This window comes from Dendrobates tinctorius, unplaced genomic scaffold, assembly GCF_039654945.1.
Source record: "Dendrobates tinctorius isolate UK_male_01 unplaced genomic scaffold, ASM3965494v1 ptg000116l, whole genome shotgun sequence".
NCBI classification, from domain to species: domain Eukaryota; kingdom Metazoa; phylum Chordata; class Amphibia; order Anura; family Dendrobatidae; genus Dendrobates; species Dendrobates tinctorius.
In genome coordinates, this window is record NW_027361784.1 from 47,511,886 (window position 1) to 47,656,064 (window position 144,179).

Sequence of the window (144,179 nt, forward strand, 5' to 3'; positions counted from 1 at the left end):
ATCCTGACTTCAAAGGTCTTTAGCTTTGAGTATCAAATTGATTGGTAGGGTCTTTACATTGGGTATCATCTTGACTAGTATGGTCTCCAAATTAAGCATTATCTTGACATGTAAGGTCTTTACTTTGAGCATCATCTTGACTAGAGAAACCCTTTTCAATGCGCTTCCATTTGATTATAAGGTTCTCTATCACCTTGCCTTGTTAGGTTGCCTACAATTAGTATCATCTTGACTGGTAAGGTTCTTTTCTTTACATATCCTGTTGATTATCTTTACGTTGAGTATCATTTTTACTGGTCAGGTCTCTCTGTTGACCATTATCTTGACCGGTAGGGAGATCAGCTGTATATTGAATGTGTAAGTATAATGAACATCACGTTTCATAGTGTCAGGGAGACTTATCTACTTTGAGACTGAGTGGTAACACCATCACCAACCACCGACACTGATCTTGATTCTTCACCATTAGGATGGCCCATTCTGAACTACTGTACATGTGAACCTAAAAAAATGAATCTCCTTGTTTTTGAAAGAAGAAAAATAATTTATTGCAGGATCGTTTACAGCAAATTATATCAAATTAGATTGTGGATAAATTGTTTTTCATTAGAAAAGAAAACAAAAAATATGAAAAGTTAGAAAAACTACAGTACAACTGAATTCCCACTTTACATCTCGATGTACAATAGGTCGTCTTTGGAATGCATCTCGTTTAGGTTTTGGTTTTCATCACCAATCATATGTCGCTAGTGATACAATGTCCTCCCTCGTTGAATGCTTGACTTGTCGTCCGCAGATATGTGGCCATAATGACCACGCTATATAAGATTGCTACTCTGTAAGGGCAAACTCACTATTGCGTTGGATATGGCAGTGATCGTCCCGGATCCCTTAGAGTTTTTGTGTAGACTCACGATGTCCATGCTTGTCTGCTGCGGTCGATGCTTTCTGAAGATACTCTTCATGGTGGACTGGAAGTTGTTGGTGACGAAACAGTAAACTATTGGGTCCATGCAACTATTTAGACTGCTCAGAGTCACTGTGACATGGTAGACAATAAGTATGACATCCCGAGGCATCGATAAACTGGCACAGAAGACTACTTGGCTAACGTGTATGGGTGTGAAGCACACCGTGAATATGATGAGCACGGTAATGAGAAGCTGGACCGCCTTCATGCGCCTCTCCCGGCTTTGGTTCATGAGTGTTGATCTGGACAGGGCCCACATGATTCTTAGGGTGTAAAAAGTTATGATGATAAGCGGCACAAAGTATTCGAAGACAGTCAAAGTAAAGAGCTGAAAGAGGCAGCAAGACTTGTGACTGATGGTTGTGGTCAAGATGGTGAAGGTCACCACAACAGCAAATATCCATATAATTATGCATATGCACTTGGCGTAGTTGGGACTCCTCCACCTGCGTGAAGCTTCAACCTGCACAATGGCCATATAACGATCGACACATATACAAGTCAGGAAGAGTATACTACAATACATGTTCACAAAGTAGGTGAAGCTGTGGACAAATGAACAGATCGGACAAGCCTTGGCGCTGTAGTACATGATGATACGGGTCGGCATAGAGAGACCCACCAGGAGGTCCGTCACTATCAGGTTGATGGTGTAGATGACTGATGTCGTCTTGGCTTTGGTTCGGAAGCAAAACACATAAATGGCCAAGCTGTTTAATATTATCCCCACGAGGAATATAAGGGTGTTAATGATCAGCAGGCCCACCCAGAGTCGGTAAAATCTGTTGTGTAATGTCTCGTCCAAATCTCCCATTTGATTCATTTGGGGTTTCTGTGTATATGCAAGAGATGTGTTCAATCCGTGGTTGCCCGTTGTGCTGTTGGGCTCCGCTTTCTGGCTGAGTAGGCACTCCATGGTCAGTCACCAAACCAACCTAAGCAGAAAATGGAAGAAGTGTTAAAATGGGTTACTGCTGCACCCTCAATATTTACCACAAGTAAACTTTTACATGGAGTGTTGGGTTCTTCCACCACCCTGACAATTTTGGTATGTGAATCATCTGTTAGGAGTCTGATGACAGAACTACCAAACATATCAAAGCTTCTGCCCTCCGAAAATCTCAGAAGCTGGCAAAGTAAGAACTGGTTCAACGCCTGGTTGCCCATTTTGTAGGAAGAATCTTTGTAATATGTTTGATCAGGGAAATCTTTTTCCACTTATGAGCCACATCTTCCTCTCTCCCTGTATCCAGAATTCATCATCTACTCTGAAAAACTCAGTGAGAGATCAGATTACGGCTTCCTTTTGAAATCTAAGAAGAGGTGAGTGGGAGAAGGGGAGGGGTGAAGGAGACAGGCTTAGACACAGGCAGACAGTGCTGCTGCTTTCTTGTGTTTATTTCACCACAGAGCTGGATTCACATCTACACTGCTCTACTGTATGATGTTTTCCATGCTGCTGCTGCTACTGAGCATGTGCTACATAGAGATAGAGCAGGAATCCCTCATGTCAGTGTTTGCTGTGCATGGAAGACATCATAGCAGGTCGTTTCCAGCCACCACCTCAGAGACAACTAAAAAGTAAAGATAAAGCCTGTAGAAGGGAAACTGGTGAAAAATTCAAAATGCAAGTCATATATAGGTCATAAATAGTGTTTATCTCCACGTACACAAACAGGACCGTGTATTATGAAAATCACCCGCAAAATATATCTGGACTTAGATTGCTACAGTTTATCCTTAAAACATACAACACTGCCCTTCACCTCTCCAAACAAACCTATTTCAACACCCTCATCACCTCACTGTCCAATAACCCGAAACGTCTCTTTGACACTTTTCATTCCCTACTCAACCCAAGAGTGCAGGCCCCAACCACGGATCTCCATGCTGACGATCTGGCCAATTATTTCAAAGAAAAAATTGACCATATCCAACAGAAAATTATCTCCCCATCCCCTCATACCATGCACTGTCCTCCCTCCCCCACTGCATCTCGCTCACTCTCTGACTTTGAACCAGACACAGAAGAAGAAGTAGTCAGGCTCCTTGCATCTTCTTGCCCTACTTGCACTGGTGACCCTATTCCCTCACATCTCCTCCAGTCTCTTTGCCCTGATGTCACCGCTCACCTAACAAAAAGATTTAACCTCTCTCTCTCTTCTGGTATCTTTCCCTCCTCATTTAACCATGCCATCATACATCCATTACTTGAAAAACCATCCCTCGACCAAAACTGTGCCGCTAACTATAGACCTGTCTGAAATCTTCCCTTCATCTCTAAACTCCTGGAATGCCTGGTCCACACCTCTCTTCTCGACCCTCTCCAATCCGGTTTCCGCTCTTTACACTCTACTGAAACTGCCTTCACTAAAGACTCTAATGATCTACTAAAAGCTAAATCTAACGGTCTCTACTCCATGCTAATTCTCTTGGATCTCTCTGCAGCATTCGACACTGTGGATCATCAGCTCCTCCTCACTATGCTCCGTTCCATTGGCCTCAAGGACACTGTTCTCTCCTGGTTCTCCTCCTATTTCTCCGACCGCTCCTTTACTGTATCTTTTGCCGGTTCCTCCTCCTCTCTCCTTCCCCTTACTGTTGGGGTTCCTCAAGGATCGGTTCTAGGCCCCCTCCTCTTCTCTTTGTACACTGCCCCTATTGGTCAAATAATCAGTAGATTTGGGTTCCAGTACCATCTTCATGCTGATGACACCCAATTATACACTTCTCCTGACATCACGCCAGCCTTTTTAGAAAACACTGGCGATTGTCTAAACGCTGTGTCTAATATCATGTCCCCACTATATCTGAAACTGAACCTGTCAAAGACTGAACTCCTTGTGTTTCCTCCCGCTACTAATGTACCTATACCCGACATTGCCATTTCTGTGTGTGGCTCCACTATTACTCCCCAGCAACATGCCCGCTGTCTTGGGGTCATACTTGACTCCGAGCTTTCCTTTGCCCCCCACATACGATCACTGGCTCGCTCTTGTCATCTGCACCTCAAAAACATTTCTAGAATTCGACCTTTTCTTACTTTTGACTCTGCAAAAACTCTTACTGTTTCTCTTATTCATTCTCGTCTCGACTATTGTAACTCTCTTCTAATCGGTCTCCCTCTTACCAAACTCTCCCCTCTCCAATCTGTCCTGAATGCTGCAGCCAGGATCATATTCCTCATCAATCGTTACACCGATGCCTCTACCTTGTGCCAGTCATTACACTGGACTCCCATCCACTCCAGAATCCAGTACAAACTTATTACCCTCACCCACAAAGCTCTCCACGGCTCAGCACCACCCTACATCTCCTCCCTCGTCTCAGACTACCACCCTACCCGCGCCCTCCTAATGACCTGAGATTAACATCCGCAATCATCAGAACCTACCACTCCCGTCTCCGAGACTTTTCACGAGCCGCACCAATTCTTTGGAATGCACTACCCAGGGCAATACGATTAATCCCCAATCCCCACAGTTTTAAGCGTGCCCTAAAAACACATTTATTCAGACTGGCCTACCGCCTCAACACATTATCCTAAATATCCCTGTGTGGCTCATTCAAAATCTTTTACCATAACCAGGTTCCCCGCATCATGTTCCCACATGCTTTTTGCATTTAATAGCCCTCTGTGTCTGTACTGTTACATATTTAGACTGTTAACTGGTTCATGCAGTAACAGGAACAAACAATGAAAACAATAAAAGCAATTGTTAACATCCACCTTTCGTGTCTCCCTTTTCCTCATAGACTGTAAGCTTGCGAGCAGGGCCCTCATTCCTCTTGGTATCTGTTTTGATCTATGTGATTATTGCTATGCTGTAATGTCTATCGTCTGTAAAAGTCCCCTATATAATGTAAAGTGCTGCGGAATATGTTGGCGCTATAGAAATAAAATTATTATTATTATTATTACAAACAAGTGGGACAGTCTTTTATCAAAGTAAACGCTATAACATGGCAAGTCATGAATTCTAGAGAAAAGAGCAATCTACACTCCGTTCCTAAAGGATATATATATTTCAGAAGATGGAGCAGTCAGGTTTAAGGACAGTAAAGTACATACCGTGTGAGATCGAAAAGGAGCAGATGCAGTCAGCAGGGCTTTGTTATTGCACATACAATAAGGTGCTGAAGGCGAAATTAGGCGGCAAAGAGGAGCACCGTGGAACCGTCATGAAGACAACAGGAGAGTCCCAATCGAGGACTGTGTGTGCCTGGAAGAAAAACAGAAAATACAGAACTATTACAACAGGGGCAGTACTATGGTAGTTATATTCTTGTACATAGGGAGCAGTATTATAGTAGTTATATTCTTGTACATAGGGAGCAGTATTATAGTAGTTATATTCTTGTACATAGGGAGCAGTATTATAGTAGTTATATTCTTGTACATAGGAGGCAGTATTATAGTAGTTATATTCTTGTACATAGGAGCAGTATAATAGTAGCTATATTCTTGTACATAGGTGGCAGCATTATAGTAGTTATATTCTTGTACATAGGAGGCAGCATTATAGTAGTTATATTCCTGTACATAGGAGGCAGTATTATAGTAGTTATATTCTTGTACATAGGAGCAGTATTATAGTAGTTATATTCTTGTACATAGGGGCAGTATTATAGTAGTTATATTCTTGTACATAGGGGGCAGTATTATAGTAGTTATATTCTTGTATATAGGAGCAGTATTATAGTAGTTATATTCTTGTACATAGGGGCAGTATTATAATAGTTATATTCTTGTACATAGGGGCAGTATTATAGTAGTTATATTCTTGTATATAGGAGCAGTATTATAGTAGTTATATTCTTGTACATAGGGGGCAGTATTATAGTAGTTATATTCTTGTACATAGGAGCAGTATTATAGTAGTTATATTCTTGTACATAGGGGCAGTATTATAGTAGTTATATTCTTGTACATAGGGGGCAGTATTATAGTAGTTATATTCTTGTACATAGGAGCAGTATTATAGTAGTTATATTCTTGTACATAGGGGCAGTATTATAGTAGTTATATTCTTGTACATAGGGGGCAGTATTATAGTAGTTATATTCTTGTACATAGGGAGCAGTATTATAGTAGTTATATTCTTGTACATAGGGAGCAGTATTATAGTAGTTATATTCTTGTACATAGGGGCAGTATTATAGCAGTTATATTCTTGTACATAGAGGCAGTATTATAGTAGTTATATTCTTGTACATAGGGAGCAGTATTATAGTAGTTATATTCTTGTACATAGGGGGCAGTGTTATAGTAGTTATATTCTTGTATATAGGGGCAGTGTTATAGTAGTTATATTCTTGTACATAGGGAGCAGTATTATAGTAGTTATATTTTTGTATATAGGGGCAGTATTATAGTAGTTATATTCTTGTACATAGGGGCAGTATTATAGTAGTTATATTCTTGTACATAGGAGCAGTATTATAGTAATTATATTCTTGTACATAGGGGCAGAATTATAGTAGCTATATTCTTGTACATAGGAGCAGTATGATAGTAGTTATATTCTTGTACATAGGAGCAGTATTATAGTAGCTATATTCTTGTATATAGGGGCAGTATTATAGTAGTTATATTCTTGTACATAGGGGCAGTATTTTAGCAGGTATATTCTTGTACATAGGGGGCAGTATTATAGTAGTTATATTCTTGTACATAGGGGGCAGTATTATAGTAATTATATTCTTGTACATAGGGGCAGTATTATAGTAGTTATATTCTTGTACATAGGAGCAGTATTATAGTAGTTATATTCTTGTACATAGGAGCAGTATTATAGTAGTTATATTCTTGTACATAGGAGCAGTATTATAGTAGTTATGTTCTAGTATACAGGAGTCACTGTAGCAGCATTTTAGTTTTGGACTATTTTCTATCTTGTTGGTATTATTATTAGCCCTTAGTGGAGTTGCGCTCTTATGTCTCCTTGTTTGCGCGCACTATAAAACTCTTGCGATTCACCCCCTTCATGATATATCTGACAATATTCTGTGAAAACTTTAGCTCTGATCACCAAATATGGCAGCATAAAGGGCTTTTCTACCGCCGTGCGAAAGAGAGAGTTAGAGTCGGATTATTGTAATGATTGCTTTCAGTGAACACAGCGCTCAGTTCTCAGAAGTCGCTCCGTGCAGTTCACTTTTGCCTCCAGTAATGGAGGACAGCAAGCCATAAAGCCTGAGAAATCACAGGGCGGTCATAGTTCCTATAGTTTACATACTATCGATTCCTATAAATCTATGAGAAAATGCTTCCAGAAAATATGTGTAAATACAGTGTGAAAGTCAGGAGCTGATCATTAACGAGTAACCATTTTTTTTTTTAATATTTGTTTCTAAACTTAATATTACACATGAAAATAAACAACTTTGCAATGGATCTTATCAGAGAAATTTGTTTTTTTTTCCTCCTCCTGGAGTAGTCTGTCATTGTAAATTCATGAGTATACGGTAATCTATATTCAGTGATGACAGATGGTCCTATTACGGAGATAGGCGATGACAGTTGGTGCTTTTAAAATTCTATGGAGACAGGATTTGATGGAGGCGACACAGACATTATGTTGCATGCTCTCCTGAAATTCTGTTCTGAAAACCTAGACGGATCCCGTGCTATAGAGTAGGCCCCATACAATTTGCATAACTAATAAAATGGATCACATATTCCATTTATCTAAACCAGGAGTCCTCAAACTACGGCCTGCGGGCTACATGCGTCCCACCAATGACTTTTATTCGGCCCCTGGGCCCAGCCAACATTGAACTTCACTGCAGTTTAATGCCGGTGGGCCCTGTAATCGCGGGCAGAACGACGGTGAAGAAACGCGTTGTGCAGCCCTCTGTATGCAGCACACACAGACGACGCGGCCTGATGACGTCACGCCGCCTGTGCCAGAAGACGGAGTCGAGCGGGCGCCTCTTCAGAACAGCGGGGGACATAGGTGAGTACTGTTTTTTCTTTTAACGCTGGACATTTACCTGCCTATTGGGGGCTATGCTGCCTATTGGGGACTCTCGCACTACACCAGTCTGTGCCTGAGGTAAAAGTGGAGTTCCACCAATATGGGCACTGGTGAGGCGGCATTGGTTGGCATTTGTGAGGCTGCATTGGTGACTGGTGAGGCTGCATTGATGGGCACTGGTGAGGCTGCATTGGTGGGCACTGGTCAGTCTGCACTGATGGGCACTGGTGAGGCTGCATTGATGGGCACTGGTCAGACTGCATTGATGGGCACTGGAGATGCTGCATTGGTGGGCACTGGTGAGGCTGCGTTGATGGGCACTGGTGAGTCTGCATTGATGGGCACTGGTGAGGCTGCATTGGTGGGCACTGGTGAGGCTGCATTGATGGGCACTGGTGAGGCTGCATTGGTGGGCACTGGTGAGTCTGCATTGATGGGCACTGGTGAGTCTGCATTGATGGGCACTGGTGAGGCTGCATTGATGGGCACTGGTGAGGCTGCATTGATGGGCACTGGTGAGGCTGCACTGGTTGGCACTGGTGAGGCTGCATTGGTGGGCACTGGTGAGGCTGCATTGGTGGGCACTGGTGAGGCTGCATTGGTGGGCACTGGTGAGTCTGCATTGATGGGCACTGGTGAGGCTGCACTGGTTGGCACTGGTGAGGCTGCATTGATGGGCAGTGCAGTCTGTCTATGTGGGCAATTTTATTGCTGCTATATAGTTTTTGTAGCGCTGTATATATGTTGGTATTTTACTAATGGCAATTTGCAATCCCTAGGAAACAGTGATATCAAGAAAGAGACTCGAAGTGTAGGATATTCAAAGAACCCATTGAAAAATCGGTAAGTTTGTTGATTTAACTTTACTGGTGAGGTTTGATGGTCACTGGTGAGGCTGCATTGGTGACTGGTGAGGCTGCATTGATGGGCACTGGTGAGGCTGCATTGGTGGGCACTGGTGAGTCTGCATTGATGGGCACTGGTGAGGCTGCACTGGTTGGCACTGGTGAGGCTGCATTGATGGGCACTGGTGAGGCTGCATTGATGGGCACTGGTGAGGCTGCATTGGTGGGCACTGGTGAGTCTGCATTGATGGGCACTGGTGAGGCTGCATTGATGGGCACTGGTGAGGCTGCATTGGTGGGCACTGGTGAGTCTGCATTGATGGGCACTGGTGAGGCTGCATTGATGGGCAGTGCAGTCTGTCTATGTGGGCAATTTTATTGCTGCTATATAGTTTTTGTAGCGCTGTATATATGTTGGTATTTTACTAATGGCAATTTGCAATCCCTAGGAAACAGTGATATCAAGAAAGAGACTCGAAGTGTAGGATATTCAAAGAACCCATTGAAAAATCGGTAAGTTTGTTGATTTAACTTTACTGGTGAGGCTTGATGGTCACTGGTGAGGCTGCATTGGTGACTGGTGAGGCTGCATTGGTTGGCACTGGTGAGGCTGCATTGATGGGCACTGGTGAGGCTGCATTGATGGGCACTGGTGAGGCTGCATTGGTGGGCACTGGTGAGGCTGCATTGATGGGCACTGGTGAGGCTGCATTGATGGGCAATGGTGAGGCTGCATTGGTGGGCACTGGTGAGGCTGCATTAGTGAGCACTGATCAGACTGCATTGATGGGCACTGGTGAGGCTGCATTGATGGGCACTGGTGAGGCTGCGTTGATGGGCACTGGTGAGGCTGCATTGGTGGGCACTGGTGAGGCTGCATTGGTTGGCACTGGTGAGGCTGCATTGATGGGCACTGGTGAGGCTGCATTGGTTGGCACTGGTGAGGCTGCATTGATGGGCACTGGTGAGGCTGCATTGGTGGGCACTGGTGAGGCTGCATTGGTGGGCACTGGTGAGGCTGCATTGGTTGGCACTGGTGAGGTTGCATTGGTGGGCACTGGTGAGGCTGCGTTGATGGGCACTGGTGAGGCTGCGTTGATGGGCACTGGTGAGGCTGCGTTGATGGGCACTGGTGAGGCTGCATTGATGGGCACTGGTGAGGCTGCGTTGATGGGCACTGGTGAGGCTGCACTGGTGAGGCTGCATTGGTGGGCACTGGTGAGTCTGCATTGGTGGACACTGGTGAGGCTGCATTGGTGGGCACTGGTGAGGCTGCATTGATGGCCACTGGTGAGGCTGCATTGATGGGCACTGGTGAGACTGCGTTGATGGGCACTGGTGAGGCTGCGTTGATGGGCACTAGTGAGGCTGCATTGGTGGGCACTGGTGAGGCTGCATTGGTGGGCACTGGTGAGGCTGCATTGGTGGGCACTGGTGAGGCTGCATTGATGGGCACTGGTGAGTCTGCATTGATGGGCACTGGTGAGGCTGCATTGATGGGCACTGGTGAGGCTGCATTGATGGGCACTGGTGAGGCTACATTGATGGGCACTGGTGAGTCTGCATTGGTGGGCACTGGTGAGGCTGCATTGGTTGGCAATGGTGAGTCTGCATTGATGGGCACTGGTGAGGCTGCATTGGTTGGCACTGGTGAGGCTGCATTGATGGGCACTGGTGAGGCTGCATTGGTTGGCACTGGTGAGGCTGCATTGATGGGCACTGGTGAGGCTGCATTGATGGGCACTGGTGAGTCTGCATTGGTGGGCACTGGTGAGGCTGCATTGGTTGGCACTGGGGAGGCTGCATTGGTTGGCACTGGTGAGGCTGCATTGATGGGCACTGGTGAGGCTGCATTGGTTGGCACTGGTGAGGCTGCATTGGTTGGCACTGGTGAGGCTGCATTGATGGGCACTGGTGAGTCTGCATTGATGGGCACTGGTGAGACTGCATTGATGGGCACTGGTGAGTCTGCATTGATGGGCACTGGTGAGGCTGCATTGATGGGCACTGGCGAGGCTGCACTGGTTGGCACTGGTGAGGCTGCATTGATGGGCACTGGTGAGGCTGCATTGATGGGCAGTGCAGTCTGTCTATGTGGGCAATTTATTGCTGCTATATAGTTTTTGTAGCGCTGTATATATGTTGGTATTTTACTAATGGCAATTTGGAATCCCTAGGAAACAGTGATATCAAGAAAGAGACTTGTAGTGTAGGATATTCAAAGAACCCATTGAAAAATCGGTAAGTTTGTTGATTTAACTTTACTTCTTCATATTAAATATTGTATTTGTCCTGTTTTGTTGTGCTGTGTGCATAGGAATTTGTTCATAGGTTTTTTTTTAAAACTCTATTCCGGCCCTCCAATGGTCTGAGGGGCCGTGATCTGGCCCCGTTTAAAAAGTTTGAGGACTCCTGGTCTAAACGGACATGTGAACAGAGCCTAAGGGTTTATGTAACTTTGTAGCCTATTAGTATTGCTCCACTGCAAAGAAAATGAAAGGAAAAAAGTAACTTTGCAAATAGTCTTAATTAATTACTATGTTACCGTTTTGTGTACGCAGCTTCTATGCGGACCCACGTCGTGTTGGAGATATATACCAATGCAGTCTTACCTGGGAGGTCAGGAACGATAATATTATATTTGTCTGTGTTGTATCTGGGTCTTTCCTCTGTTGTTGCCGGTAAATGTATATTTTCTAAATCCATGACTAGTGTTGAGCGATACCTTCCGATATCGGGAAATATCGGATCGGATTGGATTGTACCAATACCCAAAAAAATATCGGATATTGCCGATTCCGATACCGGAAACCAATGCAAGTCAATGGGACACAAATATCGGAATGAAAATAAACCCTTTCTTTCCTTGTAGGTTAATTCTACATGAAGGAAAACAACTAAGAATAATGTAGAAAGTATTGGGGGAGGTGGAGGAGACATTAAAGCCATAGAGGTTTAGCCCAATCAAATGGAATAGCAGGAATTAATTTTTTTTTTTTAAGACGTTCGGAGTTACAAAGATATTGACTATGTTAAGCTTTTTTATATTTTGTCAGATATGTATGTTTCACTACTTCAATGCTCTTCACCTTCTTTTTTACTTCTCCCACACTTTCTCCTTCATCATCCTCTTCAGGGTCATCTTCTTGGTGTTCTTCGGGGTGGTCTTCAGGGTCGTCGTCTTCTTCGGGAGGTCTTCAGGGTCGTCGTCTTTAGGGTCGTCGTCAGGGAGATCCAGAGTAATTACCAAAAACCATTTCAAAAAGCTTGAACTTGGAAATGTAGCAGAAGGTACAAGAAGGCTGAGGAACTGCTGAGAACCAGCTGACGGTACTGGAACCTGGATGGGTAGCCGAAGGTACAAGAGCCAATGGAACTACCGAGGACCAGCTGATGGTACTGGAACCCAGTTACTTAGCAGGAGGTACCTGTGCCAGAAAGCACTACCAAGGACCAGCAGACATTGGTGGAACTCAGATACCGAGAAGGAGGCACCTAAGCCAAAGGCTCTGCCTGGAACCAGCTGATGCTACTGGAACCCAGGGGGACATATTCAAGATTGACTTCCAAAGAACCAGCTAATGGTACTGGAACTCAGATAGGCAGCAGAAGGTACACATGGAAAAAAAAGCTGCAAGGCCGCGAGCCGGACAGAGTTACCGAAACCTACAGTCCTACAGGGGGAGCTTGTCCTATTGGCACTACGGAACCAGCCTTCATTGCCAGATCCCGCAGCCCACATAGGAAGCACCTAAACTGCAGGCACCATAGAGTCGGCTAACCCGACCGCAACACAACAGTAAAACGTATTGGAGGCAAAGTGACGTTGACACTACCCGGAAACAGCTGGCGTGCTGGAACCAGGCTGGGCAGGAGGGAGTACCCGTGCCAAAGACACTTCTGAGCAGCAACTGGCGGTGTTGGAGCCCAGGGATTACAGTAGAAACAGAGTGTAGCCAGAGGCCTAATTGGAGCAAGTTTAATATCAGTAGTAGTGTGAATGTGGACAGAGCAGGAGACATTGCCGGACACACAGCAGGGGATCAGCTGACGTTACTGAACCCCAATAACACTGGAGCATGTGTTGACTGTGCAGACGGCACTTATGAGCAGCAACTGGCGGTGTTGGAGCCCAGGGATTACAGTTCAGGTGGTAGAAACATGAACATAACAGGAGACCTGGATACAGTTGCCAACCAATTATTTAATCTGGAAGAGGACTGGCAAATTCCTGCGAGATCCAGGCCTTGTTCATTTTCAGAAAAGTAAGCCTGTCAGCGTTATTGGAGGATAGTCGCATGCGACGGTCTGTTAGCACACCACCTGCGGCACTAAAGACGCGTTCCGATAATACACTAGCAGCAGGGCAGGCCAGCACCTCCAATGCATACTGGCTAAGCTCTGGCCATGTATCCAGCTTAGAGACCCAAAACTTGAAGGGGGAAGAGCCGTGTGGGAGAACACTGAGAGGGCAAGACATGTAGTCTGTCACCATCTGACGGAAATGTTGCCTCCTGCTGACTGGAGCCGTCTGTGATGGTGTAGACATTTGTGGCGGGCACACAAAACTTTGCCACATTTGGGCCATACTGGTCTTGCCTTGTGCTGAGGCGCTGCTTCTGCTCCCTCTTTGTGCAGAGCTTCCTCCACTGCCTCGATGCACTGAGCTGCTTTGTAAAGCACTAGCAGCACTGCTCTCGGGTGGAATGGAGAACATGATGGAATGCACCAGTGTGTCTTGGTACTCCCGCATTTTACGCTCCCGGTTCAACGGTGTTATGAGGCTTTGTAAGTTGTCCCAGTAGCGAGGATCTAGGAGGGTGTACACCCAATAATCAGCCGTGTTGAGAATGTGGGCAATGCGGCGGTCGTTTCTCAGGCGCTGCAGCATGAAATCAACCATGTGCTGCAGACTGTCAACTGACCAAGAACCGCTGTTCCCTGCTTGAGGCGTCATCTCTGCCTGCTCTGCATCACCCCACCCTCGCTCTACATACTGACTACTAGAGCATTGTGTACCTCCCTCCTCTGGACAGATGTCTTCCTCCTCCATCGACTCCTCCTCATCCTCCTCACAAAGTGTCCCCTGCCTAGGCCTTTGTGAGGAACCACGTTGCGCAGACTGTCCAGAAGCAGATGGCATTTGTGACTCCTCATCCTCCACCTCTTCCACAACCTCCTCCCTTAGTGCTTGCAGTGTTTTTTCAAGCAGGCAGATAAGGGGGATAGTCATGCTGACTAGTGCATCATCTGCATGCGCCATCCGCGTGGAATCATCGACGGCATGCAAAACGTGGCAGATGCCCTTCATAGAGGCCCACTCAGTGGTGGTGAAGTGTGAACGGCGCGCAGTGCGACTTGTTTGCGCCTGATGCAGCTGGTACTCCATTACTGCTGCCTGCTGCTCACACAACCGCTCCAACATATGTAACACTGAATTCCACCTGGTGGGTAGGTCACATATGATGCGATGTTCTGGAAGGCGGAATCGGCGCTGCAGAGCTGCAATGCGCGATCTTGCCATGCTGGAACGCCGCAAGTGAGCGCACTCTATGCGGACATTGTGCAGCAGTGCATCAAGATCCGGATAGTCCCTCAAAAAACTCTGCACGACCAAGTTGAGCACAAGTGCCAGACATGGGATGTGAGTGAGGTTGCCTAGGCCCAGAGCTGCCACCAGATTTCAGCCACACTACCAAGCCTGGCTGGAGATTCGCTGGCACAAACCACACGTCGCTCTCCTTCTTGATGGCATTCCAGAGCTCCTGTGCTGTGTGGCTTCGATTCACCAAAGAAATTAATTTCAGTACGGCCTGTTGACGTTTGGCCACGGCTGTGCTCATATCGGTCGTAACAGGTAAGCGTTCACGGGTCCATGTGGAGGTAGACTGTGACGGCTCCTGCAGCGCTGATTCTGAGGAACTGGAGTATGAGGAGGAGTCAATGTGTACAGACTGGATTCCTGCAATCTTTGGAGTTTGCAGAACACGTACAGCGCCACTCTTAAGATCTGTACCCGGCTCCACAACATTGACCCAATGGGCAGTGAGGGAAAGATATCGTCCCTGTCCATGGTTACTGGTCCATGCATCGGTGGTCAGGTGGACCTTGCTACTGACGGCGTTTAGTAGTGCATGTTTAATTTTTCCCTCCACATGCTTTTGCAGGGCAGGGATGGCTTGCCTGCTGAAATAAAAGCGGCTGGGCACGGTGTATTGTGGGACTGCCAATGCCATGAAGTCCCGGAAGGTGTCAGTCTCCACCAGCCTGAATGACAGCATTTCAAGGGACAGTAGTTTTGCAATGCCAGTATTCAGAGCCTGTGCTCGGAGATGGTTTGCCGAGTATGGGCGCCTTTTCTCCCATGCCTGTGCTACCGATGGCTGTAGAGTGGCCTGGGAGTGTGAGGATGACAGGGAACGTGGTGCTATGGGTGGAATGACGCTGTGTCTCTGTACAACAGTGCCAGAGGTTCTTCCTTGGCGATCCTGTGAGGAAGCCGAAACAGCTGGGTGTGAGTTGGAGGAAGAGGCTACAACATGAGCTGAAGAGGTGGTAGGTGGTGCTGTAGGTTGGCCTACGTCTTCAGTGTGTCTGTGTAACTCCACCACGTGCTTGGTCCGCACATGTTTCCACATATTTGTGGTATTGAGGTTGCTGACACTTTTCCCTCTTTTCACTTTCTGATTGCACAGCTTACATTTGACAAAGCAAATGTCATCTGCAACTGTGTCAAAAAAAAGGACCAGGCACTGCAAGTCTTGGGAGCGCCTGTTTTGGGCTTTGGAAGAGGCATGCTCCTAATGGGTGCCGAAGTGGAGGCTACAGGCAACCAAGTCTGCCCCCTCCCTCTCCCTCCTTTTTTGGCAGTTCAGGGAATCTCTTCCTCAGAGCTGCTCCCACCACCTTCCTGTACCTCACGCCATGATGGGTCAAGGACCTCATCATCTACACTCTCCTCTTCAAACACCTGCTTCTCCTGGGTAGTCTCGCCAACACAGTACACACCAGAAAGTGGCACCTGAGTCTCGTCATCATCTGATGCGTACTGAGGTGTGCTGACCATAGGCACTGGCCCACCCGCCTCTTCAGATTCAGAGAGACAAAGCAGTTGCGCATCACTGCATACTACCTCTTCTTCACATTCTCGAATGCTGCTTGGCTGGCCCCCTCTTTCCAAGCCAACAGATTCAGAGAACAGAAGTAGAGATGGCTCCTGTCCGGGGCTCTCTGACTGCCTGGGCAATTTGGCAGGTGGTGAAGAGACAGATGGGTGCTCTTCAGTGCTCTGGATCTGAGAGGATCTGGAACTAATTGAAGTCGATGCGTTAGCTGCCATCCATCCGACAACGGCTTCAATTTGTTCATCCCGCAGCAGTGGGGTACGGCGAGCTCCTACAAACCTGCACATAAAGGACTGTTCCCTGGGAAAACTAGGGGATGCTGAGTCACTGGTGCCCGCAGCAGGCACAGAATCCCCACGTCCTCTCCCTGCAGAAACTCCACACCCAAGACCACGTGCCTTACTCCCTGCCTTCTTCATCTTGGTAGACTGATAAAGATAGGCAGAAAAGTACTAAGGGATTAGTGTGCTAATTCCTGAACAGCTGCTAACAGGTATAAGAAACACTAATTTTATAAAGTGTGGACTACACTTTAATATGAGCTAATGTGGCCTACACAACTGTCAAGTGGAGTGTTTGGTGAACTTTATTAACTTTTTTTTTCACAAAAAGACACTGGATGTGCCCAAGATGTAAAACCGATAGTATCACAAACTTTTTGGAGCTATTACAATGCAGGAAGGTAACCTACAATGCAATAGATCAGGCTCCAAAAAATAGGCTAATACTAATCTGGCTGGGGCTGCAGGGCACAAGCCAGCAGAAAGGCTCTTCTACCTACTCCTATATTGTGTTTGCAACCAATCTATCTGGATACGGATGGAACCACACTAATAGGAGAAATCTGGAAAAATGAGCAGCACTAATGCAAAAAAGGACAATGTATGAGGCAGTGACGCACGCTGAGCGGACTACAACCGGAGGTGGCTGCAGAACACACTACAACGTGAGCTGCACTCACACACAGAGACCTCACAGACAGCCGTGAACGGCGCTGCAAGGCAAAAGAAAGCTACAGCGGTTGATAAAGTAGCCTGGGTAAAGCACAATATAGCAAATCGCTAGGTCACACTGTCCCTCAGAACAGCAGCGTCCTGTCCCTAACTGAATTCACAGCAGAGTGAACCCAAAATGGCGGCGACGGCTTTTATAGTGCATCATGACATCATTTCAGCAGCCAATCACAGCCATGCCAGTAGTTACATGCCTAACGTGCTCTAACAGGATGTTCCCACACTTCTTAGGATTCCTCATTGGCTGAATAAAATCAAACTGGCTCATTGCATTATGGGAACTTCCGATTCCGGTATTCGATATACTAAAAGTATCGGAACTCAATATCGGAATTCCGATACCGCGAATATCGGCCGATACCCGATATTGCAGTATCGGAATGCTCAACACTATCCATGAATGATTTGGGGGCTTTTCCTGGGGTAATTATTTACCATTCTTACAATTAGCAACTTTGCTCCTTTTTTTTTAACAGCATGCAGTCTCACAGACAGAAAAACTGCAGCTGCATCTCCCTCCTCTCCTTCTTGTCTACTATTTTATGGAACTTTACAGGAAGTTTTTGCGTCTCTAGTCTGTATATTCGGGGCCAAGGAAAGCACAGACTGGAGGGGAGCACATGAGCGCTCGGAGTGGCACACCTATAAGTTAAGTTCTAGAAGTTTAATATACAGTATAATATTTTATGTTTTTCCCACCCAATCCCCATTCTAATTTATTTGTATGTCCGGAAACACCTTTAACACTGTTCACAAACCAGTATACAAAATTTGTGCTTATCCCCCGTGCTTTACACTGCAGCTCCACTACTACTGATTGACTGTAAAATAACAAAGAAATCAATTAAAAAAATGCAGTGTACAAAATAAAAAAGATAAAACGTTAAAGCAATTACTAAACTTCTATTCCTTTACTGGCAACAGACCAAGACGGGATACAGATCAGTGCTGTGTATACATCGTCCGTATATACAGAGGCCGCGCAAATGTGATATACGCTCAGTTTATCTAACTGTAATTACAGCTAAGACGAATCCGCGCTATAAACAGGAGCCACGAAAATGTAAATTCAGGGATATACACGGAGAAATTCTCGCCGCTGGCAACATCCAGTGGAAAAATGTGAAATTTATGAGAGTTTTTCTTAGTTATTCTAAAGCAAATGCCTTGTGTGCGCTGTTATAGGCCGGGCTGAGAGCGCCATTTTAAGGGAATGTCTCCAGCGTGTCATTTTTAGTGTCATTTATAAGATATCGGTCTGAAGATGACAAATAATGTGTTTTTTAATATATATTTTATTTCGTAACAAATTTCCCTATTTTGGGAAGCGACAAGCACGTGAGAGTAACGGACGTCAGACCTGTACATGGACAATATCTGGTTATTACTATCATGCTTTATCTAGGCCTCCAGCAATTGACAGAAGCTCTGATCTGTTCTTCAGTGATAACGAGATGACTCTGTTCATTACGCCTCTGTCTATACAGTAAAGCTGACAAGTGATTTACAGGAAATGTGAGCCTTCAGTATGGCTAGTGTAAAAGAAACTATAAAATGTTAAGATGCATTTTATACAAAAAGACACATTAAAGCTAATAACCATTTAATATTATTCTGTTTTTTTGCTATTACTCCTAAGTTACATTTCTATTTTTTGAACACTAAGAACAATTTCTGGGAGGGTAACAATCTAGGATGGGTCTATCGTACTGAAAACAAAAGCAACAAAAAAAATATGAAGCTTGATTTCTTCCGGCTTTCTTCTTCTTTCTACAAAGTTAAAAAATAAAATTAAATGAAAGAAGTTCTCCTAATATCTACTATGTATTCCACAATGTTACTGCTCTTACTGCGAAGAAGCCTTCCGACACAGAAGCCAAGATTCTTGTAACAACAAGGGAAGCCATTTAGTCTGATGTTCATGTCAGGATCATTTAGCATGAACATAATGGTCTTATGGGGTCTTTCTGGCTTTGTTCATTAAATGGGTGATGATAGGGTGGTCTCAGGATAGGAATTATGGGGAACTTAGTTGCCCTTTTAGATTTTTTGAGAAGGGCACTTATTCAGAAAATACAGAGTACAGGTGAAAACTGAAAAAATATATGCAGTTGCAAAAATATATAAAGACATTGGCAGTGACATCACAGAAGTATTCTACAGCGACAGAAAACAATGAAGACACCGCATGATGTCACACTTTGCCGTACGAGCTGTGTCATGACATCATGATAGTTTTAGCAGTGACATCACACAAAGAATATAATGGTGGATTTAGTTTTAGAGAAGTTACGCAACGATGGTGGTTATTCCAGCAGTGAGATCACACAATATACCAGCAGTGACACCACACAATATACCAGCAGTGACGTCACACAATATTCCAGCAGTGAGATCACACAATATACCAGCAGTGACATCACACAATATACCAGCAGTTAGATCACACAATATACCAGCAGTAACACCACACAATATACCAGCAGTAACACCACACAGCATACCAGCAGTGATATCACACAGTATACCAGCAGTGACACCACACAATATACCAGCAGCGGGATCACACAATATATCAGCAGTGACGTCACATAATATACCAGTAGTGACATCACACAATATACCAGAAGTGAGATCACACAATATTCCAGCAGTGATGTCACACAATATACCAGCAGTGACATCACACAATATACCAGAAGTGAGATCACACAATATACCAGCAGTGACGCCACACAATATACCAGCAGCGAGATCACACAATATACCAGCAGTGACGCCACACAATATTCCAGCAGTGACGTCACATAATATACCAGCAGTAACACCCCACAATATACCAGCAGTGACGTCACACAATATACCAGCAGTGACATCACACAATATACCAGCAGTGACACCACACAATATACCAGCAGTGACATCACACAATATACCAGCAGTAACACCACACAATATACCAGCAGTGACGCCACACAATATTCCAGCAGTGACATCACACAATATACCAGCAGTAACACCACACAGTATACCAGCAGTAACACCACACAATATACCAGCAGTGATGTCACACAATATACCAGCAGTGACGTCACACAACATACCAGCAGTGACATCACACAATGTACCAGCAGTGACACCACACAATATACCAGCAGTGAGATCACACAATTTACCAGCAGCGGGATCACACAATATATCAGCAGTGACGTCACACAATATACCAGCAGTGACGTCACATAATATACCAGCAGTGACATCACACAATATACCAGAAGTGAGATCACACAATATACCAGCAGTGACGTCACATAATATACCAGCAGTGACATCACACAATATACCAGAAGTGATATCACACAATATACCAGCAGTGACGTCACACAATATACCAGCAGTGACACCACACAATATTCCAGCAGTGACGTCACACAACATACCAGCAGTGAGATCACACAATATACCAGCAGTGACACCACACAATATACCAGCAGTGACGTCACACAACATACCAGCAGTGACATCACACAATATACCAACAGTCACATCACACAATATACCAGCAGTTAGATCACACAATATACCAGCAGTGACGTCACACAATATACCAGCAGTGACGTCATACAACATACCAGCAGTGACATCACACAATATACCAACAGTCACATCACACAATATACCAGCAGTTAGAGCACACAATATACCAGCAGTGACGTCACACAATATACCAGCAGTGACATCACACAACATACCAGCAGTGACATCACACAATATACCAGAAGTGACATCACACAATATACCAGCAGTGACGTCACACAACATACCAGCAGTGACATCACACAATATACCAACAGTCACATCACACAATATACCAGCAGTTAGATCACACAATATACCAGCAGTGACGTCACACAATATACCAGCAGTGAGATCACACAATATACCAGCAGCGAGATCACACAATATAGGAGCAGTGACATCACACAATATACCAGCAGTGACGTCACATAATTTACCAGCAGTGACAACACACAATATACCAGCAGTGAGATCACACAATATACCTGCAGTGATGTCACATAATATACCAGCAGTGACATCACACAATATACCAGCAGTGATATCACACAATATACCAGCAGTGACGTCACACAATATACCAGCAGTGACATCACACATTATACCAGCAGTGACACCACACAATATACCAGCAGTGAGATCACACAATATACCAGCAGCGAGATCACACAATATACCAGCAGCGAGATCACACAATATAGGAGCAGTGACATCACACAATATACCAGCAGTGACGTCACATAATTTACCAGCAGTGACAACACACAATATACCAGCAGTGAGATCACACAATATACCTGCAGTGACGTCACATAATATACCAGCAGTGACATCACACAATATACCAGCAGTGATATCACACAATATACCAGCAGTGACGTCACACAATATACCAGCAGTGACATCACACAATATACCAGCAGTGACACCACACAATATACAGCAGTGAGATCACACAATATACCAGCAGCGAGATAACACAATATACCAGCAGCGGGATCACACAATATATCAGCAGTGACGTCACATAATATACCAGAAGTGACATCACACAATATACCAGCAGTGACATCACACAATATACCAGCAGTGACACCACACAGTATACCAGCAGTGACATCACACAATATACCAGCAGTGACACCACACAATATACCAGCAATGATGTCACACAATATACCAGCAGTGATGTCACACAATATACCAGCAGTGAGATCACACAATATACCAGCAGCGAGATCACACAATATACCAGCAGTGAGATCACACAATATACCAGCAGTGACATAACACAGTATACCAGCAGTGATGTCACACAATATACCACCAGTGAGATCACACAATATATCAGCAGTGACACCACACAGTATACCAGCAGTGACACCACACAATATATCAGCAGTGACATCACACAATATACCAGCAGTGACGTCACACAATATACCAGCAGTGACATCACACAGTATACCAGCAGTGATGTCACACAATATACCACCAGTGAGATCACACAATATATCAGCAGTGACATCACACAATATACCAGCAGTGACACCACACAGTATACCAGCAGTGACATCACATAATATACCAGCAGTGATGTCACATAATTTACCAGCAGTGACATCACACAAAATACCAGCAGTGACACCACACAATATATACTAGCAGTGAGATCACACAATATACCAGCAGCGAGATCACACAATATACGAGCAGTGACATCACACAATATACCAGCAGTGACGTCACATAATTTACCAGCAGTGACAACACACAATATACCAGCAGTGAGATCACACAATATACCTGCAGTGACGTCACATAATATACCAGCAGAGACATCACACAATATACCAGCAGTGATATCACACAATATACCAGCAGTGACGTCACACAATATACCAGCAGTAACACCACACAATATACCAGCAGTGACATCACTCAATATACCAGCAGTGACGTCACACAATATACCAGCAGTGACGTCACACAATATACCAGCAGTGACACCACACAATATACCAGCAGTGAGATCACACAATATACCAGCAGCGAGATCACACAATATACCAGCAGCGGGATCACACAATATATCAGCAGTGACGTCACATAATATACCAGAAGTGACATGACACAATATACCAGCAGTGAGATCACACAATATACCTGCAGTGATGTCACATAATATACCAGCAGTGACATCACACAATATACCAGCAGTGAGATCACACAATATACCAGCAGTGACGTCACACAACATACCAGCAGTGACATCACACAATATACCAACAGTCACATCACACAATATGCCAGCAGTTAGATCACACAATATACCAGCAGTGATGTCACACAATATACCAGCAGTGATGTCACACAATATACCAGCAGTGAGATCACACAATATACCAGCAGCGAGATCACACAATATACCAGCAGTGACATCACACAGTATACCAGCAGTGATGTCACACAATATACCACCAGTGAGATCACACAATATATCAGCAGTGACGTCACACAATATACCAGCAGTGACACCACACAGTATACCAGCAGTGACACCACACAATATATCAGCAGTGACATCACACAATATACCAGCAGTCAGATCACACAAAATACCAGCAGTGAGATCACACAATATATCAGCAGTGAGATCACACAATATATCAGCAGTGAGATCACACAATATACCAGCAGTGAGATCACACAATATACCAGCAGTGACATCACACAATATACCAGCAGTGAGATCACACAATATACCAGCATTGAGTTCACACAATATACCAGCAGTGACGTCACTCAATATACCAGCAGTGACACCACACAATATACCAGCAGTGAGATCACACAATATATCAGCAGTGAGATCACACAATATACCAGCAGTGAGTTCACACAATATACCAGCAGTGATGTCACACAATATACCAGCACTGACACCACACAATATACCAGCAGTGAGATCACACAATATATCAGCAGTGACATCACACAATATACCAGCAGTGACATCACACAATATACCAGTAGTGACACCACACATTATACCAGCAGTGACATCACACAATATACCAGCAGTGAGATCACACAATAAACCAGCAGCGAGATCACACAATATACCAGCAGTGACATCACATAATATACCAGTAGTGACACCACACAATATACCAGCAGTGAGATCACACAATATACCAGCAGTGAGATCACACAATATATCAGCAGTGACATCACACAATATACCAGCAGTGAGATCACACAATATACCAGTAGTGACACCACACAATATACCAGCAGTCACACCACACAATATACCAGCAGTGAGATCACACAATATATCAGCAGTGACATCACACAATATACCAGTAGTGACACCACACAATATACCAGCAGTGAGATCACACAATATATCAGCAGTGACATCACACAATATACCAGCAGTGACACCACACAATATACCAGCAGTGACACCACACAATATACCAGCAGTGAGATCACACAATATATCAGCAGTGACATCACACAATATACCAGTAGTGACACCATACAATATACCAGCAGTGAGATCACACAATATACCAGCAGCGAGATCACACAATATACCAGCAGTGACATCACACAATATACCAGTAGTGACACCACACAATATACTAGCAGTGAGATCACACAATATATCAGCAGTGACATCACACAATATACCAGCAGTGACACCACACAATATACCAGCAGTGAGATCACACAATATATCAGCAGTGACATCACACTATATACCAGCAGTGAGATCACACAATATACCAGCAGTGACACCGCACAATATACCAGCAGTTAGATCACACAATATACCAGTAGTGAGATCACTCAATATATCAGCAGTGACACCACACTATATACCAGCAGTGAGATCACACAATATACCAGCAGTGACACCGCACAATATTCCAGCAGTGACATCACACAATATACCAGTAGTGACACCATACAATATACCAGCAGTGAGATCACGCAATATATCAGCAGTGACGTCACACAATATACCAGTAGTGACACCACACAATATACCAGCAGTGAGATTACACAGTATACTAGCAGTGACATCACACAATATACCAGCAGTGACACCACACAATATACCAGCAGTGACACCACACAATATACCAGCAGTGAGATCACACAATATATCAGCAGTGACATCACACTATATACCAGCAGTGAGATCACACAATATACCAGCAGTGACACCGCACAATATTCCAGCAGTGACATCACACAATATACCAGTAGTGACACCATACAATATACCAGCAGTGAGATCACGCAATATATCAGCAGTGACGTCACACAATATACCAGTAGTGACACCACACAATATACCAGCAGTGAGATTACACAGTATACTAGCAGTGACATCACACAATATACCAGCAGTGACACCACACAATATACCAGCAGTGACACCACACAATATACCAGCAGTGAGATCACACAATATATCAGCAGTGAGATCACACAATATACCAGTAGTGACACCACACAATATACCAGTAGTGACACCACACAATATACCAGCAGTGAGATCACACAATATATCAGCAGTGACATCACACTATATACCAGCAGTGACACCACACAATATACCAGCAGTGAGATCACACAATATATCAGCAGTGAGATCACACAATATATCAGCAGTGACATCACACTATATACCAGTAGTGACACCACACAATATTCCAGCAGTGAGATCACACAATATATCAGCAGTGACATCACACTATATACCAGCAGTGACACCACACAATATTCCAGCAGTGAGATCACACAATTTACCAGCAGTGAGATCACACATAATAGTAATTAAAATGCTATGTGGAAGTAATCAGACATATTTTACAAGTATCCGGCAGAACATCCATGAGAAGCTCGTATCATACAATGTACTGTGCAGCCAGTGATAAATGTGTGATGCATAATTAAATCGTATTCTTTTTCAATTAGATTCCATTTGCTACATTGTAATTGATTCAGTTTATACCAAAAATAATAATAACGGTTCATAAGATTCATAACTGACCCAGCGAGATGCAGATGGAAACCTGTGGAGACCAGGTGCCAAGAAAAGAAGCTCTCCGTGTCCAAGCGGCACAACCAGTAATTCTCGAGTGCTGATCCTAGTACTGCAGGTGGTAAAGGTCCTAGTAGGTGATAAAGGTCTTAAAGACAAAGGGCAGCAGACTGAGTTTATAAAATGGGAACCTGACAGGTCCGCCGTGCCCCCCAAACAAACAACATTTTCTTATACTTATGCTGACACCTGCCTAATGAGGCTTTGTACTGTGTGTCTGATTCCAGTGTGTGACGAAAAAGAATGCTAAAATCTCTATCCAATGCGCTAGTCAAGGGAGAGTTGGTTACTCCAGATCCAGAATGTTTCCACACAGTGGGGCAATTAGAGTCCGATGGGGCCCAGTGCAAAATTTGAACCTGGGCCCCCCGCATGTTGGTCAGGTGTATGGCCATGGTATATACTGTATGTCTCCGATCCTGGTATATATATGTCTCCTTTCTTCTTGGTACGTACAGTCATGGCCAATAGTGTTGGCACCCTAGAAATTGTTCCAGAAAATGAAGTATTTCTCCCAGAAAATCATTGCAATTGCGTTTTGTTACACATGATTATTTCCTGAATGTGTCTTGAAACAACACAAAAAAAACAGACCTAAAAAGGCAAAGTGGACATAATTTCACACACAACCCCAAAAATAGCCTGGACAAAAGTTTTACCACCCTCAACTTATTATTTGGTTGCACCCTTTGGAATAAATAACTGCAATCAATTGCTTCCTATAACAATCAACAAGCTTCTTTCACCTTGAATATTTGATGACTCTTCTCTTGCAAACTGCTCCAGGCTTAGATCTGGACTCATTGTTGCCACTTCAGAACTCTCCATCCATTTCTGTGGGGCTTCTTGAAGTATGTTTGGGGTCATTTTCCTGCTGGAAGACCCGTTACCAAGCTTTCTGACACTGGGTACTACACTTCGACACAAAATCCTCTTCAGATTTCATGATGCCTTGCGCACAGTCAAGGCACCCAGTGCCAGAGGCAGCAAAACATCCCCAAAGCATCTTTGAACCTCCACCATATTTGACTGTAGGTACTGTGTTCTTTTCTTTGTAGGCCTCACTCCATTTTTGATAAACAGTTGAATGATGTGCTTTACCAAAAATCTCTATTTTTGTCTCATTTGTCCACAAGATCCTTTCCAAGAAGGATTTTGGATTACTCATGTACATTTTGGCAAACTGCAGTTTACGCCTTACACAGTTAAATATGCAACAAAGGTTAATGCAACTAACTTACTAAGAAAAAACCCCTATATTAAGATGTAACTTTTATTAAGTGTAATACTAAAATGTTAACAATCCGGATATCCCCTACAAAGGGATGTAATATTTCTGTTCTCCATGCTTAGTGTGGCAAACACAGACACACAATGCAGAGTAAAATTCTCCCCTTTTTATCTGATTTCAAGTGTGATTTTCATATTGCCCACACCTGTTACTTGTTACAGGTAAGTTTAAAGGAGCATCACATGCTTGAAAGAAAGTTCTTTGGAAACAATTTTGGAAAGGTGCAACAATTTTGTCTGGCCTATTTTGGGGGTTTTGTGTGAAATGCTGTCCAATTTGCATTTTTCCTCTGTGTTTTTTTCTTGTTCCAATACACACAAAAGAAATAAACTTGTGTATAACTAAACGTGTGTAATTGCAATAATTTCCTGGGAACAAGGCACGCAGTGCGCAAGGACCTGAGACTAAGCAGTGAGCACAGGACCTGGCACTAAGCAGTCATGTTACCAGGGAGGTGGAGTCACCGCACAGTGAGTACAGGGAATGAAACTGAGCACGCAGAGTGCAGGACACAGACACTAAATGTTGTCAAGGAGAGCTGAGTGTCAAAAGCCAGACGAGAGCATAGTACCTAGGGATAAGACAAAGCGTAAACGACGACGAGCCAAGGGGTCAGATAACCAGGAGAGACAGGGCAGTACAAGGCAGGATGCAGAGGCAAAGTCAGGGGACACACCGAGTCATACACAGCAAAGAACACAAGAACAGAGGCACAATGTTTACGGACGAGTAAACCTGGGTCAGCAACCACAAACCGAGTATATGGAAGTATTACCGACACTAGACCCAGGAACGGCCAACATTAAATAGCCGCCCCAGAACCAAAGAGAGGCAAACTAAAATTAACCCTGACCTGACCGGGATGGAGGCAGAACCACCCTGTCCAGAGTCAAGACAAGTCATGACTGTATATTCCCGATCTTGGGCCATTCATGGAATACATGTCTTCCATACTAGTACATATGTCCCCCTTCTTTGTACATAGGGGGCAGTATTATAAGTATTATAGTAGATTTCTCTGTACATAGGAGCAGTATTATAGTAGTTATATTCTTGTACATAGGGGGCAATATTATAGTAGTTATATTCTTGTACATAGGGGGCAGTATTATAGTAGTTATATTCTTGTACACAGGGGACAGTATTATAGTAGTTATATTCTTGTACATAGGAGCAGTATTATAGTAGTTATATTCTTGTACATAGGGGGCAGTATTATAGTAGTTATATTCTTGTAGATAGGAGCAGTATTATAGTAGTTATATTCTTGTACATAGGAGCAGTATTATAGTAGTTATATTCTTGTACATAGGGGGCAGTATTATAGTAGTTATATTCTTGTACACAGGGGACAGTATTATAGTAGTTATATTCTTTTATATAGGGGCAGTATTATAGTAGTTATATTCTTGTATATAGGGGCACTATTATAGTAGTTATATTCTTGTATATAGGGGGAAGTATCATAGTAGTTATATTCTTGTACATAGGGGGCAGTATTATAGTAGTTAAATTCTTGTACATAGGAGCAGTATTATAGTAGTTATATTCTTGTACATAGGGGGCAGTATTATAATAGTTATATTCTTGTACATAGGAGCAGTATTATAGTAGTTATATTCTTGTACATAGGGGGCAGTATTATAGTAGTTATATTCTTGTACATAGGGGGAAGTATTATAGTAGTTATATTCTTGTACACAGGGGACAGTATTAAAGTAGTTATATTCTTGTATATAGGGGCAGTTTTATAGTAGTTATATTCTTGTACATAGGGGAAGTATTATAGTAGTTATATTCTTGTATATAGGGGCACTATTATAGTAGTTATATTCTTGTATATACGGGGAAGTATTATAGTAGTTATATTCTTGTATATAGGGGCAGTATTATAGTAGTTATATTCTTGTACATAGGAGCAGTATTATAGTAGTTATATTCTTGTACATAGGGGGCAGTATTATAATAGTTATATTCTTGTACATAGGGGCAGTATTATAGTAGTTATATTCTTGTACATAGGGGGCAGTATTATAGTAGTTATATTCTTGTACATAGGGGGAAGTATTATAGTAGTTATATTCTTGTACACAGGGGACAGTATTATAGTAGTTATATTCTTGTATATAGGGGCAGTATTATAGTAGTTATATTCTTGTACATAGGGGAAGTATTATAGTAGTTATATTCTTGTACACAGGGGACAGTATTATAGTAGTTATATTCTTGTATATAGGGGCAGTATTATAGTAGTTATATTCTTGTACATAGGGGAAGTATTATAGTAGTTATATTCTTGTACATAGGGGGCAGTATTATAGTAGATATATTCTTGTATATAGGGGCACTATTATAGTAGTTATATTCTTGTATATAGGGGGAAGTATTATAGTAGTTATATTCTTGTACATAGGGGGCAGTATTATAGTAGTTATATTCTTGTATATAGGGGCACTATTATAGTAGTTATATTCTTGTATATAGGGGGAAGTATTATAGTAGTTATATTCTTGTACATAGGGGGCAGTATTATAGTAGTTATATTCTTGTATATAGGGGCAGTATTATAGTAGTTATATTGTACATAGGAGCAGTATTATAGTAGTTATATTCTTGTACATAGGGGGCAGTATTATAATAGTTATATTCTTGTACATAGGAGCAGTATTATAGTAGTTATATTCTTGTACATAGGGGGCAGTATTATAGTAGTTATATTCTTGTACATAGGGGGAAGTATTATAGTAGTTATATTCTTGTACACAGGGGACAGTATTAAAGTAGTTATATTCTTGTATATAGGGGCAGTTTTATAGTAGTTATATTCTTGTACATAGGGGAAGTATTATAGTAGTTATATTCTTGTATATAGGGGCACTATTATAGTAGTTATATTCTTGTATATAGGGGGAAGTATTATAGTAGTTATATTCTTGTATATAGGGGCAGTATTATAGTAGTTATATTCTTGTACATAGGAGCAGTATTATAGTAGTTATATTCTTGTACATAGGGGGCAGTATTATAATAGTTATATTCTTGTACATAGGGGCAGTATTATAGTAGTTATATTCTTGTACATAGGGGGCAGTATTATAGTAGTTATATTCTTGTACATAGGGGGAAGTATTATAGTAGTTATATTCTTGTACACAGGGGACAGTATTATAGTAGTTATATTCTTGTATATAGGGGCAGTATTATAGTAGTTATATTCTTGTACATAGGGGAAGTATTATAGTAGTTATATTCTTGTACACAGGGGACAGTATTATAGTAGTTATATTCTTGTATATAGGGGCAGTATTATAGTAGTTATATTCTTGTACATAGGGGAAGTATTATAGTAGTTATATTCTTGTACATAGGGGGCAGTATTATAGTAGATATATTCTTGTATATAGGGGCACTATTATAGTAGTTATATTCTTGTATATAGGGGGAAGTATTATAGTAGTTATATTCTTGTACATAGGGGGCAGTATTATAGTAGTTATATTCTTGTATATAGGGGCACTATTATAGTAGTTATATTCTTGTATATAGGGGGAAGTATTATAGTAGTTATATTCTTGTACATAGGGGGCAGTATTATAGTAGTTATATTCTTGTATATAGGGGCAGTATTATAGTAGTTATATTGTACATAGGAGCAGTATTATAGTAGTTATATTCTTGTACATAGGGGGCAGTATTATAATAGTTATATTCTTGTACATAGGAGCAGTATTATAGTAGTTACAGTGGGGAAAAAAAGTATTTAGTCAGTCAGCAATAGTGCAAGTTCCACCACTTAAAAAGATGAGAGGCATCTGTAATTTACATAATAGGTAGACCTCAACTATGGGAGACAAACTGAGAAAAAAAAATCCAGAAAATCACATTGTCTGTTTTTTTTTCATTTTATTTGCATATTATGGTGGAAAATAAGTATTTGGTCAGAAACAAGCAATCAAGATTTCTGGCTCTCACAGACCTGTAACTTCTTCTTTAAGAGTCTCCTCTTTCCTCCACTCATTACCTGTAGTAATGGCACCTGTTTAAACTTGTTATCAGTATAAAAAGACACCTGTGCACACCCTCAAACAGTCTGACTCCAAACTCCACTATGGTGAAGACCAAAGAGCTGTCAAAGGACACCAGAAACAAAATTGTAGCCCTGCACCAGGCTGGGAAGACTGAATCTGCAATAGCCAACCAGCTTGGAGTGAAGAAATCAACTGTGGGAGCAATAATTAGAAAATGGAAGACATACAAGACCACTGATAATCTCCCTCGATCTGGTGCTCCACGCAAAATCCCACCCCGTGGGGTCAGAATGATCACAAGAACGGTGAGCAAAAATCCCAGAACCACGCGGGGGGACCTAGTGAATGAACTGCAGAGAGCTGGGACCAATGTAACAAGGCCTACCATAAGTAACACACTACGCCACCATGGACTCAGATCCTGCAGTGCCAGACGTGTCCCACTGCTTAAGCCTGTACATGTCCGGGCCCGTCTGAAGTTTGCTAGAGAGCATTTGGATGATCCAGAGGAGTTTTGGGAGAATGTCCTATGGTCTGATGAAACCAAACTGGAACTGTTTGGTAGAAACACAACTTGTCGTGTTTGGAGGAAAAAGAATACTGAGTTGCATCCATCAAACACCATACCTACTGTAAAGCAAGGTGGTGGAAACATCATGCTTTGGGGCTGTTTCTCTGCAAAGGGGCCAGGACGACTGATCCGGGTACATGAAAGAATGAATGGGGCCATGTATCGTGAGATTTTGAGTGCAAACCTCCTTCCATCAGCAAGGGCATTGAATATGAAACGTGGCTGGGTCTTTCAACATGACAATGATCCAAAGCACACCGCCAGGGCAACGAAGGAGTGGCTTCGTAAGAAGCATTTCAAGGTCCTGGAGTGGCCTAGCCAGTCTCCAGATCTCAACCCTAAAGAAAACCTTTGGAGGGAGTTGAAAGTCCGTGTTGCCAAGCGAAAAGCCAAAAACATCACTGCTCTAGAGGAGATCTGCATGGAGGAATGGGCCAACATACCAACAACAGTGTGTGGCAACCTTGTGAAGACTTACAGAAAACGTTTGACCTCTGTCATTGCCAACAAAGGATATATCACAAAGTATTGAGATGAAATTTTGTTTCTGACCAAATACTTATTTTCCACCATAATATGCAAATAAAATGAAAAAAAAAACAGACAATGTGATTTTCTGGATTTTTTTTTCTCAGTTTGTCTCCCATAGTTGAGGTCTACCTATGATGTAAATTACCGACGCCTCTCATCTTTTTAAGTGGTGGAACTTGCACTATTGCTGACTGACTAAATACTTTTTTGCCCCACTGTATATTCTTGTACATAGGGGGCAGTATTATAGTAGTTATATTCTTGTACATAGGGGGAAGTATTATAGTAGTTATATTCTTGTACACAGGGGACAGTATTATAGTAGTTATATTCTTGTACATAGGAGCAGTATTATAGTAGTTATATTCTTGTATATAGGGGCAGTATTATAGTAGTTATATTCTTGTATATAGGGGCAGTATTATAGTAGTTATATTCTTGTACATAGGGGGAAGTATTATAGTAGTTATATTCTTGTACATAGGAGCAGTATTATAGTAGATATATTCTTGCACATGGGGGCAGTATTATAGTAGATATATTCTTGTACATGGGGCAATATTATAGTAGTTATATTCTTGTATATAGGGGCAGTATTATCTATAATAATAAATGCCCTAAGCAGCTTCCGGTTGTAACAACTTCCGTCCAGTTGTAACCGGTGACGTCACCACACACACGCACATGTTAACCCTCAACACACCACGCTGCCTCAACACACACTCCTCTCACCTTTCACCTCCACTCACGTCCACTCACTCTTTCACTCCACATACGTTCCTTTCTCTCACTCCGTTTCTCATACTCACACCGTCATCGTCGCTGCCCCGACATCTTCCTCCGCCGCCGCGATCCTGGATCCAGACGTTCTCCAGGCCGCCGACATGTTCTTGCGGCGACGCCATCTTGGATTTCGTGAAATCCCGCGATATTCAAGATGGCGTCACCGCAAGAACATGTCGCCGGCGTGGACGACTCGGGATCCAAAAAGATGGCGTCGGCGAAATCTCGCGAGATTACGCCGACGCCATTTTAGATCCCGATGTCGTCCACGCCGGCGACATGTTCTTGCGGCGACGCCATTTTGGATCGGCGAAATCCCGCGATAGTCAAGATGGCGTCGCCGCAAGAACATGTTGCCGGCGAGGACGACGTTGGGATCCAAAATGGCGTCGGCGAAAACTCGCGAGATTTCGCCGACGCCATTTTGGATCCAGACGTCGTCCACGCCGGCGACATGTTCTTCCGGCGACGCCATCTTGACTATCGCGGGATTTCGCCGATCCAAAATGGCGTCGCCGCAAGAACATGTCGCCGGCGTGGACAACGTCTGGATCCAGGATGGCGCCGGCGGAGGAAGATGTCGGGGATCGTGGAGCAGCGGCGATGACGGTGTGAGTATGAGAGACGGAGTGAGAGAAGGGGTCGTATGTGGAGAGAAAGAGTGAGTGGAGATGGTGAAAGGTGAGAGGAGTGTGTGTTGAGGAGTGTGTGTGTTGAGGGTTAACATGGCAAGAGGTGTGATGCTATCGCATCCTCCCGATGCGATAGCATCGGGCCATAATCTAGTAGTAGTTATATTCTTGTACATAGGAGCAGTATTACATTAGTTATATTCTTGTACATAGGGGCAGTATTATAGTAGTTATATTCTTGTACACAGGGGCAGTATTATAGTAGCTATATTCTTGTACATAGGAGCATTATTATAGTAGTTATATTCTTGTACATAGGGGCAGTATTATAGAAGTTATATTCTTGTACATAGGAGCAGTATTACAGTAGTTATTTTCTTGTACATAGGTGGCAGTCTTATAGTAGTTATATTCTTGTATATAGGGGCAGTATTATAGTAGCTATATTCTTGTACATAGGAGTTTTATAGTAGTTATATTCTTGTACATAGGGGCAGTATTATAGTAGTTATATTCTTGTACATAGGAGCAGTATTATAGTAGTTATATTCTTGTACATAGGGGCAGTATTATAGTAGTTATATTCTTGTACATAGGGGCAGTATTACAGTAGCTATATTCTTGTACATAGGAGCATTATTATAGTAGTTATATTCTTGTACATAGGGGCAGTATTATAGTAGTTATATTCTTGTACATAGGGGCAGTATTACAGTAGCTATATTCTTGTACATAGGAGCATTATTATAGTAGTTATATTCTTGTACATCGGAGCAGTATTATAATAGTTATATTCTTGTACATAGGAGCAGTATTATAGAAGTTATATTCTTGTACATAGGGGCAGTATTATAGTAGTTATATTCTTGTACATAGGGGCAGTATTATAGTAGTTATATTCTTGTATAATAGAGCAGTATTATAGTAGTTATATTCTTGTACATAAAGGCAGTATTATAGTAGTTATATTCTTGTACATAGGAGCAGTATTATAGTAGTTAAATTCTTGTGTACAGGGGCATTATTATAGTAGTTATATTATTGTACATAGGAGCAGTATTATAGTAGTTATATTCTTGTACATAGGAGCAGTATTATAGTAGTTATATTCTTGTACATAGGGGCAGTATTTTAGTAGTTATATTCTTGTACATAGGGGCAGTATTATAGTAGTAATATTCTTGTACATAGGAGCAGTATTATAGTAGTTATATTTTTGTACATAGGGGCAGTATTATAGTAGCTATATTCTTGTACATAGGGGCAGTATTATAGTAGTTATATTCTTGTGTACAGGGGCAGTATTATAGTAGTTATATTCTTGTACATAGGAGCAGTATTATAGTAGTTATATTCTTGCGTACAGGGGCAGTATTATAGTAGTTATGTTATTGTACATAGGAGCAGTATTATAGCAGTTATATTCTTGTACATAGGGGGCAATATTATAGTAGTTATATTTTTGTACATAGGGGGCAGTATTATAGTGGTTATATTGTTTTACATAGGAGCAGTATTATAGTAGATATATTCTTGTACATAAGGGCAGTATTACAGCAGTTATATTCTTGTACATAGGAGCAGTATTATAGTAGTTATATTCTTGTACATAGGAGCAGTATTATAGTAGTTATATTCTTGTACATAGGGGGCAGTATTATAGTAGTTATATTCTTGTACATAGGGGCAGTATTACAGCAGTTATATTCTTGTACATAGGGGCAGTATTATAGTAGCTATATTCTTGTACATAGGGGCAGTATTATAGTAGTTATATTCTTGTGTACAGGGGCAGTATTATAGTAGTTATATTCTTGTACATAGGAGCAGTATTATAGTAGTTATATTCTTGCGTACAGGGGCAGTATTATAGTAGTTATATTCTTGTACATAGGAGCAGTATTATAGTAGTTATATTCTTGCGTACAGGGGCAGTATTATAGTAGTTATGTTATTGTACATAGGAGCAGTATTATAGCAGTTATATTCTTGTACATAGGGGGCAGTATTATAGTAGTTATATTCTTGTACATAGGGGGCAGTATTATAGTGGTTATATTCTTGTACATAGGAGCAGTATTATAATAGATATATTCTTGTACATAGGGGCATTATTACAGCAGTTATATTCTTGTACATAGGAGCAGTATTATAGTAGTTATATTCTTGTTCATAGGAGCAGTATTATAGTAGTTATATTCTTGTACATAGGGGGCAGTATTATAGTAGTTATATTCTTGTACATAGGGGCAGTATTATAGTAGTTATATTCTTGTACATAGGGGCAGTATTACAGCAGTTATGTTCTTGTACATAGGAGCAGTATTATAGTAGTTATATTCTTGTACATAGGAGCAGTATTATAGTAGTTATATTCCTGTACATAGGGGGCAGTATTATAGTAGTTATATTCTTGTACATAGGGGCAGTATTATAGTAGTTATATTCTTGTACATAGGGGCAGTATTATAGTAGTTATATTCTTGCGTACAGGGGCAGTATTATAGTAGTTATGTTATTGTACATAGGAGCAGTATTATAGCAGTTATATTCTTGTACATAGGGGGCAGTATTATAGTAGTTATATTCTTGTACATAGGGGGCAGTATTATAGTGGTTATATTGTTTCACATAGGAGCAGTATTATAGTAGATATATTCTTGTACATAAGGGCAGTATTACAGCAGTTATATTCTTGTACATAGGAGCAGTATTATAGTAGTTATATTCTTGTACATAGGAGCAGTATTATAGTAGTTATATTCTTGTACATAGGGGGCAGTATTATAGTAGTTATATTCTTGTACATAGGGGCAGTATTATAGTAGTTATATTCTTGTACATAGGGGCAGTATTACAGCAGTTATATTCTTGTACATAGGGGCAGTATTATAGTAGCTATATTCTTGTACATAGAGGCAGTATTATAGTAGTTATATTCTTGTGTACAGGGGCAGTATTATAGTAGTTATATTCTTGTACATAGGAGCAGTATTATAGTAGTTATATTCTTGCGTACAGGGGCAGTATTATAGTAGTTATGTTATTGTACATAGGAGCAGTATTATAGCAGTTATATTCTTGTACATAGGGGGCAGTATTATAGTAGTTATATTCTTGTACATAGGGGCAGTATTATAGTGGTTATATTCTTGTACATAGGAGCAGTATTATAATAGATATATTCTTGTACATAGGGGCAGTATTATAATAGATATATTCTTGTACATAGGGGCAGTATTATAGTAGTTATATTCTTGTACATAGGAGCAGTATTATAGTAGTTATATTCTTGTACATAGGGGCAGTATTACAGCAGTGATATTCTTGTACATAGGAGCAGTATTATAGTAGTTATATTCTTGTACATAGGGGGCAGTATTATAGTAGTTATATTCTTGTACATAGGGGCAGTATTTAGTAGTTATATTCTTGTACATAGGGACAGTATTACAGCAGTTATATTCTTGTACATAGGAGCAGTATTACAGCAGTTATATTCTTGTACATAGGAGCAGTATTATAGTAGTTATATTCTTGTACATAGGGATCAGTATTATAGTAGTTATATTCTTGTACATAGGGGCTGTATTATAGTAGTTATATTCTTGTACATAGGGGCAATTTTTATTATAAAACCAAACAAATACAATTATAATAAAACAAAAATCATCCTGCATTGCAAAACACAAACCACGTAGTTTATATATACACAAGCACTAAATAATCAAATCATATTCATAAATAAAGTGTCCACACCTGGGAATGGAAAAAGAAAGTTAGAGAGAAAAAAAAAAAAAGCACTTTTCCTAACTGAATTTTACGTTTCTCCATAACGTTATGTTTCTCGGACTCCTTCCAACTTCCAGTGATTTTATCCACCGGAGTTCTGACATAACCTGATTGGTGGCTGCGGTGTGATCGAACGGCTCTTTGTGCAGTGACACCCGGGTTCTCATGTGCCAGTGATAATATTTGATGACACTGATTATAATGTACATCGTCTCTCTGTTGATGTCACTAACAGTGGAGGGGACACCATAGATTATGTCGGGATACTTTAGGGTCCGCAATCTGGGGATTTTTAGATTATCTGACACTTCCTCCCAGATCTTCCTCCCTCCCCAGCAATCACATATAAAGTGCTCCATAGTCTCCTCCTGCTGACAACCAAGGGGACAAATCCGATCAGAGACACACAGATGTTTCAGGTTCCCCCTGACAAAAAGCCGACTATGCAGTGAAAGCCAAGTGACATCAAACAGTTTAGGAGGTAGCCGTTTCCCGTTTAGGAACCTAAGGCTTTCCTTCAGGGTGGTAGTGACACAATCTCTCAGGGCCAGTGGAGAGTAGAAGAAAGTCCTACATACACGAGAATACAGGTCTCTTCTGGTACTACTCTCAATGTAAGACTTCTCCAGTTCCCACCTCCTAACACACTTCAGACCATAGTCCAGATACTGGAGGAGGTGGTCACCTGTCCATCTCCTCATCTTGAGACTGCCACCTCGCATCCAAATTCTGCAAAAGGCAATATACAGTACCTGATACTATTTACCCACAGGGATCTACTGTTTGAGTCCATGTTCCCAAAATTCACCTTTAGAAACAAGGAGTCAAAGAAAAAACCCATGGATTCAACATATCCAGCCCACCCTGTCTCCGCCATAGGTCCGTTATTCCCCTCTTTATTAGGTTCAACCTATTCCCCCACAAGAGCTGGAAGAACAGGCTGAAGAGCCTCGCTGAGAAAGATTCTGGCAAAGGGAAAATGACAGAGACATACAAGAAAACAGGGACCAGGTAAGTCTTCAACATTGTGACCCTTTCTCTGTAGGTCAGCCTCCAGTTCTTCCATCGCTGAACCTTTGCATTTCCGGTTTCCAATTTCTCCTCCCAATTTAGCGTAGCATTATCATCCCTCCCAAATTTAACCCCTAGGATCTTAATATGGGTGAAGGCTTTGGAAAACTGCGGCAGATCAAAGCTGGGCTCAGTATCTAATGTCCACAGAGCTTGACTCTTTTCAAGGTTGACCAGTGACCCGGAGGCCCCTGAGTAGCTTCTGATGGACGCAGATAACATCTGCACCTCTCGAGGATTGGAGATCACCAACGTCACATCATCCGCATAGGCCACAACATTCAGAGGCGGGCAGTGGGGGACCGGCACCCCCTGAAAATCGCACTCCTGCAGTGACCTCAGACACGGGTCTAGGGCAAAAACATAGAGGAGCGGACTCAGTGGGCAGCCCTGCCTCACCCCCGCCCCAACTCCAAAAGTGTCACCCTGCCAACCATTAATCAGAGGAAAGCTCACCGCCTCTCTGTACAACGTCTTCAGCCAATCCACAAATTGTCCCGGAATACCGTACTTTGACAAAGTGGCCCACAGATAGTCATGATCAACCCTGTCAAAGACTTTAGCCTGGTCCAAACTAACAACATATCTCCCACACCGCAGAGCTTTACATCTCTCAAACATCTCCCTTATCGAGATGACTGATCCAGAGATGTTCCGCCCTTTTACTGTGCCAAACTGAGAGTCTGCCAACAGTGCCGAGGACAAACAGACTAATCTAGAAAATAGGATCTTTGCTAGAATCTTCCTGTCCACATTCAAGAGGGCAATCGGCCTGCAGTTCTTGATGTCGCTCGGCTCTTTACCTTTAGACAGCAGAATTAACGAGGACACTCTCATGGATGGAGGCATCAGTAGATTTTCTAGACAATTTCTGTACACATCCACGAGAACTGGAGCCAGGAGGTTTCTGAATTTCTTATAAAATTCTGCTGTTATACCATCTGGACCTGGTGCCTTCTTCAGATGCAACTTATCAATGGCCTCCTTAACTTCCTCCACCGTTAATTCTGCTGTCAAAGGAGAAAAGTCCAGATCATTAGTATCAGGCACTGGAGTTGCCTCCAAGAATTGAGCCATCTTATCTTTATCCAAAACTTTCCTCTGAAACAAGTCAGCAAAGTAAGATCTCACCACCTCCCGGATACCCTCCCGTGAATCCTGCAATACACCCTGGGAGTCAATGAGACCCGTGACCATTTTTTTGGCCACCCTCTCCCTGCAATTCTCAAAGGGATCAAGGGCCCCTAAGGACCCATAATCCCGTTCAAGAACCAGGGAGGTATACCTGCTATACTGATACTGCCTTATCTCAGATTTCAGCCGGTCGAGCTTCACTTTCTCATCCCCGCCCGCCGAATACAGTGACTCCAATTCTTTGTGCAGCTTTAGGTACTGGCTGTACTTATTCCTCCTGTCACGGGGTCCTTCTCTGGTATCACACAATCAACAGAGCAAGCGAAGAGTGAACAATTCCAAGACCTTTATTCAGGCAAAAATACGAAAAGGTCCATACTCAGTCCACCACACAAAGGATAAGATAGTCCAGAATAAGAATGCAGTCCAGTATCAGGATAAAATGTCCAGGGAAACGAGATTCCAAAACACTCTACACCAGAGGATAAAAATGGGTCCTTCTCTCTGAAATGCAGCCTTTTCACCATCTTGTCTCTACCGGAACTGACTTGTCCAGCTGCCGTTCTTCCCCCCACCCCCTTCCTTGTCCAGGGGTAGTCAAACAAGTTACCTCCCAGAGGAGAACAAAAGGCCTTAGGGATTAATGCACTACAGGGGGTCATCAAGAGACAGATACAGTGAGGCTGTAGGCTTACAATGTAATAAGAAAAACACTATGAAAATAACTGGAATTGTTAAAGATAGGAATATACAAAAAATGACATCCACATAACATATCACACCATCACAACCTCTCCCCCCCCATAATAAGTGAGCACGCCATGAGGTCTACACAGACCTCTGGCCTGCTCACATTAGACCACATTGCTCAGTTATTTATAATTCCTTGTACAGTGGCAGGGGTAGGTCGACCTGGGGAGCCTATGGTTCTTCTTATCGAGACAGTCCATCGGCGTTCTGGTGTTGGCTTCCTCGCTTGTATTGGATGGAGAAGCTGTAGGGTTGTAAGGACAAGCTCCACCGCAGCAATCTTCCATTGTCCCCTGATACGCGATTCAGCCATGTGAGGGGGTTGTGGTCTGTAACAATTGTAAAGTCTCTGCCATACAAGTAGGGCTGCAATTTTTTTAGCGCCCATACGATGGCAAGGCACTCCTTTTCAATAGTGGCATAGGCAACTTCCCGATCCAGTAGTTTCCGACTGGCAAAAGCAACAGAATGTTCTTCTCCGGCGGCGTTCACTTGGCTAAGTACTGCCCCAATCCCAAAGGTGGATGCATCTGTCTGCATGAGAAACCTGCGTTTATAATCCGGGGCAGCCAAGACAGGAGCAGTGACGAGGGCAGTCTTTAACGCTGAAAAGGCATCCTCGCATGTCGTCGTCCACGTCACATTCCTAGGCATGTTCTTGCGGGTCAGGTCGGTTAGGGGCTTGGCCAAGGTGCTGAAGTTAGAAACAAATTTGCGATAGTAACCAGCAGTTCCTAAAAACGCAAGTACCTACTTTTTAGTCTGGGGTCTACACCAGTTGCTAATGGCTTCCACCTTGGCAGGCTCAGGCCTTAGTGTCCCACCCCCTACTCTATGCCCGAGGTACTGCACCTCAGCCATCCCTATTTGGCACTTATCAGGGTGAATGGTCAGTCCTGCAGTAAGGATACAGTCCAGCACTATGCCCAAGTGTTTAAGATGTTCCTCCCAGGTTGTGCTAAAAATGGCGATGTCGTCTAAGTAAGCACAGGCATTGTTGTAACAGTCGATCCACCAGTCTCTGGAAAGTAGCGGGGGCAGTTTTCATCCCAAAGGGCATTCCCAGGAACTCATAAAGCCCAAATGGAGTAATGAAGGCTGAGCGCTCCCGAGCGTCCTCCGTTAGGGGTATCTGCCAGTACCCCTTGCTCAAGTCTAACGTGGTCACAAATTGGGCACTGGCCAGACGATCCAATAGATCATCAATCCTGGGCATCGGATAAGCATCACTCTTGGTGGCATCATTAAGTCGTCTGTAATCAACGCAGAATCGTGTTGTACCATCCTTCTTGGGGACCAGGACGACAGGAGAGGCCCAAGAACTGTGAGATGGCTGAATAACTCCCAGTTATTTCATCTCCTCCAGTTCGTTCTTTATCATGCCTTGAACAGCCTCTGGAACCCGGTAGGCAGCCTGCTGGATGGGGCGTTGTCTGGGGGTTTCCAAATGGTGTCTGGTGAGAGTAGTCTTCCCCGGCTTTGAGGAGAAAGCAGCAGCCCTCGGCCTTAGTATGGCAACAATATCGTCCTTTTGTATATCCGATAAATGGGAGCCCAGGGGCACTTGTTCCAGTGATCCTCCTGCTTGGGCAACCTGGAGGAGATCTGGGAGATACTCGTCGGCGGCGGTATCACTAGGGGGGTGGCAGACAGCTTGAACAGGCAGAGATCGGTCGCGGTAGTCTTTCAGCATGTTAATGTGGACGGTTTTCTGTCGTCGACCACTAGAGTCCAGGGCAATAACATAGTTAGTGTCATTAATTTTCTTGACAACCTGATAAGGGCCTTCCCACACTGCTTGAAGCTTGTTGGCAAAGGAAGCAGTAATCATGAGCACTTGCTGTCCTTCCATAAATTCCCGGTTCCTGGCATTACGGTCATACCAGGTTTTTTGTCTGGACTGGGCCATTCGCTGATGTTCTTTAGCGAAGGTAGCTAGCTGGGCGAGACGGTCTCTGAGCTCTAGAACATAGGGAACGATGGGCATTCCGGTATCTGAGATGTCTCCCTCCAAATGTTCTTTCAGAAGAGTGAGAGGCCCACGGACCTTCCGGCTAAACAGTAGTTCGAAGGGAGAGAACCCTGTGGACTCTTGGGGAACCTCCCAATAGGTGAAGAGGAGATGTGGCAGGTACTTTTCCCAGTCTTTTTCAACGTCAACAAAAGCCCTCAGCATATTTTTTAGGGTTCCATTAAAGCGTTCACATAGTCCGTTGGTCTGCGAGTGGTATGGGGTGGTGCGAATGGCTCGAACACCACAGGTATGCCATAGGGACTGGACCAGATCTGACATGAACTGAGTGCCTTGATCCGACAATATTTCACTAGGAAACCCTACCCGGGTAAAGATGGTAACAAGTGCCTCGGCTACCTTTACTGCTGTAATACTGGACAGGGCCACAGCTTCAGGATACCTAGTGGCATAATCCACCATGGTCAGGATATATTTTTTCCCTGACCTGCTGGGGTGGGCCAGAGGACCTATGATGTCGACGGCTACACGTTGAAATGGTTCCTCAATTATGGGCAGGGATTGCAGGGGTACCTTATGTCGAGCTCCTGGATGCCGCATTCGCTGGCACACATCACAGGTGCGGCAATAATGGGCTACCGACTGCGAGACGCCCGGCCAGTAAAAACTTTGGGTGAGTCTCTTTTCAGTCCTTTTTCTCCCTTGATGCCCAGCCAAGGGGATGTCATGGGCCAGTTGAAGTAGCTGTGCCCTGTACTTCTGAGGGACAATGAGTTGCCTGGTCGTTGCGTCAGGGTTGCCCTGGTCACTGCCCTTTGTTACACGATAATACAGTCCGTTTTCTCGAGTGAAGCCATCCCCATTATCTCCCATGTGCCCAGTTTCTGCCTTTCGCCTAAGGGCTGCTAAGGTAGTGTCACCCTCTATTTCTCTCTTAAACTCCTCTCTGTCCCAAGACTCTCCCAATGTAGTAGCAGCGAAAGTATTGCTTACCGACTCTGATGCGGTTCGTGGTGGTTGCTCCCCGGTGGGGTCTGGATGACGTAGTGCTTGAAGGACCTGTAGTCGGGTGACTGCTCCCACAAATTGGCACTGTAACTCCCCAATGTCGTTCCCAAGGAGGATATCTGCAGGAAGTCCTCCCATAACTCCAATCCAACACAGTTTTTCTCCACAACCATAATCCAAACGCACAGAAGCTCGCTGTATATATTTGCGGGCACCGCCCGCCAGGACAATGCGAATTCCCGGACCCTGGTAAATTGCCTCTGGTCGATCCACACGGGGGTCAGCGATAGTCAAGAATGCCCCCGTGTCTCTAAATCCTGACACTTTGTATCCATCAATAAAGACATCCTGCAGGTGGCGTTGCCATTGCTCTGAGTAGCTAAAGGACAGAGGCCGGAGTCCGTACACTCCAGGAGGGGTATCTATGGTGCCGTGGTCGGTGGTCCACTCTGGTGGGGGTGGTGGTAGCTCTTCCTCAGGTGTGGTGGAATGTACAAGATGCACTGGACGAGGTGGGGCTGCATGGGGCTCCCTCCGAATCCTGGAGGGACAGCCAGATTGCAAATGTCCAGGTTGCCCACACCCATAACACATCCTCTCTGTGATACCCCCAGGTCGTGGTCGGAACTGTTGGGGCCTAGGATTGTGAGGCGTGATTGTCATCGGCTTGCGACTAGGTGGAAGGGCAGATATAATTGGAGGAGGACGGGGCGCGGGAGCAGGCCGTGGTTCATTGTCCAGAAGCCTCCTCCATTGCGGCCGGATAGTAAGGGCTTCATCGGCCAGGGCTGCAGCTCTATCCACGGTACACGGTGTGCGCTCCCTGACCCATTCCTGTACCTCTGCAGGGCACTTGGCAAGAAATTGTTCTATAAGGAACGCCTGTATAACATCTTCCACAGTAAAGGCGTTTTCTGCTTCCAGCCATCTCCGACATGCCTCGGACATCTTATGTGCATACATCCTAAACGATCCCCCCGTGGTGCATGGGAGGTCTCGGAACTTGGCCCTATATGAGTCTGGGGTGATAGCATGGTAATCCAGGATAGTCCGCTTTACAATGTTATAATCCCGATTCCGCAGTGCATCAATGGTTCGGTAAGCCTCCGCCAAGCTTCCGTTCAGGAGCCCCACTAACAAACGCATCCAGCTAGAGTGGGGCACCTCCATCACAGCACACTGCTGCTCAAAGTCTTTGAAGAACCCCTCCGCATCTCCAGAAGCCTCATCAAATGGCTTAAACTCTGTCCGGGTGATCCGTACAGGCTCCCGGATTGTTGGGGTTACACTCCACATTGCGTTACTCCCTTTTTCAAGCTCCATTGCTTCCTGTCTCCGCTGTGCCCGGCGGACAGCCTCCTCCTTGTACTCCTGAGAGACGCCGGGGCCCAGAACCACCATCTCTTCTTCATACCACACCAACCACTGGCTTTTCTGGATGGGGATCCCTGTCTCCAGTGCTCGTCCTTCAGACATCTGGGAGGAGGTGGCCGGGCTAGCGCCCACCAGTAGATCGATTAAGGCCTAGTCAGTCCCTGGTAGTTCAGGCCCAGGTCTCTGGCTCTCTCCTGTAAACTGCATACAGTCCAATTTCTGTACTCACTCTGTGGGTGGTTCTCCATGGGGTGACGCTCTGTTGATCCCACTGCTGCCACCAGTTGTCACGGGTTCCTTCTCTGGTATCACACAATCAACAGAGCAAGCGAATAGTGAACAATTCCAAGACCTTTAGTCAGGCAAAAATACGAAAAGGTCCATATTCAGTCCACCACACAAAGGATAAGATAGTCCAGAATAAGAATGCAGTCCAGTATCAGGATAAAATGTCCAGGGAAACGAGATTCCAAAACACTTTAGCACCAGAGGATAAAAATGGGTCCTTCTCTCTGAAATGCAGCCTTTTCACCATCTTGTCTCTACCGGAACTGACTTGTCCAGCTGCCGTTCTTCCCCCCACCCCCTTCCTTGTCCAGGGGTAGTCAAACAAGTTACCTCCCAGAGGAGAACAAAAGGCCTTAGGGATTAATGCACTACAGGGGGTCATCAAGAGACAGATACAGTGAGGCTGTAGGCTTACAATGTAATAAGAAAAACACTATGAAAATAACTGGAATTGTTAAGAATAGGAATATACAAAAAATGACATCCACATAACATATCACACCATCACACCTCCCTTTATTAACTGACAGTCTCTTTAAGAGGGATCTGATATCCTCCTTGACGTCTTCCCACCAGTTGGTCATGTTGTCATAGAAGTCAACCCTGTCTAGATGAAGCTGGATAAGGGAGTAAACACGGCTCTGAACATAGGCATCATCCAGGAGACTGGAATTGAGCTTCCACAACCCTCTAACAATGTCCGGACGGTTAGAGGTCCCCAAAGAGAAGCACAAGGCGAGATGATCAGAGTAAGGGACGACCTTCTCACCCAGGGCGCCGACAGCCTCAGTAGGACTGACAAAAGCAAAATCTATCGTACTGCTCCTGTTGGAACAAGAATACGTGTATTTTTTGGCTGTCGCCCACCCTGCGTGAAAACGTCAGTCATTCCTGCCTGCATTATGACTTTATGTAGGACCTTACCGTCCCTGGTCACTGTCCTGCCTGAGGAGCTGTCACCTGATGTCAGTATGGCATTAAAGTCCCCCGCCATCACCACTGGAAGAGAAGTGAAGAGGTAAGGCTTAACGTCATTAAACAGCTGGATCCTGTCAGTCACCGTCTGTGGCCCATAGATGTTAATAAGCCGGAGTCGCCTCCCATGGATAGTGACTTCTAGGACCAAACATCTTCCCATGGCCACCTCCGTCATCCTATGCACAGTCACATCATTAGTGTTAAACAGGACAGCGACCCCGGCGTAAGGCTCCACAGCCAGTGACCAGAAAGAAGGACCGGAACGCCATTCCCTCTCAGCCTCTCATAAGCCCCAGAGATGTCAGTCGTGTCTCCTGCAGGAACATGACATCTGTGTCCAGATATTTGAAATGTTCATACACAACGTGTTTAGTTCTCCTCAGCTTAATGCTATTCACATTACTCGAGGTCACTGTCAATGAGAACCCCGCCATCACAACACAATATAGAAGGAGTAGAGTAACAGCCATTATCATGAGTCAGAGATGTTCTGTCCACCACTGGTGACCATGTCAGACTCTACCTGAGGGTCTACAGATAAGGGCTTCCGCTTTGGCGGGGGATGGTCCTCTATTTCCCTGTCACACTCAGCATCAACTTTCCTCAACTCTTTCTCATAATCATCATCATTAGACTCAGATAAAACTCCATACTTATATGATAATGCCCAGTATCAGAGAACGAGACAAGGCGGTGACCATGGTCCAAAAACGCCTTGTGCATGGATTACCACTCCATATGCTAATCTTAAAAAGGAGAAAACGGAGTAACGGATCCAAAATATATGCAAAAGTATAAATTTTATTAGTACTCTCATCAAGTGCTGACAAGTATACAAGTTGACTAAAATAGGGGGGATAAGCCCCAATGATACAACAATCAGGACAGACAAGGACAGGGTAAATAAAATGATACCAGTGCTCGAAATCTACATGGCACAACGTTCAGTCAGCCCATGGGCATTGCACATAACAGACATATGTCTAATGGTAAAAGATAGTCAAATATGGCATACTCAATTGAATGTGTATTGTACATAGTTGTACATGTCTAGAGCGCCAAAAAAAAAAAAAACCATCCAGAGGGGTCAATGTGCAAGTCCAATGGACACTGAACATAAATGAATCAATGACATGTGACACTCCCTTGATAAAGCGCCTGTGGCGGGTGCGAAACGTATGTCGGGGGTCGTTGCATGGGCCTTCACCTCCTCTGCTCCCCAGGAAGCAGCCTGCCTTTACTTGTTTCCACACTTCGGTCATTTGGACCGCTGGGCGGGTCGTCTCCCGGGTTCTCTCTGGCACAATTGCGCAGTTTTGATATGCTGATACATATGTTATTAACTATTTAAGAATCCTTTCACATGTCATTGATTCATTTATGTTCAGTGTCCATTGGACTTGCACATTGACCCCTCTGGATGTTTTTTTTTTTTTGGCGCTCTAGACATGTACAACTATGTACAATACACATTCAATTGAGTATGCCATATTTGACTATCTTTTACCATTAGACATATGTCTGTTATGTGCAATGCCCATGGGCTGACTGAACCTTGTGCCATGTAGATTTCGAGTACTGGTATAATTTTATTTACCCTGTCCTTGTCTGTCCTGATTGTTGTATCATTGGGGCTTATCCCCCCTATTTTAGTCAACTTGTATACTTGTCAGCACTTGATGTGAGTACTAATAAAATTTATACTTTTGCATATATTTTGGATCCGTTACTCCGTTTTCTCCTTTTTAAAACTCCATACTTGTTGGACACGACCATCACTCCTGCAGAATTCTGAACCTTCTTACTAGCACTCTGACCAGTGTCATATTCTGCCTCAGGTTTACGGGAGGATGTGTTCTTTTTCTTCCTTTTATTATTATTAATGCTCCAGTCATCAGATACAGACAGCGATGCTGAAGGGGGGCTATCTGAGGCTGCTGGACCTGATGGACGACCTCCATGTTCCCCTCTGCACCCTGCTTCTCTGGTGCTGCCTGAGTGGACTCCTGGTGGGAATCTGAGCTGGTCAACATCTCTCCTGACATTAAACACTCCTCCTCATGTGTCCCTGCCACCACATCCTCATCCTCCTGAGCCTCTGCCCCTGCCATCACTAACTCATCAGGGAAGACTCTGCAGATGTTGTGCCAGGCGTCTGGACAGTCCCTGTGAGGGTGGCCCATCTTACCACAGAGGTTGCACCTGACGTCCCGGCAGTCTGCAGCGACATGGCCGATTGCCCCACACAGACTGCACTTCACCACAGTACAGGCGTTAGCCAGATGACCTTTCCCACCACATTTGAAGCACTTTCTGGGTTGCCCGGGATAATAACACCTTCCCTTCTCCCTCCCAATGAAGAAGGAGTTGGGTAAGTGGGCAGTGATGTTATTACATTGCCGCAATTTTACCAAGACCCGCCACCCCATTGTCCAGATACCATCCTCATCTCTGACCTTGGTGAGTCCAGAGACGAGGTCACAGTGTCTCCGGAGCCACACCTCGATGTCCTGTGGAGGAACGGCCTCATTTCAGAAGGTGATATTCACTGTGACAGTGTCCGGCCTGGAGATAGGAACCAACACAAACTTATTCCAGCCCTCAGCATCTCTGAACTTGGGGTAATTGGCCCAGAGTCTATCCAGGTCAGACATGAGCTTGAAGCTGACCTCGTAGCCCTGCCTGTCCTGAAGATTAGACACTGCCAGTATCTCATTTGCCACAAACCCCATCTGGCCGCAGAGCAGCTCTCTCACCACATACCTGCGTTGTGGCAGATCCTCCTTGGCACCTATGTATTTAAACCGCACCAAATTAATACGTTTGAATGTCTGGCCGGTATACCTGGCGCTGGAAGTGAAGGATGGGGCGCCGCGGCTCCAGGCATTCCTGGGGGGCACCTGCCGGATCACACTGGGCTGACTGACAGGGAGAGGGCCTGCAGCAGGGGGGCTGTCACACCTTGTGGACTGGATGGCAAAGGGGGATAATCACACATATCATGCACATTATCATGAGCAGCATCATTATCAGACAGTGTGACGTCCATTACAGAAAGTGAAACCCCTCCAACCCCCGACCCCATGGGCACAGCATCACCAGCCACAGTCTGTGCCTCAGCCTCATCAGCACAAACAGTCTCACATACACTGTCCTGCTCCTGTGTGGGGCATTCTGGGACCTGTGGTGCCTCTGCTGCAGTCTGAAGTGCATGCTCCTGTTCACACTGAGCTGCCTGCTGCTGCAGTTGTTTTCCCTCCTGGAAGCAGAAGCGGGCAGCCTGTAACACTGGCCGTGTCCGCTGCTGGGGGGTCCCGTCCTGAACATCAGGGGTCCTGGCCTCTACAACACAGCCCTGCTTATAGGAGGCGAATCCGCTCGCCGTTCCCGTAGGTCTCTGCCAGGGGCCCCATGCTCTCCAGCACAGATTCAATGTCCTGCACAACACTCGCCAGCTGTACACCCAGTGTGTTCAGTCTCAGGTCATACGCGTCATTACTGGCAGGATTAGTGGTCTTTAGGTTATAGATGAAGTCTACCTCCATTTGCAGCGCTTTTTCTTGCTGCTGTAACTCACCCAGTTTTCGGACAAGTCCCGGTATCTCATCCGCTAGCTGCAGCTCGGGTGCACGCGCCGGCCCCACAGGTTTAGTCTTAACCACTGGTAGAGGGGTTTGAGCACAGTCTTGTGTAGTTCCACCACGGATGGTTTTGTGGCTCCTTGGCTGGATGCAGGCTCCGCAGCAGGTTTATCGCTGCCACCTGATTGCGACCGTGTGCGTCCTGAGCACGCCATACTGCCATGTTGCTGTAGGTTCTCCTGCATTGTCTGCCTTTCCAAAGACGTCCGTCTCTGTCTGGAAGCAGGAGAGGTGATCTGCACAGATGGGGCCGATCTCACCTGTGCACCTGGCAGGAGCTGCTTACTGACTGGAGAGCTACAAGACTTCACATTCAGCTGGTTTCCATCACTCACTGACACTTTTCCTTCTTGATTCTTTGCTGGAACTGGAGAAGATTTTCCTCCCAAAACTTTACTCACAGCTTTTTCCTCCTTCACCAAACTGCTGCAGCTTTGACTCGCTGCATTCACTGGACTCACAGTGGCTTTGGGATTAACATTCCCATTGGTAGAAGCCTGGGAGGCTTGTCCCAGTGTAGGCCAGGAAGCCTGGGCCTTGCCTGGGGAGCTTCCCCGCCCAGGGTGGCCCCTCCCTGGGCTTGCTCCAGACATGAGGAGATCCACAAAACACAACCTCACAGCTAGGAGGCAGTATTGTAGTAGTTATATTCTTGTATATAGGAGCAGTATTATAGTAGTTATATTCTTGTACATAGGGGCAGTATTATAGTAGTTATATTCTTTTACATAGGAGCAGTATTATAGTAGTTATATTCTTGTACATAGGGGCAGTATTATAGTAGTTATATTCTTGTACATAGGAGCAGTATTATAGTAGTTATATTCTTGTACATAGGGGCAGTATTATAGTAGTTATATTCTTGTACATAGGGGCAGTATTATAGTAGTTATATTCTTGTACATAGGGGCAGTATTATAGTAGTTATATTCTTTTACATAGGAGCAGTATTATAGTAGTTATATTCTTGTACATAGGGGCAGTATTATAGTAGTTATATTCTTGTACATAGGAGCAGTATTATAGTAGTTATATTCTTGTATATAGGGGCAGTGTTATAGTAGTTATATTCCTGTACATAGGAGCAGTATTATAGTAGTTAAATTCTTGTACATAGGGGGCAGTGTTATGAATGAGTCACCGTAGGAGGCAAAAACAGAAATACTAGCTAAGTCTAGAAAACCAGAGAAGTTGGCAGCTATCGGACTGCAGAACCCTGAACCTATCAACAACAACTAGCAGTAGCCATGGGGGGTTCCTACGGTGCCCTAGACCCCTCGATCACAGCCGGAGAACTAAATAGCCTAAAGACAGAAAGGGAAATCTAAACTGCCCCAGAGCAGACCCCAAAGCAATAGGCAGCCCCCAACATATAATGACGGTGAAGCAAGATGAAAAAACACTCACACAGATAGAAAGATAGGTTGAGCAAATGATGGGGCCCAAGCTAACTAAATAGGACAGGATAGAAAAGCTGCTGTCTGCAATCCGCCAAAACCCTCTCAAAAACAAGAGCCAACAGACTGATAGGGAAAAAAGCCCTGAAGACGCTAGGCTTCAAAAAGACTATATCAGTACTCAGGTATTTTCTGAAGACAGAGCAAAAGGAATTCAGCTCACCCCAGCAGGGAATGGCAGAAATCCAGAAAAACAAGGCAAAACAAAACCAAAACACAAATGCAAAAAGCAGAGCAGAAAACTTAGCTTTTGAGGAGCAGGAATCAGACTGGTCTCCTAGAATCCCTCAGAGAAATCACCCGCAAGGCAGAAGGGCGTCGGCTGCCTTATATCCAGTCAGCAATTCCAGTCACCCAGTCATCATCATTCTGCTCAGGTGCTTGGTAATCAGTCTCACTACCTTCCTTCACCAGAAGAGGGAGTTCATCAGACCTCAATGGTGAAGGGGAAAATGAACTCACAACAGGGCAGTATTATAGTAGTTATATTCTTGTACATAGGAGCAGTATTATAGTAGTTATATTCTTGTACATAGGAGCAGTATTATAGTAGTTATATTCTTGTATATAGAAGCAGTATTGTAGTAGTTATATTCTTGTATGTAGGGGGCAGTATTATAGTAGTTATATTCTTGTATATAGAAGCAGTGTTATAGTAGTTATATTCTTGTACATAGGAGCAGTATTATAGTAGTTATATTCTTGTACATAGGAGAAGTATTATAGTAGTTATATTCTTGTACATAGGAGCAGTATTATAGTAGTTATATTCTTGTACATAGGGGCAGTATTATACTAGTTATATTCTTGTACATAGCGGCAGTATTATAGTAGTTATATTCTTGTACATAGGAGCAGTATTATAGTAGCTATATTCTTGTACATAGGGGCAGTATTATAGTAGTTATATTCTTGTACATAGGAGGCAGTATTATAGTAGTTATATTCTTGTACATATGAGCAGTATTATAGTAGTTATATTCTTGTACATAGGAGGCAGTATTATAGTAGTTATATTCTTGTACATATGAGCAGTATTATAGTAGTTATATTCTTGTACATAGGAGGCAGTATTATAGTAGTTATATTCTTGTACATATGAGCAGTATTATAGTAGTTATATTCTTGTATATAGGGGCAGTATTATAGTAGTTATATTCTTGTATATAGGAGCAGTATTATAGTAGTTATATTCTTGTACATAGGAGCAGTAATATAGTAGTTATATTCTTGTACATATGAGCAGTATTATAGTAGCTATATTCTTGTACATAGGAGGCAGTATTATAGTAGTTATATTCTTGTACATAGGAGCAGTATTATAGTAGTTATATTCTTGTATATAGGAGCAGTATTATAGTAGTTATATTCTTGTACATAGGAGCAGTATTATAGTAGTTATATTCTTGTACATAGGAGGCAGTATTATAGTAGTTATATTCTTGTACATAGGAGCAGTATTATAGTAGTTATATTCTTGTACATAGGAGCAGTATTATAGTAGTTATATTCTTGTACATAGGAGCAGTATTATAGTAGTTATATTCTTGTACATAGGAGCAGTATTATAGTAGTTATATTCTTGTACATAGGGGCAGTATTATAGTAGTTATATTCTTGTACATAGGGGCAGTATTATAGTAGTTATATTCTTGTACATATTGGCAGTATTATAGTAGTTATATTCTTGTACATAGGAGGCAGTATTATAGTAGTTATATTCTTGTACATAGGAGCAGTATTATAGTAGTTATATTCTTGTAAATAGGAGCAGTATTATAGTAGTTATATTCTTGTACATAGGAGCAGTATTATAGTAGTTATATTCTTGTACATAGGAGCAGTATTGTATTTGTTATATTAGTGTACATAGTGGCAGTATTAGAGAAGTAAGCCAGCATTTAAATGTGGTTGGAAAGTAACATCCACTTTTGATAAAATTGCACACACTAGCCAGTCCTTTTATAGCAGTGCTGCAGTATACTGTATAACATGTGAACATAGGAACATACTGTATCAGATCAAGCAGTGACCTTAGAACTAGTTGCGCATTAATATAGACTGACTCTGGTCTTTCTCCAACATGTGATAATTGGAGGACATATCACTTAAGATTCTATGAAATGTCACATCATTGCCTTAGAGAAAGTGACATTTCTCACCATCGGGCCACAGATATAGATATTAGACTGTGAAACCCAAGTGCGGGCCCTGTGCCAGATTCTGCTAGAAATATGTAATCGCTCCGATTGATTTCCTGCCGGACTCTCCAGAATCTGTGGCCGATCGTGACCCTGATGGAGGGAGATAATTATAGTCTACAATGTGTCTGTTTCCGTCTGATCAATGTCGGGGGTCCGTCCTCGTATTCATTTACAACACAAACTGTCATGTTCAGTAGAATGGAAAGTGATGATGAAATGTTTACAAGACAATCGCACAATCCAGGGTCAAAAAGTTTTCGTGAATTAATGCATTCGCACATTATAATCCACAAGAGTGATTTCCCAGAACAGGAAAAAAGTTACAATATTTACGTAACTTTATCTGATACTTTCCCAGTGATGTAACATGGTGGTACTTGTCTATTGAAAGGTTCATGCTGATGTCCCTGGTGGTCCAGGGCAGCAAAGGGGTTATTTATACCTGGTGCCCAGAGGGTCACTTGCCCCTTTTGTGTCACAGAATTATCCAGCTATCAGTAGTAGGAAACTGAACCCTATGAGTGATCACAATCAGCTCCCTCTATTTGCCTGATCATAGACTTGCTAAATTCATTTGTAAGATGACAGCCATCTATTCTAGACCTGTAAATAAGGCAGGAGTAGCAGAACTGAGGTTGCCGCTGAACCAGCGTGGCCAAGGCAGATGACAGAAGGAAAAGCAGAATAAAGGTTGCAGCAGATAAAACAGCTCCGAAGTGGCAGCAAAAACAGCTAAGCTGAAGGTGCAGCTGTGGAGAAGTTGGACCCAAAATAGTAGAACTGATATCGCAGCAGGGATAGCAGAGCAGAAGTGGAAAGAATAGAAGGGCAGAGGATGCAGCAGGAATTGCAGAGCTGTGGTTACCACATAGACTGCAGCAGAAGCAGCAGAGCAGAGACTGCAGCAAAAACAGCAGAGCCAAGATAGCAGAAACAGAAGAGCTGAAGTGGCAGCATAAACAGCAGAGCTGAGGTCGTTAAAAAAGTCCAGCTGAGTAAAATTGCAGCAGGAACAGTAGAATTGACGCTGCAGCAGCCACAGCAGAGGTGAGGTTGCAGAAAAAAAACAGCATAGTAAAACTGCAGCAGGAACGGCAGAGCTGATTTTGCAGTAGGAACGGTACAGAGGTTGCAGCAGAAAAGGAAGAGCTGAAGTAGCAGAAAATGCCTTGCTAAGGTTGCAGCAGGAACAGAAGTGCAGAGTAGAGGCTGCAGCAAAAACAGCAGAACTGAAATTACAGCAAGAACAGCAAAGCTAAGATCGCATAAGGAAAAATAGCAGCAGGAATAGCAGAGCTGAGCGGGTTACAGCAGATATAGTGTATAAATATTATTGATGAAACTGCTGCAGACACAAACAGGTTCCAGGGTGAAGGATACAGGCCCAAAATTCAACAGTAATGTGAAAAACTGGATGATTGCTTGGAAGGCATCGAATCACTGGACGATGCAGAGTAGATCACAGCCTCCCATAAGTAAGGTGTAGTCCCCAGCTGATATCATACATAATGTAGCATGCCGTCCGTTACAATGTATCACTGTGTGCCACCAAAAACTAAAGAAGTGAATCTCCCCCATGAAATATTTAGGAGGGAAAGGTCTCAGCTAAGATAAACAGGATTGAGGCCTCCAGGACCTGATTTAACAGTAGATCAAATATGATTTGTACCAAGATGTCCCGGCCAAAAATAAACACTTATTTTTATTGGATTGGCCAGATGGAAAGCTTAAAATTGTTTCTCATGTTAAGTAAAAATACCCTGAACCCGGAATGTGCATCCTCAAGGAAACGAGGCGGGAAAATCATCCGAAAAGCAGCAATGACTTTAAGTGTTGATAGACGGCTGTGAATAGTAAAAGGATGATATTCTGGGAAAACACTTGTCCTTGTCCGTACAGACGGGAAAAACTGAGAGGAGGAGGAGGAGGGAAAGCGCCATGTAATGTATGCAGGGCACAATAATAAAGCGGGAGCGGCCCGGGGGCGAGGATCTCAAAGGATAAACTGTCATTACAATATGTTATCATTGTGCAATTAATAAACGTTGGCACCGGCCCATTATCCCATCAGAACAAGATTCCAGAGGAATTCTCCTAATTTCAATTCCAGGCTAAATTCTCATTAAGTCTCTAATACTTTCTCAAGGGTTCAGCACTGGGAAGATAGAGAGATTGTAATGCAAGTAATAACGAGCATATCATGGGCCACTAATTATCTACACAACATGCCTGTCATCCTACCGTACAACAATATAACACATAACTACTATACTATAATACTGCCCCTATATACAAGAATATAACTACTATAATACTGCCCCCTATGTACAGGAATATATCTACTATAATACTGCTCCTATATACAAAAATATAACTACTATAATACTGCCCCTATATACAAAAATATAGCTACTATAATACTGCTCCTATGTACAAGAATATAACTGCTATAATACAGCCCCTATGTACAGGAATATATCTACTATAATACTGCTCCTCTGTACAAGAATATAACTACTATAATACTGCTCCTATGTACAAGAATATAACTACTATAATACTGCCCCTATGTACAAGTATATAACTACTATAATACTGCTCCTATGTACAAGAATATAACTACTATAATACTGCTCCTATGTACAAGAATATAACTACTATAATACTGCCCCTATATACAAGAATATAACTACTATAATACTGCTCCTATGTACAAGAATATAACTACTATAATACTGCTCCTATGTACAAGAATATAACTACTATAATACTGCCCCTATGTACAAGAATATAGCTACTATAATACTGCCCCTATGTACAAGAATATAACTACTATAATACTGCTCCTCTGTACAAGAATATAACTACTATAATACTGCTCCTATGTACAAGATTATAACTACTATAATACTGCCCCTATATACAAGAATATAACTACTATAATACTGCTCCTAAGTACAAGAATATAACTACTATAATACTGCCCCTATGTACAAGAATATAACTACTATAATACTGCCCCTATATACAAGAATATAACTACTATAATACTGCTCCTATGTACAAGAATATAACTACTATAATACTGCCCCTATATACAAGAATATAGCTACTATAATACTGCCCCTATGTACAAGAATATAACTACTATAATACTGCCCCTATGTACAGGAATATATCTACTATAATACGGCTCCTCTGTACAAGAATATAACTACTATAATACTGCTCCTATGTACAAGAATATAACTACTATAATACTGCCTCTATATACAAGAATATAACTACTATAATACTGCTCCTATGTACAAGAATATAACTACTATAATACTGCCCCTATATACAAGAATATAACTACTATAATACTGCCCCTATGTACAAGAATATAACTACTATAATACTGCCCCCTATGTACAAGAATATCACTACTATAATACTGCCCCTATATACAAGAATATAACTACTATAATACTGCTCCTATGTACAAGAATATAACTACTATAATACTGCCCCTATATACAAGAATATAACTACTATAATACTGCCCCTATGTACAAGACTATAACTACTATAATACTGCCCCTATGTACAAGAATATAACTACTATAATACTGCCCCCTATGTACAAGAATATCACTACTATAATACTGCCCCTATGTACAAGAATATAACTACTATAATAATGCCCCCTATGTACAAGAATATAACTACTATAATACTGCCCCCTATGTACAAGAATATAAATACTATAATAATGCCCCTATGTACAAGAATATAACTACTATAATACTGCCCCTATGTACAAGAATATAACTACTATAATACTGCCCCTATGTACAAGAATATAACTACTATAATACTGCCCCTATGTACAAGAATATAACTACTATAATACTGCCCCCTATATACAAGAATATAACTACTATAATAATGCCCCCTATGTACAAGAATATAACTACTATAATACTGCCCCCTATGTACAAGAATATAAATACTATAATACTGCCCCTATGTACAAGAATATAACTACTATAATACTGCCCCTATGTACAAGAATATAACTACTATAATACTGCCCCCTATGTACAAGAATATAAATACTATAATACTGCCCCTATGTACAAGAATATAACTACTATAATAATGCCCCCTATGTACAATAATATAACTACTATAATACTGCCCCCTATGTACAAGAATATAAATACTATAATACTGCCCCTATGTACAAGAATATAACTACTATAATAATGCCCCCTATGTACAAGAATATAACTACTACAATACTGCCCCTATGTACAAGAATATAACTACTATAATACTGCCCCCTATGTACAAGAATATAACTACTATAATACTGCCCCCTATATACAAGAATATAACTACTATAATACTGCCCCTATGTACAAGAATATAACTACTATAATACTGCTCCTATGTACAAGAATATAACTACTATAATACTGCCCCTATGTACAAGAATATAACTACTATAATACTGCTCCTATGTACAAGAATATAACTACTATAATACTGCTCCTATGTACAAGAATATAACTACTATAATACTGCCTCCTATGTTCAAGAATATAGCTACTATAATACTGCCCCCTATGTACAAGAATATAAATACTGTAATACTGCCACTATGTACAAGAATATAACTACTATAATACTGCCCCTATGTACAAGAATATAACTACTATAATACTGCTCCTATGTACAAGAATATAACTACTATAATACTGCCCTCTATCTACAAGAATATAACTACTATAATACTGCCCCTATGTACAAGAATATAACTACTATAATACTGCCCCTATGTACAAGAATATAACTACTATAATACTGCTCCTATGTACAAGAATATAATTACTATAATACTGCCTCCTATGTTCAAGAATATAGCTACTATAATACTGCTCCTCTGTACAAGAATATAACTACTATAATACTGCCCCTATGTACAAGAATATAACTACTATAATACTGCCCCTATGTACAAGAATATAACTACTATAATGCTGCTCCTATGTACAAGAATATAACTACTATAATACTGCTCCTATGTACAAGAATATAACTACTATAATACTGCCCCTATGTACAAGAATATAACTACTATAATACTGCCCCTATGTACAAGAATATAACTACTATAATACTGCTTGCTAAGTATGAGAAAATCATGTTATAACTGAATGTGACTCTCGTGTTTTCGCGGATGTATTATTAGTTCTTTAGGGTCAGTCATTTTTTTTTTTAACCCAATCAGCTTCTTTTCCCAGAATGCATTGCAGCCCAGTTTTTTTTCCATTGATCTTACTTGTGGAGGAGGCCATATGACAAATGTCAGCGGTGCATTGATGTCCTGGCTGGGAAGCACCAGGCTATGTATATATTTCCATGCAATGCCACGGGAAAGCAGAAACTTCTCAAAAACAACACAACTTTTTTTATTTTTTCTTTGCTCAAAGACTCGGCCTCCGTAAAGAATTTTTGGATCAATGCCACCAAAAAAATGTCTCATCCTTTTAAACATTGCCCTGGGATGCGAGCTGCCCACAGGATGGGCCGGGCACTTGTGTCTTATCTGGGAGATGACAAATCCCTGGAAGGAAAAATGCAGCCGCTCCGAACATCAATCCTTTCTCTTTCTTTTGTAAAGTGCAGTAAACAGAACAAACGCGGCTCCTGGGTTTTTCTTCCACCTTCCTGTCTGGTAACATCTATTTTTAGTCTTCCCTAAAACCTTCATGTGTGTCACTCATGTTCTTCGTAGATCAGGGAATTGCATTGTAAGCAATTTCTCAATGAGCCAGTATGAGATTAAAAAAAAACAGCACCACTTTTGCTCAGAGGCTGTTTCTGGTATTGCAGCTGCCATTCCCCAGACAGCAGGTTTAAGGTTTTTTCTTCTGTTTTATTTGTTTTTACATTAGTATTATAGAAGGCAATGGCTGTCCACAGATTAAAAGGATTGTCAGATACACCCATGCTAGAAAGGTGTCAAGCCACACAGAATATCGCAGCTATGAGAGAAAGGTGTCAGGACACACAGAGCATCACAGCTATGATAGAAAGGTGTCAGGACACAGAGCATCACAGCTATGATAGAAAGGTGTCAGGACACACAGCATCACAGCTATGATAGAAAGGTGTCAGGACACAGAGCATTACAGCTATGATAGAAAGGTGTCAGGACATGCAGAATATCACAGCTATGAGAGAAAGGTGTCAGGACAAACAGAGCATCACAGCTATGATAGAAAGGTGCCAGCACACATAGAGCATCACAGCTATGATAGAAAGATGTCAGGACACACAGAGCATCAAAGCTATAATAGAAAGGTGTCAGGACACACAGAGCATAACACCTACAATAGAAAGGTGTCAGGACACACAGAGCATCACAACTATGAGAGAAAGGTGTCAGGACACACAAAGCATTACAGCTATGATAGAAAGGAGTCGGGACACATAGAGCCTCACATCTATGATAGAAAGGTGTCAGGACACACAGAGCATCACAGCTATGAGAGAAAGGTGTCAGGACACACAAAGCATCACAGCTATGATAAAAAGGTGTCAGGACACATAGAGCCTCACATAGAGGTACAGAAAGGCATATACCTATAATTTGCATGGAGGAGTCCTGGCGTCCCTGCTGCCCCGACGCGCGTTTCAAAATCCTTCTTTGGAAGGCGAGACGCCTTTCTGTACCTCTATTCCTATGCCATTTTGGTAATTGGTTACATCATTTGTGTCTTCAGTATTGACTGCACTATTACTCCTAGTAGCTCATGGTCTAATTAGGGATTGCGTTATTGCGCCTTTTAACCTGAGTGTGAATTAGATCCAATTGAAACATGATTGTATAGTCTCTATAGGGGGTCAGTAGTGTAACGGTTAGTGCTGTCATGTTTATCTTAGAAGCACTATTGCACTTTATTTAATGATAGGGGCATTTGTTTACATAACCTCTAGGCATATAGTATAGACTTCTATATGTTACATATTTTTGGTGAATATCAATTTTTAGTGGTATATCATTACATCTATTGATCGGCATGCTGTTTTGCAAACAGCTTTTGCTGCATTGTGTGTATTCTATGGTGATTAGTACCTGATATATGCATATTCTGAGCTATTTTCTTTTTAACATTTTTTAATGATTTTTTCAATAAAATATAATTTTTAACATTCCTCGGCTGTTGCCTCTTTTCAGGGGTAATTTTTTGTGATTACTATTGTTTTTTGGAGGAAATATACCCCAGAACATTAGAGGTCTATTATTTTGAGAACTTTCATATGTGATCAATATGATAGAAAGGTGTCAGGACACAGATCATCACAGCTATGATAGAAAAGTGTCATAACACACAGAGCATTGCAGCTATGATAGAAAGGTGTCAGAACACACAGAGCATTGCAGCTATGATAGAAAGGTGTCAGAACACTCAGAGCATTGCAGCTATGATAGAAAGGTGTCAGAACACTCAGAGCATTGCAGCTATGATAGAAAGGTGTCAGAACACACAGAGCATTGCAACTATGATAGAAAAGTGTCATAACACACAGAGCATTGCAGCTATGATAGAAAAGTGTCATAACAAACAGAGCATTGCAGCTATGATAGAAAGGTGTCAGAACACACAGAGCATTGCAGCTATGATAGAAAGGTGTCAGAACACTCAGAGCATTGCAGCTATGATAGAAAGGTGTCAGAACACTCAGAGCATTGCAGCTATGATAGAAAGGTGTCAGAACACACAGAGCATTGCAACTATTATAGAAAAGTGTCATAACACACAGAGCATTGCAGCTATGATAGAAAAGTGTCATAACACACAGAGCATTGCAGCTATGATAGAAAGGTGTCAGAACACACAGAGCATTGCAGCTATGATAAATAGGTGTCAGAACACACAGAGCATCACAGCTATGATAGAAAGGTGCCAGGACACACAGAGTATTGCAGCTATGATAAAAAGGTGCCAGGATATACAGAGCATCACAGCGATGATATAAAAGGGTCAGGAGATGCAAAACATCACAGTTGTGATAGAAAGGTGTCCGAACACACAGAGAATTATAGATTATTGCGTATGGGGCTGTGTATCCACTGTACAGTACGGGTCCCCACTGTCCACTGCAGTAATGGCACTGGGCACATGCTTTGCAGCAGGATGCAGTATAGGAATAAGACAAACTGATGGAGGCTGCTGGGAGAATTCTGCTCCTTGCAATATGCGACTCTCAAGCTGTGACCTTGAACAGAACCAGTGCACTCTTCTCCTGAAATACTCTGTGCTGTGGGAGGACGCTGCTTCAAATATGTAACTAATCGTGGTTGTGGAGATGGTCATCAAGATCCCCATTTGTAAGCCAGCCTTCTTCCAGAGTGTGCTGAAGTAAGATGACAAAAATTATAAAGAGGTTTGCAAGTCTTAGGCTATGTGCACACGTACCGGAATTCTCGCGGAAATTTCCGCAGGAATTCCAGAATTCCAGTCCGCGGGAAAATTGCATTTTAAATTCCCGTGATTTTCCCGCGGAAAAACTAGCACTTTGCAGGCGTAATTAGCTTGCAGAATGCTAGCGTTTTCCAAGCGATCTGTAGCATCGCTTGGAGAACTGATTGACAGGTTGGTCACACTCATCAAACATAGTGTTTGACAAGTGTGACCAACTTTTTACTACTGAGGCCGCCTATGCAGCATCAGTAGTAAAAGATAGTATGTAAAAAAAAATAAAAAACGGTGTTATTCTTACCGTCCGACGTCCCGCACAGCCGTTCCCAGTAATCCTTTGCGAAAATGCCCGCGATGACGTCCGTTCTCGCGGGATCGCGACGTCTCGCGGTAATTCGCGATGACGTCGCGTGAATGACCGCGAGACTTCGCGATCCCGCGAGAACGGACACCATCGCGGGCATTTTCGCAAAGGATTACTGGGAACGAAAGCGTGAAGAGAAGCGGGAAGACTGCGCGGGACGTCGGAAGGTGAGAATAACAATATTTTTTATTTTTAAATTCTATTTTTTACAGGGATATGGTACCCAAAGCCTGGAGGACAGTCTCCTCCCCTCCGGACCGTGGGTACCATCCGCACATGTTCTGCTTACTTTCCGCATGTTGTGCACAGCCACATGCGGGAAATAAGCGGAACAATGCAATCCTATGGGTGCGGGATCGCCGCGATTCCGCAAATTAATGAGCATGCTGCGGTTTTTACCGCGAAGCGATTCCGCCGCGGTAAAAACCGCAGCATTAGCACAGCATTGCGGAATCCCATAGGAATGCTTATTTTTTGCGTTTTCGCGGCAAAATCGCGCGGTTAAAACCGCCGCGGAAACGCGAAAAAAACGCCACGTGTGAACTCAGCCTTAAAGAAATTGTTGCGTCTTTTGGTGGTCTGTGTGCCCGCTTCAGAAAACATACTCGCACATTTCTGCAGTAAGTGAATGTTCTGGCATCAGATATAGTGAATCTTTTGGGTTCACACCTCCTTTTATTTAGTTCTGCTTGAATAAAATACTGAAAATTCAGAAAATGTTGCGCAGTGTGATTTTTAAATTGGGCCCCGACTCTCTAATCACAATACTCTGCTGGTGAGCTCCCTGAATATCAGCAATGTCTTCTCCTGAAGAACTCTGTGTAGCTGGAAGCTGCATCTCCCCTTATTTAACTTTCATTTTGTGACCTCCCTCTAGATCAGTGCTGAAATACTCTGTGCTGTCTCAGGTCACACTACAACTCTTAGCATATTCTGACAATGGACGATGTTTATTGCTCAAGGTCAAAGGTCATCGATAAACTTTATTTATTCATGTAAATAACGCTATAATTATTAGATAATTATGGTGAAAAGCGACACTACATAATACTGCTACATGAACACATCAACACACCACTGACAGTCCATGAAACACGTCATGTAAGGGAAGAAACGTCAGCAACTGGTGTAAACAGGTAGGAAACAAAACGCAGCACAAACAACAACACCATAAACCTCATATACATTCTGCAGGAAAATAATTCACTACAAGAACAAAGCAACATAAACGACTTACGGTATCTAAAAATATCCCATTTGTAAACCGAGGACAGACAAGGAAACAATGAGAAAAAAGGGTATAGCACAGATCCCAGACTGATGTATAATGTATACCAGCTGTACTTGTGTACTATACAGAAGATGCCCAGGTTATACCAGCTGTATATATATAATTATATACAGAAGATGCCCAGGTTATACCAGCTGTACATACATAATTATATACAGGAGATGCCCAGGTTATACCAGCTGTACATATATAATTATATACAGGAGATGCCCAGGTTATACCAGCTGTGCATATATAATTATATACAGGAGATGCCCAGGTTATACCAGCTGTGCATATATAATTATATACAGGAGATGCCCAGGTTATACCAGCTGTACATACATAATTATATACAGGAGATGCCCAGGTTATACCAGCTGTGCATATATAATTATATACAGGAGATGTCCAGGTTATACCAGCTGTACATATATAATTATATACAGGAGATGTCCAGGTTATACCAGCTGTACATACATAATTATATACAGGAGATGCCCAGGTTATACCAGCTGTGCATATATAATTATATACAGGAGATGCCCAGGTTATACCAGCTGTACATATATAATTATATACAGGAGATGCCCAGGTTATACCAGCTGTACATACATAATTATATACAGGAGATGCCCAGGTTATACCAGCTGTACATATATAATTATATACAGGAGATGCCCAGGTTATACCAGCTGTGCATATATAATTATATACAGGAGATGTCCAGGTTATACCAGCTGTACATATATAATTATATACAGGAGATGTCCAGGTTATACCAGCTGTACATACATAATTATATACAGGAGATGCCCAGGTTATACCAGCTGTGCATATATAATTATATACAGGAGATGCCCAGGTTATACCAGCTGTACATATATAATTATATACAGGAGATGCCCAGGTTATACCAGCTGTACATACATAATTATATACAGGAGATGCCCAGGTTATACCAGCTGTACATATATAATTATATACAGGAGATGCCCAGGTTATACCAGCTGTACATACATAATTATATACAGGAGATGCCCAGGTTATACCAGCTGTACATATATAATTATATACAGGAGATGCCCAGGTTATACCAGCTGTACATATATAATTATATACAGGAGATGCCCAGGTTATACCAGCTGTACATATATAATTATATACATAAGATGCCCAGGTTATACCAGCTGTACATACATAATTATATACAGGAGATGCCCAGGTTATACCAGCTGTACATATATAATTATATACAGAAGATGCCCAGGTTATACCAGCTGTACATATATAATTATATACAGGAGATGCCCAGGTTATACCAGCTGTACATACATAATTATATACAGGAGATGCCCAGGTTATACTAGCTGTACATATATAATTATATACAGAAGATGCCCAGGTTATACCAGCTGTACATACATAATTATATACAGGAGATGCCCAGGTTATACCAGCTGTACATACATAATTATATACAGGAGATGCCCAGGTTATACCAACTGTACATATATAATTATATACAGGAGATGCCCAGGTTATACCAGCTGTACATATATAATTATATGCAGGAAATGCCCAGGTTATACCAGCTGTACATATATAATTATATGCAGGAGATGCCCAGGTTATACCAGCTGTACATATATAATTATATACAGGAGATGCCCAGGTTATACCAGCTGTACATACATAATTATATACAGGAGATGCCCAGGTTATACCAACTGTACATATATAATTATATACAGGAGATTCCCAGGTTATACCAGCTGTACATATATAATTATATGCAGGAAATGCCCAGGTTATACCATCTGTACATATATAATTATATGCAGGAGATGCCCAGGTTATACCAGCTGTACATATATAATTATATACAGGATATACCCAGGTTATACCAACTGTACATATATAATTATATACAGGAGATGCCCAGGTTATACCAACTGTACATATATAATTATATACAGGAGATGCCCAGGTTATACCAACTGGAGATATATAATTATATACAGGAGATGCCCAGGTTATACCAGCTGTACATATATAATTATATACAGGAGATGCCCATGTTATACCAGCTGTACATATATAATTATATACAGGAGATGCCCAGGTTATACCAGCTGTACATATATAATTATATGCAGGAGATGTCCAGGTTATACCAGCTGTACATATATAATTATATACAGGAGATGTCCAGGTTATACCGGCTGTACATATATGATTATATACAGGAGATGCCCAGGTTATGCCGGCTGTACATATATGATTATATACAGTAGATGCCCAGGTTATACCGGCTGTACATATATAATTATATACAGGAGATGCCCAGGTTATACCAGCTGTACATATATGATTATATACAGGAGATGCCCAAGTTATACCAGCTGTACATATATAATTATGTACAGGAGATGCCCAGGTTATACCAGCTGTACATATATAATTATATACAGGAGATGTCCAGGTTATACCAGCTGTACATATATGATTATATACAGGAGATGCCCAAGTTATACCAGCTGTACATATATAATTATATGCAGAAGATACCCAGGTTATACTTGCTGTACATATAATTATATACAGGAGATGCCCAGGTTATACCAGCTGTACATATATAATTATATGCAGGAGATGCACAGGTTATACCAGCTGTACATATATAATTATATACAGGAGATGCCCAGGTTATACCAGCTGTACATATATAATTATATACAGAAAATACTCAGGTTATACCAGCTGTACATATATAATTATATACAGGAGATACTCAGGTTATACCATATGTACATATATAATTATATACAGGAGATGCCCAGGTTATACTGGCTGTACATATATAATTATATACAGGAGATGCCCAGGTTATACCGGCTGTACATATAATTATATACAGGAGATGCCCAGGTTATACCAGCTGTACATATATAATTATATACAGGAGATACCCAGGTTATACCAGCTGTACATATATAATTATATACAGGAGATGCCCAGGTTATACCAGCTGTACATATATAATTATATACAGGAGATGCCCAGGTTATACCAGCTATACATATATGATTATATACAGGAGATGCCCAGGTTATACCAGCTGCACATATATGTAATATTCAGAAGATGCCCAGGTTATACGAGCTGTACTTGTGTAATATACAGAAGATGCCCATGTTATACCACCTGTACATATATGATTATATAAAGGAGATTCCCAAGTTATACCAGCTGTACATATATAATTATATGCAGTAGATGCCCAGGTTATAACAGCTGTACATACTGTATATAATTATATACAGAAGATGCCCAGGTTATACCAGCTGTACATATATAATTATATACAGGAGATGCCCAGGTTATACCAGCTGTACATAAATGTTTTTACACAAGAGATGCCCAGGTTATACCAGCTGTACATACAGTTGAAACCAGACGTTTCCATCCAATATCTAAAAAGACACATCTGCAGTTTTTTCTCTGTGTCTGACATGAAATCAGAATAAACGTTTCCTGTTTTAAGTCAATTAGGATTACCATAATTATTAATATTTGCCAAATGCCAGAATATTCTCTTCCCGAATCTTGATATTTTGGTCGATTTCTTTAGACTTTCCCATGATGCTACACAATGAAGCAGTGTGTTTCAGGTGTGCATTAAAACACATCCACAGGTTTGTCTCTAATTAACTCAGATGTTGCAAAAAAAACAAAGCTTCCAAACACATGACATCATCATATGGGCGGTCCAGAACTGTTTACAGGCATAGTGATCTTAGTGTATGGAAACTTTTGACTTTGCAGTAATAAAAATGCCTTAAACCATTCTCTCGCCCATTATTTTTGCATTTGGCAAATATTAACAATTATGGAAATCCTAATTGACCTAAAACGGGAAAGGTTTATCCTTTATTTCATGTCATATTGAGAAAAACATGCAGATGGGTCTTTTTATATCGTGTACGGAAACTTCTGGTTTCATCTGCAGGTGTAGATAGTAATACCTCCCTATTTCTTCATGTTAATAATGTATCTTCCTTTATACTAACTCGCTGACTTGCTATGAAAATAATATATGTGCAGAAAGTATTGTCTCCCTTGGCTCTATGTAAATGATGGAGGTACAGATAGTGCTAGTTCCCTGTCTCTCCCCTACAAATGATGTAGTCACATACAGTACTAACTCCCTGTTTCTACCTGTAAATAATATAGGTACAGATAATGCTACCTCCCTGGCTCTCCCCTACAAATGATGTAGTCACATATAGTACTAACTCCCTGTTTCTACCTGTAAATAATATAGGTACAGATAGTGCTAGTTCCCTGTCTCTCCCCTACAAATGATGTAGTCACATATAGTACTAACTCCCTGTTTCTACCTGTAAATAATATAGGTACAGATAATGCTACCTCCCTGTCTCTCCCCTACAAATGATGTAGTCACATATAGTACTAACTCCCTGTTTCTACCTGTAAATAATATAGGTACAGATAATGCTACCTCCCTGTCTCTCCCCTACAAATGATGTAGTCACATATAGTACTAACTCCCTGTTTCTACCTGTAAATAATATAGGTACAGATAATGCTACCTCCCTGTCTCTCCCCTACAAATGATGTAGTCACATATAGTACTAACTCCCTGTTTCTACCTGTAAATAATATAGGTACAGATAGTGCTACCTCCCTGTCTCTCCCCTACAAATGATGTAGTCACATATAGTACTAACTCCCTGTTTCTACCTGTAAATAATATAGGTACAGATAATGCTACCTCCCGTCTCTCCCCTACAAATGATGTAGTCACATATAGTACTAACTCCCTGTTTCTACCTGTAAATAATATAGGTACAGATAGTGCTTCCTCCCTGTCTCTCCCCTACAAATGATGTAGTCACATATAGTACTAACTCCCTGTTTCTACCTGTAAATAATATAGGTACAGATAGTGCTACCTCCCTGTCTCTCCCCTACAAATGATGTAGTCACATATAGTACTAACTCCCTGTTTCTACCTGTAAATAATATAGGTACAGATAATGCTACCTCCCTGTCTCTCCCCTACAAATGATGTAGTCACATATAGTACTAACTCCCTATTTCTACCTGTAAATAATATAGGTATAGATAGTGCTAGTTCCTGTCTCTCCCTACAAGTGATGTAGTCACATATAGTACTAATTCCCTATTTCTACCTGTAAATAATATAGATACAGATAATGCTACTTCCCTGTCTCTCCCCTACAAATGATGTAGTCACATACTGTACAGTACTAACTCCCTGCTTCTACCTGTAAATAATATAGGTACAGATAGTACTAGTTCCCTGTCTCTCCCTACAAATGATGTAGTTACATATAGTACTAACTCCCTGTTTCTACCTGTAAATAATATAGGTACAGATAGTGCTACCTCCCTGTCTCTCCCCTACAAATGATGTAGTCACATATAGTACTAACTCCCTGTTTCTACCTGTAAATAATATAGGTACAGATAATGCTACCTCCCTGTCTCTCCCCTACAAATGATGTAGTCACATATAGTACTAACTCCCTGTTTCTACCTGTAAATAATATAGGTACAGATAGTGCTTCCTCCCTGTCTCTCCCCTACAAATGATGTAGTCACATATAGTACTAACTCCCTGTTTCTACCTGTAAATAATATATGTACAGATAGTGCTACCTCCCTGTCTCTCCCCTACAAATGATGTAGTCACATACAGTACTAACTCCCTATTTCTACCTGTAAATAATATAGATACAGATAATGCTACTTCCCTGTCTCTCCCCTACAAATGATGTAGTCACATACTGTACAGTACTAACTCCCTGTTTCTACCTGTAAATAATATAGGTACAGATAGTACTAGTTCCCTGTCTCTCCCTACAAATGATGTAGTTACATATAGTACTAACTCCCTATTTCTACCTATAAATAATATAGGTATAGATAGTGCTAGTTCCTGTCTCTCCCTACAAGTGATGTAGTCACATACAGTACTAACTCCCTGTTTCTACCTGTAAATAATATAGGTACAGATAATGCTACCTCCCTGTCTCTCCCTACAAATGATGTAGTCACGTATAGTACTAACTCCCTATTTCTACCAGTAAATAATATAGGTATAGATAGTGCTACCTCCCTGTCTCTCCCCTACAAGTGATGTAGTCACGTATAGTACTAACTCTCTTTTTCTACCTGTAAATAATATAGGTATAGATAGTGCTAGTTCCTGTTTCTCCCCTACAAGTGATGTAGTCACATATAGTACTAACTCCCTGTTTCTACCTGTAAATAATATAGGTACAGATAGTACTAGTTCCCTGTCTCTCCCTACAAATGATGTAGTCACGTATAGTACTAACTCCCTTTTTCTACCTGTAAATAATATAGGTATAGATAGTGCTAGTTCCTGTCTCTCCCTACAAATGATATAGTCACATACAGTACTAACTCCCTATTTCTACCTGTAATTAATATAGATACAGATAATGCTACCTCCCTGTCTCTCCCCTACAAATGATGTAGTCACATACAGTACTAACTCCCTGTTTCTACCTGTAAATAATATAGGTACAGATAGTGCTACCTCCCTGCGTCTCCTTACAAATGATGTAGTCACATACAGTACTAACTCCCTTTTTCTACCTGTAAGTAACATAGGTACAGATAGTGCTAGTTCCTGTCTCTCCCTACAAATGATGTAGTCACATACAGTACCAGGGGTGGATTAAGGGTAGCCAGGGCCCTGGGCTGTTCAGACTCTGTGGGCCCCCCGGTCATGTGACGGGGTCGGGAAGTCACTAGTTTTCATGACGCATACGGTGCGTCAAGGGGTGGGAAGGGGTTAAATACTGAGGTAAAAAAAACTCTGCAAATACGCAACGTGTGCACGAGGCCTCACAAATACTGAAGTAAAAAAACACCAAATGCTCAGCGTGTCCATGAGGCCTTACAAATACTGAGTGAAAAACTCTCCAAATACTCAGCGTGTGCGCAAGGCCTTATAAATACTGAGGTAAAAACTCACCAAATACTCAGCGTGTGCACGATGCCTTATAAATACTGAGGTAAAAACTCACCAAATACTTAGCGTGTGCACGAGGCCTTACAAATACTGGAAGGCTTCCACCCAAAATCTAGTCCTGACTCACTTGTACCTAATATCGAAACCAGCTAATAGTCTGCAATCACCTGCTGACCTGGACCCATGACCTGTCAGACAAGTTACTTCACATGAGTCACACAGAGGCTTCTGCTTCATGAACTTCCCCAGATAGAAGAAGCAGCCTCCGATGTGCAGCCTGTGGCCGGGTACACAGGAAGAGAGGCTCCTCGTCACAGGCTGTACCCAACATGTCAGCAGAGGGGTTAACGCCACAGACAAGTTGCCGTCTCCTCACACACTGAACACAACGCTGCATCTGGAAACAAACAAGCACACATTGCGCAATGTTAGTCATGTCCCAGATGTTCAGCATGTGGAGGACGAAGGAGGGACCAAAAAAGACCCCAGGATTGGAACAGGAGCATGGGAAAGTGGACGGTGGTTGGAGGGGCAGGGTTTATATAGGGGTTGGAGTAAGTAAATATATATATATGCGGGCAGTGCACACATGCACAATCCTCAGGTTGTATAACTTTCAACTGGTCAAAACATTTCTCTCAGTAGGCCAAGAAAGAAATGTGGCAGGAATAAAGTACACCTCATAGTAACTTATGTGTGAGGCAGAGGTGACAAGACCCGCCATCTCGTGCCCACCTTACTAGAGGTGCCCACTGCCCACATATAACAAAGTTGATGGAAACAGATGACTTCCACTATGATGATTGGTTACCGGCCGCCCGACCACACCCATTTCACAACTAGTTACACCCATGTCCATGCCCCAACCACACCCATTTAGCACTGCTGATCACACTGACTGGTACTGAGGGCACAGTGGCTGGTACTGTGGGCACACTGACTGGTACTGAGGAAAAGAAAGAAAGATCAGAGAGAGAGAAAAAAGAAAAAAGAGAGAGAAAGAAAGGCGAGAGAAAGAACAGAAAAAGAAAGAAGAAAGAGAGAAACAGAGAGAGAAAGGAAGAAAGAACAGAGAGAAAGAAAGAGGGGACAGAAAAAAGAACAGAGAAAGGAAAAAAGAAAGAGGGGAAAGAAAGAAAGAACTGAGAGGGAGAGAGAAAGAAAGAACAGAGAGAAAGAAAGAGGTGAAAGAAAGAACAGAGAGAGAAAAAAAGAAAGAAAGAAAGGGGAAAGAAAGAAAGAACAGAGAGGGAGAGAGAAAGAAAGAGGGAAAAGAAGGAACAAAGAGAGTAGGAAAGAAAGAGAAAGAAAGAGGTGAAAGAACAAAGAGAGAAAAAAAGAAAGAAAGGGGATAGAAAGAACAGAGAGGGAGAGAGAAAGAAAGAGGGGAAAGAAAGAACATAAAGTGAAACAAAGAAAGAAAGAACAGAGAGAGAGAAAGAAAGACAAGGAAAGAGGGGAAAGAAAGAAAGATTCTAAATAGACACTATACCAGCCCGGCTCACATTGTAGTGCCCACCTGAGCCTTCTGGTGCAAGACATATCATGATCCACTCACATGGCCGACATCTCCGAGTCCAAGGCGATCCCGCTGTCCGCGCTGTCGGAGGAGGACATGGTGATGATCTGAATCATTCCCCGAAGTGCCTCCATGGGTCCGTCACAATCTCCTCCGGTCAGCTTCCAGCACGTCACTTCCAATGGAATGTCAAGTGCTCCTCAGGGCTCCGCCGTATACTCCTGTGTTCGCAGGAAAAGTAAGCTTCTGGTCGGGGCACTGGGACAGACTCTCAAAATCTGGGATGGTTGGGAGGTATGAATGCTCCCCATCATACACCTTGTACATTCATGGCTCCGCACATCTCATATACACACGGTTCTGCTTTATATGCCTCGTAGACATGGCTTCGCTCCGTACACCTCGCACACACATGGCTCCACTCCGTAAACCTCGTACACATGCGGCTCTGCTCCATACACCTTATACACACGTGGCCACGCCCTGTACACCTTGTACACATGCGGCTTTGCTCCATACACCTCGTACATACGCTGCTCCGCTCCGTAAACACACGACTCAGCTCTGTACACTTTGTACACACAGGGCTCCGTTCCGTACACCTTGTACACATGCGGCTTCGCTCCGTACACCTCGTACGCACACGCAGCTTTGCTCCATACACCTCGTACACACATGCGGCTCCACTTCGTACACCTTGCACGCGCGCGGCTCTGTTACGTACACCTTGCACGCGCGCGGCTCCGCTCCGTACACCTTGTACACATGCGGCTCCGCTCCGTAAACACATAGCTCTGCTCTGTACACTTTGTACACATAGGGCTCTGTTCCGTACACCTCATACACACACGCGACTTCGCTCCGTACACCTCGTACACACACGCGGCTCCGCTCCGTACACCTCGCGCACGCGGCTCCTCTCCGTACACCTTGCACGTGCGCGACTCCGCTTTGTACACCTCGCACACGCGCGGCTCCGCTCCGTAAACACGGCTCAGCTCTGTACACTTTGTACACACAGGGCTCCGTTCTCTACACCTTGTACACATACGCGGCTTCGCTCCGTACACCTCGTACATACATGTGGCTTCGCTCTGTACACACATGCGGCTTCGCTCCGCACACCTCATACGCACATGCGGCTCCGCTCTGTACACCTCGCATGCGTGCAGCTCCGCTCCGTACACCTCGCATATTCGCGGCTCTGCTCCGTACACCTCGCACATTCGCGGCTCTGCTCCGTACACCTCGCACATTCGCGGCTCTGCTCCGTACACCTCTCACATGCGCAGCTCTGCTCTGTACACCTCGCACACACACGCAGCTACATCCACCCTGTAAACCCCTCCTGACCCCACACATAATTCCCTCATCCAGCACCATCACAACCAGCACAGCAGAGTCCCGCATACAATACATTGAGGGCTGTGTGCACAGGACCTGTGAAGAGGTCACAGGAGGGGAGGAGTCAGGTGTCACATGATCAGGAGCCTCCGACTGAAGCCCCTGATCATGTAACCCCCCTGACTCCTCCCCTCCTGTGACCTCATCACAGGTCCTGTGCGCACAGAGCAGGGATTTATCAGTGAGGGGCTGGCGCTGCGGTGGCCGGTGGGTCTGGGAGGGGGAGGAAGGGGTCGGTACATGGGGGCGTGGCGCTATGGTGGCGGATTATAATGGGGCAATTTTCCTTGGGCTGGTGGGCCCCCCCACACCACTGGACCCTGGGCTACCGCCCAGATTGACCTCATTATAATCCGCCACTGTACAGTACTAACTCATCGTTTCTACCTGTAAATAATATAGGTACAGATAGTGCTACCTCCCTGTCTCTCCCCTACAAATGATGTAGTCACATACAGTACCAACTCGCCGTTTCTACCTGTAAATAATATAGGTACAGATAGTGGTAGTTCCCTGTCTCTCCCCTACAAATGATGTAGTCACATACAGTACTAACTCCCTGTTTCTACCTGTAAATAATATAGGTACAGATAGTGCTACCTCCCTGTCTCTCCCCTACAAATGATGTAGCTACATATAGTACTAACCTGCTGTTTCAACCTGTAAATAATATAGGTACAGAGAGTGCTTCCTCCCTTTCTCTCCTTGTAAATGATTTCGGCACATATATTATGCCTCCCTGCCTCTACCTGTAAATGATAGAAGCACAGATAGTACTGAATCCTATTCCCCTGTAATATTTTGGGGCACAGATAGTTTTGCCTCCCTGCTTTTATGAAGTGCTTTTTTTTTTTTTACTTTTCAGGTTGAAAAAGATAATTATTGAACCGGAACAGCACAAATCCCTATCGCAGCTTCAGCCCTCACTGTGTGCTTGCAGCCGGCACTGGAAGTCACCAGTCATTGCCCAACCGCAGACTAAACGCCAACAGAAAAAGTAATGACACAAACATATAAATCTAACCCCGTCCTCAAAGCGATTACATCCCGAAACAATGTAATAATATTTATATGAACTTCACACGGATGATGGGAGTGCGCGATATTACTCTCCACACATGTGTATACAAGGTCTTAAATTGTTTGAGCCTCATCTTGGCGACATTTCTAAACTATCCTCATATAAACTGTCCATCCTAGAGAGTCCTAGGTCCTGGCAGGAAGTCGCTCCAGACCGGTATCTTTATAATACGAGCCCCAGAAGAACAAGACAGATTTTTTTCTGTCTTTTTGAATCTTGCTTACAGAGATGTTATCAGTCATTGTACAGGAGGAGGAGGAGGAGGTGAGCTGTGACATCGTCTATTGTAAATGGTGGATCCTGTGTTATCTACTGTATATAGAGGTGTTATCAGTCATTGTACAAGAGGAGGAGGTGAGCTGTGACATCACCTATTGTGAATGGAGGATCCTATGTGATCTACTGTATATAGAGGTGTTATCAGTCATTGTACAGGAGGAGGTGAGCTGTGATATCACCTATTGCGAATGTTAGAATACAGCAAATTCACATCCCGAACTGTCAGAATATAATAGAAGATATATACAGTACAGACCAAAAGTTTGGACACACCTTCTCATTCAAAGAGTTTTCTTTATTTTCATGACTATTAAAATTGTAGATTCACTCTGAAGGCATCAAAACTATGAATTAACACATGTGGAATTATATAACTAACAAAAAAGTGTGAAACAACTGAAAATATGTCTTATATTCTAGGTTCTTCAAAGTAGCCACCTTTTGCTTTGATTACTGCTTTGCACACTCTTGGCATTCTGTTGATGAGCTTCAAGAGGTAATCACCGGAAATGGTCTTCCAACAGTCTTGAAGGAGTTCCCAGAGATGCTTAGCACTTGTTGGCCCTTTTGCCTTCACTCTGCGGTCCAGCTCACCTCAAACCATCTCGATTGGGTTCAGGTCTGGTGACTGTGGAGGCCAGGTCATCTGGCGTAGCACCCATCACTCTCCTTCTTGGTCAAATAGCCCTTACACAGCCTGGAGGTGTGTTTGGGGTCATTGTCCTGCTGAAAATTAAATGATGGTCCAACTAAACGCAAACCGGATGGAATAGCACGCTGCTGCAAGATGCTGTGGTAGCCATGCTGGTTCAGTATGCCTTCAATTTTGAATAAATCCCCAAAAGGGTCACCAGCAAAGCACCCCCCACACCATCACACCTCCTCCTCCATGCTTCACGGTGGGAACCAGGCATGTAGAGTCCATCTGTTCACCTTTTCTGCGTCGCACAAAGACACGGTGGTTGGAATCAAAGATCTCAAATTTGGACTCATCAGACCAAAGCACAGATTTCCACTGGTCTAATGTCCATTCCTTGTGTTCTTTGGCCCAAACAAGTCTCTTCTGCTTGTGGCCTGTCCTTTCAGTGGTTTCCTAGCAGCTATTTTACCATGAAGGCCTGCTGCACAAAGTCTCCTCTTAACAGTTGTTGTAGAGATGTCTGCTGCTAGAACTCTGTGGCATTGACCCGGTCTCTAATCTGAGCTGCTGTTAACCTGCGATTTCTGAGGCTGGTGACTCGGATGAACTTATCCTCTGCAGCAGAGGTGACTCTTGGTCTTCCTTTCCTGGGGCGGTCCTCATGTGAGCCAGTTTCTTTGTAGCGCTTGATGGTTTTTGCAACAGCATTTGGGGACACTTTCAAAGTTTTCCCAATTTTTCGGACTGACTGACCTTCATTTGTTAAAGTAATGATGGCCGCTCGTTTTCCTTTACTTAGCTGCTTTTTTCTTGCCATAATACAAATTCTAACAGTCTATTCAGTAGGACTATCAGCTGTGTATCCACCAGACTTCTGTACAACACAACTAATGGCCCAAACCCCATTTTTAAGACAAGAAATCCCACTTATTAAACCTGACAGGGCACACCTGTGAAGTGAAAACGATTTCCGGTGACTACCTCTTGAAGCTCATCAAGAGAATGCCAAGAGTGTGCAAAGCAGTAATCAAAGCAAAAGGTGGCTACTTTGAAGAACCTAGAATATAAGACATATTTTCAGTTATTTCACACTTTTTTGTTAGTTATATAATTCCACATGTGTTAATTCATAGTTTTGATGCCTTTAGAGTGAATCTACAATTTTAATAGTCATGAAAATAAAGAAAACTCTTTGAATGAGAAGGTGTGTTTAAACTTTTGGTCTGTACTGTATATATATATATATATATATATATATATATATATATATATATATATATCAAAGAAAGAAAATGGTGTGGAGTCAACCTAATTTTTAATAACCAGCTGAGGGAAGGTCGACAACTTGGGGCTGAAGTTTATAGCCTGGGAAGGGGGTAATCAACGTGGAGCTTCCCTGGCTATTAATATCAGGTCACAGCTGTATACTTAGCCTTTACTGGTTATAAAATTGGGGGACTCCCCAAAAAATTGATGTAGGGACCCTCCTATAATTCATAACCAGCAAAGGCTTGGCAGACAGCTGCGGGCTGATATTAATAGACTAGGAAGCGCCAATGAATATTGTCCCCATCCCAGCCTAAGAACATCAGCCGTCAACTGCCCCAGAAATGACACATCCATAAGATGTGCCAAATCTGGCGCTTAGCCTCGCTCTTCCCTATCGCTCTGGTGCAGTGGCACGTGGGACAATAAGGATGGGGTTAATGTCAGCTGTTTTATGGCCGTTGTCATCAAGCCCAAGGGTTAGTAATGGAGAGGCGTCTAAAAGTCTAGTACGGCGGCACGATTATGCGGCCTCACGCTGATCGCCGCGGTGATCGCTCGCGTGGTTATCAGCTGTATGTGAGAGCTGACACCCCGCAGCAATGCCCACTATCAGTGCTAGCACTGATCATGGGCATTTAACCCCTCTGATGCCACTGTCAGTACTGACAGCGGCACAGAGAAGAATCGTGCAATGAGGGAGCTCCCTTCGCTCTCCCACGGGAACAATGCTATGGGCTCCAAGATGGCCGCGGCGTCCGTCCGGGTCCTGCAGGGAGGTTGCTTGCGAGTGCCTGCTGAGATCAGGCGCCGGCAAGCCATCTTCACTGCCAGTCAGATTGCTGATCTGACACTGTGCTATGCAAAATGTCAGATCAGCAATCTGAAATGATATAGTGATGTCCCACCCTGGGACAATGTTATAAAATAAAAAATTATAATGTGTAAAAATATTTTTTTAAAAAAAATCTCCAAATAAAGAAAAAAAAAATATTTTTCCAATAAATCCATTTATTTATGTAAATAAAAAAACAATAAAAGTACACATATTTGGTATCGCCACGTCCGTAACACGACCCGCTCTATAAAACTGTCATACTAGTTTACCCCTTCAGTGAACACCATAAAAAAATAAATAAAAAACAAGGCAAAAAACAATGCTTTATCATCATACTGCTGAACAACCACATTACAAAAAACAAGACCTCACATGACTCGGTGGGCCAAAATATGGAAAAATTATAGCTCTCAAAATGTGATGATGCAAAAACTATTTTTTGCAATAAAAAACATCTTTTAGTGTGTGACAGCTGTCAAACATAAAAACCCGATATAAAAACCCAGTACGAATAGTAAATCAAACCCCCCTTTATCACCTCGTTAGTTACGGAAAAATAATAAAATAAAAAAAAGTATTTATTTCCATTTTCCCATTAGGGTTGGGGTTGGGGCTAAAGTTAGTGTTAGGGCTATAGTTAGGGATAGGGTTGGGGCTAAAGTTAGGGGTGTGTTAGGGTTAGGTTTGTGGTTAGGGTTATGGTTAGGGTTGGGATTAGGGTTAGGGGTGTGTTGGGGTTAGGGTTGGAGTTAGAATTGGGGGATTTCCACTGTTTAGGCACATCAGGGGCTCTCCAAACGCGACATGGAGTCTGATCTCAATTCCAGCCAATTTTGCATTGAAAAGTCAAACGGCGCTCCTTCCCTTCCGAGCTCTGCCATGCACCCAAACAGTGCTGTACCCCCACATATGGGGCATCAGCATACTCAGGACAAATTGCACAACAACTTTTGGGGTCCAATTTCTCCTGTTACACTTAGTAAAACAAAACAAATTGGATCTGAAATAATTTTTTTGTGAAAAAAAGTTAAATGTTCATTTTTTTAAAACATTCGAAAAATTCCTGTGAAGCACCTGAAGGGTTAATAAACTTCTTGATTGGGGTTTTGATTACCTTGAGGAGGTGCAGTTTTCAGAATGGTGTCACTTTTGGGTATCTTCTATCATATAGACCCCTCAAATTCACATCAAATGTTTTGCAAATTTTGTTGTAAAAATGAGAAATCACTGATCAACTTTTAACCCTTATAACTTCCTAACAAAAAAAAAATTATGTTTCCAAAATTGTGCTGATGTTAAGCAGACATGTGGGAAATGTTACTTATTAACTATTTTGTGTGATATGACTCTCTAATTTAAGGGCATAAAGACTAAAAGTTTGAAAATTGCAAAATTTTCAAAATTTTCGCCAAATTTCTATTTTTTTCACAAATAAATGCAAGTCATATCGAAGAAATTAAACCACTATCATAAAGTACAATATGTCACCAGAAAAAAATTCTCAGAATCACCAAGATCCGTTGAAGCGTTTCAGAGTTATGACCTCATAAAGTGACAGTTGTCAGACTTGTAAAAATCGGCCCGGTCACTAAGGTGAAAACAGGCGTCGTCCCCTATGAGATGTTTTCCCATGAAGCACTGCAGCCATGCTACATACGGGTGGTTTGTTCAGCAGCTGCATGATGTGACCGCTCATCAGGACAGCCAGATCACACTGTCAGGAGCGCGATTACAATCCGGCAGTGTCTAGCGCTTATGTGAGAAAGGACTTTATTCTAGTTGTCTCTTTACTACAATATGACTATGGGGTTAGTAATGGGGGTTTGTTATAGACGCCTCTCCATTACTTACCAATGGGCTTGATGACATCAACCCCAACCCTATTGCCCCACCTGCCACGGCCCCAAGGCAAGTGGGAAGAGTGAGGCTAAGCACAAGATTTGGAGCATCCTATGAAAGCGCCATTTCTGGGGCAGCTGAGGGCTGATGTTCTTAGTCTTGGAGGGGGCCAATATCCCTGTCCCCTTCCTGGCCTATTAATATCAGCCCGCAGCTTCCTGCCTAGTCTTTGCTCATTAATAGTTATATTGGGGACCCCACATCATTTTTTTGGGGGGGTCCCCATTTTAATAATGAGTAAAGGCTAAGTATACAGTAGTGAGCTGATATTAATAGTCAGGGAAGCTCCATGGGTATTACCCCCTTTTCAGGCTATCAACATCAGCCCCCAGCTGTCCACTTTCCCTCAGCTGGTTATTAAAGATTAGTGGGAACCCACACAATATTTTTCTTTTACACATTTAATTATGAGGTAAATACATGTACAGTAAGCTGCACTGCACTGATTATATACCTCAATTGCATCTATGTACCTGTATCTGTAACAGCTAATGATACAAATGCATTGCATACGGATGCTAGGTGAGAAAAATCCGTATTTTTCAGGAACATTGAACCAATTTTTTTTAACGCTGATGGGTATGAGCCCAGAAAGTGGGATTCCAGAGGCATTGAAGGTGCGATAAGGTGCGATAAGCTGCTCTCTGCAGCCACCACTCACCGCATGCAATCTTATTATTGAAGTCAGGGAATAACAGCATACAGAAGAGATAAAGTAGGCAGCAGAGATCTCTGTACCTCACACGTGCAGCCGCCTATCCCATCTAGCCGACCATGAATTTCTCCAATGTTTCCTCCAAATAACTGACATTTAAAGTGAGGAATCCCTGGAATAAAATGTAAGTAATAAAGGTGTAAGAGAAAGAGAAAACCCTAAGAGGGATCTGTCATCAGAACACAAAGTGCATCAGTTAGGAAACAGATCACGTGGACCCTATGATACTGGTGTACTAATTTTAATAATCCTTGAATCTCACAAGATAGGATTAGATACATGGCTCAGCAGTCAGTATCACACAGGCTAGGGTTAGATACACGGCTCAGCAGTCAGTATCACACAGGATAGGATTAGATACACGGCTCAGCAGTCAGTATCACACAGGATAGGATTAGATACACGGCTCAGCAGTCAGTATCACACAGGATAGGGTTGGATACACGGCTCAGCAGACAGTATCACACAGAATAGTATTAGATACACGGATCAGCATTCAGTATCACACAGAATAGGATTAGATACACGGCTCAGCAGTCAGTATCACACAGGATAGGATTAGATACACGGCTCAGCACACAGTATCACACAGGCTAGGGTTAGATACACGGCTCGGCAGACAGTATCTCACACGATAGGATTAGATACACGGCTCAGCAGTCAGTATCACACAGGATAGGATTAGATACACGGCTCAGCAGTCAGTATCACACAGGATAGGATTAGATATACGGCTCAGCAGTCAGTATCACACAGGATAGGATTAGATATACGGCTCAGCAGTCAGTATCACACAGGATAGGATTAGATACACAGCTCAGCAGACAGTATCACACAGGGTAGGATTAGATACACGGCTCAGCAGACAGTATCACACAGGATAGGATTAGATACACGGCTCACCAGTCAGTATCACACAGGATAGGATTAGATACATGGCTCAGCAGTCAGTATCACGCAGGATAGGATTAGATACACAGCTCAGCAGACAGTATCACGCAGGAGAGGATTAGATACACAGCTCAGCAGACAGTATCACACAGGAGAGGATTAGATACACAGCTCAGCAGACAGCATCACACAGGAAAGGATTAGATACACAGCTCAGCAGACAGTATCACACAGGAGAGGATTAGATACACAGCTCAGCAGACAGTATCACACAGGAGAGGATTAGATACACAGCTCAGCAGTCAGTATCACACAGGATAGGATTAGATACACGGCTCAGCAAACAGTATCACACAGGAGAGGATTAGATACACGGCACAGCAGACAGTATCACACAGGATAGGATTAGATACATGGCTCAGCAGTCAGTATCAAACAGGATAGGATTAGATACATGGCTCAGCAGTCAGTATCACACAGTATAGGATTAGATACACGGCTCAGCAGTCAGTAACACACAGGATAGGATTAGATACACGGCTTAGCAAACAGTATCACACAGGATAGGATTAGATACACAGCGCAGCAGACAGTATCACACAGGATAGGATTAGATGCACAGCGCAGCAGACAGTATCACACAGGATAGGATTAGATACACATCTCAGCAGTCAGTATCTCCCAGGAGAGGATTAGATACACGGCTCAGCAGTCAGTATCACACGGTAGGGGATTAGATACACGGCTCAACAGTCAGTATCACAGGATAGGATTAGATACACAGCTCAGCAGTCAGTATCACACAGGAGAGGATTAGATACACAGCTCAGCAGTCAGTATCACACAGGAGAGGATTAGATACACGGCTCAGCAGTCAGTGTCACACAGGAGAGGATTAGATACATGGCTCAGCAGTCAGTATCACACAGGATAAGATTAGATACACAGCTCAGCAGTCAGTATTACACAGGATAGGATTAGATACATGGCTCAGCAGTCAGTATCACAAAGGATAGGATTAGATACACGGCTAAGCAGTCAGTATCACACAGGATAGGATTAGATACACGGCTCAGCAGTCAGTATCACACAGGATAGGATTAGATACACGGCTTAGCAAACAGTATCACACAGGATAGGATTAGATACACAGCGCAGCAGACAGTATCACACAGGATAGGATTAGATACACATCTCAGCAGTCAGTATCTCCCAGGAGAGGATTAGATACACGGCTCAGCAGTCAGTATCACACGGTAGAGGATTAGATACACGGCTCAACAGTCAGTATCACAGGAGAGGATTAGATACACAGCTCAGCAGTCAGTATCACACAGGAGAGGATTAGATACACAGCTCAGCAGTCAGTATCACACAGGAGAGGATTAGATACACGGCTCAGCAGTCAGTGTCACACAGGAGAGGATTAGATACATGGCTCAGCAGTCAGTATCACACAGGATAAGATTAGATACACAGCTCAGCAGTCAGTATCACACAGGATAGGATTAGATACATGGCTCAGCAGTCAGTATCACAAAGGATAGGATTAGATACACGGCTAAGCAGTCAGTATCACACAGGATAGGATTAGATACACGGCTCAGCAGTCAGTATCACACAGGATAAGATTAGATACACAGCTCAGCAGTCAGTTTCACACAGGATAGGATTAGATACATGGCTCAGCAGTCAGTATCACAAAGGATATGATTAGATACACGGCTAAGCAGTCAGTATCACACAGGATAGGATTAGATACACGGCTCAGCAGTCAGTATCATACATGATGGGATTAGATACAGCTCAGCAGTCAGTATCACACATGATGGGATTAGATACAGCACCACAGTCAGTATCACACAGGATAGGATTAGATACACAGCTCAGCAGTCAGTATCACACAGGATAGGATTAGATACACGGCTCAGCAGACAGTATCACACAGGAGAGGATTAGATACACGGCTCAGCAGTCAGTATCACACAGGATAGGATTAGATACACAGCTCAGCAGTCAGTATCACACAGGATAGGATTAGATACACGGCTCAGCAGTCAGTATCACACAGGATAGGATTAGATACACAGCTCAGCAGTCAGTATCACACAGGAGAGGATTAGATACACGGCTCAGCAGTCAGTATCACACAGGAGAGGATTACATACACGGCTCAGCAGTCAGTATCACACAGGATAGGATTAGATACACAGCACAGCAGTCAGTATCACACAGGAGAGGATTAGATACACGGCTCAGCAGTCAGTATCACACAGGATAGGATTAGATACACGGCTCAGCAGTCAGTATCTCACAGGATAGGATTAGATACAGAGCTCAGCAGACAGTATCACACAGGATAGATACACAGCTCAGCAGTCAGTATCACACAGGATAGGATTAGATACACGGCTCAGCAGTCAGTATCACACAGGATAGGATTAGATACACAGCGCAGCAGTCAGTATCACACAGGATAGGATTAGACACATGGCTCAGCAGTCAGTATCACACAGGATAGGATTAGATACACGGCTCAGCAGTCAGTATCACACAGGATAGGATTAGATACATGGCTCAGCAGTCAGTATCACACAGGAGAGGATTAGATACACGGCTCAGCAGTCAGTATCACACAGGATGGGATTAGACACATGGCTCAGCAGTCAGTATCACACGGGATAGGATTAGATACACAGCTCAGCAGTCAGTATCACACAGGACAGGATTAGACACACGGCTCAGCAGACAGTATCACACAGGATAGGATTAGATACACAGCTCAGCAGTCAGTATCACGAAGGAGAGGATTAGATACACGGCTCAGCAGTCAGTATCACACAGGATAGGATTAGATACACGGCTCAGCAGACATTATCACACAGGATAGGATTGGATACACGGCTCAGCAGTCAGTATCACACAGGAGAGGATTAGATACACGGCTCAGCAGTCAGTATCACACAGGATAGGATTAGATACATGGCTCAGCAGTCAGTATCACACAGGATAGGATTAGATACACGGCTCAGCAGTCAGTATCACGCAGGAGAAGATTAGATACATGGCTCAGCAGTTAGTATCACACAGGATAGGATTAGATACAGCTCAGCAGTCAGTATCACACAGGAGAGGATTAGATACACGGCTCAGCAGTCAGTATCACACAGGATAGGATTAGATACACCAGTGGTACAGCACACTGCACAGCTTCCTCCCTGCGGATGCTCCTTTGATATAACATGGGCGCTCTACTTACAGCAGGTGCAGACAGATCCTGGCCGCAGATGTTCGCAGACACAAATGACAGGATCGTCTGCAGCCGGCGAGGAGCGATGTAGGATCAGCCCCGCGTTTACTTTGACTTTGACGTCAGCGGTTCCTCTGAATCCTCGGCTCAGTCTGGGTTAGGGACGTCCTTAAGGAGAAGAAAAAAAAAGTGTCTGTGTCTGGGAACTGCAGGAATGACAGCAACCTAAGAAATCAGGAACGATCAGAGGGCGAGCCTGGAGCTGCTGCACCCCAGTGCAAAAGTCTGAGCACCCCACCCTTAGGGACTTCACACTTTACCATTACCAAAGCCTTAGCACCTAAAACTGCCATATATAAGTGTCTACGCTTGTATCAGCCGCGTATTCATTGGTGAGGCGAGATTGACGCCACTTTCGCTGCGGTGAATTTTTTTCCTTCTCATCTTCCGAGAGCCAAAACTTTTCTACTTTTTTCCCTTATCATGGCCGCACAAGGCTTTGTATTATGGGGGCGCAATTTATCGCAGTATATAAAGTATAAACTATTGTGGGTGGAAAAATAACAGCATTTGTGCACTTTTGGGGTTTTGCTTCTTGACTATTTTTCTTTTTTACATTTATATTATCATTATACTTTTACTTTTTATTACTTATTTTTGGTGGGATGAGCTGTCGTTTGTATTGGTGCCATTAGGCGGTACGTTCGACTTTTTTATTTTATTTTTTTTGGAAGAGGAATAAAACAGTAATTTTTATTTTTATTTTATTTTTATATTTTTATTTAAAATAAGTTTTTTATTTTTTTTATCTTTTACGAGATAAATATTGTGACGTTTTTGAAAATCCGGACTTTTACGGATGTAGCGACACAAACCAAGGATGTTTCTTTAATCACTGTTCATTTTGATATTGTAATGGAGGAAACTTTTTTCTTATTTTTTTCACATACATATTTACACACATATATATATATATACATACATACAGGAGGGTGAGTAAAAATTTAACGCACTCCCTTTATATGGACGCCCGGCCACATAGAGCGTGCCCGCCATCTGGTTCTGATCTTGACCCTTCGGACTATCACCGGTATAGTCGCCTGAAAGAGGACGGAGATTCACGTCTGATGAAGAGGTGAAGACAGCGCTGCATTCACGGCTCGTTCTTAATGAGGGGATACGAAGGTTCGTTGACAGATGGGCAAAGTGTATTGAAGAGCGGCGAGATTGTGCCGGAATATGACGCACTTGTCTTTTTCTGAAACTTAAAAATAAATTCTACAGCCAGAGTGCAGATAATTTTTGACTCACCCTTGTAAATATAGATTTTTTTCGAAGTTTTTAAAAAAATGTATCCTTTATTGTTTTTTTTTTATTTCGCTTTTTATTAAACTTCTTTTTACATCCATCGTTAGTGCTATTAGGGGAAGAGAACATATGATTACTAATTTCAATAACGCCATAATGCAGACTCTCATCGCCTGTCACTTTGGATGTATACGCTCCCGCCTCTGTTATAACACCCGCCTCACCTTACAAGTGTCTGTGCCGAATCCTGAGTTCTGCACTGGATGTACTGAATGAAGTTGACTAATAATATTGTTACTATCGTGTCTGCATAACACACAACAAGAACTGGACAACAACCATTAATTAAGCCCTAAAAGTTTTTCAGTAATGTTTACTCGTCATCAGCAGATAATGCATGTGGAATAAAAAATGAAACAGTTTTCCTCCGAGCTTTACTTGGGAAAAAAAATGCTGTTTTATGTACACAGCTCCCATGCCATGCAGACCTACAGGAGCTTCTCACAAAACTAGAATATCATCAAAAAGTGAATTTATTTCAGTTCTTCAATGCAAAAAGTGAGTCTCCTACATTCTATAGAGTCATTACACACAGAGTGATTTATGTCACGTGTTTATTTCTGGTAATGTTGATGATTATGGCTTACAGCCAATGAAAACCCAAAAGTCATTATCTCAGTAAATTAGAATACTTTATAACACCAGCTTGAAAAATGATTGTAAAATCTGAATTGTTGTCCTACTGAAATGTATGATCAGTAAATGCACTCTACTTGGTCGGGTCTCCTTTTGCATCAATTACTGCATCAATGCGGCGTGGCATGGAGGCGATCAGCCTGTGGCACTGCTGAGGGGTTATGGAAGCCCAGGTTGCTTTGATAGCAGCCCTCAGCTCGTCTGCATTGTTGGGTCCGGTGTGTCTCATCTTCCTCTTGACAATACTCCATAGATTCTCTATGGGGTTAAGGTCAGGCGAGTTTGCTGCCAATCAAGCCCAGTGATACTGTTGTGTGTACACCAGGTATTGGTACTTTTGGCCGTGTGGACAGGGGCCAAGTCCTGCTGGAGAATGAAAAGTCCATCTCCATAAAACTTATCGGCAGAGGGAAGCACGAAGTGCTCTAAAGGTTCCTGGTAGACGGCTGCGCTGACTTTGGTCTTGATAAAACACAGTGGACCTACACCAGCAGATGACATGGCTCCCCAAACCATCACTGATTGTGGAGACTTCACACTAGACCTCCAGCAGCTTGGATTGTGGCCTCTCCACTCTTCCTCCAGACTCTGGGACCGCGATTTCCAAATGAAATCCAAAATTAACTTTCATCTGAAGACAACACCTCGGACCACTGACAACAGTCCGGTTCCTTTTCTCCTTGGCCCAGGTAAGACGCTTCTGGCGTTGTCTATTGGTCATGAGTGGCTGACACAAGGAATGTGACACTTGTCGCCCATGTCCTGGATACGTCTGTGTGTGGTGTGAAGCAATGACTCCAGCAGCGCTCCACTCCTTGTGAATCTCCCCCACATTATTGAATGGCCTTTTCTTATCAATCCTTTCCAGGCTTTGGTTTTCCCGGTCGCTTGTGCACTTTTTTCTACCACACTTTTTCCTTCCACTCCACTTTCCATTAATCTGCTTGGATCCAGCACTCTGTGAACAGCCGGCTTCTTTAGCAATGACCTTTTGTGGCTTCCCCTCCTTGTGGAGTGTGTCAGTGACTGCCTTCTGGACATCTGTCAGGTCAGCAGTCTTCCCCATGATTGTGGAGCTACTGAAACAGACTAAGGGACCTTTATAAACACTTAGGAGCCTTTACAGGTGTTTATAGTTAATTATTCTAATTTCCTGAGATAATGACTTTTGGGTTTTCATTGGCTGTAAGCCATAATCATCAACATTACCAGAAATAAACACGTGAAATAGATCACTCTGTGTGTGATGACTCTATAGAATATAGGAGAGTCACTTTCTGTAGTGAAGAACTAAAATAAATTCACTTTTTGTTGATATTCTAGTTCTGTGAGAAGCACCTGTATGTGTCACTACATGCATACCATGTCCATTCTGATCCCGAGCTCACGTGTTACTCCCTTTTTCTCACTGTTATGAATAGGGGTTTGTAACTATTAGGATAAGAATACATTGGTGTGCGTAAGACCTGTAAATGCAAAACAATAGGAGAGCATTCTGTAAAGATGCTTCATTTTCATTTTGTGAAAAGTTGCAAAAGTATAAATAGTATAAGTATATTACCTATCCATCTTCTGTATAATAACTCAGTTATCAGGGATAAATCTAGAGGTGCTGCAGTAATGAGAGGATGTGCTGTAAAGGAGGAGTGCTGTATCTGCTGCATCCATGAGTAGATGTCCAGTTAGGAGATGATGTGAAGAGGTTAGATACACTGCAAAGAGGATACATGCACAGTATCCATGAGTAGATGTGCTGTAAAAGGAGAACATATGTCACATCCATGTAGATGTAATGCAGAGAAAGAACTGTAGATATGCCGTAAAGAAATAAGATGAGCTGTATACAGGGGTAAGATGTGCTGTATACAGGGGTATATGTACTGTATACAGGGGTAGATGAGCTGTAAATGGGTCGCCCTCCCAGGGCTGTGGGTAACTCGGTTCCGGGCCGGTCTGTCAGAGGGGAATGTCACAGCAGCGGTGACCCGGTCCGTGGTTCTGGGCGCCCATGTAAAAGGGGAATTGAGTGGTGGAATTAAGTTTATAAGTGATTCGTGACGCCACCTGCGGTGTTCGGCAATGAAGATGTTAAGTCGACGCTGCAGACAGATCCTCTAGGACAGATGGTGTGATGCAGCAATGATGTTGTAGCCCTCCACAGACAGAGCTGTAATCCCAGGGCAGTGTAGCGGAATGTTTAGGAAGAGGGTGCAGTGTTTGGCACAGAGATGTAGCAGTGCTGAGGATGTTGCAGGAAGGAGGCAAGGACACAACAGGGTGCAGTTTCTTTACCTTTACTTGGCAAACACAGTCCAGGGTCCCGATTACAGATGGCACAGGAGCAGGCTAGCCTGGAAGCAACTCAGGGATCTCTCTATCAGATGGGTTGTGTAGTCTCATTCCTAGCGCTGGCTTGAGGTACATGCAGTACTATGTTACACTGCAGTTCCTCCTTCTTATTTTCTCTTAGAACTACCTCGTATGGCAGACAGCTGTAGCCCTCTATCTCTCTTGGCTCACCCGTCGCTGTTGTGCCTCCGAGTCTTAAGTGGGAATAGAGCATTTACAGCTTCCTATTCCTCTGGTTTCTGTTGCAGGACCTTCAGTATCCATACAACCGAGGAGACCAGGCTCCAGATCATGCGCTGTCACTGGGAGGGAGTTCTCTATCCTCAGCTCAACCTCCAGCTTCTCTCCACACGTCTACACACGTTGCCCTCCTCACACTAACTAACTATTTTGCCTTCCTGGCCCTCAGAGAGCACTCCTCCCCCTTTCCTGGTTCAGAGCTCCCTCTGTTGGCCTGGAGTAGGAACTGTGTTGCATGAAAATGATTAACTGTTAGAGAGACCCTTTATTGCTTTCAAGCCTGACATCACCCTCCCTGGAGGAAGGCAATGCCACTGTGGCAACCATACTCCTGGGGGCGCCACATATACAGGGCTAGTTGTGCTGTATGCAGGGGTAAGATGTGCTGTATGCAGGGGTAGATGTGCTGTATATAGGGGTGTGGGGAAGGTGACTTGACGGACAAACTTGACTGGTAGTAGGCGGGGACGGTTTGTGCACCAGAGACGGAGATTGACAGGATAAAAGGGTGACAGTTAGGAAAGGGAGATAGGAGAGTGCAGTACCAAGAAATGACCACAAGATGGCAGGGGAGAGTAGCTTAGGACTTAACAACAGCTTATGGCTCGAGAAACGCTTAGTCATGGGGGGCGGGGAGATAGGAACCCAGGAGGGGAATTCCTAGTGAGAGAGGGGATAAGTAGGATGGGGTTCCAGAGGGTCAGTCCCGGGAGGAGCTTGACAGAAGAAGACTCAGAACAGAAGATGGGAACGGTGAAGATCTTGACCGGGGGACTGACAGGAGAAGACAGTCAGGGGGTGGCACTGATGCGACGTACTGTAGAACAGACGAGGCGGAGGCTTTAACACGACGTACCGCAGGACAGGCGAGGCCCCGGGGGTACCAATTGGACGATGACCTCGGGCAGGTGAAGCACTGGCGGTAGATTGGTCTAGGACAGCCCCAGTGAAAGATCCGCTAGGGACATTACTTCGACTGGTGCAAAGGTGCAGGTACCCGGGCCTGGAGACAGAGAACTGTAAAGTGGCTGTGGTTCGTGGCAGTGGTCGTCAGGAGGACGACGAATAAATGCGGAACTGTTACACCTGAAATCTGTTTCCGCCTCGTCCTTACATCTCCTGGTGTCCGTGTCATCTGGTCATGGTAAGCAGTGGTCCACCCCCCAATCCGGCCCCCTACCATATTTTGGCGTAGTCGGCAGGATCGCCGCCGCTAATACGACACCTTCCGCGGCAAGCCTGCGCCAGGAGGACTCCAAAAGAACTGTCCCACTGTGGATTACAAATACGGGTGGATTACGAGACTGCTCACCTGTGGATTATATATTGGAGACTTTGCTCCGGATCTTGTCATCAGAGGATCTGGGGTGGTGGCGTCAAGAGGTCGAATCTCGCCGGGAGACCTGTTTTTCAGGAGCCACTGACAGCCCCCCAGACATTGGGCGGAGAGGAGGAGCGACTACGGTCTCTGCTGGAGCAGCTGCCGAAGACATCGCCTGGGAGCCTCCCCGCGGGACTCACGAGCCTGGAGGCTAGCCCTGCCGGACGGCGGGGTGAAGATCAGAGGCTGCGGGAGGAGCTGCGGGGTGGCCTGTTGGAGGCCACGGCGCCGGGGAAGGTGAGAGATCCCCCGGCCCAGCCGGCGGCTCCGCGACCAGCCTCCGCCACGCGACCTTCCCGTGCGGCCTCCCGTTTTCCAGCGGCCCCGGTTGCGGAGGGCTCTGCGGCCTCCGCTGGGCCGACCGACGCTCTCACCCACCACCCTGAGCCACCCCGCCTGGCGGCGCATAGGCCCGCGTAGCCGGTGCGGAACCAGCCCATGGCCGATGCTGCTGCGTTCCACCTGGCAACAGCGGTTTACCACCCAAAGCCTGCCGCCGCTCCGACCTCCCCTGCGGCTTCCTCTCCAGTGCCGGCCGCCATTCCGGCCGTGTCTGCGACTCTGGTTGCGGCCTGCTCCGCGGCCGCCTTTGGTTTGATTGCTGCTCACCGATGTCTGGGGCCGCCTCTGCCGCACTCAATACGGCGGCTGCGGCCTGCCCGTCGGGGTCCGTGGCTGCTCCGGCCTCACTCCGGATTGCGGCGCCGGCCGGGTCATCGGGCTCCGACGCCTGTGCGGAGCCGTCTGCCATCCACACTAGCAGGCCCCAGCTTCGCCGCTCCGCTTCTTATCGGTCCACGACCTCGGTCCCTCACCTGCGGTTGGAGCAGCAGGAGCTGGGGGCCGGATGGAGCAAGGCCACCACATCGATAGAGATGAGTGCGTCCACCCACCACCGGTGGTTGACTGCTGGTTCCCAAGCAGAGAACTGGCGCGGAACACGCGCCGTGGAACCACTTTCAGCCCCTTCTACCCCTTTTGACTCATCTCTCAGGTGGGAGATGACCCCTGAGCGCTGGGCAAAAAGAACACTCGGGGCTCAGGAACAGTCGAGACATCCCGGGAACTGTTCTTCACTGTCCTATTAAGGGAATAGAAGAATCCAGGATATCTATAAACAGAAAGATAGCGAGGAAACACTTAGCTAACCTAAATGAATTCAAGTCTCCAGGTCCAGATGAATTACACCCCAGAGTACTGAAGGAGATAGCAGAAGAAATTTTTGAACCCCTCTCCGTAATCTTTGAAAATTCTTGGAGAACAGGAGAAGTCCCAGAAGACTGGAGAAGAGCAAATGTTGTTCCTATCTTCAAAAAGGGGAAGAAGGTGGACCCAGGCAACTATAGGCCGGTGAGTCTGACTTCTATACCAGGAAAGATCTTTGAACAAATTTTTAAACAACATGTATGTCAGTACCTGGATAAGAATGAAGTGATTAAACAGAGTCAGCATGGGTTTGTAACTAATAAGTCATGTCAGACTAACTTAATTTTCTTCTATGATGGAATCACTGATTTGGTGGATCAAGGAAATGCTGTAGATATAGTATATCTTGACTTCAGCAAAGCATTTGACAAAGTATCTCATACAATCCTTATTGAAAAAATGACTAAGTATGGAATGGACAAGGCAACTGTTAGGTGGATTCATAACTGGCTTAGTGATCGGACCCAAAGAGTGGTCGTAAATGCCTGCACATCCAGTTGGAAGAATGTCTCAAGTGGGGTACCACAGGGCTCTGTCCTGGGCCCTGTATTGTTCAACATCTTTATCAACGATTTAGTTGAAGGAATTGAGGGTAAACTGATTAAATTTGCTGATGACACAAAGCTAGGAGTGATAGCTAATACTAGAGAAGAGAGAGGATTCAAAAAGATATAAATAAACTGGAGCAGTGGGCAGCAACTAACAGAATGGTTTTTAACAGGGAAAAATGCAAAGTACTACATCTGGGCAATAAAAATGAAAAAAGCATATACAGAATGGGAGGAATAGGGCTAAGCAACAGCACATGTGAAAAAGACTTGGGTATACTAATAGATCACAGACTGAATATGAGTTAACAGTGTGATGCTGCAGCAAAAAAGGCAAATGCAATTCTAGGATGTATTAACAGAAGCTTACAGTCTAGATCACGTCATTATTTCCCTCTACTCCTCTTTGGTCAGACCTCATCTGGAATATTGTGTCCAGTTTTGGGCACCACATTTTAAAAAAGACATCAACAAACTGGAGCAAGTTCAGAAAAGAGCGACCAGAATGGTGACCGGTCTGCAAACCCTGTCTTATGAGGAAAGGCTGCAGGATTTGGGAATGTTTAGTTTGCAAAAGAGAAGACTGAGAGGAGACTTAATAGCTGTCTGCAAATATCTAAAGGTCTGTCACATTGTAGAAGGATCATCTTTATTCTCATTTGCACAAGGAAAGACTAGAAGCAATGGGATGAAACTGAATGGGAGGAGACACAGATTAGATATTAGAAAAAACTTTTTGACAGTTAAAGTGATCAATGAGTGAAACAGGCTGCCACGAGAAGTGGTGAGTTCTCCTTCAATGGAAGTCTTCAAACAGAGGCTGGACAGACATCTGACTGGGATGATTTAGTGAATCCTGCTTTGAGCAGGGGGTTGGACCAGATGGCCCAGGAGGTCCCTTCCAACTCTACGATTCTATGAACCTCACTGCTGTGAGGTTCCCCTGCTGGATTGGCATAACATCTGCCGTCAGGAGATGGCCCGGACTACCGGGATATCGCTGCACCGTTGTGCAGGCCTAAACGGACAGTTATGCGTCCAAGTTAAGGAAAATGTTTTATTGGTTATTGTTTTCTCCTGATATAGCAGGGGTGCGAAGGAGGAAGTACTAATGCTAAAGGAAGGGGGAGTACTTCCGTTTTATGTTGGAAATGATGTGTTTACAAGTTAAAAGGAAAAAAAAAGAAAAAAACAAAAACAAAAAAAAAGGGACGAGGGGTTACTCCGGTTGAGTAACTCCTATTATTGAAATAGTGGTAATTATATATACGGTATGTTAAAAGTTGATTTAGTGAATAGTGTGTATAACAAAAAAATGTGCATGTAACAGGTTCCGGGTACGAGGTAGATGTAACTAAGATGCCGACCATGACTCTTTTACGTGAAGGACAAAGAGACGAAGGATGTCGAACTAGACAGTGGTCCGTCAGTCAAGTCACCACGACACCACGGACACCCCAAAAGGGCGGCAGCTGAATGTAGTAGAAGGGGAGAGCAGTGTGAGGTACATGCCATAGAATAGTCCGGGTGGACCTTGCCAACCTGAAAGGAGATGTCACGTGGCGTGCACGCTGGCGAGTAGCAGTAGGCTGCTCGGAGCATGGTGCTCCCGGTTGGGTGCGGCCCCCGTTGGTGGCAGGTGTGGCCCAATGAAAACTGACTGTGGAGAAGCTTCAGAGCGACGTAGGTAGGAGGTCGATTGTTGGGACGACAATGGACAAAGGGATGGAGAGTGTGGGGAAGGTGACTTGATGGACAGACTTGACTGGTAGTAGGCGGGGACGGTTTGTGCACCAGAGACAGAGATTGACAGGATAGAAGAGTGACAGCTAGGAAAGGGAGATAGGAGAGTGCAGTACCGAGAAATGACCACAAGATGGCAGGGGAGAGTAGCTTAGGACTTAACAACAGTGTATGGCTTGAGAAACGCTTAGTCATGGGGGGCGGGGAGATAGGAACCCAGAAAGGGAATTCCTGGTGAGAGAGGGGATAAGTAGGAGTGGTTGGGGTTCCAGAGGGTCAGTCCCGGGAGGAGCTCCACAGAAGAAGACTCAGAACGTCGTGTCATCTGGTCGTGGTAAGCAGTGGTCCACCCCCCAATCCGGCCCCCTACCACAGGGGTAGATGAGCAGTATACAGGCGTATATGTGCTGTATACAGGGGTAGATGTGCTGTACACAGGAATAGATGTGCTGTATACAGGGGTAGATGTGCTGTATACAGGAGTAGTTGTGCTGTATACAGGGGTAGATGTGCTGTATACAGAGGTAGTTGTGCTCTTTACAGGAGTAGATGTGCTGTATACAGGGGTAGATGAGCTGTATACAGGCGTAGATGTGCTGTATACAGGAATAGATGTGCTGTATACAGGGGTAGTTGTGCTCTTTACTGGTGTAGATGTGCTGTATACAGGGGTAGATGTGCTGTATACAGGCGTAGATATGCTGTATATAGGGGTAGATGTGCTGTACACAGAAATAGATGTGCTGTATACAGAGGTAGTTGTGCTCTTTACAGGTGTAGATGTGCTGTATACAGGGGTAGTTGTGCTGTATGCAGGGGTAGATGTGCTGTATACAGGCGTAGATGTGCTGTATACAGAGGTAGTTGTGCTGTATACAGGGGAAGTTGTGCTGTATACAGAGGTAGTTGTGCTCGTTAAAGGTGTAGTGCTGTATACAGGGGTAGATGTGCTGTATACAGGGGTAGATGTGCCGTATACAGGGGTAGATGTGCTGTATACAGGGGAGGTTGTGCTGCATACAGGGGTAGATGAGCTGTATACAGGGGTAGTTGTGCTCGTTAAAGGTGTAGATGAGCTGTATACAGGGATAGATGTCTTGCATACAGGGGTAGATGAGCTGTATACAGGGGTAAGATGTGCTGTATACAGGGGTAAGATGTGCTGCATACAGGGGTAGATGTGCTGTATATAGGGGTAGATGAGCTGTATACAGGCGTAGATGTGCTGCATACAGGGGTAGTTGTGCTCTTTAGAGGTGTAGATGAGCTGTATACAGGGGTAGATATGCCGTAAGATTGCACAGACACAATATTATAATTATATCCTGTGTGCCGTAGAGGAGTATATATTCTGTATCTGTGAGTAGATGAGATATTGGGTACTTTAGGGTTAACCATATAGAAGATATTCAAGCTGCGTTTAATACTAGGATTACACGCTGTCACACAGCTGCAGTGCTTGTTACAGTGTAGCAGAACTGCAGCTTTGGGTGAATGTTCAGGAATAAAACAGAATATCAATCACTATAAGTTGTAATCTACAGTCTCCTCTTTTCTTTGGTGCACATATCGTGGTAACAAGTACTGAGGTTTCCTGGGGTCAAGGACGCTCCATGGTTTCCTTGCGCTGAACTTTCCTGCAGCCCTGTGTAAGGAAGGATGTGATTGTAAGAAGAGGGACACAGAGACAATGGTGAGAAGATCTTGGTTGTGCAGAGAGATGATCAGCTTTTCTTTAAAGAGCATTGTGACAACCAATATATCCCCCATTAAGGTTCCTCAGGGGTTGTACCCTGGCTCTCAGTGTCTTCTGATTGGCCAGATTAGACAGTAATCCCTCCCCTGATTTCATATTGAACCTGTACTCGTATTCTCACAGCTGAGACTTTGCTACAATTAGAGGGCGCTCAGCGCACGTAGACCGATGCACTGAATATTTCACTGTTACGCACCTTTCTTTGTCCCGGTGTTGGGGTCTTCCTCTGATGTCATTGGTTCACTATGGTCACCTGGTGTGCACCTCTGATGTCACTCCCTAGGACCATATAGGCCAGATCAGGTAGTTGGGCCTCTATGCTGCTACCACGTTTTTTGACTTCTACATGTTGTGCTCTCAGACTTCTCAGTTCTGCTATTCTGCCACAGCGGGGTCTACTGTCATATCCAGGTCTGCTACTTTACAGGCCTCTGCTACAGCGCCAAAAACGGCATCCAGACAAACTCAGCTCTCTTTCCACAACTCATTCCAAGGTAACAGTCTGCAAAAACAGATCTGCTATTTCAATGTATTAAACCACATACTCGAGTCTGCCGATCCACGTCCAAGGTGCCATCCAGCAATTCAGCACTGCTATTCCACATCCAAGATGCGATCCTGCATCTTTAGCTCCGCCATTCCATGTTCAAGGTGCCATCTTCCATTCAATGTTCTGCTCTGCTGTTCCACGTCCAAACTGTCATCCTGCATCTTCTGTCATTCCATACCCAAGGTGTCGTCCTGCATATTGAGCTCTGCCGTTCCACATCCAAGGTGCCATCCTGCATACTCAGCTCTGTCGTTCCACATCAAAGGTGCCGTCCTGTATATTCCATTCTGCCGTTTCACATCCAAGGTGCCATAATGCATACAGAATTCAGCTCTGCCTTTCCAAGTCCAATGTGCCATCCTGCTTACTCAGCTCTACCCTTCCACATCTAAGGTGCCGTCCTGCGTATTCAGCTCTGTGTTCGGCATAAAAGGTGCCCTCCTATATATTCAACTCTACCACCACATCCATGGTGCCATCCTGCATGCTCAGCTCTGCCGTTCCACATCCAAGGTGCCATCCTGCATGCTCAGCTCTGCCATTCCACATCCAAGGTGCCATCCTGCATGCTCAGCTCTGCCGTTCCACATCCAAGGTGCCATCCTGCATACTCAGCTCTGCAGTTCCACATCCAAGGTGTCATCCTGCATACTCAGCCCTGCAGTTCCACATCCAAGGTGTCATCCTGCATGCTCAGCTCTGCCGTTCCACATCCAAGGTGCCATCCTGCATGCTCAGCTCTGCCATTCCACGTCAATGGTGCCATCTTGCATATTTAGCGCTGATGTCCCATTCCCAAGATGCATTCAAACATACTCAGCTCTGCTGTTCCATACCAAAGGTGTCGTCTTGTATATTTAGCTCTGCCGTACCACATCCAAAGTGCTGTCCTGCATACTCAGCTCTGACGTTCCTCGTCCAAGGTGCGGCCTTGCATGTTCATCTTTACAGTGCCACGCTGCCAAATGTGCCATCTAGTGTATTTAAGGCTCCTTTTCTTTGCTGTACAACCTCCTACGGTCCATACGCGGCATCCAGACATGTTTTCGAGAAAACACCTCACCAGCTGAGGCTTGCACTCATTGGGAGCTGTATACATTTCTATGTAGTGAGCTCCCCCTAGTGGTGAGTGCAGGTGGACACAATTCTATCATTTAACCCTCTGGGCGCTCATACATATTATGCAATCTCGGTGTTGGGACACGATGTAGCAATAACCTTTTCCTGCGGAGTGACAGGTTGTACAGCAAGTCTTCTGTGTCTTATGTCAGGCTTGTCTCGCCTGTATATGAACGCCATGACGCTTCCGGCCTCCTTGATATCACATCCTATTAATCATCACAACGTTTTATGCGACTGGAGACGTAGTGTGGATCATCCCGGACATCTGAGCCAAGCATGATAAAGAATTCCAGGCTCCTGTGCTCACCCCAGATGGCAGAAGGGAATTTTCCATAGGAACCTTCTGCGTAGATCTGTTACGAACACGCAGTGATGGGAATGTAGCGAGCACATTCTCCTGGATGTAAGCATGCTGGGTCTATGGTCTGCACTATGTGTCATGACTCCTCTCATACTGCTCTGTACTGGGAACCAAGCCTAGACCCTGGTGTTGAGAACAGTAAATTAACTCTCTTATGGGGATCACCTTTACATTTGCCATCTAAAAAGAAACATAAAAGTTCTTTGTGTTGTTGTTGCACTTTTTTGATGTTTCTATTTAGCAAGGGGTCTCCAGAGGCATCTGGCAGCTACTTATGTCCCTTTCATCAGAGCACTGGCAACAAAGTGTCATTATATAAAATTTAGTTTCCACTAAGAAAGTGAATATTTCCTTTCACTAGAGCAGAAAGGCAAAAGAGGCAAATAGACCCTAAGGCTTATTTCTTGATTAAAAAAGATCTTTCACCATTTTTTACATGTTAAACCGACCATAACATAATGCAGCTGATGAAAAGCCGAATAAAACATTTTCTATTTTATAATTTCTCATCTCAGTTGTGGAGATATTAGTTTGTAAAGTTCATATGCTAATTTCCACTTTAACCAAGGGGATGTTAGCAGAAATTCTTCTCTGGGGGAGAGGGGGCGTTAACTTTTCCTCTTGTATGACAATGGCCAATCATAAGCAGGAGGCAGGAAAAAAAGAAAATGCCACTTAAAGAAAATGAGCTTTTTCTGTGTGATCTAGTAAGACTGATGTGTTTATCCTTATCACACAGGAGGAGAGCAGAGCTGTGTGTCCTTACATACACCACTATGCATTATCTGTGATTACTAGAGCAGAGCTGTGTGTCCTTAAGGGTCGCCCTCCCAGGGCTGCTGGGTACTCCATTGTAACAAAGGGGAATGTTCGGTGTGCTTATGATGATTAAAGTTTATGAATGAATGAGTCGTGACGCCACCTGTGGTGTTCGGCAATGAAGATGTTAAGCCGACGCTGCAGACAGATCCTCTGGGACACATGGTGTGGTGCAGCAATGATGATATAGCCCTCCACAGGCAGGGCCATAGTCCCAGGGCAGTGAGATGAAGTGACACGTAGATGGTGTAGTTTTGGGTGCAGGGGGTGTAGCAGTGCTGGGCAGGTTGACGCAGGAATAAGTGGAGGACACCAGGGCATGTGTGGCGCCCCCCAGGAGTATGGTCGCCACAGTGGCATTGCCTTCCTGCAGAGTGGGTGATGTCAGGCTTGGAGGCAAAGAAGGGTCTCTCTAACAGTTAACCATGTCATGCAACACAGTTCCCACTCCAGGCCAGCAGAGGGAGCTCTGAACCCAGAACTGGGGGGAGGAGCTGTCTCTGAGGGCCAGAAAGGGAAATTAGTCAGTTGTGTGAGGAGGGCAACGAGTGTAGATGTGTGGAGAGAAGCTGGAGGTTGAGCTGAGGAAAGAGAGCTCCCTCCCAGTGATAGCGCAAGATCTGGAGCCTGGTCTCCACGGTTGTATGGATACTGAAGGTCCTGCAACAGAAACCAGAGGAATAGGAAGCTGTAAATGCTCTATTCCCAACTAAGACTCGGAGGCACAACAGCGACGGGTGAGCCAAGAGAGATAGAGGGCTACAGCTGTCTGCCATGCGAGGTAGTTCTAAGAGAAGTTAAGGAGGAACTTCAGTGTAATACTGTACTGCATATACCTCAAGCCAGCGCTAGGAAGGAGACTACACAACCTATCTGATAGAGAGATCCCTGAGTTGCTTCCAGGCTAGCCTGCTCCTGTGCCATCTGTAACCAGGACCCTGTTGTGTCCTTGCCTCCTTCCTGCAACATCCTCAGCACTGCTACATCTCTGTGCCAAACACTGCACCCTCTTCCTAAACATTCCGCTACACTGCCCTGGGACCAACAGCCCTACCTGTGGAGGGCTACAACATCATTGCTGCACTACACCATCTGTCCCAGAGGATCTGTCTGCAGCGTCGGCTTAACACCTCCCTTGCTGAACACCACAGGTGACGTCACGAATCACTTATAAACTTTATTCCAACTCAACTCCTTTTACATGAGCGCCCAGGGCCACGGACCGGGTCACTGCTGCTGTGATAATCCCCTCTGAGAGACCGGCCCGGTACCGAGTACCCCACAGCCCTGGGAGGGCGACCCACATGTAGTTACAAAGCTTTACTCACAGTCTGTTGTGGTACAAGAGCCCGCATCCATGCCGTGTCCTCCGGGTCAGGAGCTCAGCCAACTTCCAGACAAGATGAACTACTCCTTTCCAACACTCCGTCAATGTATGTGCCTTTTCTGAACGTCTCCCCCGTAGCGCCTATAGTGAAGTACTCACAGTACTGAGTTACACTGGAGTTCCTCCTGTCAGATGTTCCTATCAACTCTACTTGTACGACAGACAGCTGTAGCCTGCTTCGGGGACTCCTTGCTACCAAGTCCCGGCTCACTATCGTTGCTGTTGTGCCCCCAAGTCTTGTGTGGGAATAATGTGGTGACAACTTCTATTCCTCCGGTGTCTGCTGCAGGACCATTAGTATCCATACAACCTCGGGGACCGGACCCCGGCCTTGTGCTTAGAACTTGGAAAGGGTTCTCCTCTAACCCTAATCCTTAGTTCTCTTCTTCTCCTCATGTTCCGTACTAATCCTTTCCTTCTTATGGAGAGTCAGGTTTTCTATCAATGTTCCTTTCCTGTGCCAGCGGACCCAGGTCACTGAGGTCGGCTGCAGCACTTCCTTCATCCATCCCACTCAGGGGATCTTCTCTCACAGACTGACCTCGTCAGACTCCTGTGACAAACTGATTAATTCCTACACTCTTCCCGCTCTTTTAGTGCAAACTAAACTCCACCCACCTCCCAGCACGCTTCGTGTTCCAAGCAGGGAGCCACCAAAGGGTGCTTTGCTACACTACTATGTTGTGTGGGATGCAGGTGTTGGAGTGTGGTCAGGTGTCTCCACCTTACCTGGATGGTGGGGTACCACACCTCAGAAGGAGGTGCAGTACCTCTGTGGCGACTGAACCCTCAGGGGCGCCACACTTACATACACTACTCTGCATTATCTGTGATTACTAGAGCAGAGCTGTGTGTCATTACATACACCACTCTGCATTATCTTATTACTAGAGCAGAGCTGTGTGTCCTTACATACACCACTCTGCATGATCTGTGATTACTAGAGCAGAGCTGTGTGTCCTTACATACACCACTCTGCACGATCTGTGATTACTAGAGCAGAGCTGTGTGTCCTTACATACACCACTCTGCACGATCTGTGATTACTAGAGCAGAGCTGTGTGTCATTACATACACCACTCTGCACGATCTGTGATTACTAGAGCAGAGTTGTGTGTCATTACATACACCACTCTGCATTATGTTATTACTAGAGCAGAGCTGTGTGTCCTTACATACACCACTCTGCATGATCTGTGATTACTAGAGCAGAGCTGTGTGTCCTTACAAACACCACTCTATATTGTCTGTGATTACTAGAGCAGAGCTGTGTGTCTTTACATACACCACTCTGCATGATCTGTGATTACTAGAGCAGAGCTGTGTGTCATTACATACACCACTCTGCACGATCTGTGATTACTAGAGCAGAGTTGTGTGTCCTTACATACACCACTCTGTATTGTCTGTGATTACTAGAGCAGAGCTGTGTGTCCTTACATACACCACTCTGCATTATCTGTTAAAACTAGAGCAGAGCTGTGTGTCCTTACATACACCACTCTGCATTATCTGTGATTACTGGAGCAGAGCTGTGTGTCCTTACATACACCACTCTGCATTATCTGTTAATACTAGAGCAGAGCTGTGTGCCCTTACATACACCACTCTGCAATATCTGTGATTACTGGAGCAGAGTTGTGTGTCCTTACATACACCACTCTGCATTATATGTGATTACTGGAGCAGAGCTTTTTGTCCTTACATACACCACTCTGTATTGTCTGTTATTACTAGAGCAGAGCTGTGTGTCCTTACAAACACCACTCTGTATTGTCTGTGATTACTAGAGCAGAGCTGTGTGTCCTTACATACACCACTCTGCATGATCTGTGATTACTAGAGCAGAGCTGTGTGTCCTTACATACACCACTCTGCATGATCTGTGATTACTAGAGCAGAGCTGTGTGTCCTTACATACACCACTCTGCATTATATGTGATTACTGGAGCAGAGCTGTGTGTCCTTACATACACCACTCTGCATTATCTGTTGTTACTAGAGCAGAGCTGTGTGTCCTTACATGTACCACTCTGCATTATCTGTTGTTACTAGAGCAGAGCTGTGTGTCCTTACATACACCACTCTGCATTATCTGTTAATACTAGAGCAGAGCTGTGTGTTCTTACATACACCACTCTGTATTGTCTGTGATTACTAGAGCAGAGCTGTGTGTCCTTACATACACCACTCTGCATTATCTGTTATTACTAGAGCAGAGCTGTGTGTCCTTACATACACCACTCTGCATTATCTGTGATTACTGGAGCAGAGCTGTGTGTCCTTACATACACCACTCTGCATTGTCTGTGATTACTAGAGCAGAGCTGTGTCCTTACATACACCACTCTGCATTATCTGTTATTACTAGAGCAGAGCTGTGTGTCATTACATACACCACTCTGCATGATCTGTTATTACTAGAGCAGAGCTGTGTGTCCTTACATACACCACTCTGCATTATCTGTGATTACTGGAGCAGATCTGTGTGTCCTTACATACACCACTCTGCATTATCTGTGATTACTAGAGCAGAGCTGTGTGTCCTTACGTTCACCACTCTGCATTATCTGTTATTACTAGAGCAGAGCTGTGTCTTTACATACACCGCTCTGCATTATCTGTGATTACGGGAGCAGAGCTGTGTGTCCTTACATACACCACTCTGCATGATCTGTGATTACTAGAGTAGAGCTGTGTGTCATTACATACACCACTCTGCATTATCTGTGATTACTAGAGCAGAGCTGTGTGTCCTTACATACACAGCTCTGCATTATCTGTGATTACTAGAGCAGAGCTGTGTGTCCTTACAAACACCACTCTGCATGATCTGTGATTACTGGAGCAGAGCTGTGTGTCCTTACATACACCACTCTGTATTGTCTATGTTTACTAGAGCAGAGCTGTGTGTCCTTACATACACCACTCTGTATTGTCTGTTATTACTAGAGCAGAGCTGTGTGTCATTACATACACCACTCTGCATGATCTGTGATTACTAGAGCAGAGCTGTGTGTCATTACATACACCACTCTGCATTATCTGTTGTTACTAGAGCAGAGCTGTGTGTCCTTACATACACCGCTCTGCATTATCTGTTATTAATAAAGCAGAGGTGTGTGTCCTTACATACACCACTCTGCATTATCTGTGATTACTAGAGCAGAGCTGTGTGTCCTTACATACACCACTCTGCATGATCTGTGATTACTAGAGCAGAGCTGTGTGTATGGGATAGAGGCGCAGAGCTGAGTACATAAGAATACACAGCTCTGCTCTCCTCCTTTTAATCACAATTGGTGCAGTCAGTGAGATCTTTGTAACCTGGTTAGACATGGTCTTACCAAATCACACAGGGAAAACCCATTCTAATCTCTTTTTTTACTCCTGCATGATGCATCCTGCTTATGATTTTGAAACATCATTATGGAGAAATAGAAAATAGTCCCAGAAAAAAAGCCTCTACTAGCTCTCCCTTGGTTATGGTGGAATCAGTATTAGGTGTGAAACATATTTTGGAATTTTGGCAATATGAACCCAATTTGGTAGAATTATTTAGATGTTTTGTTGACACTTTTTTTTTAGACATTCTATGGTTGTGATTTGGGCATTGTATAATGTAGTCATTGTACGGTGGAATTATTTGACTATTAAGTGAGAGTATTTTGTAGGCATTGTATTGTAGCATTATTTGGGCACTGTATTGTGTCATTATTGTATGGCAGAAATATTTGAGCTCTGCATTGTGTAGTTATTGTATGGCGGTATTATTTGGGCTCTGTATTGTGTAATTATAGCATGGCAGTATTATTTGGGCACTGTATTGTGTCGTTATTGTATGGCAGAATTATTTGAGCTCTGTATTATGTAGGCATTGTATGGCGGTATTATTTGTGCTCTGCATTGTGTAGTTATTGTATGGCGGTATTATTTGGGCTCTGTATTGTGTAGTTATTGTATGGCAGTATAATTTGGGCTCTGTATTGTGTAATTGTAGTATGGCAGTATTATTTGGGCTCTGTATTGTGTAGGTATTGTATGTCAGAATTATTTGAGCTCTGTATTGTGTAGGCATTGTATGGTGGCATAATTTGGGCTCTGTATTGTGTAGTCATAGTATTGCGGTATTATTTGGGAGCTGTATTGTGTATGCATTGTATGGTGGTATTATTTGGCTATTAAATGATAGCTTTCATCATGTGGAGATAATATTTGGCATTGCATAGCGCATAAAAAATTCATATTTGCATGATTTTTATATGCAGCGGATATTTTGTAAATATTGGAACAGTCTAGAAATGGCGAGCGGGGACCCTTCTTGCTGCACAGCTCCCTATTAGTTATAAAACGGGCTCTGCAGCCTGCAGGTACAGTATCTTTGCCCCATTGCGCCTTTTTCAATAAGCAAAAAATCACAGATGATCCCAACCTGCCGTAACTTTCTGCTGTGTTGTCCGTCCTGGACGGCGGAGTCATTTCTGCCATGACAATGGAGGATGTGTTTGTATGAACGGTTCCGGTGTGCGCTTCACATCCAGATAAATGTTCTTCTCTGTTTGGAAAAATGACAATGAGTTATGAAAAGATTTATCCGAGGGTGATGCATGGGCCGATGTGCGCTGGAGGGATCTGCAGGGAACATTTATATTGAGGCTTCGGTTCAACGCAGAACAGATCCACAATCCTGGAGGGAAAACGCTTTAAGGCCAGCGGGTCCAGGAACGGATCCTGAGTGCACCCTATTGAATTCGCCAATCGCCGGCATCGGAATAATCGGAAGAATGGGCAATGGCTGCCATGGTGGGTCTGCCATATCAGTACTTGCCTGTATCCGGACTTAATCAGAGAGCAGTCATTTTACAATGCACTGTAATACCACAGTAGTCCCCTAAAATCTAATCTATAAAGCTCAATGTGTGTATGTGTGTATGTGTATGTGTATGTATGTACAGTATGTGTGTGTGTGTGTATGTAAGTACAGTATGTATGTGTGTGTATGTATGTACAGTATGTGTGTGTGTGTGTGTATGTATGTACAGTATGTGTGTGTGTGTATGTATGTACAGTATGTGTGTGTGTGTGTATGTATGTACAGTATGTATGTACAGTATGTATGTGTGTGTGTGTATGTATCTACAGTATGTATGTACAGTATGTATGTGTGTGTGTATGTATGTACAGTATGTATGTGTGTGTGTATGTATGTACAGTATGTGTGTGTGTGTATGTATGTACAGTATGTATGTACAGTATGTGTGTGTGTGTGTATGTATCTACAGTATGTATGTACAGTATGTATGTGTGTGTATGTATGTACAGTATGTATGTGTGTGTGTGTGTATGTATGTACAGTATGTATGTACAGTATGTATGTGTGTGTGTATGTATGTACAGTATGTATGTGTGTGTATGTATGTACAGTATGTATGTGTGTATGTGTGTGTATGTATGTACAGTATGTATGTGTGTATGTGTGTGTGTATGTGTGTGTGTGTGTGTATGTCCGGGATTGGCATCCGCACAGTCGCAGCTACAGCCACAAAATTTGGCACAGTCACACGCTATGTTGTGAGGCGAAATTTTAACCCTGCGCGTTCCAATTCACCAAACAATTTTGTCCCTATCTACATAATGGGGAAAAAGTGGGAGGAAAAGTGTTGGAGACAAATTGACAGCCGCCAGATGTGAACAAGGGAGACGTAAAGAATGAGAGCGATGGCGCCAAAGAGTATATACCGTACAGTGCTAAGGTGGGGCCCTGACATGGGATACTCACCACACACGGGGATATGAACACACACACAAAATGCGCCACACACTACCACATGCTTCAACACATAGACCACCCTCAGCACACATTTCACCACACATACACCAACCTCGCCACATAAAAGTCCAAACACAAAAGTCGCCACTCAAAACTCGCCACGCTGTCCCAGAGCTGTTTAACAGATGAAAAATGAGCTGTGATTGGTCACTATCAACAACAGGTATCTTTGTAGACAGTTGTGGTAACTGAGGCCTATTATTCTTATCATTTCTATGGTGTTATCGTCCTTCTGTAAAGCTGGAAATAACACAATTTACTACCGTGCCAACACAGACCACCCTCTGACACAGACTGCAGGGGGAGCCCAGAATCACACAGGATAGGATTAGATACATGGCTCAGCAGTCAGTATCACACAAGAGAGGATTAGATACACCGCTCAGCAGTCAGTATCACACAGGAAAGGATTAGATACACGGCTCAGAAGTCAGTATCACATAGGATAGGATTAGATACACGGCTCAGCAGTCAGTATCACACAGGATAGGATTAGATACACGGCTCAGCAGACAGTATCACACAGGATAGGATTAGATACACAGCTCAGCAGACAGTATCACACAGGAGAGGATTAGATACACAGCTCAGCAGTCAGCATCACACAGGATAGGATTAGATACACGGCTCAGCAGTCAGTATCACACAGGATAGGATTAGATACACAGCTCAGCAGACAGTATCACACAGGATAGAATTAGATACACAGCTCAGCCGACAGCATCACACAGGATAGGATTAGATACATGGCTCAGCAGACAGTATCACACAGGATAGGATTAGATACACAGCTCAGCAGACAGTATCACACAGGAGAGGATTAGATACACGGCTCAGCAGTCAGTATCACACAGGATAGGATTAGATACACGGCTCAGCAGACAGTATCACACAGGATAGGATTAGATACACAGCTCAGCAGACAGTATCACACAGGAGAGGATTAGATACATAGCTCAGCAGTCAGCATCACACAGGATAGGATTAGAAACACAGCTCAGCAGTCAGTATCACACAGGATAGGATTAGATACACGGCTCAGCAGACAGTATCACACAGGATAGGATTAGATACACGGCTCAGCAGTCAGTATCACACAGGATAGGATTAGATACACGGCTCAGCAGTCAGCATCACACAGGATAGGATTAGATACACAGCTCAGCAGTCAGTATCACACAGGATAGGATTAGATACACGGCTCAGCAGACAGTATCACACAGGATAGGATTAGATGCACAGCTCAGCAGACAGTATCACACAGGAGAGGAATAGATACACAGCTCAGCAGTCAGTATCACACAGGATAGGATTAGATACACGGCTCAGCAGACAGTATCACACAGGATAGGATTAGATGCACAGCTCAGCAGACAGTATCACACAGGAGAGGATTAGATACACAGCTCAGCAGTCAGCATCACACAGGATAGGATTAGATACACGGCTCAGCAGTCAGTATCACACAGGATAGGATTAGATACACGGCTCAGCAGTCAGTATCACACAGGATAGGATTAGATACACGGCTCAGCAGTCAGTATCACACAGGATAGGATTAGATACATGGCTCAGCAGACAGTATCACACAGGAGAGGATTAGATACACGGCTCAGCAGTCAGTATCACACAGGAGAGGATTAGACACACAGCTTAGCAGTCAGCATCACACAGGATAGGATTAGATACACAGCTCAGCAGTCAGCATCACACAGGATAGGATTAGATACACAGCACAGCAGTCAGTATCACACAAGAGAGGATTAGATACACGGCTCAGCAGTCAGCATCACACAGGATAGGATTAGATGCACGGCTCAGCAGTCAGTATCACACAGGATAGGATTAGATACACAGCACAGCAGTCAGTATCACACAAGAGAGGATTAGATACACGGCTCAGCAGTCAGCATCACACAGGATAGGATTAGATGCACGGCTCATCAGTCAGTATCACACATGATAGGATTAGATACACAGCTCAGCAGTCAGTATCACACAGGATAGGATTAGATACACGGCTCAGCAGTCAGCATCACACAGGATAGGATTAGATACACGGCTCAGCAGTCAGTATCACACATGATAGGATTAGATACATGGATCAGCAGACAATATCACACTGGATAGGATTAGATACACGGCTCAGCAGTCAGCATCACACAGGATAGGATTAGATACACGGCTCAGCAGTCAGTATCACACAGGATAGGATTAGATACACAGCTCAGCAGTCAGTATCACACAGGATAGGATTAGATACACGGCTCAGCAGTCAGTATCTCACAGGATAGGATTAGATACACAGCTCAGCAGACAGTATCACACAGGATAGGATTAGATACACGGCTCAGCAGTCAGTATCACACAGGATAGGATTAGATACACGGCTCAGCAGTCAGCATCACACAGGATAGGATTAGATACACAGCTCAGCAGTCAGTATCACACAGGATAGGATTAGATACACAGCTCAGCAGTCAGTATCACACAGGATAGGATTAGATACACAGCTTTTATGTGCAATATAATCATTATAATTTGTTATTCTAACCACAGTTGGTTACTATGCCCAGGCAACGCCGGGCTCTTCAGCTAGTGACAAATAAAATACTGTAAAAAAAATAATTAAAAGTTCCCCATAAAATAACAAAGTTTAAATCACTGCCTTTTTGTGAGTAGTGAAATGTAAAAATTAAATAAATAAATAAATATTAAAATATGTGGCCCAATTGCAGTTTTTGTTCACTTTATAACTCTCCCCACCAAAAAAATTGTTGCATGATGCCGCAAAATGGTAATGAGGAAGGTAAAGTTAGTTTTAAAATTTAAAATGTTAAAATTTGGATATGGCGAATGAAATCAAGTTATTTTTGCAAGTTTTTTTTATTGTCTTTTAGACCATTCTATAAAAAAATCCATCTTCTTTAAAAAAAAATGGCTACATGCCAGATTTATTTTTAATTTCTGCCCCACTTATTAGCATTTCATGATAAAATGAATGGTGTAATTCAAAACTACAACTCGTCCAAGAAAAAAACAGACATCATAAGACTATGTGGGTAGCAAAAGAAAAAAGTTATGGCTCCTGAAAGGTGAGAAGGAAAAAAGATTAAAAAAAAAAATGCGGCGTGGCATGGAGGCGATCAGCCTGTGGCACTGCTGAGGGGTTATGGAAGCCCAGGTGGCTTTGATAGCAGCCTTCAGCTCGTCTGCATTGTTGGGTCTGGTGTCTCTCATCTTCCTCTTGACAATGCTCCATAGATTCTCTATGGGGTTAAGGTCAGGTGAGTTTGCTGCCAATCAAGCCCAGTGATACTGTTGTGTGTACACCAGGTATTGGTACTTTTGGCAGTGTGGACGGGGCCAAGTCCTGCTGGAGAATGACATTTCCATCTCCATAAAGCTTGTCAGCAGAGGGAAGCATGAAGTGCTCTAAAATGTCCTGGTAGACGGCTGCGCTGACTTTGGTCGTGATAAAACACAGTGGACCTACACCAGCAGATGATATGGCTCCCCAAAACATCACTGATTGTGGAGACTTCACACCAGACCTCCAGCAGCTTGGATTGTGGTCTCTCCACTCTTCCTCTAGACTCTGGGACCGCGATTTCCAAATGAAATGCAAAATTTACGTTCATCTGAAAACAACACCTTGGACCACTGACAACAGTCCGGTTCTTCTTCTCCTTGGCCCAGGTAAGACGCTTCTGGCGTTGTCTATTGGACATGAGTGGCTTGACACATGTTGACACAGTTGCTTGTGCACCTTTTTCTACCACACTTTTTCCTTCCACTCCACTTTCCATTAATATTCTTGGATACAGCACTCTGTGAACAGCCGGCTTCTTTAGCAATGACCTTTTGTGGCTTCCCCTCCTTGTGGAGTGTGTCAGTGACTGCCTTCTGGACATCTGTCAGGTCAGCAGTCTTCCCCATGATTGTGGAGCTACTGAAACAGACTCAGGGACCTTTATAAACCCTTAGGAGCCTTTACAGGTGTTTATTGTTATTTATTCTAATTTACTGAGATAATGACTTTTGGGTTTTCATTGGCTGTAAGCCATAATCATCAGCATTACCAGAAATAAACACATGACATAGATCACTCTGTGTGTAATGACTCTATAGAATATAGGAGAGTCACTTTTTGTATTGAAGAACTGAAATGAATTAACTTTTTGATAATATTCTGATTTTCTGAGAAGCACCTGTATGTGCTAGTGGCTATCTTTAGTTAAAAAATGCACTCAATTTCGATCTGCAATTTTAATCCTTATTCATTTGCAAACTCTTTGAAATACTGTTTTCAGCTTGATTCAAGCTTCTATTTTTCATCTTCTTGCACTGTCCCTCCCAGTAATATGAGCTGGATATGAGGTATGTGTCTCACCAAGTTATATAGGCTTTATGTAAGGAATGTGGGTCTCTTCCAGTAATATAGGCTGGATGTGAGCTCTGTGTGTCTCTCCTAATAATATAGGCTGGATGTAAGGTCTGTGTGTCTCTCCCAGTAATATAGGCTGGATGTGAGGTCTGTGTCTCTCCTAGTAATGCAGGCTGGATGTGAGGTCTGTGTGTTTCTCCTAATAATACAGGCTGGATGTAAGGTCTGTGTGTCTCTCCTAATAATATAGGCTGGATGTAAGGTCTGTGTGTCTCTCCCAGTAATATAGGCTGGATGTGAGGTCTGTGTGTCTCTCCTAATAATATAGGCTGGATGTAAGGTCTGTGTGTCTCTCCTAATAATATAGGCTGGATGTAAGGTCTGTGTGTCTCTCCCAGTAATATAGGCTGGATGTGAGGTCTGTGTCTCTCCTAGTAATGTAGGCTGGATGTGAGGTCTGTGTGTCTCTCCTAATAATATAGGCTGGATGTGAGGTCTGTGTGTCTCTCCCAGTAATATAGGCTGGATGTAAGGTCTGTGTGTCTCTCCCAGTAATATAGGCTGGATGTGAGGTCTGTGTCTCTCCTAGTAATGTAGGCTGGATGTGAGGTCTGTGTGTGTCTCCTAATAATATAGGCTGGATGTGAGGTCTGTGTGTCTTTCCCAGTAATATATGCTGGATGTGAGGACTGTGTGTCTCCTAATAATATAGGCTGGATGTGAGGTATTTGTCTTTCCCAGTAATGTAGGCTGGATGTGAGGTCTGTGTGTCTCTCCCTGTAAGATAAGCTGGATGTGAAGTCTGTGTTTCTTTCCCAGTAATATAGGCTTGATGTGAGGTCTGGGTGTCTCTCCTAGTAATATAGGCTGGATGTGAGCTCTGTGTTTCTTTCCCAGTAATATAGGCTGGATGTGAGCTCTGTGTGTCTTTCCCAGTAATATAGGCTGGATGTGAGGTCTGGGTGTCACTCCCAGTAATATAGGATGAATGTGAGGTTTGTGTTTATCGAACAGTAATATAGGTTTGATGTGAGGTCTGGGTGTCTTTCCCAGTAATATAGGCTTGATGTGAGGTCTGGGTGTCTCTCCTAGTAATATAGGCTGGATGTGAGCTCTGTGTGTCTTTCCCAGTAATGTAGGCTGGATGTGAGGTCTGGGTGTCTTTCCCAGTAATATAGGCTTGATGTGAGGTCTGGGTGTCTCTCCTAGTAATATAGGCTGGATGTGAGCTCTGTGTGTCTTTCCCAGTAATGTAGACTGGATGTGAGGTCTGGGTGTCTTTCCCAGTAATATAGGCTGGATGTGAGCTCTGTGTGTCTCTCCTAATAATATAGGCTGGATGTGAGGTCTGTGTGTCTCTCCCAGTAATATAGGCTGGATGTAAGGTCTGTGTGTCTCTCCTAGTAATATAGGCTGGATGTGAGGTCTGTGTCTCTCCTAGTAATGTAGGCTGGATGTGAGGTCTGTGTGTGTCTCCTAATAATATAGGCTGGATGTGAAGTCTGTGTGTCTTTCCCAGTAATATATGCTGGATGTGAGGACTGTGTGTCTCCTAATAATATAGGCTGGATGTGAGGTATTTGTCTTTCCCAGTAATGTAGGCTGGATGTGAGGTCTGTGTGTCTCTCCCTGTAAGATAAGCTGGATGTAAAGTCTGTGTTTCTTTCCCAGTAATATAGGCTTGATGTGAGGTCTGGGTGTCTCTCCTAGTAATATAGGCTGGATGTGAGCTCTGTGTGTCTTTCCCAGTAATATAGGCTGGATGTGAGCTCTGTGTGTCTTTCCCAGTAATATAGGCTGGATGTGAGGTCTGGGTGTCACTCCCAGTAATATAGGATGAATGTGAGGTTTGTGTTTATCGAACAGTAATATAGGTTTGATATGAGGTCTGGGTGTCTTTCCCAGTAATATAGGCTTGATGTGAGGTCTGGGTGTCTCTCCTAGTAATATAGGCTGGATGTGAGCTCTGTGTGTCTTTCCCAGTAATGTAGGCTGGATGTGAGGTCTGGGTGTCTTTCCCAGTAATATAGGCTTGATGTGAGGTCTGGGTGTCTCTCCTAGTAATATAGGCTGGATGTGAGCTCTGTGTTTCTTTCCCAGTAATATAGGCTGGATGTGAGCTATGTGTGTCTTTCCCAGTAATATAGGCTGGATGTGAGGTCTGGGTGTCACTCCCAGTAATATAGGATGAATGTGAGGTTTGTGTTTATCGAACAGTAATATAGGTTTGATGTGAGGTCTGGGTGTCTTTCCCAGTAATATAGGCTTGATGTGAGGTCTGGGTGTCTCTCCTAGTAATATAGGCTGGATGTGAGCTCTGTGTGTCTTTCCCAGTAATGTAGGCTGGATGTGAGGTCTGGGTGTCTTTCCCAGTAATATAGGCTTGATGTGAGGTCTGGGTGTCTCTCCTAGTAATATAGGCTGGATGTGAGCTCTGTGTGTCTTTCCCAGTAATGTAGACTGGATGTGAGGTCTGGGTGTCTTTCCCAGTAATATAGGCTGGATGTGAGCTCTGTGTGTCTCTCCTAATAATATAGGCTGGATGTGAGGTCTGTGTGTCTCTCCCAGTAATATAGGCTGGATGTAAGGTCTGTGTGTCTCTCCCAGTAATATAGGCTGGATGTGAGGTCTGTGTCTCTCCTAGTAATGTAGGCTGGATGTGAGGTCTGTGTGTGTCTCCTAATAATATAGGCTGGATGTGAGGTCTGTGTGTCTCTCCCAGTAATATAGGCTGGATGTAAGGTCTGTGTGTCTCTCCCAGTAATATAGGCTGGATGTGAGGTCTGTGTCTCTCCTAGTAATGTAGGCTGGATGTGAGGTCTGTGTGTGTCTCCTAATAATATAGGCTGGATGTGAGGTCTGTGTGTCTTTCCCAGTAATATATGCTGGATGTGAGGACTGTGTGTCTCCTAATAATATAGGCTGGATGTGAGGTATTTGTCTTTCCCAGTAATGTAGGCTGGATGTGAGGTCTGTGTGTCTCTCCCTGTAAGATAAGCTGGATGTGAAGTCTGTGTTTCTTTCCCAGTAATATAGGCTTGATGTGAGGTCTGGGTGTCTCTCCTAGTAATATAGGCTGGATGTGAGCTCTGTGTGTCTTTCCCAGTAATATAGGCTGGATGTGAGCTCTGTGTGTCTTTCCCAGTAATATAGGCTGGATGTGAGGTCTGGGTGTCACTCCCAGTAATATAGGATGAATGTGAGGTTTGTGTTTATCGAACAGTAATATAGGTTTGATGTGAGGTCTGGGTGTCTTTCCCAGTAATATAGGCTTGATGTGAGGTCTGGGTGTCTCTCCTAGTAATATAGGCTGGATGTGAGCTCTGTGTGTCTTTCCCAGTAATGTAGGCTGGATGTGAGGTCTGGGTGTCTTTCCCAGTAATATAGGCTGGATGTGAGCTCTGTGTGTCTCTCCCAGTAATATAGGCTGGATGTGAGGTCTGGGTGTCTCTCCCAGTAATATAGGCTTGATGTGAGGTCTGGGTGTCTCTCCTAGTAATATAGGCTGGATGTGAGCTCTGTGTGTCTCTCCCAGTAATATAGGCTGGATGTGAGGTCTGGGTGTCTCTCCCAGTAATATAGGCTTGATGTGAGGTCTGGGTGTCTTTCCCAGTAATATAGGCTTGATTTGAGGTCTGGGTGTCTCTCCTAGTAATATAGGCTGGATGTGAGCTCTGTGTGTCTCTCCCAGTAATATAGGCTGGATGTGAGGTCTGTGTGTCTCTCCCAGTAATATAGGCTGGACGTGAGGTCTGTGTGTCTCTCCTAATAATGTAGGCTGGATGTGAGGTCTGTCTGTCTCTCCTAGTAATATAGGCTGTATGTGAAGTCTGTGTGTGAGTGAAGCTGTTGTGTATGCATAGCTTCTATCGTGCACTTATTTCCTCTTCCTGTCTGTATCAATACTCTGCTTTATCTGTCCTCCCTAAGACTGTACATGCTTTTCCCCTCTCCACGCTGTGGAGATCCAACTGACGGATTTGTAGCATTTAGGCAATGCGCTGAGCAAGAAAAAGGACTTATAGACACTTTGTAGCACAAAAATAGTTGACAATTTGTATTTAGAAAGTTGCTTAACTTTGTTTATTTTCTTCCAAAATGCAAATGTGTCTAACCTTTCTGTTTCAGACTTCTCATAGAGAAAATGTGGTGAAGAGACGTAGATTCTCAGTCTCCTGTTACTAACTATCTCGCACACAGAAGCATTTATATAACACACGTAAAATCTACCCCTCCATATACAGTATATATACATTGTCGTCCAGTTACTGCAGAGACCCGCAAGAGTCTCCTCAGGGTCTCCCCGTCTGGTGTAAATAAAGCGAAGCTGGTAATAAGGGAATATAAACTGTATATCTCTGTTTCAGCTTCTGTAACTTCGTAACTTTGCCTGACATGGAGCCAACTGTTGGGAAGTCGTTACATTTGCAGCTTACATCTTGTTTTGCATTTTGCATTAAAGGGAAAATAAAAAAAGTTTCTAAAATTCCATCTAGTCACATCTACAAGGGGAAAAACAAGGAAAAAAGTAGCACCCAACTTTCCCACAGCCTGAAATACAAACCTGAGGGATGGTATATTGAGGGACATCCTTCTGTAGCTGGGTGATAACCCCTAGGAGAGCAGTAATGGTGGTCATAGCGGTCACCTAACTTTCTTAGACGGCCAAAAATATATTTTTTTGTGATAAAAAGGTTTTGTATCTACTTATATGTGTCTTAGGGGAAGTGATCCTTAAATATTACTGTGATGGTGTGATATGTTATGTGGATATCATTTTTTGTATATTCCTATTTTTCTATTTCAGTTATTTTCATAGTGTTTTTCTTATTACATTGTAAGTCTACAGCCTCACTGTATCTGTCTCTTGATGACCCCCTGTAGTGCATTAATCCCTAAGGCCCTTTGTTCTCCTCTGGGAGGCTTGGAAACCGCCCCAACTTGTTTGACTACCCCTGGACAAGGAAGGGGGTGGGGAGAACAGCAGCTGGACAAGTCAGTTCTGGTGTGGACAGGATCGTGTACAGACAGCACTTCAGAGAGAGAAGGACCCATTTTATCCTCTGGTGCTAGAGTTTTGGAATCTCGTTTCCCTGGATATTTTATCCTGATACTGGACTGCATTCTTATTCTGGACTATCTTATCCTTTGTGTGGTGGACTGAATATGGACCTTTTCGTATTTTTGCCTGAATAAAGGTCTTGGAATTGTTCACTCTTCGCTTGCTCTGTTGATTGTGTGATACCAGAGAAGGACCCCGTGACAATTACAGAAAAGAGATCAGAAGTGATGTTGGATCTGAGAATCACTGTGCCCCTGAAAAAAATCAGTCCTTTTATCTTGCAATAATAAAGAAAATAGAAAATTTCCAGAAAAAAAAAAACTTTTATGAAATTAGGTATTTTACTAAGTAGAAAATGCAAAAAGTAATTAAACAAACGCATTCCAATTAAATCCACAATGTTGCTGGATTATCAGAAAACCCAATTTTTTTTATCAATGTTATAGGGGTTTTCCAGGTATAAGTTTTTCATCCCTATCAGTTTCCCGCTCACCGATTTCATGACTATACGTGACCACTGCAGCCAATCCCCGGGCTTAGCAGCTCTGCCAAAATATCTCATTTGGTTTTCAAGAGAAATCCATATCAGGAAGCCATGCGTTTTTTACAAAGTTATTAGAGTTTTTTTCTTGCAGATTTTGAAGCAGTTTTGAAATCTTTTTTTTTCCCCCAAACGGTTTTGCATTTATTCTTTTTTTTACTTCACAGCGTCTAGCTGGAACAGATTCAACAAGGAATTCAAATCAAGGAAATGACATGTTTTCGAAAACTCTTTGGAAAAAGAATTCTTAAAAAATGCCGTGTAAACAATATGGGTATGTGCACACGGTGTCTTTCTCAGGAACCCCCTAAAATGGACATAACTTTTTTTTTTATTTTCCCCTCGGTAAGGTTGTCAAAACCTTGTCAGAAAAGAACCTTTCATGACCGCATATGGCGACTTCAGTTTTACCTTCTCCTCGATACCTCGCCGCCTCCTATCATCCCCCTCTTTCCCTTCTCCTGAGAAAAAGACACGGTACAATTTAATTCTTTGGATAATTTTGGCCACAGCGGCCAATTTTATTAACAAACATTAACAATAAACATTAAATAATTCAAAATTATGAGGGGAGGGTTCTTGGAGCTAGAAAGATCTGGCTATAAAGTTATTTCCACCATGTTACCCCCAGCCGTCCAGCCCAGCTTGAGGGCACCGTAACTCCCCTTCTGGGAGACCAACCACCATAGCTCCCGAGGTAAAACCCCGTCCAGAGTCCATACCCAAAAGCCAGATCCCCCATACCATTTTCAACTGTCGGGAATGTTACTTCCGAATCCTTCCCCGACCAATCACCGTCAACTCCAAGAACCCCACCCCCCGCCTCACAGCCACTGTGACAACAGCAACAACAACGCCACATATAGACCCTGACAAGAATCTATATACCGATCACCTTTTTTTTTTTTAAACGTACATCCCCTAGCAGCCCCCAACATGCTACCCAAAACAGGGAGGGTGGGTGGGACTTCTCTCCTCTGCTCCTGGTTGGTGAGTGCGGTTTTTCCCGCACTTTTTCCCTAATACAGGCTGCCCCCACCTTAAACCCCTCCCCCGGCCCCCGTCCCGGCCAACCATTTCAAAATGGCACAACACCAGTTCTAAAACTTCCCGCCCATAGCAGTCATGGGGGGCTTCCCCTAGGCTGTGCCCTTCCCCAGCCCCCTTCTTGACCGCATATGGCGACTTCAGTTTTACCTTCTCCTCAATACCTCGCCGCCTCCTATCATCCCCCTCTTTCCCTTCTCCTGAGAAAAAGACACGGTACAATTTAATTCTTTGGATAATTTTGGCCACAGCGGCCAATTTTATTAACAAACAGTAACAATAAACATTAAATAATTCAAAATTATGAGGGGAGGGTTCTTGGAGCTAGAAAGATCTGGCTATAAAGTTATTTCCACCATGTTACCCCCAGCCGTCCAGCCCAGCTCAAGGGCACCGTAACTCCCCTTCTGGGAGACCAACCACCATAGCTCCCGAGGTAAAACCCGGTCCAGAGCCCATACCCAAAAGCCAGATCCCCCATACCATTTTCAACTCTCGGGAATGTTACTTCCGAATCCTTCCCCGACCAATCACTGTCAACTCCAAGAACCCCACCCCCCACCAACCACGAACAGCCCTGACCACCTCAGGCTCGTGAGTGCCCCAAAACCACCAAGGCCCTCTCGATCCCCTCCTGTGTTGACAGTGCCCATAAATCAATACCAATAGAATTTAAATGAACCCCATCGGCCAACCAAAAATTACCGGCACCGGTCTCCAATTCAAAGTGACGAACACTAATGCCCCCGTTCCTGGACACAAATGCCGACACCGCACGATTCAATTTTACCCTTGCCCTGTTAATCCCTTTCAACGATCTCGCTTGCCTCCACCTCTGTCTGGGTACTACATCCGACCATACCGTCACCACGTTCGGGAACGATGTCCACAACCTCAAAAAATCGGAACGTATGTCCCTAATTAATTCTCTCACCGGCCTGACCCCCAAATCATTGCCCCCCACATGGAAAACAATAATGTCGGGGGTTCTATCCAAGCGAGCGGACTTGGTTAACTCCAGGAGCACCCTGCTCCATACCATTCCTCGGAAACCCAACCAACGGACCAGCACCTGCTCCCTCCCAAAGCCCAATTGCCTACCATCTGGCCTCGCGTCGGCTCGTAGCGCACCCCAATAAACGTAAGAGTGTCCGAATATCCAGGCAAGAAAGGGGTCGCCACCTGAAAAAACACAACAGAATATAGAAAAAACACAACCCAGGACATGCAAACCACACAGTTAACGCCGAACATACAGTAAATACCGAGCCGACTGCCACCTGCCAATTCTCCTAATCGCATCAGCCCCCAACCCAAGGCTGTCCGCTTCGGTCGCAGCACCGATCCTAAATGAATGAGACCCATACATGTCCTGGGGAAGGCCCAACTCTACCAATCCCTTCTTCAAAACCGCAATGAACTGGAACCGAGACAAATAAGTGCCGTCCGCATGGCACAAGAGAGGACCCGTCCTACCCGCCCATACGCCCCAATACGTTTCCAAACAGCCACGTGGGCACATTAATGCCCCTTCAACTCGCCCCAAAACTACCCGTCTGCCCCTACCCTGTTGATCAGTTTTTGAACGCCGAATCCAAAAAACAATGCCCCCCGCCCAAAATTCCACATCTTCTGCCAACAACCCTCCTGCCGAAACCCTGCTGCCTGACACCACCTCGCCAATGCGCATTGCCCCAAAAAAGGCCAAAGAAAAAGCCAGCCGAAACAGGGCCAACTCAAAAACTGAAGTGCAAATACCCCCAAGAACTCTGCCTAAGCCTTCCAACGTACTAAACGAAATAGGCCTTCGTTTGTCGCCGGCTTTGTTACCCCTACGAAACCCTTTTAACGCCTGACTCACTAAGAAGCTCTTCGTAACGTCCCCCACCCCTTGCAACTTAAAACCGAAGGCTAAACCCGCTACAAACTTGTTTACCTTAGCAGCAGACCAACCGCTGTCAGCTGCCTTCCCAATTAAAAACAATACCGCCAACATCCTATCCTCATCACTTTCAACCCCACCCCACTCTGCCAACCAACTCTGCCATACTCGCCACGAAGAATCGTAGGCCGACCATGTCTGCTGCGATAAGGATTCCCGAATCAGTCTTCCTGCTCTTCCGTAATCACCTTCCACAGAAAGGAAGGGCATTCCACGCCCGTGGCATCCGCTCCTGGCGCCAATTCTCGAAAACGCCCCCACTGAAAACGAGACAAAGAGTCTGCTATTGAATTCGTAACCCCGGGCACATGCACTGCAGAAATCCCTGCGTTCAAATCCAGACATCGAAGAACCAAAACCCTAACCAATCTAACTACGGGGGGAGAGGAGGCCGACAAACTGTTAATGTCCGCTACAACACTCGCGTTGTCGCAATGAAAGCGCACTCTCCTATTTTCGAACATGGGACCCCACACCAAAACAGCTACCACGATAGGAAACAGCTCCAATAGTGCCAAGTTTTTGGTAAGGCCCAACAACTTCCACGCCTGAGGCCACCGCCCCACACTCCACCGTCCCTTACAGTAGGCGCCGTAACCAGAGCCGCTTGCTGCATCCGTAAATATTTCAAAATCAAAATTGCTCAATGTCTCCTCCTGCATCAGCGACCGCCCATTGTAATTCCGCAAAAACCGCTGCCAAACCATCAAATCGTCCCTATGCTCCTTTGTCAAGCGAACGTAATGGTGCGGAGCCTTCACTCCTGCCGTCGCGCTAGCCAAACGACGAGAAAAAATTCGACCCATAGGCATGATCCTGCAGGCAGAGTTCAATCTCCCCAATAGGGATTGTAATTCCTTGAGGGTCACTTCGCGCAACTTCGAAATCCTATCTACCTCCGTTTCAACAATGCCAACTTGTCCTCTGGTAAGCGACACTCCATCCTTTCCGAATCGACAACTATGCCCAAAAAACTTATAACGGCCTTAGGGCCTTCCGTCTTCTCAGATGCCAGCGGCACCCCAAAATGCTCCGCCACCCAAACCATGCCTGCCAACGTGTTCCTACACAACGGCGAATCCGGGGGGCCAATAAAAAGAAAATCATCCAGATAATGAATGATCGACTGCATTCCTGTAACATCCCTTACCACCCACTCCAGGAAGGTGCTAAACGTCTCAAACAATGAACAAGAAATTGCGCAACCCATCGGCAAACACCTATCGAGGTAGAAATTCCCCTTCCAAAAACATCCCAGCAGCAGGATACTATCTGCATGAACCGGTAGTAACCGAAAAATGTCTGTCTTTGCCAACAAAGCCCCTGACCCATAACGTCGCACCCACTTAACCGCCGTATCAAAAGAGGTATACTCCACAGAACACAACTCCCTATCGATACCGTCATTAACTGACAAGCCTTTTGGATAAGACAAATGCTGAATCAAACGAAACTTATTCGGCTCCCTCTTAGGCACAACCCCCAGCGGGGAAACAATCACGCCCGCAACAGGAGCCGTGGGGAACGGACCGGCCATCCTGCCCAAATCCACTTCCTTTTTTAACCTCTCATCTACTACCTCCGCATGCGTTATTGCCGACCGCAAATTTTTAACAGAAAAAGAAACCACATGGCCAGGAGGTGGAGTCCTGAAACCGTCAACAAAACCATTCAAAAGCACGCTGGCCTCTACCCGAGCCGGGTACCTACTTAGAAAGGGGGCCATCTCTTGAACCCTCACCGGGCTCTCCCCCTTGACCGGCACCCACATTTGGCTTTCCTTTCCCTTTCTTAAAACATTTGGAAGCGCCGTGTGAGCTACCGTTGCAGTGGGAGCACACGTGCTTGAACTTGCAGCCCGCCCCGTACTTACACTGCCCGTCATTGAATTGCCAGCACGCCCCCGACTTCTCTCTTCCTCCCTGGGTTGCCTGCCCACTGCTCCCCTGACCTGCTTGCTGACTGCCGCTGCCCCCGCTCCCGTGAAAGGACTGCCCATACCTCACTGGGGCCATCACCTTCAGCCACAGCCCGATATCCTTTTGATCCCACTTTATCTCTGGCCTTACCGCCTTCCTCTGCCTAAACTGCTCGTCGTATCGCAGCCACGCCTGGCCCCCATAAATACGATGCGCCTCCCCGATAGCATCTAAATAACAAAAAAGGCCAGAACAATTATCCGGAGACTTCTCCCCTATGACACTAGCCAAAATAGCGAATGCCTGCATCCAATTCACAAAAGTCTGCGGGATCAGACGCCACCTCCTCTTTTCTTCCTCCTCTTTTTTACTATCGTCCTTCTTCCCCTTATCCAGGTTAAACTTTTCCAACGGCAGCAATGAAAATATCTCCACATACTCGTCCCGCCAAATCTTTTCCTTCACTTCTTTCTTTAAATGGGCCCCCAGCGGCCCCTCAAAGCACACATAAACCTCTCCCTTAGCCCTATCGTCCAGTTTTATCCTATCCCCCTTATCCGTCTCCGTCTGCACTGAAACAGATACTCCTGCCGCAGCTCCTCCATCGCATTCTACCGCACGTAACACGTCACCACCCGACTCTGTGCCCGAACCGCGACCCACTAACCATGCCCCCGCTGGGGACGGAGCTGCCTCCCCAATCACCCCCCCTCCAGTCTACTCAATATTTGCGACATGTTCGCCAAAATGTCCCTTAGCCCCGGCAACTCAGCCCCGCTAGGCCCACTACGCCCCATCCACTCCCTACCATCTCTCTGCCTGCCCCCATCATCCTGCAATACAGCCCCTGCGGGCGACAAACACGATATGGAGCCATACTCACATAGCTGCGCGGGTGCTGTGTCCCCGCCAGCTGGAAATCCGGAATCCTGACGTCCTCGATGATCCTGATGCAGGCTCCGCTGCTCAAGGCCCGCGCCCCTGGCCTCCTCGTCACCAGGGGGGACCCGAGCCTGCGATACCCGCCGCTCCCGAGAACTCCCGCTTGAACGGGACCTGTGACAGTCCCTGGACCCGTGCCCGACTGGCCGGTCCGTAGCACCCTCCGGGCGACTCCCGGAAAAATGCCCCCAGGTGCCTGGTGTCCCGTCTGCTGCATAGGGGCCAGGCAGGGCGACCACGCTAAGTCGCCTCCCGCCCGCCAACCGTTCCGGGCTCCACGCGTTGCTAGGACCGGGCAGGGCGTCCCCGCTGAGCCCCCTCCCATCCGCAGCTCTCTCGCTATGGACTGCAATGGGGGCAGGCAGGGCGGCAGCAACCGGCACCCTCGCGCCCGCCTCACCTCCGGTCCTTCTGCTGACGGTGGGGCCAGGCAGGGCGCTGCCGCAACGCCCCCTCCTGCCCGCCGCGCCACGTCTGGCGCCCTGGCTGGCAGACACCCCCGAGCGGTCCTCATCCCCGGGGGCGCCCTCGATCCTGCCTCCCGCCACTGTGTTGCCCGGCGCCGGCCGCCGCCGGCCTCGCCGCTGTGAGGGCCTGCCGCGGCCTTCACTCTCCTCCCTGCTGCGTGACTCTTCGGCTCCTGCCCGCGACGACACTTCCGGTCCGGCCTGCTGTTCCTGTTCGGCTCCCACATGCTGACCGGCCGGCTGGGCGGATTCCTGCCGGGACGGGCGCAGGGAGGGGATGCAGCCCCAACTGTTGCGCCGCCCGCAGGGTCCCTGGAGGGGCTCCGCAGCCGCCGCCTGCTGCGGGCTGACAACTCCGGTGACAGCCTTTCGGGGGGACGGGTCCTCCTTCCACGCCGGCTGGTTCCCTGCTCCGCAGCGCTGAGGAGGGAGGAAAGCTGGGTCTGTAGCCATCCTCCCCTCCTGGACCTGGCCACATCCTGCAGCCTGGCGAAAAGTTGCTGCTCGTTGTCCATTAATTCAGGTGGGACTTCTCTCCTCTGCTCCTGGCTGGTGAGTGCGGTTTTTCCCGCACTTTTTCCCTAATACAGGCTGCCCCCACCTTAAACCCCTCCCCCGGCCCCCGTCCCGGCCAACCATTTCAAAATGGCACAACACCAGTTCTAAAACTTCCCGCCCATAGCAGTCATGGGGGGCTTTCCCTAGGCTGTGCCCTTCCCCAGCCCCCTTCTGGATCTGTGCACATTGCGTCTTCTAAACACCGGAGCGGCCGCAGAGATTTCCCGGGCAAAGCTGCTTCACGAAATGCTGGCAGTCGGGTTCTTGAAGCAGCTTTTCTGCCAGCTTTGTATTTCTTTTTACATTGTTCTTTGCCGTCGTTCTTGCGTCGTTTTTTGTAGTCTTTATAACATCGTTTTTTGTAGTCTTTATTACATTGTTCTTTGCCGTTGTGCTTCCATGGTTGTTTGTGGTCTTTCTTGCATCTTTCTTTGTAGTTGTTCTTGCATTATTCTTTGCTGTCGCTCATGCATCGTTTTTTGCAGTCTTTCTTGCATCGTTGTTTGCAATTGTTCTTGCATTGTTCTTTGCTGTCGTTTTTGCATAGTTTTTTGCGTTCATTCTTGCATTGTTCTATGCCGTCATTCTTCCATTGTTCTTTGTATTCTTTCTTGCATCATTCTTTGCAATCTTTCTTGTATTATTCTTGGCAGTTGTTCTTGCATTGTTCTTTGTGGTTTTTCTTGCATCGTTCTTTCTGATTGTTCTTCTTACATCATTCTTTGCAATCTTTCTTGCATCATTCTTTGCAGTTGTTCTTGCATTGTTCTTTGCGGTTCTTCTTGCATCGTTCTTTCTGATTGTTCTTCTTGCATCATTCTTTGCAATCTTTCTTGCATTATTCTTGGCAGTTGTTCTTGCATTGACTTTGTGGTTCTTCTTGTATCGTTCCTTCCGATCGCGTTCTTCATACATCATTCTTTGCAGTTGTTCTTGCATTGTTCTTTGTGGTTTTTCTTGCATCGTTCTTTCTGATTGTTCTTCTTACATCATTCTTTGCAATCTTTCTTGCATCATTCTTTGCAGTTGTTCTTGCATTGTTCTTTGCGGTTCTTGCATCGTTCTTTCTGATTGTTCTTCTTGCATCATTCTTTGCAATCTTTCTTGCATTATTCTTGGCAGTTGTTCTTGCATTGTTCTTTGTGGTTTTTCTTGCATCGATCTTTCTGATTGTTCTTCTTACATCATTCTTTACTGTCATTCTTGCATTGTTCTTTGCGGTTCTTCTTGTATCGTTCCTTCCGATCGCGTTCTTCATACATCATTCTTTGCAGTTGTTCTTGCATTGCTCTTTGTGGTTTTTCTTGCATCGTTCTTTCTGATTGTTCTTCTTACATCATTCTTTACTGTCATTCTTGCATTGTTCTTTGCGGTTCTTCTTGTGTCGTTGTTTCCGATCGCGTTCTTCATACATCATTCTTTGCAGTTGTTCTTGCATTGTTCTTTACTGTCATTCTTGCATCATTCTTTGCTGTTGTTCTTCTTATCGTGAAGTATAGAGAAAAATACTCCATGAATAATCCTCCTATTGATTTCAGTGAGAAATCCATAATGATTTACAGGTCTCTGATTAAGAAATTAGTATGTGGCTTTCAGACAAGAGCCTTGGGAGCCTCTTCTACCTGCTGGCATCTGCAGCACCTCTTTAGATTAGTAGATCCAGCACAACATCATCATTGTGGTGTGATACTCACATGACGTTGTGCCAGGTCTACTAACCAGATAAGGCGCCAGTAGATAGGAGGTTTACAAGCTTCTGGTTGGTTCTGTGGACGTTGACTACCGATGCAGCCACTGGACCGTGGTCTTGCGAATTATTTTGTCAAGTCAAGTTGTCCATCGTGTATTTTCTTCAAAAGTGAAAAACAAAAACATGCTAAGCTATCAATCCCCGCTGCTAATAGATAATGAATATAATAAAAAACTCTTCAGAATAAGAGATAAGGTAAATCGGAGAACGTTTAAGTAAAATACTATTTCCCTGATGAGTCTCAGAGGACAGTCCCGGGAGATTCTACATATTGAGCTGACAAGCCATGTGTGCCACTGGAAATTATGCCAGACGCTTGACTTTTCAAACCCTGGCACTGACCCAATGCAAGAAAACAAGCCTGAGAAAATGCGGAGAGAGCCATGAGGGACAGATCCTCAGGACGGAGGAAGAATCTCATCCTAATATCACCACTCACCATCATATCTCATCCATCCCCAGCGTTCGGGATGCTGGGCGGTGTCACCAGGCTCGGGTATCATATTTGTGGATTTATGGAGTATTATGGTGAAAAAATCAAATATAATATATGTGCAGAAATACAATTTCCAATATAATGAGCTAATAAAGAAGTCTTTAATTTATTGATAATTCACAGATTTGAGTCAGCGCCTTGTGATACATTTTTCCATAGGCGCAAATGCAATAATTAAAAACAGTTTGAAATACTTAGATTGGCCTTTTATGCTACTAATAATACCACAATAACACAAACCTTTCATGACTTCCTTTACAACAATTCACCTTCCATTCCAGAGAGTCTGCCAGGTTCCTAGGGGGTTGGTCTTGCAACAGGAAACCCTTAGTATTATAATCAGTGCTTGACTGAGTTCAATGGAAAATTCATACAATTTTATTCAATTTTTTATGACTTACGTGCCGATATAGAATTCTCAGGAGGGTTGATCCTACTGACAGATTCCCTTTAAAGACATGCTTATTCCTATTGTATTATTATAATTATTTTTATCATATTGCTTTTGTTGTAAATGGAAGGTATGTCATTTGTGTTGCATTATTCTGTGATTTTGCTCTGTATTGTCTTTGTACCTTTGTGATTCAGTGATTATGTCAAAATAGTTGGCAGCCGGAGTTTTCCTGGCTGCCAACAATCAGGAGATAGTGCTGGCGGGACAGTAGAGGTGATGCCGATGCAGATGTGCATTGTGGCACTGAAGGGCTGCACCAAAATGTTGGTTAGAGGGAGGTGAAGAAGAGCGTAAATAATACGGGCACCCAGAGGGAAGTTTGGTGACATTATGTGATTTGCCTTGAGAACCTATTATGGGACTTTTGTACCTGTTGTGCCTGGGCTATTGGCATGTGCTGTATGACAGACTCAACCCTGGAAAAGATAGTGAGTTGGGTGAGATCTTCAGGTCTGGACTCTGAAATGCTTCAGCCTGAGAAAAATTGCAATTAGTGAGAAAATGGATGGTTGACTTCTATAATTCCAGTCCTGGAGGTTGGCGGTCAGTGGATGGGAGTTTGGAGGGAGTGTGTTAATCCAATGAGGTCGCTCAGATAAAGCCAGGTACTTAAAGAGTGACTTTCCTAAAGAGTGTTAAAACATTGCCGGTTTATTGAAAAACTCCTGACGTGGTCTGTGTAAACCAGTGCCCTTGATTGACGGCTTGTGGCTCACTTGTACATGCAATCAAAATTTTGCGTTCTTGGCAAATATAACTTTGGCAACGACTATTAACCCCTTCACCCCCAAGGGTGGTTTGCACGTTCATGACCGGGCCAATTTTTACAATTCTGACCACTGTACCTTTATGAGGTCATAACTCTGGAACGCTTCCATGGATCCCGGTGATTCTGACATTGTTTTCTCGTGACATATTGTACTTCATGTTAGTGGTAAAATTTCATTCAAATAACTTGCGTTTATTTGTGAGAAAAACGGAAATTTGGCGAAAATTTTGAAAATTTCGCAATTTTCCAACTTTGAATTTTTATGCCCTTAAATCACAGAGATACGGCACACAAAAAACTTGATAACTAACATTTCCCACATGTTTACTTTACATCAGCACAATTTTGGAACCAAAATTTTTTTTGTTAGGAAGTTATAAGGGTTAAAAGTTGACCAGCGATTTCTCATTTTTACAACACCATTTTATTTTTAGGACCACATCACATTTGAAGCCACTTTGAGGGGTCTATATGATAGAAAATACCCAAAAGTGACACCATTCTAAAAACTGCACCCCTTAAAGTGCTCAAAACCACATTCAAGAAGTTTATTAACCCTTTAGGTGCGTCACAGGAATTTTTTTGAATATTTAAAAAAAAATGAACATCTAACTTTTTTTCATAAAAAAAATACTTCAGGTTCAATTTTTTTAATTTTACCAAGGGTAACAGGAGAAATTGGACTGCAAAAGTTATTGTGCAATTTGTCCTGAGTACGCAGATACCTGATATGTGGGGGGGAACCACTGTTTCGGTGCATGGCAGATCTCAGAATGGAAGGAGCGCCGTTTGACTTTTTCAATGCAAAATTGGCTGGAATTCAGATTGGACGCCATGTCACGTTTGGAGAGTCCCTGATGTACCTAAACAGTGGAAACCCCCTACAAGTGACCCCATTTTGGAAACTAGACCCCCCAAGGAACTTATCTAGATATGTGGTGAGAACTTTGAACCCACAAGGGCTTTACAGAAGTTTATAACGTACAGCGGTACAATTAAAAAATCATGTTTTTTCCACAAAAATGATCTTTTCACCCCAATTTTTATTTTCCCAAGGGTAACAGGACCCTAAAAGTTATTGTGCAATTTGTCCTGAGTACGCTGATACCCCACATGTGGGGGTAAACCACTATTTGGGCGCATGGCAGAGCTCGGAAGGGAAGCAGCGCCATTTGACGTTTTTGGCTGGAATTGAGATCGGACACCATGTCGCATTTGGAAAACCCCTGATGTACCAAAACAGTGGAAACCCCCCACAAATGACACCATTTTGGAAACTAGACCCCCTAAGGAACTTATCTAGATGTGTGGTGAGAACTTTGAACCCCCATGGGCTTCACAGAAGTTTATAACATAAAGCCATACAATTAAAAAATCATATTTTTTCCACAAAAATGATCTTTTCACCCTCAATTCTTATTTTTCCAAGGGTAACAGGACCATAAAAGTTATTGTGCAATTTGTCCTGAGTACGCTGATACCCCACATGTGGGGGTAAACCACTATTTGGGAGCATGGCAGAGCTCGGAAGGGAAGCAGCGCCATTTGACGTTTTTGGCTGGAATTGAGATCGGACACCATGTCGCGTTTGGAAAACTCCTGATGTACCAAAACAGTGGAAACCCCCCACAAATGACACCATTTTGGAAACTAGACCCCCTAAGGAACTTATTTAGATGTGTGGTGAGCACTTTGACCCCCCCAGTGCTTCACAGAAGTTTATAATGCCCGGGCGTGAAAATAAGAAATTCGCATTTTTTCCACAAACATGATCTTTTAGTCACCATTTTTTTATTTTCCCAAGGGTACCAGGAGAAATTGGACCCCAAAAGTTGTTGTCCAATTTGTCCTGAGTATGCTGATACCCCATATGTGGGAGAAAACTACTGTATGGGCACACGTCGGGGCTCGGAAGGGAAGTAGTGACGTTTTGGAATGCAGACATTGATGGAATGGTCTGCGGGTGTCATGTTGCCTTTGGAGAGCCCCTAATGTACCTAAACAGTGGAAACCCCCCACAAATGACCCCATTTTGAAAACTAGACCCACTAAGGAACTTATCTAGATGTGAGGTGAGCACTTTGAACCCCCAAGGGCTTCACAGAAGTTTATAATGCCAGGGCATGAAAATAAAAAAATCGTATTTTTTCCAGAAACATGATCAATTAGTCCCCAATTTTTTCATTTTCCCAAGGGTAACAGGAGAAATTGGACCCCCAAAAGTTGTTGTCCAATTTGGCCTGAGTACGCTGACACCCCATATGTGGGAGAAAACTACTGTATGGACACACGTCGGGGCTCGGAAGGGAAGCAGTGACGTTTTGGAATGCAGACTTTGATGGAATGGTCTGCGGGTGTCATGTGCGTTTGGAGAGCCCCTGATGTACCTAAACTATTGAAACTCCCCACAAGTGACCCCATTTTGGACACTAGACCCCCCACGGAACTTATCTAGATGTGTGGTGAGCACTTTGAACCCCCAAGTGCTTCACAGAAGTTTATAACACTCGGACGTGAAAATAAAAAAATCATTTTTTTCCACAAAAATGATATTTTTGCCCCCAATTTTTTATTTTCCTAAGGGTAACAGGAGAAATTGGACCCCAAAAATTGTTTTGCAATTTGTCCTGAGTAGGCTGATACCCTACATGTGGGGGTAAAACACTGTTTGGGCGCATGGCAGAGCTTGGAAGGGAAGGAGCACCATTTGACTTTTTCAACTCAGAATTGGCTGGAATTGAGATCAGACGCCATGTTGCATTTGGAGAGCCCCTGATGTGCCCAAACAGTGGAAACCCCCCAATTATAACTCCAACCCTAACCCCAACACACCCCTAACCCTAATCTGAGCCCTAACCCTAGCCCTAACCCTAGCCCTAACCCTAACCCTAACCCTAGCCCTAAACCTAGCCCTAACCCTAACCCTAATGGGAAAATGGAGATAAATACTTTTTTTTTAATTTTATTATTTTTCCCTAACTAAGGGGGTGATAACGGGGGGTTTGATTTACTATTTATGGCGGTTTTTATATTTGGCAGCTGTTGCATGCTAAAAGACGCTTTTTATTGTAAAAATAGTTTATGCATCACCACATATTGAGAGCTATAATTTTTCCGTATTTTGACCCACCGAGTCATGTGAGGTCTTATTTTTTGCGGGACGAGTTGATGTTTTTATTGGTACCATTTTCGGGCACGTGACATTTTTTGATCGCTTTTTATTCCTATTTTTGGGACGCAGAATGAACAAAAACCAGCGTTTCATGAATTTCTTTTGGGGGGGTGCGTTTACACCGTTCCGCGTGCGGTAAAATTGATAAAGCGGTTTTATTCTTCGGGTCAGTATGGTTACAGCGATACCTCATTTAGGTCTTTTTTTATGTTTTTGTCGGTTTTATGCAATGAAAACTATTTTATATAAAAAATAATTATTTTTGCATCGCTTTATTCTGCGAGCTATAACTTTTTCATTTTTTCGCTGATGATGCTGTGTGGTGGCTCGTTTTTTGCGGGACAAGATGACGTTTTCAGCGGTACCATGGATATTTATATGCGTCTTTTTGATCGCGCGTTATTACACTTTTTGTTTGGCGGTATGATAATAAATCATTATTTTTTGCTTCGTTTTTTATTTTTATTTTTTAAGGGGTTCGCTAAAGGGGTTAACTAATGGGACAGTTTTATAGGGCGGGTCATTACGGACGCGGCGATACCTAATATGTGTACTTTTATTGTTTGTTTTTTTTATTATTTCCAAAAAATGGATTTATTGGGGGAATATTTTTTTTTTTTTTCTAATTTATTTGGCGATTTTTTTTTAATTATTTTTACACTTTTTTTTATTTTTTTTTTACTTTATTAAATAGTCCCAGGTGGGACATCACTGTCCTGTGACAGATCGCTGATCTGTCACATCACAGATCACTGTGACAGATCAGCGATCTGACACAGGCACTGCAGAAGGCTTCCTCATGCCTGCGCTTTGCAGGCACTGAGGAAGCCAGCTTACTCAGGCCCCCGAAGGCCCCCGTCGCCATCTTGGATTCGGGGGCCTGGAGGAAAGGAGTCCCCCGCAGCAGCGCTGCACATTGCGCTGCCGTGGGGGGCTCAGGGAAGCACGGAGGGAGCCCCCTCCCTGCCGATGCTTCCCTTTAACCCCCGGTACACCGCGATCATGTTTGATCGCGGTGTGCAAGGGGTTAACGTGTCGGGGGCGGTCCATGACCGCCCCTGACACATTGTGCCGGGTGTCAGCTGTGATAATCAGCTGACACCCGGCCGCGATCAGCGGCGCTCACCACGTGGGCGCCGCTGATCGCGCCGACGTACTATCCCGTCCATGGGCATAGGGGCCCAGGTCCCATGGATGGGATAGTACGTCGGATGGCAGAAAGGGGTTAAAATATGTTTAAGTCCCAAATGATTGGTTTAATAAACTAAAAGCATTTCAGGCTCCGTTAATAAATCTGTCTACATTGAGCTCCCCCTAGTGGTGGCTGCAGGCAGAGAGGATTTTATAGCGTCACTCGATGGCTATTAAGGCTATTTGGGTGTTTAACTATATCAGATCAATGGAGATAAGTTAAGAAATGAATCAGCAACAGGAAGATTGACTTTATGGGTGCAATAACGAGTGATTTCCCAGAAAATATCAGGATGACATAATCCCTGGATATCAGCCACGAGATGAGGATCAGACTGATCTCTTGTTGTCGGTAATCTCATGATTTATAAGGGATCAAGACGAGTGTATTAAAGTTGAGAACCATTAGATACATATAAATCATCATCCTAGTATTGGATATTTTTATATATCTGGCCGTATGCCTGGAGCGTAATATTCTCATGTACCCGTGGGCCGGTTCTTAGTCAGGTTAGTCGGGATCTATTTAGAGCTGGTGGTGACCTTGTCCATTGGGGCTTTATTAATGTATACTGTGTAAATTCATGATGTCCAATTACACCGGTCTCTCAAAGTCCTCAAACGGACCGGTCAGCCAGCCGAGGGTAAAATAGTCCATAAATGTCCATAAATGACAAAATGCACCTACAGGTGCCAGATGTAGGAAGATCATCCATCCATATAATTGAAAACTGTCAAAAAGCAAAGCTTCCATCATTGTACAGTGCTATGTAAAAGTTTTGGCACCCCTGGACAAAATTACTGTTATTGTTAAGCAAGTTGAAGCTGAAATAATCTCTAAAAGACCTAAAGTTACAAATGACACATTTCCTTTGTGTTTTAGGAAAAAAACAATGTAAGTTTTTACATTTTAAAAACTACAAAAAGGAAATTGGGCAATGCAAAAGTTTGCACACCCTTACAGATTTGAGTCCTCAGATAGCTTTGACCAAGGTTTCAGACCTTAATAAGTGTGTTAGGGTTATCGCTTGTTCACCATCATCGTTAGGAATGGCCAGGTGATGCAAATTTCCCAGCTTTATAAAAACCCAGTGTGATGGTGTGATAGGCTATGTGGTTATCATTTTGTGTATATTTCTATTTCACCTATTTTCATAGTGTTTTTCTAGTTGCCTTGTATGTCTATAGCCTGACTGTATCTGTCTCTTGACCCCCTGTAGTTCATCAATCCCCAAGGCTCCTTTGTTCTCCTCTGGGAGGCCTGCAAACTGCCCCAACCTGTTTGACTACCCCTGGACACAAGGAAGGGGGTGGGGAGGACAGGAGCTGGACAGGTCAGTTCCTGTGTGGAGAGGATCGTGTAAAGACTGCACCTCAGAGAGAAGGACCCATTTTATCCTCTGGATGCTAGAGTTTTGGAATCTCATCTCCCTGGACATTTTATCCTGTTACTGGACTGCATTCTTGTTCTGGAATATTGCATCCTCAGTGTGGTGGATTGTTTATGGACCTTCTAATTTTGCCTGTAATAAAGGTCATGGGATTGTTCAGACTTCCCTCGCTCTGTTGATTGTGTAGTATCGGAGAAGGACCCCGTGACACCCAGCCTCCTCTAACCTTGTGCCAAAAAACAGCAGCCGTGGGTTCTTCTAAGCAGCTGTCGAGCACTCTCAAAGTGAAAATGATGGAGGTCCACAAAACAGGAGAAGGGTATAAGAAGATATTAAAGGGTTTTCAAGTTAACCTTTCTTCAGTTTGAAATATAATTAAGAAATTACAGATAACTGGAACAGTGGAGATAAGGTCTGGAAGACCAAGTAAAATTTCAGTGAAAGCTGCACGTAGGATTGCTGGAGAGGCAAATCAGAACCCCCGCTCGAGTGCAAAAGACATTCATAAAGATTTATGAGACTCTGGAGTTGTGGTACATTGTTCTACTGTTCAGCGACACCTGCACAAATATGGCCTTCATGGAAGAGTCATCAGAAGAAAACCTCTCCTGCACCATCACCATAAAATTCAGCATTTTTCTTTTGTTCCTGCTCCTCTCCATTCCTGAGACAGGCTCCATTTTACCTGTATATAAATTTAGTTTTGTTAACAAGAGGACATGGTTCTCAGCTATTCTATGTGGGCATCTTCTTGGGAACCACACTCAGCTGAATGGTAAGACTAGATTTACTCTATGATACAGGGAAAAAGGGGCCATATCTCAGGAACGGAGGGGTGCAGGACCTAGGGAAAAACAACATCGGATTTAGGAGACTGACAGTATTTATATCAGGTGAAAAAAAATAAAATAAAATATAAATGGGAAGTGACAAGTGCTATTTTAAAAGGATATAGGCTATCTTTAAATAAAAAAGCTCAGACTGTAGACAAATAATAAGAGAAGTAATATTCCTTTTACTGATCCCCCCGCTACTCCCTTCTGCTGCTTTATGGGCACCCTTCCCATCTCTGTACTTGCTGCTCCAGTTGGTATCCTGTGATCAATGCAGCCAGTCATTGCTGTATTGCCTCATAAACACAGATATTATGGGCCTGATCCAGCATTATCTTTTTTTCAAAGTCACTTTTTTATTTGACGTTTTTTGATGCAAATTCTTCAAAATCTGGACTCAAGAATTTTGTGCAAAATACAAAATGCACATTTTTGGGGTCTTTTACCGTTTTTGCCTTTTTAGAGTAAAGAGTCGTACGGTTCATTAAAATGTTGCACATGAGGAAACTCTAACATTTGTGCAAAAATTCCTGGCGTGAATCACTGTGGTAGGGAGAGGGGAGGAGGATCTTCAGTTCATTTGCGTCTATTTAAAAAGATGAAATAATGAGTTTGGCAAATATCAGGACGGAAACAAGCGGCGAGCAAATAGAAAATAGAATTTAAAATAGGTGCAACATAACAGAAGAAAAGCAAAAAAACTTCAGAACACCTGGAAAAGCTAGACAAAAAATTAGGCGAAAATGCAATAATGAATCGGGTCTATTTGTTCCGACATTCGTTGTGGCTACGTCCGGGAGAGGATAATGAGAAGCCTGAGGAAATCAACGGGAGCATGATCCCATCAGGTGCATGTCACAGAACAGATGTGTAATGGCGCCACCGGATGTCCGTATCGGCGAGATAAGCGGGAGCGTGCAGGATAGTAATCGGCGTCTAGGTGTGACGGTAGACCACCATATGGATCTATGGGCAGTTTTCCATTATACTGGATTGCACCACACAAAGGAAACAGTTCGGTTTTTCATGGTCCACCTTGTATAATACCGCCAACCGTACAGAATGAGATAGTACAAATATGTAACGCACACGTTTATGACAGTTCCGTGCACGCTTTACGATATTACATTTCCAGTTATGACTGAGCGACACTTTTCTCTTGGGTAATGTGTACATTGTGTTTTGTGGACATCCTGCTTTTGCACCGCAATCCCCTGTGTCATTAATCTGCTGTCACCCGGCTATAACTTTATGATTTGTGTCCAGGTTGATCTGGAGTCTCCGCGCTGCACATTACCTCCTTCCTGCTTACTTCACATGTCACAGTGACACAGCGCAGAAAGGCGCAGGATTTACACCAACGATCCTGGGGTCACATCACGGGACACCTCCGTCTCACAATGCAAAGAATATCCTCTCAATTACGGGTTATGGATCAGACGTGAAAATGCAAAGAGACCCCGACTCTCATTTATGTCCCTGATCCCCGAGAACGATTACAACGACTGAGCGGAGAACGCGCCTCGTATGTCAGAGCGCGACACCTTACACCGCCATGATGAATTTTACTAACAATCCTGTTTTATTCCTCTCTTCCTGGATTGTTGGATCTTGTAGATAACTTCCCCTACAAGTCATTAATAATAACGTGTCTCCTGCTTCTCCCTGTTACTGTCCAGATATATTTATACAGATTCCTGTGTTGTAAAAAATTGTGACACCTGAACAAGACACTGCGATGTGTAACCTGACATGTCACATCACTGCAAAAGGGAAGATAGATTCCTTCATATAAGGAGCAGTATTATAGTAGTTATATTCTTGTACATAGTAGCAGTATTATAGTAGTTATATTCCTGTACACAGGAGCAGTATTATAGTAGTTATATTCCTGTACATAGGGGCAGTATTATAGTAGTTATATCCTTGTACATAGGGGCAGTATTATAGTAGTTATATTCTTGTACATAGGGGCAGTATTATAGTAGTTATATTCTTGTATATAGGAGCAGTATTATAGTAGTTATATTCTTGTACATAGGAGCAGTATTATAGTAGTTATATTCCTGTACACAGGAGCAGTATTATAGTAGTTATATTCCTGTACACAGGAGCAGTATTATAGTAGTTATATTCCTGTACATAGGGGCAGTATTATAGTAGTTATATTCTTGTACATAGGGGCAGTATTATAGTAGTTATATCCTTGTACATAGGGGCAGTATTATAGTAGTTATATTCTTGTACATAGGAGCAGTATTATAGTAGTTATATTCTTGTATATAGGAGCAGTATTATAGTAGTTATATTCTTGTATAAAGGGGCAGTATTATAGTAGTTATATTCTTGTACATAGGAGCAGTATTATAGTAGTTATATTCTTGTACATAGGAGCAGTATTATAGTAGTTATATTCTTGTATATAGGAGCAGTATTATAGTAGTTATATTCTTGTATAAAGGGGCAGTATTATAGTAGTTATATTCTTGTACATAGGAGCAGTATTATAGTAGCTATATTCTTGTACATAGGAGCAGTATTATAGTAGTTATATTCTTGTATATAGGAGCAGTATTATAGTAGTTATATTCTTGTATAAAGGGGCAGTATTATAGTAGTTATATTCTTGTACATAGGAGCAGTATTATAGTAGTTATATTCTTGTACATAGGAGCAGTATTATAGTAGTTATATTCTTGTACATAGGAGCAGTATTATAGTAGTTATATTCTTGTACATAGGAGCAGTATTATAGTAGTTATATTCCTGTACACAGGAGCAGTATTATAGTAGTTATATTCCTGTACATAGGGGCAGTATTATAGTAGTTATATTCTTGTACATAGGGGCAGTATTATAGTAGTTATATCCTTGTACATAGGGGCAGTATTATAGTAGTTATATTCTTGTACATAGGAGCAGTATTATAGTAGTTATATTCTTGTATAAAGGGGCAGTATTATAGTAGTTATATTCTTGTACATAGGAGCAGTATTATAGTAGTTATATTCTTGTACATAGGAGCAGTATTATAGTAGTTATATTCCTGTACATAGGGGCAGTATTATAGTAGTTATATTCTTGTACATAGGGGCAGTATTATAGTAGTTATATCCTTGTACATAGGGGCAGTATTATAGTAGTTATATTCTTGTATATAGGAGCAGTATTATAGTAGTTATATTCTTGTATAAAGGGGCAGTATTATAGTAGTTATATTCTTGTACATAGGAGCAGTATTATAGTAGTTATATTCTTGTACATAGGAGCAGTATTATAGTAGTTATATTCTTGTACATAGGAGCAGTATTATAGTAGTTATATTCTTGTACATAGGAGCAGTATTATAGTAGTTATATTCCTGTACACAGGAGCAGTATTATAGTAGTTATATTCCTGTACATAGGGGCAGTATTATAGTAGTTATATTCTTGTACATAGGGGCAGTATTATAGTAGTTATATCCTTGTACATAGGGGCAGTATTATAGTAGTTATATTCTTGTACATAGGAGCAGTATTATAGTAGTTATATTCTTGTATATAGGAGCAGTATTATAGTAGTTATATTCTTGTATAAAGGGGCAGTATTATAGTAGTTATATTCTTGTACATAGGAGCAGTATTATAGTAGTTATATTCTTGTACATAGGAGCAGTATTATAGTAGTTATATTCTTGTATATAGGAGCAGTATTATAGTAGTTATATTCTTGTATAAAGGGGCAGTATTATAGTAGTTATATTCTTGTACATAGGAGCAGTATTATAGTAGCTATATTCTTGTACATAGGAGCAGTATTATAGTAGTTATATTCTTGTATATAGGAGCAGTATTATAGTAGTTATATTCTTGTATAAAGGGGCAGTATTATAGTAGTTATATTCTTGTACATAGGAGCAGTATTATAGTAGTTATATTCTTGTACATAGGAGCAGTATTATAGTAGTTATATTCTTGTACATAGGAGCAGTATTATAGTAGTTATATTCTTGTACATAGGAGCAGTATTATAGTAGTTATATTCTTGTACATAGGAGCAGTATTATAGTAGTTATATTCTTGTACATAGGGAGCAGTATTATAGTAGTTATATTCTTGTACATAGGGGCAGTATTATAGTAGTTATATTCTTGTACATAGGGGCAGTATTATAGTAGCTATATTCTTGTACATAGGGGCAGTATTATAGTAGTTATATTCTTGTACATAGGGTCAGTATTATAGTAGTTATATTCTTGTACATAGGGGCAGTATTATAGTAGATATATTCTTGTACATAGGGGCAGTATTATAGTAGTTATATTCTTGTACATAGGGTCAGTATTATAGTAGTTATATTCTTGTACATAGGGGCAGTATTATAGTAGATATATTCTTGTACATAGGAGCAGTTTTATAGTAGTTATATTCTTGTACATAGGGGCAGTATTATAGTAGCTATATTCTTGTACATAGGAGCAGTATTATAGTAGTTATATTCTTGTATATAGGAGCAGTATTATAGTAGTTATATTCTTGTATAAAGGGGCAGTATTATAGTAGTTATATTCTTGTACATAGGGGCAGTATTATAGTAGCTATATTCTTGTACATAGGGGCAGTATTATAGTAGTTATATTCTTGTACATAGGGTCAGTATTATAGTAGTTATATTCTTGTACATAGGGGCAGTATTATAGTAGATATATTCTTTTACATAGGGGCAGTATTATAGTAGTTATATTCTTGTACATAGAGGCAGTATTATAGTAGTTATATTCTTGTACATAGGGGCAGTATTATGGTAGTTACATTCTTGTATATAGGGGCAGTATTATAGTAGTTATATTCTTGTACATAGGAGCAGTATTATAGTAGTTATATTCTTGTACATAGGGGCAGTATTATAGTAGTTATATTCTTGTACATAGGGGCAGTATTATAGTAGCTATATTCTTGTACATAGGGGCAGTATTATAGTAGTTATATTCTTGTACATAGGGTCAGTATTATAGTAGTTATATTCTTGTACATAGGGGCAGTATTATAGTAGATATATTCTTGTACATAGGGGCAGTATTATAGTAGTTATATTCTTGTACATAGGGTCAGTATTATAGTAGTTATATTCTTGTACATAGGGGCAGTATTATAGTAGATATATTCTTGTACATAGGAGCAGTTTTATAGTAGTTATATTCTTGTACATAGGGGCAGTATTATAGTAGTTATATTCTTGTACATAGGAGCAGTATTATAGTAGTTATATTCTTGTATATAGGAGCAGTATTATAGTAGTTATATTCTTGTATAAAGGGGCAGTATTATAGTAGTTATATTCTTGTACATAGGGGCAGTATTATAGTAGCTATATTCTTGTACATAGGGGCAGTATTATAGTAGTTATATTCTTGTACATAGGGTCAGTATTATAGTAGTTATATTCTTGTACATAGGGGCAGTATTATAGTAGATATATTCTTGTACATAGGGGCAGTATTATAGTAGTTATATTCTTGTACATAGAGGCAGTATTATAGTAGTTATATTCTTGTACATAGGGGCAGTATTATGGTAGTTACATTCTTGTATATAGGGGCAGTATTATAGTAGTTATATTCTTGTACATAGGAGCAGTATTATAGTAGTTATATTCTTGTACTAGCTGAAGAGCCCGGCGCTGCCCGGGCATAGTAACTAGCTGTGGTTAGTTAAAGCAAATTATAATTATCCTACATCCCATAGTCCCGTGCCCATATACCTATCATACATATCCACGATCCCATAGTCGAGTGCTCATACACCCATCACACATCCGCCATCCCATAGTCCCACGCCCATATACCCGTCATACAAATCCTCCATCCCATAGTCCATTGCCCATAATGAGCGGCGGGGCTTGCAACCTATGATGACATAAGCGTTGCCATGGCAACCATTATGACATCATAATGAGGGGCTGGGCTTAATACACACACACTTTTTCCCCATTATGTAGATAGGGGCAAAACTGTGTGGTGAATTGGAACACGCGGGGTTAATATTTCGCCTCACAACATAGACTATGACGCTCTCGGGGTCCAGACATATGAATGTGCCAAATTCTGTGGCTGTAGCTGCGACAGTGCGGATGCCTATCCCGGACATACACACACATACATATATACATACACACTTTGAGCTTTATATATTAGCTATAGGGAGCAGTATTATAGTAGCTATATTCTTGTACACAGGAGCAGTATTATAGTAGTTATATTCTTGTACATAGGGGACAGTATTATAGTAGCTATATTCTTGTACATAGAGGCAGTATTATAGCAGTTATATTCTTGTACATAGGGGCAGTATTATAGTAGTTATATTCTTGTACATAGGGGACAGTATTATAGTAGCTATATTCTTGTACATAGAGGCAGTATTATAGTAGTTATATTCTTGTACACAGGAGCAGTATTATAGTAGTTATATTCTTGTACATAGGGGACAGTATTATAGTAGCTATATTCTTGTACATAGGGGCAGTATTATAGTAGTTATATTCTTGTACATAGGGGCAGTATTATAGTAGTTATATTCTTGTACATAGGGGACAGTATTATAGTAGTTATATTCTTGTACATAGGGGCAGTATTATAGTAGTTATATTCTTGTACATAGGGGCAGTATTATAGAAGTTATATTCTTGTACATAGGGGCAGTGTTATAATAGTTATATTCTTGTACATAGGTGGCAGCATTATAGTAGTTATATTCTTGCACATAGGAGCAGTATTATAGTAGTTATATTCTTGTACATAGGGGCAGTATTATAGAAGTTATATTCTTGTACATAGGGGCAGTGTTATAATAGTTATATTCTTGTACATAGGAGCAGTATTATAGTAGTTATATTGTTGTACATAGGGGCAGTATTATAGTAGTTATATTCTTGTACATAGGGGCAGTATTATAGTAATTATATTCTTGTATATAGGGAGCAGTATTATAGTAGTTATATTCTTGTACATAGGAGCAGTATTATAGTAGTTATATTCTTGTATATAGGGAGCAGTGTTATAGTAGTTATATTCTTGTACATAGGAGCAGTATTATAGTAGTTATATTCTTGTACGAAGGGGCAGTATTATAGTAGTTATATTCCTGTACATAGGAGCAGTATTATAGTGGTTATATTCTTGTACATAGGGGCAGTATTATAGTAGTTATATTCTTGTACATAGGGGCAGTATTATAGTAGTTATATTCTTGTACATAGGGGCAGTATTATAGTAGTTATATTCTTGTACATAGGAGCAGTATTATAGTAGCTATATTCTTGTACATAGGGGCAGTATTATAGTAGTTATATTCTTGTACATAGGGGCAGTATTATAGTAGTTATATTCTTGTACATAGGAGCAGTATTATAGTAGCTATATTCTTGTACATGGGGCAGTATTATAGTAGTTATATTCTTGTACATAGGGGCAGTATTATAGTAGTTATATTCTTGTACATAGGAGCAGTATGATAGTAGCTATATTCTTGTACATAGGGGCAGTATTATAGTAGTTATATTCTTGTACATAGGGGCAGTATTATAGTAATATTCTTGTACATAGGAGCATTATTATAGTAGTTATATTCTTGCACATAGGAGCAGTATTATAGTAGTTATTTTCTTGTACATAGGAGCAGTATTATAGTAGTTATATTCTTGTACATAGGAGCAGTATTATAGTAGTTATATTCTTGTATATAGGGGGCAGTATTATAGTAGTTATTTTCTTGTACATAGGGGCAGTATTATAGTAGTTATATTCTTGTAAAGAGGGGCAGTATTATAGTAGTTATATTCTTGTACATAGGGGCAGTATTATAGTAGTTATATTCTTGTACATAGGTGGCAGCATTATAGTAGTTATATTCTTGCACATAGGATCAGTATTATAGTAGTTATATTCTTGTACATAGGGGCAGTAATATAGAAGTTATATTCTTGTACATAGGGACAGTGTTATAATAGTTATATTCTTGTACATAGGAGCAGTATTATAGTTGTTATATTGTTGTACATAGGGGCAGTATTATAGTAGTTATATTTTTGTACATAGGGGCAGTATTATAGTAATTATATTCTTGTATATAGGGAGCAGTATTATAGTAGTTATATTCTTGTACATAGGGGCAGTATTATAGTAGTTATATTCTTGTACATAGGAGCAGTATTATAGTAGCTATATTCTTGTACATAGGGGCAGTATTATAGTAGTTATATTCTTGTACATAGGGGCAGTATTATAGTAGTTATATTCTTGTACATAGGGGCAGTATTATAGTAATATTCTTGTACATAGGAGCATTATTATAGTAGTTATATTCTTGTACATAGGAGCAGTATTATAGTAGTTATATTCTTGTACATAGGAGCAGTATTATAGTAGTTATATTCTTGTACATAGGGGCAGTATTATAGTAGTTATATTCTTGTACATAGGGGCAGTATTATAGTAATATTCTTGTACATAGGAGCATTATTATAGTAGTTATATTCTTGTACATAGGGGCAGTATTATAGTAGTTATATTTTTGTACATAGGGGCAGTATTATAGTAATTATATTCTTGTATATAGGGAGCAGTATTATAGTAGTTATATTCTTGTACATAGGGGCAGTATTATAGTAGTTATATTCTTGTACATAGGAGCAGTATTATAGTAGCTATATTCTTGTACATAGGGGCAGTATTATAGAAGTTATATTCTTGTACATAGGGGCAGTGTTATAATAGTTATATTCTTGTACATAGGAGCAGTATTATAGTAGTTATATTGTTGTACATAGGGGCAGTATTATAGTAGTTATATTCTTGTACATAGGGGCAGTATTATAGTAATTATATTCTTGTATATAGGGAGCAGTATTATAGTAGTTATATTCTTGTACATAGGAGCAGTATTATAGTAGTTATATTCTTGTATATAGGGAGCAGTGTTATAGTAGTTATATTCTTGTACATAGGAGCAGTATTATAGTAGTTATATTCTTGTACGAAGGGGCAGTATTATAGTAGTTATATTCCTGTACATAGGAGCAGTATTATAGTGGTTATATTCTTGTACATAGGGGCAGTATTATAGTAGTTATATTCTTGTACATAGGGGCAGTATTATAGTAGTTATATTCTTGTACATAGGGGCAGTATTATAGTAGTTATATTCTTGTACATAGGAGCAGTATTATAGTAGCTATATTCTTGTACATAGGGGCAGTATTATAGTAGTTATATTCTTGTACATAGGGGCAGTATTATAGTAGTTATATTCTTGTACATAGGAGCAGTATTATAGTAGCTATATTCTTGTACATGGGGCAGTATTATAGTAGTTATATTCTTGTACACAGGGGCAGTATTATAGTAGTTATATTCTTGTACATAGGAGCAGTATGATAGTAGCTATATTCTTGTACATAGGGGCAGTATTATAGTAGTTATATTCTTGTACATAGGGGCAGTATTATAGTAATATTCTTGTACATAGGAGCATTATTATAGTAGTTATATTCTTGCACATAGGAGCAGTATTATAGTAGTTATTTTCTTGTACATAGGAGCAGTATTATAGTAGTTATATTCTTGTACATAGGAGCAGTATTATAGTAGTTATATTCTTGTATATAGGGGGCAGTATTATAGTAGTTATTTTCTTGTACATAGGGGCAGTATTATAGTAGTTATATTCTTGTAAAGAGGGGCAGTATTATAGTAGTTATATTCTTGTACATAGGGGCAGTATTATAGTAGTTATATTCTTGTACATAGGTGGCAGCATTATAGTAGTTATATTCTTGCACATAGGATCAGTATTATAGTAGTTATATTCTTGTACATAGGGGCAGTAATATAGAAGTTATATTCTTGTACATAGGGACAGTGTTATAATAGTTATATTCTTGTACATAGGAGCAGTATTATACTTGTTATATTGTTGTACATAGGGGCAGTATTATAGTAGTTATATTTTTGTACATAGGGGCAGTATTATAGTAATTATATTCTTGTATATAGGGAGCAGTATTATAGTAGTTATATTCTTGTACATAGGGGCAGTATTATAGTAGTTATATTCTTGTACATAGGAGCAGTATTATAGTAGCTATATTCTTGTACATAGGGGCAGTATTATAGTAGTTATATTCTTGTACATAGGGGCAGTATTATAGTAGTTATATTCTTGTACATAGGGGCAGTATTATAGTAATATTCTTGTACATAGGAGCATTATTATAGTAGTTATATTCTTGCACATAGGAGCAGTATTATAGTAGTTATTTTCTTGTACATAGGAGCAGTATTATAGTAGTTATATTCTTGTACATAGGAGCAGTATTATAGTAGTTATATTCTTGTATATAGGGGGCAGTATTATAGTAGTTATTTTCTTGTACATAGGGGCAGTATTATAGTAGTTATATTCTTGTAAAGAGGGGCAGTATTATAGTAGTTATATTCTTGTACATAGGGGCAGTATTATAGTAGTTATATTCTTGTACATAGGTGGCAGCATTATAGTAGTTATATTCTTGCACATAGGAGCAGTATTATAGTAGTTATATTCTTGTACATAGGGGCAGAATTATAGAAGTTATATTCTTGTACATAGGGGCAGTGTTATAATAGTTATATTCTTGTACATAGGAGCAGTATTATAGTAGTTATATTGTTGTACATAGGGGCAGTATTATAGTAGTTATATTCTTGTACATAGGGGCAGTATTATAGTAATTATATTCTTGTATATAGGGAGCAGTATTATAGTAGTTATATTCTTGTACATAGGAGCAGTATTATAGTAGTTATATTCTTGTATATAGGGAGCAGTGTTATAGTAGTTATATTCTTGTACATAGGAGCAGTATTATAGTAGTTATATTCTTGTACATAGGGGGCAGTATTATAGTAGCTATATTCTTGTACACAGGAGCAGTATTATAGTAGCTATATTCTTGTACGAAGGGGCAGTATTATAGTAGTTATATTCCTGTACATAGGATCAGTATTATAGTGGTTATATTCTTGTACATAGGGGCAGTATTATAGTAGTTATATTCTTGTACATAGGGGTCAGTATTATAGTAGATATATTCTTGTACATAGGAGCTGTATTATAGTAGTTATATTTCTGTACATAGGAGCAGTATTATAGTAGTTATATTCTTGTACATAGGGGGCAGTATTATAGTAGTTATATTCTTGTACGTAGGAGCAGTATTATAGTAGATATATTCTTGTACATAGGAGCAGTATTATAGTAGTTATATTCTTGTACATAGGGGGCAGTATTATAGTAGTTATTTTCTTGTACATAGGGGCAGTATTATAGTAGTTATATTCTTGTACATAGGGGGCAGTATTATAGTAGTTATATTCTTGTACATAGGGGGCAGTATTATAGTAGCTATATTCTTGTACATAGAGGCAGTATTATAGTAGTTATATTCTTGTACATAGGGGCAGTATTATAGTAGTTATATTCTTGTACATAGGGGCAGTATTATAGTAGTTATATTCTTGTACATAGGAGCAGTAATATAGTAGTTATATTCTTGTACATAGGGGGCAGTATTATAGTAGCTATATTCTTGTACATAGGGGCAGTATTATAGTAGTTATATTCTTGTACATAGGGGCAGTATTATAGTAGTTATATTCTTGTACATAGGAGCAGTATTATAGTAGCTATATTCTTGTACATAGGGGCAGTATTATAGTAGTTATATTCTTGTACATAGGGGCAGTATTATAGTAGTTATATTCTTGTACATAGGAGCATTATTATAGTAGTTATATTCTTGTACATAGGAGCAGTATTATAGTAGTTATATTCTTGTACATAGGAGCAGTATTAT

General features: G+C 42.9%; 1 protein-coding gene across 1 annotated transcript; it reads right to left on the reverse strand.

The window, feature by feature from the left end:
* Positions 1 to 530: 530 nt before the first annotated feature.
* Positions 531 to 84,197, reverse strand: GPR20 (G protein-coupled receptor 20). The gene is made up of 4 exons (XM_073590417.1): positions 84,098 to 84,197; positions 79,971 to 80,059; positions 5,043 to 5,193; positions 531 to 1,905 (listed from the first exon to the last, which is right to left on the reverse strand). Exon 4 carries the CDS (start codon positions 1,884 to 1,886, stop codon positions 819 to 821), a length of 1,068 nt encoding a protein of 355 aa, XP_073446518.1. The 5' UTR covers positions 1,887 to 1,905; positions 5,043 to 5,193; positions 79,971 to 80,059; positions 84,098 to 84,197; the 3' UTR covers positions 531 to 818.
* Between the last annotated feature and the right edge of the window lie 59,982 nt (positions 84,198 to 144,179).

What these genes read in the sequence shown, in the direction of transcription:
- GPR20 (XM_073590417.1), bottom strand. Translation starts at nt 1,886, where the DNA reads ATGGAGTGCCTACTCAGCCAGAAAGCGGAGCCCAACAGCACAACGGGC.